The sequence below is a fragment of the Sparus aurata genome, chromosome 16, assembly GCF_900880675.1.
Source record: "Sparus aurata chromosome 16, fSpaAur1.1, whole genome shotgun sequence".
In the NCBI taxonomy this organism is placed as follows: Eukaryota; Metazoa; Chordata; class Actinopteri; order Spariformes; family Sparidae; genus Sparus; species Sparus aurata.
Window position 1 is genome coordinate 11,324,751 of NC_044202.1, and position 110,622 is coordinate 11,435,372.

Below are 110,622 nucleotides of genomic sequence, written 5' to 3' on the forward strand. Positions count from 1 at the left end.
ACGATAATTGTTAACGCAGACTGATTTCTAACACGGAGCAAAGTGCTTCCTGTCCCGCTACCACCTACCTACAGATGTGCAAGTTTTCTCGTTGGACATGCATGTGCAAAACTAACATGGTTGCTACTGCTCTGACCCTCCGGTGACCCTCCTTCATTGCAGGTCTGGCTGCTTCCCAGGCCCTGTGGTACTGTGTGTGTGAGGGAGAGCCGAGGGTCCCTGGCAGCAGCTCCACATAGTGGGGGATCTGATGAATGAGGGGGGAGATTAAAATGGTCAACCATGAGCTATGAGCTTTTCTGCGGAGCTTGTATTTCAGGGCTCTGTGCCCCTCTGTTTCCATGCACTTTTTTTTTCGAGCGTCGCGGGCCTTGTTTTCCCCCAGAGACGCGGTTATTATTATCGTGACCAAAGGAGATGTTTGATGTAACAACAGTAATTTGAGCTGGGGTTTTTGGACTGCGGCACCCGGGTATTTTCACCTTCCTGGTAAACCATAGAGCTCAGAGCAGTGTGTTCGTGTTGACTGGTGAGGTTATTTTTCATAATAGCCTCAAGCCCACATCAACTGATTACTTGATAGAGAGGCACAGAAAAGTCAAATAGCTGGCTATAAAAAAAAAATTCTTTGGATGAGGGACCACAGCACATGTCCCGGCACATCTCGTGTGATTCGTAGGTGTGGGGTGGAATGTACGCTTACTCAGGTACAAACACCTCCCACGTGCTGTTATGTGTTCTGAACATCGTCCGTAATGATCAAACCTGAGATGAATCCAGGAATTTACCAGTCACCAGAAATTCAGTCTGAGCCCTGAGATTACAAATTGATTTGAAAAAACATTTTTGTCTGACATGCGGTCAAGCCTGTGCACCCACTTCAGACAGGGTGCTTATAATGCGTGCTGTAGTGAAATTTCCAGCTTAAGTAGCTTCTTTTTAAAAATCAAGTTGGGATCAGGTGTCTTCCGAATACTCCGGTTACTCCAGACGAGCTATGTGGCGCCTTTTTTTTTTTTTTCAGTTGTTCATTTTTACTTTTACTGTTTTGTACTTTGATTATGGATGACTTCACCAAACTTATATTTTAACATAATTTCTGTCTTTTTTAAAAAATTTTTTTTAGCTTGAAACATCATTATGCCTACAACCTTATGGTTATTGGCAATGCTGTGGACTTTTCTCAATCATAAAACTCCCATAGAACATGTTTGCTACATATCAAGCCAGTATCACTCCTGAATTTGTTCAACGCATCCGGCTCGACCTCGGTGACTCTTTGTTCGTGTTCTCACAATCGATATCTCCCTTCAGCTTTAACACCTGTTGTAGGCAGCGAAGCCTCTTTCTCGCCTCCCACTCCTCCATCTTCCCACTCCTCCTACACCCCGCCTGGAGTGCGACTGAGTCATTCCCATGGTTGACTTCACAGCACTTATTCAGGTCAGGCACCAGCGCCGAGGCTCAGGAGTACCAGGGTCCAAACAAGCACCGCTGTGTTAGGGTGGCACCTCCCCGCATCTGAACTTAGGACAGATTACACCACACAGGGCAGGAGACAGCGTTAACCCCTGACTCTCAACCAGCTCGGGTCATGACATCCCCACATAGTGCTAAATGACGCTCTCTGACAAAGAGTGACAGCTTTTCCTTTTCACTGTGCTGCTTGACTTGACAAATCTGAAAGAAGACTCAAGAACACAAGCATTTAGATTCACGGTAGGCCTGTTTTTTTCCCAGCAAACATTTAGCTCATCACAGTTATCTCAGGATTCTGAAGCAGCGGACTGGAATTCAGTCTTGTTCTCTGGAGTGTGCATGAAACTGCCGTGGGTAGAAAATAACCTGGCAGATTAAGAGGTAGACAGAAAAAAAGTTTCACTAGAAAATCTCTCCTGAGAATCACTGATGGGTAGTTAAATCACTGAGGGATGCCAGGTTGGTTGTTTTCATCACGCAGGTTATCATTAAAACCTACAGTTGCAGGAACAGAAGTGCTGGCTTTCACAAACTGAGGCGTAGCTGTTTAAGAGAACGTCGTGTGTGCTGACTTTGCATTCCACAACAGCTTGTGGTTTTTTTCCTCCTCGTCGTACCTGACCAATTTGCCTCATTTGTCTGCCTGCTTATTTTGCATACCGTCAGCTACTGTACTCTCTGCTCTGCTCCAACCAGAGGCTCGGACGGACACACACACACACTAACACACACAATCCACATGTGCAGAGGGTGCACCGCTATGAAATCAAAACTTGCTGAGCTCGTTCAGCAAAGGGGCACTAAAAGAGATTAACATACGTGGTGGAGATTTTACACGCCATCAGCAGCACGCACACGCACACACACACATACTGACACGGGATCCAACATGGAGACGTGTTACAAACAGGTTGGTTTTTATTTTTATTGGAATACATATGGTTTGCTGTACAGTTGGCAGCTTCAAGAGACCTACATGCAGAGTGCGCCAGCCACAGTAAGGTTAAAACATGCACAATGTATTAAGTCTAAAACAAGGGGAAAAAAAAGAAAAAGAAACAGCCTCCCCACTCAGTCCACCTGGCACTGCTGACACACTGAGAAGCAGTAATAAATCATTAAAAAAACCCTTTTGATCACACATATCCAACTGTGTTTGACACCTCTGTCTGTCAGTCTCCTTCCTCTGCACACAAAATGAACTCAAACACTCGGTATTTAAAACAAAAAAAAAAGTTGATTGTACAGGCCTGAAATTCTTATCTGTGAGATGAAATCCAGCTATATGTCGATTCTTTAAAAAAGGATTCCTATTAGTTTATCTGTGTACGTATATATATATATATATATACACACACACATACATATATACACACACACACACACACGTTTCTGGGGCCTGCACGCTTCTTTCTTTGGCAGCACTTACAAACATACAGCACAGAAGATGCACAAACCCTGAATTTATGAGCGACGGAGAACAGAGCAGCTGAGAGGCTGGAGCACTGAGCGGGAGGACACATGGCAAACCGCTAGGCACCTCAGACCTGCTCAGTTCTGATTAAAAAAATACCTCAAACGCCCTCATTCTCCAACGACTGTGACAAAACCCCTTCTCTCTAAAAATGGTCTCGTTCTCTTGATCCATGGTGTGCCGCCACGTCTCCAGGTGGTGAGAAAAAAAATGTCTTGCATTGACACAACAAACAACAAAAATACAGGAAGAAGTACTCTCCAGGAGTGTAATAATAACAACGAGGAAGATACATTATCTTGCAAAAAAAAATATCATTCTTAAAATCAAGATGGACAAAATACTTAATATATTTCAATAATAAGGCCCACTTTACAAAATTACAAGATTTTCCTTAAATAAAATCTATCCGATATAGCTTCCAAAATAAGACATCTTTTGTTTAACAAAGAAATAAAAACATACATAAGCAGAAAACAAACCCCCCCCCCCAAAAAAAGAAAGAAAAAAACCCTCAAATTGATTATTTCCCCTTAATTTCAGTATTTTAGAGACAGGGTGTCCATCTAGAGGGGGAAACATTAGCACTGTCTCTGTCTGTAAACTGGAAATACTGTGGAATGATTTTGGCACAACGTTACAAGGCTGAGACGCAGGCGTAAACAGGGTGCCATGCCTCAAAACAATATGTTCAAACACGATTTCATCCACTGAGTGCACGCCAATTTCCTTTTCCTTTAACCGGTGAGGTGACTCTTAAATACTCTAATTTGGCTGGTGCAAAAAAACACATAACATTACAGACTACTGAAACGGAGTTTAAGTACAATTCTGGGACATAAAAGAGGAACCAGGGGGCATTAGTCGTTTGAGGTCTTAAAGTTAAGTGCTGGTTAAGTGCAGATTACAGCCTATGCCGCCCAGTGACACCATGACCCGGGCTTCACAATGGAGGCCTTTCAGGGCAAAGGCCCGCTCGCTGCCCAAGAGCCACCACTCCAATCTCCACTAAGTACATTCTAGTCTACTTTATAAAGAGGAAACAACAATGACTTGTAAATAATGGATGTTTATACATACACCAGCAGAGCCTAAGAGGATTTCTGTTAACTCTTTAGTTGGGATTTGAGCAGGAAGGCCTCTTTTCTCTTTTTATTTAAAGGGACAGTTCACCCCAAATTCAAAAATACTAGAGTCAATAGTGCTTATTATCCATCTAGATTATTTTGGTGCAAGTTGCAGAGTTTTCCAAACATCTGCCTTCAAATATAATGGAACTAGATGGCACTTGGCTTGTGGTGCTCCAAGCATAAAACAAACTATGTTTGCAAAGCTCAACAGCAACGTGCCTTTCCAGAAATCACGCCCCGGTTGCTCAAGATAATCTACGGACCTTTTTGTGAACAGTTTCATGTAGGAACAATTTACTTTCTCCCCATCATTGCCCAGAGCGAAATCCTGCATCTACCGGTGGACGACAGGTTCGTGTTCATGACTGCACAGGATGTAAACATCAACAGCATCTTAGTTAGCGAGTCTCTTTCCATGACTAGATGCATGTGTTCCCTCTGCGCTGTGATACAGAAAGAAAATTGTTCCCACATGAAACTGCTCACAACAAGGTCTGTGGATTATCTTCATTTACACGTTCATGACCTCTGGAAAAAGACATTTCTATAGAGATTTGCCAAATGTCCTTTTTGGGTGTTTTGAGCACCACAAGCCGAGCGCCTTCTCGTTCCATTATACTCAAGAGTAGGCAGACGTCTCTACGGCCGATGTCTCCAAAATTTGGCAACTCGCATCAAAACGATATAGATCTATTCTCTGAGAGGAACCGACAAAAACCATGAAACTGTTCCCTTACAGCGACACAAAAGCCATAGAAGTCTCGACACCTGTGGCGTCCCAGATGACCAGTCAGGACATTGCACCACGTCAACACCATACAGGCTTTCCACCACTGGAAGCATCAGTGAAGACCTACATGACATGTGAGTAGTCGGCATGTAGCCCAAAACACATACAGATAGAAGCGCTAACTGGTCTGTTTCAATGGACGGTGTGGACCTTACAGTGGGGTGTTAGTGTACTTTGGGGCCTTGTAAGGAAGGAAGACAGCATGCACAGCAGAGGAAGCAGTTTCAACTTTGCCCTCAGCCCCGCTTTCTTTGAAGCCGCTCTCCAGGAGGTCAACCCTCCAACGCATCATAAAACGCACAGTTTCCAACAGCTGGGCTCTTCCTGGGACCCCCCCCCCCCAACTCAAATTCTCTCCTCAGGGTGAGAGAAAGTGAAGGAGACGAGCGACAGAAGTTGAGGAGGGGTGAAACTTCGGGACTGTCTGCGTGGTTGACTAATTTTGTTGGGTGGAGGGAAACAGGTGACACATTCTCGGGGCGGTAAGGCAGGATAAAGGTTAAGGGGGGCCCTTGCATCATCAGTTGCTATAAACAGTTATTCTGACCCACAGTGATGTCATCCGCGAACTCTGACAAACACACGTGCGCGTTCGTCACTCTGCGCTTTTTTACTCGGGGACCTCTTACAGCGCACCAGAACACATGTCGAGCTTTACAACGAGAGCCCCCACTGACATATTAATAACAACACACACACACGTACACACTCCGAAGGACGACCACACCGCGTGTATCTCTGGCAGTGTGAGCGCAGCCAGAACTGGACATCCGATACCCGTTGTCTGTTTTAATTATCCCTAAAGTGGCCATCGCCGCCAAGCTGCCCGTCTTCCTCTCTCCTGTATTTAGAAGCCCTGAGTCAAGACAGGATTAGATGCAGCCCTGACCCTTGACCTTTCAGTTACCCAGGGAGCTGCTCATCACTGTTTGGTGACAGGCCTCTGGCCTTCGAAAAACAACTCTCTGAACCAACAACACATATCACCGCTGGTTAGCACTCGGCTTCCCTCTAGGAAATGAGAATCCAAGGAAGATGCAGAGAAAGCGAGAAAGAAGGAGGGAGAGGAAAGGGGGAGGGAGGGACTTTTGACTTCTGTGAAACACTCAAAGGAAAGTTGGAATCAGTTGAAAAGATGAGATCGAGGAAGAGATGGCAGCAGAGAAAGCACGGAAAGACTATATGATCATCAAGTCTTGGCGTGTGTGCTGAAAGCTCTAAACTGTTTGTCTGGTCTGTTTTTGCCCACTCACAAAGCCAGCAGCGGCCCAGAGGAGGCCACATGGCAATCCTTTTCTGAGGCTGCGCTGCACCCTGCGACTCTGACGGACAAATCCAAGGGACGTAGCTTTTTGGGCAGTGCGGTCTGTATTCTTAAAAGGGTGCTTTGAAGTCAGACTAGCTTTTTCTCAGGGAACCTTGTTTTGACATCCCTCAGGGAGGAGTTCCCCCGTAGAACCTCTTCTTACGCTCCGACTAAAAAAAAACTTTTACGACACAACAATCCTCCGAAACGTAAAAATACATGAAGTTAAAAAAAGAACCTCTCAATTAGCGTCGCATGTCACTCATCCGCACAGTCTGAAGTTGCTGGGACAATCTTACTCTTTTACTGCATGTCAAGGCACAGATGAGCCTACTGTGGATGTGTCCAACGGTGAAAGGGATGCTTACGAGCAAACGTGAAACGGTGAACAAACATTTGCGTTTGGACTCAACACCAGTCATCACCTCGGATCTGATCATATTTACAGGCATTGCATGGAGGAGGCGGGGCAGTTTATTGATTGCATATAATCTCCTGCTTGCATAAACAGTAAAGTGACAAAGCAGTGACACACGGGGCTCCAGCCTAACCTTTGCACATCAAAAGAAACCTGTACATACTTCATGGAGACTCATAAATATTACAGCTAGATGTCGGCTGGTAGAATGCAGGAGGACTGAGACATGTACATTCCCAGCAGGGTCTGACTCAACACAGCACTGAAATCCATAACAGCAGAAGAACCAAGATGGACACCGGGCTTCAACAGTTCTTCGACAGATCCCGCGTGTCCCAAGTTGTCACAGTTACGACAAAAGAATGCAGTCGTGTTGCAATCGAGCCGTCAAGCAGTTGGTCATTTTCGGCTGCATTCAGGAGCAACATTCAGAAGTTTTGCTGCGGGACTAAAGTTTACGTCGCCTGTCGAGCTGCGGTGAATCTTAAGCGTCAGATTTTACATCCAGCAGGAGCCTGATGAGCGACTCAAACGTTACAGAAAAAGGTCTGAGGTTTTTGTCATAGATATGCACCATTCACCTAAAGGAAAAAAAAAACTAAAAACACCTTATTGTATTACTGGCCACTACTGAGATCGGTTTCTATGGCACCCCCCATTGTCGCAGTGGCCACCGCCAATGAGAGATTGCTCCGACATACCAACCACAAATTGATATTTTTCAATGTAACAAAATAATACACCTCTATAGAAATAAGAAACAGAGATAAGCTGGGACGATTCGCACGGCGAACCCAGTCAAGCTGGACTGTCAGTTCCTTGTGGTGAGAAGTCTATGACTGGCTGGCATGTACACAGTATTTACAGCAGCACTGAAAATATGTCCGATTTGCTGGTAATCCAAAGTCCAATGTCCACGTTAAAACAGAAACTCCATTCCACTATGGCTCTCTCAAAATACATGAATGAGGACAATTGCAACAGCTGTAAAACAAAGCACCATGGAAATTGTAGCATGGTTTGAGGTTATAAACACTGCCCTCCACAACCCCCCCCCCCCTTAATTATTCTTTTTTTTTTTCCTCTACATGTGCATTGCATTTCATTGCGTGCAAACTACGATTTATTTTTCTCTGTCTTGATATGGTTGAGCAGAAAGGGAAAGGGTAATGCAGGAACAGGAAGCAAATTACAAAGAATCAAAATAAAGTGGTGAAAATGGCAAAAAAAAGAAGCATAAATACTATCCGGGTCTAGCAGAAGTAATGTGTGTGTGCACGTGTTCTCCTTAAATGCAGCAAACCAGCAATCCTTTATAAGCATGCTGAGTCACAATCGTTCAAGTGCTCTTCAGTTATTACTTAGAAACATGCAAGTGTTTGCTCGACATGGAATGGCCCAAATTATATCCAGTTTGAGGCCGCATGCCAGGAAAGTGGTGACACGGGTTGAAAATAAACCAAGGGTTTAAAATGAACATGTGTTTTATTGTTGTTTGTGCATGTTTGCATGGTTTTGCGTTCATATGTGTGAGGAAAATCAGAAATTAAAAGCTCATATGGCCGTCGAAGCAAAAACATGAGTGAATATCATGGTACGGGTCAGCAAAGATGGTAATTCGCTTCCTGTTTTTTGGTCACATTTAAGGTAAAGATCCTTTTAGTTTGTGAAGAATTCTGCATGACGATCCAGCCCTATGAGATGAAGACGCATCCTAAACATCGCACTGCTGTTGATTGAAGATTGAACAGGCATTGGAGAGCAACATATTCAGCTCCATTGAGGTCACTGTAATGGTCCTCTGAGAAAAAGGCAGTCTCAAACGGTTGAGTCTCTTTAAACCCTCTCTGACACGCAGGGAAATCTCCAGCCGTCCCCAGCATGCCAGCCTCTCCCTTGTCAAGTTTCGGGGATTACACTATAATACATCCAACACAAGAAGCGGAAGAGGATACACGGGCTGGTGAGGCGACCTCTGAACACGCTGTATAGGCACCGTCTTTTTCATTTATGCCTCTTTTGGGACAGAGAAAGTTCCGGATAGGAAGAGCCGTTCAGGTCTCAGCGTACACTCAGGGTCAGATCAGAGTAAGGATGTCTGCGGTTTGTTGTTCTATATGGCTGCGACGGCTATTTCTCTTTTCTTTGCTTGTAAAAGAAGCTGTAGATGTTGACTTTTGGAGATGGTGTAGCCACTAGTTGATGGGAGACTGATGTTTGGCCTTCCTCGTGCCATTGAGAGATTAATGGAGTGCTGTTAAAGAAAAATGGAGAGAAAGATCTTACTTAATCCTTCATACTTAAACACAACTATTTCTCTCTTTTAGAAACATGACCATGGTCCATCATTTCCTAATTATTTTCTAGACAGTCTGCCAGAAAGAACAAGGTAATTTGGTCCCAATTATGGGAAAAGTAGATGTCCAATTGATACACTTCCAATTAAAATTATTACCATGCATTTCAAGCAGAACTCGGTTTGTATACGAGTCAACAAGTATGTAGAATAAACATCAAGTATCTCCCTGAAAATAGGAAACTGCTGAAGAAGCAGCAGAAGTACACTGACTCGTGACAAGATTATACATTGTGTATCACATATCTTTAAGATCATATGTTTTATCAATGCTATTTTTTGTTTTATTTTGTCTCTTTACCCAGAATAATATATATTTTTTTGGCATATTCTTAATCCTCATGTTTTGTTTTAACTAGACATTATCATCTTGCCATTTGTAACACAGAGCGCTGTCATTGTAATGCATACATTACTGGCTCTAAAAAAAACCAAACGGAATACAAAAATAAGTAATGAGTATTTATTCAGGTTTAAATGGAGCCTCTCATTAAAGACATTTCCAATAATTAGTGCTGAATTGCACAGTCCTTTCCAGGATTACTGGTGGAAAATACTCAGAATGACAAAGGCCTTTTTCAGTAACAGTACAGTTCACCTGAACCTCTGACTTGCTCATAGACAACTCAGCAGGGTGAATGCAAATGGGTCATCCACTGTACTAAACCCTGCCCATGTACTGTTACATGTGCCACAGCAGCGAAGGGTCAGTTTAAAACTGCACATGTGGTTTGAAACCCTCCTAAGAGATGTGACATCATTGCATTAGGGTTAATTAACATCAGTTCCATTTAATTAATGAGCTTCAGGTGTCGCAGGAATAGAGAATACCCTGCCCTCTCCTACCTGTCCTTTTGCTGCTCAGACCCAGCCGGTCTAATGGTGTTCAGACTGACGGTTCCACAGTCTGCTCCCGGCTCCACTCCTCCCCTCGGCTCTGGACCCCGACCCTTGACCCCGACTGGACCACAGGTCCCCTCTGGAGGAGGAGGCCCCTGCCGTCTTGGACGCCCGCTCATAAACGCTCCCCAAGACGTTTGAGTCGCTGCTGGGTGGCTGCCGCCTCCAGGAGGCTGGGCTGTGGCTCGGGTTGAGAATGGGCTCTGCGCTATCAGCAGGCTGGAAGGTTCGAAAGTTAGATAAAGAAAGATTATTGTTCACGGTCTGATTTGGCATTGGCTTTGTTAGAAACACAAACATCACAATAGATGTTGGTTCATTCATTCCCATACTCTGTTGTATAGGAGCTCTGGGCACTTTGTTTGGACTTTATGTGGGCACTAAATACATGCTGTTTATGTTAACTGGTGTGTGACGAGGAAGTCTGCCATGTGGACTTCTGCCAGAGGAAAAATCCCCAACCAAAAACCCCAAACATACCCCAAGCTGAGAGATTTATAATTTGGTGGGCTGACTAGAAAACAAACCCCAAGTTACTAGTCTGTGGTGGCTACAACGGCACGTCCCCTCTCATAACCTCAGTAACCCTGCTTCAAGAAAGCGAGAGTTAGATGACGATGCAGTTCCTAAAGCACACAGAAACAGCACCCCGCTCCTGTAATTTCAGCTTTAAAAAAGCACCATAATTAGTGACATTTGGTGGGTTGGAGTTGGCTTCTGATGCAGTTTTAGAATGCATTCTCGCTAATTGGCTTTAATGGAGCCCTGCTGGACTGCCTTTTTCTCAGTCTCCTGGGGTAACAGACAGGAAATCAGTCACCAGAGAACACTGCCAAGTGGGCGTAACCAGTGTGGTCACTTCCTGCTCCCGTCACCGAGGGGAGGAAACGGCAGAGTGGCATATTCTCCTTCTATGGTAAGCCACTGCTGCAAGACCGGGGGCTTTCACAAGGTTTCCATGTATTGCACTCTCAGTGTTCCTCCCACACTCAACAGGAGGCTAGATTGTTCAGCACATTCATGACAACAAAGATTTGGCAGGTTTCAATTAAAAACCTAAAAGAGAAAAGCTTGAAAATGATGATGCCTGTAATGTTCTCCTGCTTCTTAAAAGATGTGTGGCTTCAGTCGAAGAAAAATTAGTAACTTCTATGATCGTGCCAACGGAGAGCTTTCTTCCCCCCCATGTGGCTGAAAGTTTTAAGGAAAATATTTGGGCAATAGGAACGTCAGCCTGTAATAAATGGCGTTAAGTAAGTTGATGTGCCGCAGCAGAGAAAAGAGATCTTCTGGGAACAGCAAGTGCTGCCGCCATCACAGACCTGCTCCTGCGGATCACATCAGAACGCCTTCAGCTTGGAAAACTCACTTTTATAGGCTGTCATAATCAGAAACGCTAAATCACGCCCGACAGCACAGCATGATGATTTGACATAAAAAGGGTGGGACAAAGAAAAGCAGTGCTGTTAGGTATATATCACGCACCAACTTTTATATGTGAAATGAGCTTGATAGCCATGTTTTGTGACATTTAAAGGAATGGTTTGACATTTTGCCAACAGAAATGAAAAAGGGTATCCATTTTTTACATTCATTCTGATACTTTTAGGTGTTTTAACATTTAAATGAGTCATGAGCCTGGTTAGGGTTGGCAATGACGACAATATGCTGCAACATTACCAACTACAATCCTTCATTTGGCTCATACTCTGGAGTTTTATGAGGAAAAAAAGGGGCTCTCTGTTTAAGAATTATCAATAAAGTTTCCAAGAGTTACTCTGAAAACCAAATAGACATTGTGGGAAGACTCCGCTCTCCAATACAGACTGAGGCCCAGCAGATTTAAGAAATAACACAAGTAGCGTGTCAGAGCTTCTGCAGAACAAATTATACCCCTGCTTTAAATCTGTCTGCCCTTGGTCTCTCGCCCAATTTTAAGGAACAGCGTTGTCTTGCCAATCCAAACTCTTAAATCACCTCTCAAGCAAGACAATACTCTTAACACTCCAGGTGAAATGTGCTTTTCACTTGCCCAGATGATGATCTGTTTATTGGTCATGATTTATAGAAGCCCATTTTTTTTTATTGCCTTTCACGGGTCAATCGTATCGTGACTGTTTTCTGATGTTCTACTACTGAAAACATCCCACAGACTGTTATTCCACAGGGCTTCTTCTCTACGGGTCACATCAGGCGAACACTGAATAGTACAGCGGCTCTGATCCCACACTTTACCTTGCTGCCGCTGGTTTTTGACTCAACAAAGGATGTTTTGGTATCTCGCTCATCGGCCATATCGGCTCTGCTGTCCTCAGCCAAACATAAGTTCACGGCTCATTCATGTACCGTCTGAGGTTTCCTACTGCTACAGCAGGGAGGGATTAATACAGAGCTGTTCTGTTCTGGGCTCTGAAGTGAGGAGTGAGTCCTACAGAAAGATAGCACTCCCCATTTTCACACTTACCTGATATAGTCGTATCAGAATTCAAGTGTGCTTGGATCTAGTCCTATATGCTCTTTATGTTCTGCTCAGTATTTCTATCAAAGTCTACAGCTATGAGGCTGCACTCAGGCAAAACAGAGCTTTGAGTTAAATGTCATCATATTAGCATGCTAATATTTACATGCTAATATTTACTTTAGCACTAACAACGGGTAGCTGAGGTTGATGGGATTATCATTAGTTAGTATTTGTGATCAACTTAAAATGTTGACCTCATAATATGGATATCATGAAACAACAAATTAAGGAAAAGGTAAGAGAAAACTCCAAGGCACTTGCTTATGAACAAATAAAATTCCCTTTATTGCCACGGCATGGTCATGTTAGACCTTAAAAAACAAACAAGCCTTCATCAGGGAGTCAAACAGATTTCAAGGAACAAAAGGCCCTTTTAAAGTGGAAATCCATCAAGGTGGACACCATATGTCATGCAATCCATCCAACAGTATAAATATGTTTCACTCAAAACCCTTAGAGAGGAAGCCAGGGGATCACTAAAGTCACTAGAACACATCGCTCTGCAACTGTGCCTGTCTGAAGAAAACTGTGCCAATCCACCTACTGGATGTTGAGATATATCATTAGGTATTATACTCTGAGCACCATGGATATGCATATCAAATTTAAAGGTAATCTTACCATTGTTTGTACAGACATTTGACTATAAATTAAAAAGCTGTCATGGTATTATAGGTAAATCAACAAAGTCAGTATGCTTAAACCTCAGGACACGATTCATGTCAGCACAAAATGTCATTGCAATCAGTCGGTGATCTGACAAACTACAGGCAACAGTCAAGGTTAAGCAGCATTTATATTATGGATTTGGACCATGACGATAATACGGCCATGACCTTTGAGTAGATGAAAAGATGTCATTCTCCGTCCCGTAGAGGTCTAAATAAATGACATCCAAATAATTTATACATGAGGTTTCAAAAGGAAAGCTAATCAATACGCTATCAGTTTGTCAGGGTCGCTGCAGGGTACTTAAAGGATCTGGGAGTGTTGTCTCCTCCTTAATGACTATATTGATCAATAGTGCTTTACTGGTGCTGCTGACTTTCAGTCTGCTCTACTCTCATTACTGGGTGGCCTTTGATGTCATTGGTCTTTGGCCAATTTCTAGCAAAAAAACATTCTAAGAGTCCGACTATTGACCGTCAGACTGCGACATTTAGGGATCAAGTTTTAGCCAAAGATAGAGGAGTACAGATACCAAGTTAAGACAGATCATTAATGACTAGCTGCATTCCTCTTTCATCAACTCATGTGCGTCCATCTACAAACGTGTAATAATACAATCCTCTTCTATCAACCTCTGACACTGCAATCACAAACTAATCCCAACCTCCTGCTGTCCTAACTGCAGCTGTATTTATCCAAACCTCTTGGGAACGGCTGTAGTCAGACCACTGAAATGTTCTGAAAATCCAAACCAAAGATGATCGGCTCCACTCCAAGACGTGCTTCAAAGCCCAATTATGAATTGAAGTATGTTGTTTTTGCACTGCAGCAATTTTTCCTTATAATTGCTATCCAAATGGAGTAACCAGTTCATGAATCAAATATCTGGATGAACAAGGCTTTTAACGTGGCTTTTAGAAGCCAACCTAGTGGGTTTGGGTACTTCCCATAAAGAAGAAGTGACAATAAGAGAGGCAGCTCGTCAGGTCACCACTGGTTTAACACATCACTGACTGGGCAGGGACTCATTTTGCTTATTTCCAGGGCTCTACAGTGACCATGCAGTCAAGATTGAGTGATGTGTGACGGGGTCAGAAAGAGGAGAGCAGCAGACACACAAACTGATAAGTGGTCGCTGTCCTGAAAATGAGGAGTTGGGGGTCAAGGCCATTTGGCAGAGTTGATGTGGGCAATGACCCTGACAGAGCTCCTTGAAGCCACTTTGTACATGTCAGGGCTTGGATGACAAATTATATAGAGGGATCGAAGTGAGAAAAAAGGGAGGGGAGGAGTCAGAGACATAACGTAGCTGGTGAGTGGCTCACCTCTAATGCTCTTTCTACAAGCCTATATCGGTGCTGAGTGGGGGCGTCAAGGGTCGAAGCTCACTTGGCCCATTGGGGCAAATGAGAAGGCAAGGCCCTGATGTCAATTACAGCTCTGAGGCCATGTTTGTTGATATGTTTTTATGCAATGGAACATTTGAGGGGGAAGCAGTGTGAAGACAATTTTGACCATGATCCCAACATACAGCTTCGTGGTATACCGTTTACACTGAACAAATCTCCCATCTTGAACTCACTAACATCTTACTTTTGTGTGAAATGTGAATGTAAATTATGGGGGTTTGCTTCCAGGTAAATTAACCCTGCAGTAGTCACAGGGAGTTATTGCTACAGCTCAGCTCGGCTGTGATGTGATGTGATGTGAAGTTAAAGGTACATAAAAAAGTAACCGTTGTTTGGACACTGTTGGTCATAATGTAATAAGACGTAACTAAATATATAACAAAGGTCTAGTTCTGTTTAGTCATTTTACTGCAGAATTTTTACATATAATACCTTTAATATGTTCTTCACCAATTTAGCATAAAATTGTGTAAAAAAAAGGGTACATTCTTCATCCAGTATGAGAACTTTGCATAAATTAAATAGCAGGAAAAACAGCACTGCACTACTCCACAGCAGAAAAACAACCCCGTTCCTTTAACCTCCTAAAGTCTCGGTCCTGACCTGGCCAAGGACCCCTCAATCCACTACTTCTCATTGAAGAACCATTAAATCTTCAGCACAACAGTTACAAAAACAACACTGTGGCACACCACAGGATCAACTGGTCAAACAAATATTGGAGAAATCTCTCTGGAACCACCTTCGACAGCAGATCTCTGTGTGCTGGAGACGGAAACAATTTAACTCAAGATAACTTGAACTTTTTGCCCTTGATCCCAAATGTGACCAAAAATGATGTACGAGACAGCAGACACTTTACGTGTGTGTGTCTGTCTCCTTGGCAACGTCCAGTTTATTTATAGGGGAAAACACAGATCTTACCCGAAGGCCTCTAGTCCAACCTAGTTTGTCAAAATGACAGACTGACATGTTATTGTAACCATGGAGCCCACTCTGTAAGCACTGCTACAGCCATTTGACAATATATTATATACCAATAGACAAGTATGTTAATACTGTAGCTCACTGGTAGTTTTCACCTCATTTTTCTGACTTGTTTAAACTTTCACACTCCATTAATAGAGCTAAAGATAATCACAATCAATCACAATCATAATCTTACGTGTCAATGCACGGGCACGTATAAATTAAAATCAGAGGGCTTAATCTGGCACTTTGTACAGAAACGTGTTGTTTATAAGCTCCAAGGTCTGAAGTGTTGAGGAAGTTATGTGTCAGGTTGTGCCAAAGTTTTGTCATCCTTCATGTGAAAAGAAAAACGTACCAGCAACAAAAACAAGACGCACATACAGTTCGTGCAAGAAGAATAATGTCTGTGCATCACAAACAACTTACGTGGAGGTGAGTATTTGAACAGTTATCTTCAGCCTGGCAGGGGCACAGACTGTAAATGTGGTGGCACATTTAAATACAAGAAAGCTATTTTCTTCTCCTTGAGGTTTCCTAACCTTCTTTTCCCCCTGTTGAGGTTTTTTCATTTCCATCCTCCCTCTCTCTCTCTTTTTTTTTTGTCCCACCCTTTTCTCTTTGTGCTTACTGGGGCAGCAGGAGTGGGGCCTACAGAATTGCTGTGCTAAGCTTGAAGTCGCAGAGCTTGGCGTCAGGGAAAAATACAAGCTGGGCTCTCATGCAAAGTGGACACACCAGGAGCTCAGCCCTGCGGTTGTGCTTTCTGGACTTTTATCTTCAAGACAAAACAATGTGCAGAGTGGTGCGATAATACCTTCACCTGTGTGGCAAGGCAGAGTCATTTAGAAGCCACAGTCTGCAGTGAAAGTTCAGGCTTTGTTTTTGCCAGAAAACTTTAAGAGATGTATGCTAAAAGCAGACACGAAGACCACTTTTCCAAGAAGCTGTAAGGAAATTAGTTTGAAGCTGTCTCCCATGACCCCCAGGTAATATATTTTAAATTTAATGTACACAAAACCCTACAAAAATACACTTCAACCTCAGCTCTAGGAGAAATTTGCCATATTAACAGAGACGAAAAGTGATAAACAAGAATGGAAGACAATCATTCCATTTAGTAAAAAAACGCTAAAAATACTCCAAGCATGTCAAATAACTTTATATTAACATTTTCTACATACCAACATCATTTAAAAAGAGCACATTTCATAAAAGACACATGTTGGATGTCCTACCTGTGGCGTGTATGATCGCCCCCAGGACTGAGAGGTAACAGGTGCATGTGGAACGATCCTTCCCACGCTTCCTCCCTCCGTCGTGGGAGACTGTGAGCGCTTTCCCCGGCGAAGCCCTGGTTCGTCGACTTCCCTGGTGTTGGGAACCGCGCTGTTGATCCTACGCATGTATACCTGAGACAGGAAGTAACACAAAGAGATAAAGATAACATCTATTGTTGTTCCCTCCTATCCTACCATCTATTATTCTTTCTCATACATTTATTCACTATCTCACCTCTGCAGGGGACGGCTTGGCTCCCTTCTGTGCCTCAGCATTTCCACTAGCTCCTACTCCCCTGTTTATCGACTCTTCTGTATCGAAGGTGGTTGCCCGGTAGGCCCTCCATGTTGTTGCAGCTTCTACTTCATCCTCTGACCCACCATCAGTCAGGGTCTTTGACCCCCTTCTTCCCTGGCCTGTCTCATCCACAGTTGCCGGATCCCGGTTCCTCCAGGTGCTCCTCACAGTCACATTCTTCATGTCTGGTAAACTGTCTTCTTGGGAGTACTGGCTTTGTCTTTGGCGTCTCCAGCTGGTGACCGTGGTGGTGCTACTGCTGCTGCTGCTTTCGAAGCCTGACTCAGTGTCATTAAAGTCTGCGGCGCTGGTGTCCGGGGACTGGAGGCTGAAGTTGCTGCGTTGGCAGCAGAGGTGGCTGGTGGTGGTTTCCACTCTGGAGGTGTTGTAGAGTTTGGACCTTGATGAGGAATCATTGTGGTCGTCCACCCCACAGTCCTGGTCCTGGCACGACCGCAACGTGATCTCACTCTTGGGAATGGAGATCTCATATGGGACGGAGATGCTGCCATGGTGTTCACTGCTGGGGCCTGGCAATAAGTAAAATCATATCACAAATTTTGTAACCATTTCATAGATATAGATTTAATCAAAATACAGAAGAGATATAGATTTATAGACAAGACTGAAAGGCAGTGTCCTTCATGCTATCAGAATGGCTGTATGGATGGCGGTGGCAGATTACGACCAAAAACCTGCAAACCTTCTAACATTTCCATCAGCCTGTACTGTACTTTGTGTGAAATGTTCCTTGAGTTAGCAGTTAAATGTTAGCATGAAAAAACTAGAAATTAAGATGGTGGACCAAGTAAACTTTGTACAGTAGCTGCTAAATTATGATTGAATTTTGAAAAACATCATCATCAACATCATTTGGCATAATCAAAGTCTCAGAACCCCTTAGAGCCCAAATGGATTTGAAAATATGTTAAGTCCATCCTTTTGTAAGGAGAAATCTCAGCTGATAAGCTTAAGGCATTAGCATGGACCCTGTCTGAAGTCACTGCTGATGTGCATGGAGGCGAGTATATATGACTGAATTCTAGCTTTTGTGTGAACTTATCCATTAGACACATGGCTTATCTTTTTTTTACTTTCTAAAAAACATGCTTTATTTACAATTAACAGAATGAGGAGTACAGCAAAAGGAGGTTGGCTTTGAAAATCTAATGCATTACACTTTCCGTTAACATGCAGTTTTACTGCTTAGTAAATATACAACTCCAGTTCTAACAAAAATGTACGAAAGTGTTGAACTATGGACTTGCACAATGACAAGACAGAGCTCCAGCTGGTTGCGTTTGATCATTCACATGGCATTACAATGATGTTAAGTTTTTGCTTGTGTGAATAATTTAATATTCATTTTTTTTTTTATTAAACATTTTAACATTAGCATTTTATTCAGTCTGTATAGAATGGCGGTGACAACTGGAGTTAAACTGGTTTGTGAATTGTGAAAACTCACCTATGAGGATGTTACTGGTGGAGGTGTGGCGTTCTTTGACCGGTAAGGGCTCGCTTGACACACTGCTGCTGCGACTGCTGGTTCTTGAGGAGTTTGGGTCGTTGGGGTAGATGGTTATACTACTGGTCATTTTACTAGTGCTGGTCACAATGGGTTTGGTTGAGATTTTGGGCTTGCCGTTTGTAGACAAAGGTTCAGAAATCATCATTTCCTTCCTGTCAATCTCGACTATCGCGGGCTTGATGACAGCTTTTGACCTCAGTGCCTCACGTGGGCTGCACACACGTTGGATCTCAATCCCTGATGCAGTGTGCGTTGGCCCCGGGTGAGCCCCCTCAGCAAATGGTGTTCTGCTGTGGAGCTCCTCATCGAACGAGCTCCGGGTAGAAGAACCCTCTGAATGGGAGTCATGCACATGGGAGTATCTAGGATATCTGGAGGATGCAGTCCTACTGCTTACGGTTGTAGTAGTCGTCTCAGTTACAGGCTCAGGTTCAGAGGGCCTTGAACCAGTAGATTCTGTTTCAGAGGCAGAAGAATGACCCTCTGATCCTTGGTCGTTGGGCAGTAGTGGAGTGACAAGGGATCTGTAGGCTGTGTAGGATCCATTGGCTTTGGACAGGGCGGAGGCGACAGATACAGGGGCAGCTTCCTGAACCTGCTCTGTTGATTCCTGATCTGAGGCAGACGCTGTGTCCTTCTCTAAAGCTGAGATACTGTTGATGTTACTGGAACTTTCAGGCACTACATCAGAGTTGTTTGATTCGCTATCACTCCCAACATACAATTTTGAGAACTTTTCTACTCTTTCTACTCTGCTCTTTTTAGTGTCCCCATCGGCCTGTTTGTGAGCCGTCCTCAGTGGTTTCTGGTCATTAGCTGCTGGAGGGTAGCGACTAAGAACAGATGCTTTTTTAACATCACTAGAAGGTGTCTTTGCAGAGCAGAAAGCGGCTCCCCTGGACTTTTCCTCAGTTCCTCGTCCTGTGTCTCTTACTCCATTATCAGATGGAATTGCAGTAGTTGGGGTTTTGGGTGTCCTTCTCTTGTGAGCAGGACTGAGGGCTCTCCTCACAGATTTTGGGGAGCTCTCCTCTGAGTGGCTCAGCTCTTTGCTCCTCAACTTGGTCTCTCTCCTATGCTGAGGAGAGAGATCCCTGTTCTTGTGTTTGGGGGAACTTGGTTCTGAGACAGTTGCTGCACTCCTATATTTGGGCTTCTCTTGTCTGAAACCCCCCTTCACAATAATCTCTTCATTGTCAGCTTTGCCATTCTCCAACACCTTAACGGAGCTGTTGGGGCAAACGTTAGTGCCCCCATTGCCATGTTTATCCAAATTACTGGTTCCATTTCTTCCAATTCCACCTTTTCCGCACAGCTGCGTCCTGAGCTGTTCCACCTGCTCACTAAGTTGGCGAGTCCTGTTTCGTTCCATCTGGAACTTCTCATGAAGTTCATCATTTTTGGACTCCGAGCTCTTTAGATCCTCCTCCACTATCTCCAGCTGTTTGAGGCGATTCTTCAGCCTCTCTACTTCCTGTGTCAGCTCCTTTACTTTGTTGTCCTCCTCCTGCGAGCCCTCCAGACCGCTGTTCTTCTCATTTTCAGATTTGTTCACAAGACCGATTTTGTCATCAGCCATCTTCAAGTAGTCAAGGCTCTTCTTGCGTCCCGCCAGTTTACTCGTGAGAAGCCCTGTGGATGAAAGCTCATCTTCAATTCGTGACCTAATTAAATCTGTACGACCGGGGTCTGCGGACATGCCGAGCCGGTTCTTCTGGAGCTCCAATTTTTCTGTCAGCTTCAGAATGATCTTCTCGTCCTCTCTCTGCTTTTCTAGTAGCCTCTTACGCTCACTCACAAAGGTCTGGGTGAATCCTTTGAGTTTCTCAAGCTCCATTGCCAAAGCTTGCTCTGCCCTTTCAAGCTTCGTCTCAGACCCTTCCACCTCCTTCAAACGAGCTTTGAGGGCCTCCAACTCTGACGAGAGCTTCTTTGTCAAGTTCTTCTCCTCATTGAGGTTGAGGCAGAGCTGGCTGCAGTCAGACTTGCTTTTCCCGAAAGCTTCTTCCAGTTTCTCCAGTTCGGCCATCCTCCGTTGTAAACGCTCAATCTCACTCTTTAGTTCCTTTGTAAGGCTTTCCTCCTCTTCCAGTTTCTCTCTGACTGTGCGGCAGAGGTCCTCAGCTTTGCGTACCTCCTCATCCTTTCCCTGGATCTTTAGGAGATTTTTTCTCAGGACCTCTATGTCACCAAGCAGAGATGAGTTGCTGCCTTCTGCCTGGATGATTTTGTCCTGTAGAGGAGAGAGAGTGTTCAATCAGTCTATACATCTATACATGCAGTAGATATCCTTTCCGCTTCTTTCCACTCATTTACCTCTGAAATACACACAAAAACACACAATCAGAAGTCAAGCAGTACTGACCTGCAGGTCCAGCAGCTCATCCTCAGCCTTCTGCAGCTTGGTCGTTGCCTCTTCCAGTTCTTCCAGTCTTCTGCTGAGACTCTGTAGTTTGTGCCGCAGGTGGCGATGTGTCATGTCTTTATGGTCAGACATGGCTTCAAATCCTTGTTTTTCTACCTGTTGTGTTTGTTTAGTTTTTCAGATTATTTGATGACTATATTTTGGGAGGTCCACATTTGTGTGGTAGTGATATTGAGTCCCCTCAGGCTCTAGGGGAAAATCTCTTCTCTCTCAACAGGCTGTCTTTGTGACCGTCACTTTAAGACTTTGAAGTTTCCTCACAGCAGTGTTTAGCAGACAAATCTGTCATCTGTAGGAGGGAGAGAGGAAATAACACTTAGTCATCCGTAATTTGCCAATGACAGTCATTTGCATTCTCAAAAGGTCCGTAAGTGAGGAGCAACACTGCACATTGAAGCACACAAGTATCATTTTACACTACCATCTAATTGCTGTGACCCAAACCATAGGACAGGACTAAATGAGGCCAAACACCAATCCATGTACAAATTTAACACACTTGCACATGCTCTGGGTGCATTTAAGGCATGGGGCAATATGAAAATTACATGTCACAATTATCCTAGCCAACATAATTGAGATACCAGATACTACAAATAGCTTTTCTAATGGAAACAATGAGTCAAAGAATCTTAAATAAGTAATCTTGAATCATAAGGTCTTTCTGCACCAAAAAAGGTCAAATAGATGTTGATACACTCATCTTCCTGTCATTTTTCTTTAGTTTGGAATCCATAGTATTTAACACAACTCTGATTTAACCAATTTTTGTAGGGGATACAATGTGAAAGTCATGGCTCCAGCCACGATGACAGACTTTGGAAATTCAAAATAAATCAAGAAATCAACATAAGACTGTACGTCAGTGTGCTAGACAGCTTATTCAAATGAATATTAATGAGTATCTCAATTCATGATTATCCCCAAAATCAGAAATCAGAAAGATAAACTGAGTGGTTTTTTAATATCGATCTGCAAATAAAATCTTCTATTGTCCCATGCCTAGTGCATTTTATAAGAACAACAAACATGACCCGGACTCTTGAATTCATGAAAATAAACATTTCTAAATCTGTGGCAAAGGAACCATTTATCATCATGACAAGCTGCACCTTCCTCTTTGCCATTGAACCACCATGTATTTCACCTTGCCTGTCCTTTAAAGGAGATGGGGGTGGCACTGCTCACATGTGTGCGGGAGCATGAGGGTTTGAACATGCCTACACACACGCGCGCACACACACGCGCGCACACACACACACACACACACACACACACACACACACACACACACACACACACACACACACACACACACACACACACACACACACACACACACACACACTTCTCCCTGCTGTTGTATCCAACATCGATTTGCTTGCCTGCCTGTTTCTGCTGACAGCAGCGTATCTCAATAACACCGGCCTCCTTCACATACCCCCATCTGCACACATACACAGCTGTCGCTATGGTAACCGCTACATCACCGGCCCGTCACAACACACTACACCATTCATGGTCACTAGGGAGGAATAAATTGGCTTTAATCAGACATTTAAGAAAACCAAAATCACAAAAATAGCGAAAGTGGAGCAGTGTGAGCCAGTACAGTTATGTCAGAGGTTGGATCATATAGCCATTACAATGTGCCAGAACCCACAAAACATGGTTCTGTGTGATGAGAGCAGAGATTAGTTGCACACTGATGTCAGCACGGCCTCAACAAATCGAACAGCTGTAGCTTCCGTCTCATGCATGATTCAGGTAGCGGTGGGTTTTCCCCGCTCTTCCTAAATCCTATTAATCCCCTTCCCCCCACCGACCGCGAGGGAAGTATCGACCTGAGGGTAGGACATAACATCTGCACACATCATCACTTATCGACCCCGAGACAACCCGCTCCATGCCTCGTCTCTCCCCTCGTCTATGGCACCATGTTCAAAAGTTGCTACAAACCACTACATATAAAGACTACTGTAGTGTTTCTTTACATTACAAAACTTACACAGCTGTAAAAACATCAACCAATGCAGTAAATTAGCTTAAGCTTTTTATCTACATGGCTATATGGTATACTACATGGTATAACTTGCCATTATGGTTAACTCCAGCACAGTTTCATATACTCTTTATCGTTTGATTTGGTGTAAAAAGCCCAAACCACTCTTCCCACAATTCATTAAATGTCTTGTTGAACATTAAACCATGGCAATACGCTTTCAAAGTCAATATGGCAACGATTACTTTATGTAAAAGTACAATGCGGACTCAAAGCTTCTAGCTGTAGCATTTTAATTATTCTTTACTTTGATGAGGTCTAGTGGTTTGGTAATCTTCTCATCACGGAGTACAAGACTTAAAGGAAACACTGCAGCGTACAGTGACTAAAGAGGGAGTAAGGATAAAGAGAAAATGTTGGAGGGAAAACTGCTAGCCTAGCTGTCCACTTGAATGCCAAAACACCTTTGTCAATAAAGTCATTTTGTGCTGCATTAGGTCTGCCCAGCTGTGGCTTGTTAAGTGAGCTTTAGACCAATTCTTTCTCTGTTGTCTTGAGGTGGTTGCAGTGATCCAAACTTGTCCCGACTGATCCTGTTCCAGGGGAGTAAAAATACTGAAACATTTTTTTACCACATATCTATTAAAAGCAGAGAGCGCTCACTGGCACAAAGCGTTTGAATACCTACAGTTCAACTCTTTATGACAGCTCTTCACGCCGCACTATGCAGCTCAGGAAATATGTAACCACTGAAAAAGACACCAAGACTAGATGATATGAGACATCCTATAAGTTCAGTCCGTCTATTTTGCTCTTCAACGTATATTTTGGATATCTTAGGGTTAGGTTAGGGGCCTCTACATGATCTCTGAAATCCAAAAACTCTGGTCAAGCCTCGTTCTGGTTAATAATGGTATTCCACTGGGTCTGGCTACTCCTGTCTTGGCAGGCTGCCTACCTCTCCTTTCATACTCCCTTTATTTCTTTGCCAGCTCTCTACCTCCCTCCCTCATCTCTCCCCACCATCTCTCTTAGACACGCACACCAGCGTGGCCAAGTGGGCGCTTTTAAGGGGCGGCGGTGCGTGCAAAGCGACTCTGGCAAGGGCCCGCCTCTGCCAAACCAATCAACATACCTGATTCACTTATCGCAGGGGCCGTTGGCCTCATTAGCTACATTCGGGACAAGACAGGAGGGAATTAGAAGGGTGGTGGCGGGGATGGAAATGTGGAGAGAAGAAAGGGTGGTAGAGGGAAAGGAGAAAGGCAGGAGATTAGAGGTGAAGAAATGATGGGGGAGTTAGTCTTAGACCATGAATTTCTTCCATCTAGGAGCATAACCCATATAGATAAGTGCTTACAAACGCAGATGGTTCCTGTATTCTTTTGATTTTCCACACCTGGATGCTAATGAATCAGGAGGATATTCAAAGTATATTGTTTGTCTTCAAGACAGTGGTAAAAAAAAACAAAAGATGTGGAGCTGTTTGGTCAAGAAAACAGAAAGGCAGAGGAATGGAAGATTTTCGTTCCCCTAATCTGTGCTTCGTTTGGCAATTATGGAAAACTGGAGGGGGGTAGGAGCTCGGGAAACTGACCCCTTTTACGCAGGCACATTCCTAATCATGGACTAACCAGGGCACTGCCAGTCCCTTGCTCTGCCTCGTCTGCTCTTAACCAGGCCACTGACAGGCTCTCCCCAGCCCATTCCTAACCAGGGCATTGTCTGAGTTTTATAGCCAGGGCCAAAGCAGGATAGAGAATGTTTCTGAGGGTTTTGCTTTAGTCTGCCTCAAACATCCACTGAATCAGGACAAATCAGAGTCCAGATTTGATTTCAGTCAAAGAAATTTCATTGATTGCCATGACTTACATCATCTGGACTGTGAGGCAAGCCTCTGCGAATATTCGGACAATCTGACAGCAGCGTATCACTTAAGCTCGATCTCTATCTGTACCAAAAACACACAACCCAATAAAAATCAAAGAGAACACAGAAAACAGCTTAAACAAAGCCCTGGCTGACTCCACCGTACGACTTCCACTTCCTCAAATCTGGAAAGGAAGTCCCCCACTTGACCTTTTTGCTAACCTCTGCACACCCACTGCCATTGTTACGGGAATCAGGGCATAGAGTATGTTGACCAGCAAAAGTGCGTGCTACCAGAGTGCACTTATCTTGAGATGACCTCTACATTAATAAGTCTATGAGGCTTTGCTGTAAGAGGGTTAAGATGGTGCAGGGTGGAGATAGACAGGTAGATCTACTAACCGAAAAAGATAGGGTCCTGAAGGCAATGTCTGCATTATAAACACTAATATCTGGTTTTAAGAGTTGTCAAAGTTGACCTTTGAATTTTGCATATAAAATGTCACAATATCACTCAAGTTGAAACTGGTTCTGCTATAACTTTCCACTGCTGTAGGTGGTGTGGCATAGGAAATGGGGAAATTTTGAAAAATCTAACCCACCTGCTAAAGGTGAATTTATGATTTTTTTTTTTCAACTTGTGACTTACATGTGTAAGTGTTTTATATCTTAAAAGAGAAAAACGAGGATTGATGCACATGAGATTCAGTGGGAGAGACAGACAGTGATGCATGCAAGAGGACGGGAAGGAGAAGGGAAACCAGAGGGGCGTCAGTTTAGCTAAGATCAGGACCACCAAACAGACTTGGAAGTAAAACTTTGTTGAAGAGGTCCGTCAGCTCTGCTTGCTCTCAAAACACACACACACACACACACACACACACACACACACACACACACACACACACACACACACACACACCAAGGTTACAATCATACACCATATCATTAGGGCTTTAGCCACTCTCTTCCTGCCTGCCTGTTGCCTTCAGTACATTCTGTTCCCTCCATGAAAGAGAGGAAAGGAAAGAAAAAGAAAAAAAAAATCCCCTCTCTATTGCACTTGACGTTAGGTTGGAACTTATGGGTTTGAAGCTCTTCTGCCTCATAAACGGTAGTTAATAAAGGGCCGGCGGCCAATCAAAATCCCCCGACCACATCTTCATGTAGGGAGTTATAGCCAGTTTGCGTGTGTGAATGTGTGACAAACAGTTTGTGTTTGTGTGTGTGTGTGTGTGTGTGTGTGTGTGTGTGTGTGTGTGTGTGTGTGTGTGTGTGTGTGTGTGTGTGTGTGTGTGTGTGTGGAGGGACGACGGCAGTGGATGGATGCTGGCGCAGCACTGGAAGCCACAAGATGGTGGAGACCTGATGCTTGGCCTGCATTTTTCCGTTTTTCCAAGAAAAAGAAAACCGGCATCCCATAATGTTCGGTTTGTCGTTTCCTGTGCTGTCATGTTACTTTTCTCCCCATTTTTTTCACCCTTTTAGCTTTGCGTCGCTCCTGGAAAAAACGGTAAAGAAATGAAAGGCAGCTTTGCATTTCAGCCAAAAAAAAATGGCAGAAGAACAAGCTGAAACGGGATGGGGATACCTCTTCTTGGATTTTTCCTTCAGATCCAGGGGGGAATGACCACTTGCAGTATTGGTAGTGAAGTTTGTTGACATATTGGCTAAAGCAAAATGTTGTCTCTGGTATAAAAGGTACATATGTTTATGGGAGAGGACATGCAAGTTAACCGCAGTACCACTGTAACGGCAAAGCAGATGCTATCTGCCTGTCAAAGCATCAATTACTCAACCTAAAGTTATTCTGTACTGACACTGTTTGTCTGTTTCTTTTTCTTTTCTTCTCTTACAACAGGAAATTCTCTCCTGACTGGAAGCAAAATAGAAGAATTGAGTTGTTACTCCATTACTCTTGGCTGCCAGTGACTGGAAATGCTCAGCATGGACACTACCATTCATGAGGTTTTATTTCCTGTCATTTGTTAACGGTTTAAACTAATTTTACAATTTAAGAGGAACAAGTTGCTATTTATGGTTCTGAGCACTCGCAGGGAGTCACAAAACCAAAATAAGAGGGCGGGAAGGAACAAAAGAGAAAAAAGAAGACGGCAGTGTAGGAACAAGTCAGTTGTTGGGCAAAAAAACAGCCGTCTGGCTTGGCAAAACATCAATATCAGTCAAGAATCAAGAGTGTGTGCAAATTACAATTTTTAGCATTAATTCAAAAGTCTTAACGAATTACCACAGGGGTTTACCCAATGACCACAACTCTGACAATAGCCTCATTTATGCCCACTTTATGTACAAAAACAGATCCTCAAATGATGAACCCGTAACTACACAAATAATTCCATGCATCCAATGTTACCAATGAGAGAAACTGACACATGACATTATTTTCAAACACTTTTGATTGTTCGCCATTCGTCGCGTCCTATGGTTGTCTCGGGTGAACTACTGGCTACTCCCCCCCCACCCCCCCCCCCCCCCCCCCCCCCCCCGGATTTCTGGTGGTAAGGCTCCGTGTGGTCTGCATTTGTAAGCAGTCAGGGAAAAAAACATCACATTAAAAACGGAGTATGGATGGAGAGATCCGTCCGCCAACCAGTGGGGTCTAGATACAAGGTAAAAAAAACTCTCAAAATGCTCTTCTGTAACCCCACAAAGTCAAGTGAGACAAAGTCAAACCTGATACACCTTTAAGCCAGTGAGGTCAAAGGGGAAGTTTAGAGTGAAGGTCATCCCCATGGCCAACATTTACAACATGGCTGGATTTAATATGAAAGCTTGGCTGGAAGGTAACAGTCCTCTCTCCGGTCTTATCCCAGTAACCCAGAGCCTTTTCTAGGTCTCTCCTCCCCCTCCCCTCCCCCTCCCCCTCTGTCTGTCCACATCAAGAGTCTTGTTGCTGGGGCTTGAAACCAGCACCCTTCTTAAACAAGGGGGCACGATAAGAAGATGAGAGAGAAGGAAATATGGGAAGTGTCAGGCAATGTCGGAAGACGGGGTAGGACAGTCATGGCAGAGGGCATACAGTGTCTGATCAGTATGACGGTTCTTCACATACAACTCATTTTGGCATCCCTGCTTATGACCTAATTGCAGATGTAACTTTAAAGAATCAAACTCAAAGCCCTCTGAGCTTTTTCCGGCTTTGCTTGGTGGCATAACAGTAAAGTAGAGCATGTTCTTGATCAGATATCAGCACTACACACAGGATTACATGCCACAGTCACGGTTGCAGGGGAAGGATATTAGGTGCTTTATTTAAAACAGCAGCACCCGAAAATACGACCAGTCAGTTGCTAGCTGGTCCTCAGGCAGATCTGCAGCCAAGCAGACCTAGATCAACTTCAGTGTAACCAGTTCTGAGAGAAACACAGAACATGACAGGGCAGGCAGTGAGGGATTCGGCGACGGGTGCTCACTAAAAGAGGTTGGAGGCTGCACTCAGTACATTTCAGTGCTACTCTGAGCATCCTCCCACTACCTCTCTAGTTGAATGTTCAGCCAAATTGCACAAAAAACAGTAATTTGTAATGTAAAGATCCCCGCATGACAGCTGAAGCTACAGATAAGGGATCCTAATGGGTTTCTATTGGTCCTGTTGAATTACTGTACAACTGTGTATTGTCTTAACTGATAAATTACATTAGGAAATACTGAAAGATGTCCTAAGTCCCTCAAAGTTGTGTACATTTTTTAAACATGATATTGAATATTGATATATCTTATGGTAATATATGTGTCAAAGTTAGAAATTCCAGTATTGTCCCAACCCTAATATGACTAATACACAAACGGATCCAACTGGTCCACTTACAGGAGTAAAAAATGCGTCTGCGGTCCAAACTTTTTGACCCTGAACGAGCTGTACTACAGATGTATGAGAGGTGTTGTCATTAAATCCTTCCTCCTACTTTCTTGAAACTAATCTACTGATCTCGAGAAGTGTTTCCACAGGATGCCATAATCAAGCAAACGGACAAAGAATTGCACAATGCGACATATTTTTAGTTTTTATTTTAATTTTTTACATTTTTCGTGAAGGTAAAGTTTCTGCAGGTAGTATTTCCAAAGAAGTAATCACTGCATCTATGACAACATTAACGACACGCTGTATTTTTCAAGGGAATGTAACACACTGCCTGTCCTATAACTTATACACTTTATTAAAACGACACATATTTAAATGCATGCAATGCTTTCTAAATATGTGCAGGGGACACTTGCATAAGTGCCTCAAACAAACACTAGTTTTGCTTTTCATTCATGCAAACACACAGAGTTACGTCCCGTGTGACCTGCCTTCGTGTTTCGATGAAATATTGCCCAATTCCTCTCCAGCATGTCCTCATCCTGCTGCCCCTCTGTGTTAGGGGTCAGAGGTCGCTGACACTGTAAGCATGCAAAACACTCCCTACACGACACAGGGGCAAACAGGAGCGAGGGCCTGATTAGGGGAGCAGATTGCGTTGTTTTGTGCAGCTGCTAAGCCAAACGGAACTGAGCTGAACTGCATCAGTGCGATGCAATGTGGGAATGAGAATGTCTTTGTTGCTAAATGTGTGTTTGTTGTACAGATAACAGAAAACACATGGACACTTCAAATATGGGAGAGACTGTAAAATGTTAATGATCAGCACGTAAAAAATTCTAACAAATTAGGTACTGAGAGACTGCATACACAGTGTGCGATAAGACCGGGTGAAATAAATGCAATGAATCTGTCACGCTTTCTGAGTTATGAACAAAAGTCATGTGTCCATAAAAGCCACGTGCAGGCATAAAATCTTGTTAAAGCAGCTGCAATGAAAATCAAATGTTCACATTTAGAATTAACACTTCTGTACACACACACACACACAACATAAATAAGGAATAAGTCAATAACGCCAGACTGTTAGAATTTCAGACTTTAAGGATCAGTAAACTTTATTGACATATGCACAGTTTATGTGTGAGAGTGATTTGTTATCTTGTGGACTGAAACCGCATAAACTCCCAGTTGTGGAGTGACAGACAGGAAGACTCCAGTAGGAGAAGTAACTGTACAACCACACTTTGACATTTATATGAGCTGTGATTAGATTAGATTGGATGATCACAGAGGAGCAAGAACTAGAAAGAAAAATAGATGGGCTCTTTATGACAAACTCATGGTCTACAACGGAGAAGAAAGTAACACAAATCCAGAATAGAAGCCAATTTAATGTAAATCAATCTTGTTTCCACCTTTTCAACAAATGTTGCAAGAGCCAAATTGCAAATAGTTTTAGACGTAGTTCAAATATGATCACCTATGTAAACATTAGAGGAAAGCAGGCTTGTATTTTGAGTCCATCAGTTCCAGAATATATGACTCAACAGCCCAAATCTTTACTAAAAAAAGCTACGTAGTGCACTTTTAAAAACACTGATTATTTGACTGATACAAGATATATAGTGTATAAAATAAGTCACAAAATAGTGAGAGAAGTAAAATGTTTTGTACACTAGATTTAGCTCCCAAAAATGACTTCTGACTGAAAAAGTCCACGGTTTGACTTGACCGGGGCAAAAAAATGCTACTTGGTTTGAACATACAGTAGGATGTATACAAAACTACATTTCTGCTTAATTACCTAACAAAAACACTGTCTGGATGGAAAATAAATCCAGTATACCAACACAGAGACCAATATCTGCTTTCTGTAGAAATATCTGTATCTCCATACGTTGGTGGGGAGTTAATAAAAAAAAAAAAAGAAACTCCACCTGCTGAGTTCAAAAGCATTTTGAAACATTTTAACTGAGGAGAAACTCTTTGACCTCCCATTAATGCAGTATTTTCTGCCAGGGCCAACACTAGCTACCTATTTAAAGCAAAGTTTAACAGCTGTTCCAGCGCTCTCAGGTGTCAGCAGACGTCAGCGAAAACTTTATACGACTGAATGAGTACGCGCGGATATTTGCAGTTGTGTGCAATGATGAACTGCCCGGGAAGGAATGTGTGCGTGTCACCATTTCACACTGATAAGAGAGAAAACATCACAACATGATGACACTTGTTCGAGTCAACACCGGGTATCTCACAGTCTGTGTGAATAAGTATAAGTCAGGCAGAACGAGGGCGAGGTAGACAGACAAAGGTTAAGAGACAATTTCAGATAAGGAGGGAAAATGGCAGATGGATTGCGTCATACTCATTTGTTCGTCTCTTTGACAGTAAGCAGGATACGGCAAAAACCTGAGAAAATTCAATCCAACTTACAAATTATGAGAATTGTGCAGCTTTGGCAAAGACACACCCTGAGTGCAGAACTTGAACCTGTAAAACCTGACTTTAGACTCACTCTGTTAAACAAACATTTATAAAAACGCAACACTTCATTTACAGTCGGAAGATAACAGAGCCGTGCGATGTGCCTGGAGAATATCACTGGCGGAGGGCTTCTGCAGAAAACGCTGAAAACGTGAGAAATGTATCTACGCACCAGGTGCCACAGAGCGCACAAATGCATTAACAGGGCTTATCAGATGAGTGAGGTGAGATTTATGGTTAAAATGCTACCGCACATCCGTTCCTCACTTACACATCCCAGATGGACTGGGTTAAAGAATGTAAAGGGCCAGAAACAAGCAGAAGTTTGTGTCAAAGCAGCACATAGAAATCATGTAGTAAACTCTATGAGGTCAATGCAGACCTCCAGAATAACTTCCTTCACCACCGCCTCGAGAAACAATTGAGTGCATCCTTTCAGTGTAATGGTGATGGTGTATTTGTTTTGGAGATAAAGACACTACTCAGGCATGAAATTGAACTGGAAGGTCAGAAATGTATTCTGTCGTTTTCTCTGATAACGGTCAAGAACTCTTCACTCTTTTCTTTCCTCACCTCCTCCATATTCTCCCCCATTTATCATCAGTCACTGTCATCCCTCTTTCATGTCACCTCTACCTTTAAATATCACCCCAACCCCCATTCCTGCTGCTACATCCCCCCCGTTTCCTTCCCTTGCCCTTCATCCCTCATTCCACTGCCTTCCTGCCTGCATTTGTGTGTCCTTCCCACTGTCCCTAAGAGAGGAAAAGACGACAGCAGATCATCAACCTCTCCAGTGATGATGATCCAGGCGATTTTAGCAGGCTCTACCCCCCCCCCCCCCGATAGCTGACGACAACATTCTACAAACACTGTGGATTCATAGACACATCAATAGCTCTTAACATACAGCCCTTCAAACTTCTGCCTGGCTGCTTGACATCCTGCCCATTCACCGATTTCCCATCCTAGCACAGAGCACGCACACACACGTCGCAACACACACACATGCACAGAGCTCGGTTGGCAGAGCTTGGCAGTGCTTCATCAGCCTGAGCCTTGGCATTAGCTGCCTGCTGCAGCTGAATGGAGACCTCAGTGGCTCTCTGATGAGGAAGGAACAGAACAGAGAGAGAGAGAGAGAGAGAGAGAGAGAGAGAGAGAGAGAGAGAGAGAGAGAGATGGGGGCAGCAGAAAATCTTGGATGGGGTAAATGTGCAGTGCAAAATACATGCAATAATGTGGGGTGAGCGAAGAAAGATAGAGAGAGACGAGGAGGAGAGGGAGAGACGAGGGAAGTGACTCCACAGAATGCAGAGCAGGTAGCTGCCAGAGTGGATTACTGCAGCAGGAATGCAGCACTGGCTACAGGACGGAGGGAGGGAAGAGAGCAGGAGACGTAGCGGGAGGCAAAGTGATGAGAGTGTACAGCAGAGGAGAGATAGAGATAGCTGCTAAATCACACAGCTAGTACAGATTGTCCTATTACTGTAAGTCAACAAAGAAGATGTCGAATTATGTAACGTCACGGACAAAACGACGGATATGGTGAGCTGCTTATCACCTTTCACAGTAATCATTAAAAGGTGCTTACGTGTACTTTAAGATGTGAAAACACACAACAGGGCATTTAGAATTTAAAATGCAGCATAGATTCTGGGATGAATGAATACCCCCCGAAATGACCTTGAGTGAGACATTATTTTCAGCACAAGTGGTTTCAACACAGCTGAACAGACAATGCCACCATCAAATGTCACCCATATTTTAAAAATAATACAGGCCCATGCACAGGTGCACTTTAAATGGAGAAGTGTGACATTTTGGTAAGTGTGCTTGTTTGAAAAAGACGATGCCACTCTCATGGGTGCATGCTAGATAGAGAGGCGATGCCACGGCCCTTCCGGTGGACCACCGTGAGATCTTATTTCAGACAGAATAGTCAGTCGCAGCTTGTCGTAAACCTGTTGAGGTATGAGACTGTGAAACTAGTTAGTAACACTGAAACCCACGACAGACATTTTGTATCTCTGCTGCAGCTGTCAATATGACCCGGCCTTGATTTGATTATAAAACCTTTCCGTGCCAACGTGACAGCCATGTTGATGACATATCTTGAGCTGCACACACAAAAAATGAAACTATACAAACTGTTCCTTTTGGCGGGCAGATGAGTCAGTGACATCCCTCTATACAAGAATCAAACTTCTGATTATGAGAAACCTACATATGAGTGAGACGTGAGACTTCAGTAGCAGGACGCTGACGAGAGAAGCTCCTTTTCCTGTTTTACGATAGCTTGTCATGGTCTCTGTGACTTCTGGACTATTTAGGATGAATTCAGCTCAAGCAGGATGTGAACCAGCATCCGCAATAATAAACGCATGTAAACGCAGCTCGGCGAAGACGCACAGAACACGCCTTGGCCACATATTGACCTCAAGCTGTTGTGTGAGCAGACATCAGCGTAGACATGGTGAGACGGTGACACATGTACTGTCTCTGCTGACTAACTTGGCCTGATAGCACCAACGCAGACACACAGCAGCTGCTTGTCCCGGCGTGCTACGTGAATGTTTACACGTACGAGCGCACCGACCCATATGTTACAGAATATATACAGTACAGTATATATGTATGTGTGCCACTCCTGTGTGACTACAGGCAACAGGGAAGGAAGTGTGGCGCCGGCATTTGTGCCCAACAGGAAACAGACTCACAAAGACCAGAGGAGGGGCGGAAGAGAGCGAAGAGATGGAGGAGGAGGAGGAGGAGGAGGAGGAGGAGGAGGAGGGAGAGAGGAAGGGAGGAAAAGGTGGGCAAAGAGGATGATGATGACGAGGAGGAGGAGAAGAAGAGATGGTGAAAACTATTTGAAATTCAGAACATTATCAATACTGTGAATCGATCTTGTCTGACTGGGCAACATGGTACAAGTGAGCACACAAATAGCTACACTAGGGTATCCTTTGGTTCAAGAAAGACAGTCTGAGATCTTTCAGGAATAGCTTCTTTTTTTCTTCTTCTTCTGCAAATTGGATCTTGAGCACAGAGGTGGATGGCAATTAGCTTAGCTTTGCATTATACTAAGTTGTTGTCCCGCTGCTGCTGTAAACATGTGAAAACAGTTTAGAGGAGCTTGTAAGTACATCTTTGGACTTTGCCAGGCTAACCATTCCCCTCTTTTTCCAGCCTCTATGCTAAGCTAGGCTAATCACCTCTTGCTTCACCTCCATACTTATGGTATCAGTTTTCTTTAATTCATCACTCTCAGAGGGCTCATTTTGTTTAACTATTCCTTTGAGAAACATAAAATACAAATGTCTTGAGTAAAGTAAATAAATTGCATAATGCATAAAAACAATATGAGGGTAATATGTAAACATTTTAAAAATGTCTTACTGCTGGATTCAAGGGTTAGGGAAACTTTAATTAAGTTTGGTCAACCACATATATGCGCAGTAACAGGAGAGAGCAGAAATAAATCAACATTATTCAAACTGCACAGAGGCACAACTTACATTTTAGATGCATCACTCTGTCTGTCTGTTGCACGTTAATCTCCTCTTCCCAAAGTCTCCATTCTGTGGTTGAAAAACACACAAGCAAGGCATGAGGTTAGTAAAAAAGCCTCAGTGGTCATCATAATATCAAGACACACACTAATGCCATCTTTCACCATTGTTATGCTTGGCAATTGGCAAGACCTCGAGCCTGCGGCCAGGCTGACAATGCCCTCACTGTGGGGGAGAACGTTCACAGTCAAGCTAACGGGCTAAGAATGAGCTAACTGCTCAGATATGAGATGCATTCGGAGGCATTGCAATAGACTCATGCATGAGCAGACAAGCAGCGCTTGGCCACGACAACAGAAGGCCCTATTCAGTTCTTCTGGGGAGGCAGTGGTACACACACACGCACCATTATCATAATCATCATCATCTTAGAAGCTCTCATCTGCTGCAAAACATGTGCGTGGTCACACACACACACACACACACACACACACACACACACACACACACACACACACACACACACACACACACACACACACACACACACACACACACACACACACACACACACACACAGAAAACAACCCAGACTTGAAGCATTCCACTACAGTAGCATTCCATATGTTTGGTTAAGCACAGAGAATCCAGATTTAAGACTGAAGTCTGGACTGAATTTAAAGGATGGGAGAGGGAAGTAGAGGGAGATAAATAGGGAGGAGGAGGGCGGGGGGCTGAAGGAGAAAGAGAACATTCCTGTGAACAGTAAGCAGCAACAGGACACCCTTGTACAGAGAGACATATATTAAAGAATGAACCACCAAGCTCATGTTTTAGGCCAAAAAGTCCAAGAGGAGCTCAGAATGAAAGACAGTTTTAATAATCTACAGTTTCCAGACCATGGAGGATGCTTAACAGAACAAGCAAGTATGTAGGCAGTTGAGGTTGAGTTGAAACCGTTTTGACACCTGTACATGAGGACTTACTGTACGGAGAAAGGCAGATTAAATGGGAAAAAATAGAGAAGAAAAACTGTCATACAGACATGCAGTGCTGCAACCAATGATTGATTATTCACTGATCATCGACTTAATTGCCTCGAAAAATGTCATTTAAAATCGAATCTCAATACCTGAGCCAATAAGCATGCATCCTGCAAGCTGTCAATACGTAACTATAGATGTCAGTATCATGTGTTTTCCTCCTCTTCAGCCTTGCATCTGTGTGATGTCTTCAAAGATCTTAAACTTGCCACCACAAAAGATCAAGATAACCTGCATATCCTCACATTTGAGGATGGAATCACTTGATTTGAGGCCTAAAAAATGTGTTAAAGATAAATAATCATCAAATCTGATTAATGACCAATTGTTTCAGCTTGAAATGAGCATGAACTAGTAAAGTGTACATTTCATAGTCACCTGTAACAGTTTAGGGAGACCGTTCTTTAATGCCTGCGAGAGAGTAAAGGCAGGTGAAGAGCTCAGACACTTTGATCATGTAAGTAGCAACTGATGGACAGAAAGAATCGGTCTTTCAGTTGCTCCTGCCACTCTCAGCTCCCGTCTGTCACACCTTCCTTTTAATCCTACACATCTTTTCTTTACAGGAAGCAGACATGCCCTGCTTCCCTGCTCTCGGTGCCGTCATGTTAAATTCACGAAGGCGGCGGCGTGACACCAGCACACGGATTTCTGCTGAATCATCTGATGTTCTCACGCTACGCGACAGCGCTCTGCACTGTACTAAACAAAATGTGCAATTCTGCCAGCTGTTTTTGGTGCGCTGTGTGATTGATAAACCCTCAAGTTTAATTAAAATATGCGACTTCATAAAATGAGATTTGACACATTCTTAGCGATCCAGAAGACGCCAATTACCCTGGTGACCAGAGACCACATGTTTGTCTGTGTTTGTATGTTTTTCTGTGTGTGTGTGTGTGTGTAGGGGGGCTATTCATTCAGACAGTTATCCAACCCGTAACTGAACAAAACAGAAAACAGCTGTCTCCTTCTCATCCCTCGCTCCCACTCACGCACACAGCATGTCAGGTCGGGGAGGATTCATTACGTTACTCAGCAGAATAAACTGGAAAAGTCTGAGGTGGCTCTTCCTTAAAAGGTTTTTATCTGTCTCTGAAAAGACAGTTGTCAGCTCCCTGATTTGTAAACAGATGCCTATAAGAAGCCATTATAGTTTAATCGTTTTGGATGGCAGATACAAATTTAAATCAGGTATCAGTGCATCCCTTAGCTCAAAGTATAACACATTTCTTTAAGGACTCTTCTAGTTTTAGTGTAATCTTTTGTCCGTTTCACCTAAAATATCCTTTGTGTCCTGTCCCTTATCACAACAAACACTTTAGTATGCTTTGCATTGCACAGAATGAGGAAGCCTGCTGTTCCTGTATAATCTGCGCTGATATGGAATGTGCTTATCTGTCAGAACAAGTCCGCACCGAGATGCGCGTCTGCATATTTATAGATTTGGAGTATTTGGCACTTCTTGTCCTTACCTGCAATGCAAGTCCAGCCAGCGTGCTCATATTACACAGCAACAAGATATTCCTTGCCCGAAACTACAAACTCTGATGTGTCAAACAGAACGGAAAGTCCCGTATCCATTTGTCATGCTACATAAGCATTTTATTGTGTAATATTTACCTTTGAGTATGTATCACACGCATCATGGAAGGCTGTTGATAAGTTATCAGGGTATGCTTTTAGGCTTACACTTTGCAAACACATAGAGCGCATGCAAGGCCACACATGAGTCCACTTTGGCAAAGATCAGCCTAACATTGATCTGACCGGTACCAACAAGCATGACAAAAATATTTCTAATTGCATGGGGAGGTAAAGATGCTGGTTTAAATTTCAAAGGACAGCTCAACCAAAAAATCTAAATTAGGTTAGAATCTAGTCATCCCCATGCTGATGCAGTCAGGTGAGGTTTTGTTGTCCACAAAACATTTACGAACCTTCATAGCAAAACAGTGTTGCAGCTTTTGCCACTACTGCAGTAGAACAACAGGAACAAAAATAAATCCCATATGGCTCCAGTCATCTCTTTCAGCATAATCCAAGTCTCCAGAAGCCAATCGCAAATTGATTTGAATAGATGTTATTTGCACCCTTTTCAAAGCCAAAATCTTCACTGTAGCTGCTGAGCAAAAAAGCATTAGAGTGCACACCATCTGGATTGGGGGCAAGAGCTCAACTGCTTGTCAAGTGTGTAAACAACATCTTATCAAATCAATTTGGGATGTCTGGGACTCTAAAGACTTGGATGATGTTTTTTCTGGTGTTTTTTTGGCGTTACTTCGATTGTTTCGGAGAATGCTGCAACACTGCTTTGCTGGGGAACTTGGTAAATAATGGCAGATATTTCCTTTTTGGGTTTACTGATCCTTCGATGATTTTAACATAGATTTTCAGATGTTTACCATACAAAGCAATACGGTAAACGTCTCCAAATATAGAATATCACATATAAATGGCACCGAAAATGTCATATTCATCAACGCTTTTAAGGAGAAACTCTATGTGTCTGAATGGCACATTCTGCATGTATTTAAATGCAGCGTGGAAAAGAGAGTGTCAAAAGAAAAAAGGGGCAGAGGAACCATGTCGGGTAAAACAAGAGAGGAAACGAGGGAGAATGAAAGAAGGGGGAAGAGAGAGATCATGTTCAATTTCCTCCACTGGAGAACATTTCAAGGCCCTGAAACTCCATCCTGGGCTCCACCGGCCAGGCGGGCCTCGTTTGCATGGGAGTCCATTTCCTGTGTGTGATTAGCAGAAGGGAGAGTGTGTGTGTGTGTGTGAGTGCGCGTGTGCATGCGTGCGTGTGTGTGTGTGTGTGTGTGTGCGTGCGCACTGGGGGTTGCAGTTCAGAGAGGTCTGGGGTTGTTTTGTCTGCTCGGGGAGGAAAGGAATGCCCAAATCAAACACAGTGAACAGGATGCCTAGAGAGAGAGAGGGAGAGAGAGAGCGAAAGAGAAGGACAGGGGAAAAAGAGGGGAGCAGATACACAGTGAGGAGAAAGATGGGGAGAGACAGGAAGCAGGGATCCAGACAGAGGGAGCTAACAAAAGCAAGGAGGAGGGAACACCAGAGAAGAATAGGGGAAGAGATCAATTTTTCACTCGCTGCCACCGAAGCCTAAGAGCAGCATTCCTCCTGCTGCTATTTGCATTCCAGCTTAGCATCAAGGTGGGGTAAGAATTTGTCTACAAGCTGATGAGCTGTCAGATGGAAAACCATCCACCCCTTTGACTTCACTGTGAACCTGCAGAACCTGTCTTAATATCTAATGACTTGAAGTGTTCAGCCCTCCCTGTTCCTTCAAACAACAGCTGAGGCATTCACACACACACACACACACACTTAGTGCTGACGGCACAGATTAGTGTCGACTATTTTTCATTCACACAACAACAGTAATATGACAACTTGCAATGTCATGGAGCACCTCTGTTGCCTAATCGCTCAAATATAAAAGGAACCTCCTGGGGTGTAAACTAGGCAAAATGTAAGGAGTCTTTCAAAGGTCAGATCCATTATTTTAATGAAACAAGACTCAGCCTGCCTGCGAAAAGGGAAATCTAACAAATGTGATTTCAAAGCATTTTACATTCTCATTCAACTAACAAGGAGTCTGCATTTTCAATTATGATGGTACGACTGAGTTGTAGACGTCATTTTATAGTCGTTATTGATTAATTTGACGAACCGCTTGCTCGGGAAAATGTCTAAAGGTGGTGAAAAGTGCTTCTCACAATTCTCTTAAGCCCAAGTTGGTGTCTTCAGATTGTTGTTTTGTCTAACAGACATCTGTTTCAAAAATCTGTTTCAGGTTTTAAAATAAAATTCTTACATACTGCACCTTTATTAAAGACGGGGTTACATTTTCTGTAACTTTGGGGGTTTTGTGGAGCTGGGACTGGAGGTCACATGTACAAAATAGATGCTGGATGGAATAAGAGAGAGCTGATTTAAGGTTGGATCATAATTTCTGGAAGATCAGAAGACCTGAGGACTTTATATCATGATTGAATTTGAAGGCGCCCACAATATACTTTTAGACAAAGGAGACTTCACCCTTTATGCCTACAAATAAAGAATGTAGGTTTTAAAACAGCATCTAGACCTCTACTATGAGAATAACATTAGGTTACCTGATCAACATTTTCTAAGGGGGGTAGATTTGTGTTAGGGGGAATCACACTCACAACCCCGGTATTTCTAAAATCCTGGTTACAGCCCTGTAAACACAGTACACACCTATTAAAATAACAAGAAACACATAACTTTCTTATTTCCCGGCCGTTTAAAAGTTCAGTTTTCAAATACTTCCTTGTGTTGTGTGTGCGAGCCGGACCCTGCCCATGCAGCAGCGAGCCATTCCTTGACTGGCAGAGCAGAATTGATAGGCTGCTATTGTTTCCTTTTAAGGTCAATTGTGTCTCAAACGCTTGGCATGGCTGGAAGTGCAGATGCAGCTGGCTGGCAGGAGAGATAAAGCACTAATTTAACCGCATTCTTTCTGTGCAGTCCACACCTAGAGAGAGAAAGCGGAAAGGGAGGCCGTAATAGAGATGGAATGAGAGAGAGAGAGGCTGAGAGCGTTTAAGACAACAGGAGGTTGAAAGTTTTTTTTTGAGGTTTAGACGGAGAGAGGGGGGAAAAATGTACGACTAGAGGGTGAAAACAAGGAGGTAAAAACTACAGCGAGTTTGTCCAAGTGGGTGGGCGGGAGTCAATCTTTACCGCGGGCATCAAGCTCTGCTGTACCCTTGTTTGCCCCGGCAGTCAAAACACATCACCGCATGTGGTGGGCCTGTTTGTCAAGGCCACAAGACAAGGGTTCACACATATACATGCATGTCTCCCCACATGTGTAACCTGTAGAAAACCGTGTCAATCATCACCCTCAAGTTCGTTCCTCAGCCAAATTGGCCTGAGCGGCATGCTGCACCGTGAATAAAGGCATCAGCTACATGTCTAAAATGTTTAAATGTTCTGCTGAGGGGGGAAGGAGGGGGCCCGGATGGCCAAGACTGGCTTAGTTTCACAAATAAACCCAGACGCTGGGAGAAAAAGAGGGAGCCGGCTGAAAGTTGGATCATAAAATATGCCTGGTATTCCACAATGTTCCACAGTGCACAAATGAGCCACTCAGGAGGGTTATGGGATTCCTGTGAGGCTCCTGTGTCCACATGCACGCACATATATGCCCACACAAACACACAACTCTACTGTGGGCGAGTTGGACGTTCGATGCTACAACACTTTAAAATGTGCCGTCCAGCGATGAGCGCACACTTGACCGACGAAGCAATCACAACACAAAAAGAAAGCGTCGGACGATAAGGTGAATGATGACATTTTGGTTAAATGGTGTCTTTGTTATCCAAATGTTAGTTGACTTTCAGTGACGCACAGAGAGAGGGGGAGAAAAGAAGTGCAGGGCAGATGAAGGGACCACCAGAGGGGAGCCGATGACTCGCTCAGAGTCTGAGTCGCTGTGTGTGTTTCTCTGCTTCAGCCTGGTACAGTATGCGGGTTATCACTGCAAGTGATCCAGTGTATTAAGGTCAACACAGAGATGTTCCAGTGACTCAGACTATTTCAAACTGAGCTTAAGTACAGAGACGATTAGTCAGTTAGTCAATAAATCGAGCAAAACAGGATCTAAATGTACTTTTCCTTGGTCTTGCATTGCAATAAACTGAATACTTCGGGGATTTGGATTGTTGGTGGGACAAAACAAGATGTTAAAACTTGTTGCCTGGGACTTTTGGAAACTGGGTCAAAGATTTTCAGTTTTTCATGGTTTATAAACCAAAATGATTAATTGATTGAGGAAAATAATTAGCAGATTAATGAAAAATTAGTTAGTTGCAGCCAAAATTTCAAGAAATCACCTTAGGTTTTGGGAAGCTGAGGCCATTTTTCAAGTCAGTTGACAAATTAATCAAGTAAAACAATCATTTGTGGGGTGTCCTTGTTGCCTTTGCTGCATGTCATATTCCCTTCTCTCTTTCCCCTTTTCCTGTATGTTTCTTTATTACAGTTCTATCACGATTGCAAAAAATCTCATACTTGAAAGGGTTTGTCTTTCGAGTACAAGCTGCACTTTTATGGCCTCGCCATGGCTCACATTGTGCTGCTTCACTTCCCCTGGTTGGGACAGCTAGCACGACAAGGAGCTCAAAAAGCAATGCTGGCATTTAGGGGAAAACCAGCCAACCCAGCCCTCAGCTGCCCTTTACAAAAGGCAGCAGTGTGGAGATCTCTTCCAAAATAAAACCAAAGCAGAAAAGAGGGGGCGAAAAAGGGTACAGAAGAGGGGAAGGAGAGGCTGAAAATAGCCTAGCAGTCGGGGTCTGCATGCATCAGCACCGCAATGATGAACGCTCCGAAAACCAGACACGCTAATACATGGATGGATGGGCTAACAGAGGGAAGGATGTATGTGGGGAAGAAGAAAAACATCTTACCATGAGGGTAGGTGAAAAACAAAAGACAAACAGAAAATGAGGCAGCTTAGGAAAGTCAGATAAAGTTCACAGACATGAAAAGTGTCTACAGTGTGAATAAGAACTGAAAAATGAAGTTAACATAGGCGCCAAAACAGGCGAGAATGAGAGGAAGAAAAGAGTGGGAAGTGAGCAATCTCCAGGCCGCCACAGCGTCTCGGCATTCCTCTCCCTGAGAACATGTATATTTTCTGATCACAAGAAAAATAATCTGCAGGAGGAATTTTATTTTGAGAGCCACCCTGTAGATCCAAGGATTAGAGCAGGTCAGACAGGAGTGTGTGAGAGTGTGTGGACGATGTGAGAGTGTGCATAGCCCTCGTACAGTCAAGGTGGAGGGACCAGAGCTTCATTACATGGCTCCCTTGCAAAGGAAGAGCATGTGAAGATGAAAACCCCCGGACTGTTCCAGTCACATATGATCATTGGCCAACAAACATCCACACCCACACAGCTTCACTGTACATCGGCAAAGTCCATTTAGGAACGCCACTTTTAAGGATGTTGACACAAGTATCACTAATCCAAAGTCCAACTTTCCTTTTCCTCAACGTCTCAGTCTGTTCACAAATTATTTTACTCAACTTCCTCCTGTTGAGGTGAATAAAAAAGAAAGGATATCATAAAACGTGTGAGTGAGAGTACAAATAGGTGACACATTAAAGAAAAAAACCAACATAAAGTGTCCAAGTACGTTGAACCACCTCAGGCAGCCACAACAGATTCGCTGCTTCAAGTCTATGCCACTCTAACTTGGCGGATTTGCCCTCATTTGGTGTTTTGACGGAGAATTCTGTTTAAAACATTGTTCCAAAGTCTCCCGTAGGTTTTCAACTGGGTTGTCACTATTTTCATCAAACCCTTCATTCTTTGAGCCTCTGCATTATTTGTTCTGAACTTACTTATTCTGGGTTTTTCCTTTCATTTGTCACACTCGAGGTGGTTCCCTAATCCCTAAATTTTTTTTTGCGAGATCAAAACATAGGAGACATCAGACGCATCAAAAGCACAAGAGAGACAGACAGCAGGAGCATTTGATGTCGTCTCTCCGGGCCTCACCCAGAAACAGAAGCACCAGAGTCGGGACCCACCAATGCATTTGATGTTTCTAATTGTTGGCTGTTTCATCAGTTTAGTGTCATTTGGATTTGAGACTCAATAAAAGCCAATAATGAATAATAAAACTATGATGAGTTAATGTTGTACACTATTTCTCCAACCGGGCCCTCAGTACAGGCTTGAGACCTCACGATGAACCCGAACTCTGCCGAGCACTGGACTGGTACCGCCACCATGAACTCCTGCCAACCGCTGTCACGTCAGTCAGTAGCCGTCCGACTGCAAATAACAGGCTAAGACATCATAAATTCTAGGGGGAAGAAGCAGTAACTATAATGCTACGGAAGAGAGGTTGAAAGAGACATATTACAGCTCTCAGCATATAAACACACATTACACTGTAACGATGCTACTCAAGACACACAAACCCTGCTGCTGGGTGAAGGACTTTGGTTCAACATTTAGCCTTTTAAGGATGTTATTATTGAGGTGGTATTTTTTTTATTTTTTTTTTAGCTTTTGCTCGGTATGTGTAGTCTGTGCCATCCTCCACCACCGGCATCACGAGACTGATAGGAAGTAGAGCATGATGTTCACCTTTCTTCTCCTCCCTTGATCGCTGTCCATCTGGCCGCTCGGCCAGATCTCCAGGAAGAAGAATGCATCTCGAACCAGACTGGAATGGCTCCTGAAATATGTCAAATATGCCCCTGAACCCCCCTCCTTTCCTGAAGACGTAGGTCTGCTCGCTACTAGCCCACCCTCCTTCCCTTCTGGTCCCCCAACCCACAGCATTCCAGCGCTGTACGCAGCCCCGAACGCACGCATACTTACAATCGCAGATGACCCACTCACACAGAAAAAAAGTTAAGGACATTAATAACACAAGTTTCCACCCAGCTGACCCAGACATGCCTTTTAAGGGTAAGCGGTTCGGATTTCTCTTTTCATTAACTTCCAAAAATACTCCTGGACCAGGCGGGACAAGGGGGAGTGACAGGAATAGGGGGTGAGGAAGGGGGGGGGGGTCGAAAAAGAGAGGGAGAGAGTGAGTGAGACAAGATAACAATCAGAAGGAGCGAGGGAAAATATCAGCCTGTTGAAGAGAACACCTAAAAAAATAAAAGTGTTGCTGAGGAATTTACAAGAAATGTCCTAACTTTAGTTCTCCTCTGTTAAAATGTCTCCGTCCCTTTCACCCCTCCCTCCCTCCCTCCCTCCCTCCACCTTGCTGTGCCTCCTACATGCTTTTGAACTCTGTTTCCTTTGCACTTCTTTCCCTTCTTTCCTTCCCAGATTGACGAGGTAGACATTTTTTTTGCGGGAGCCTGTACAGTGTAGGAACAAAACAGGCGCACAGGGAAGCTTCTGTAAAACAACTTATTGGAGGCTGAAAGGTCCAACAGAAACCTAAACCCCACGCAGGAACCAGTTGGAAAAAAAAATTAAAACCAAAAGAGGAAACTTGTGTTTCAGGTCAACCTGACAGCATGTAAAACACAAACACAGTAGCAGGGTGACCCGCATTATGAGTCAACGTGGTCCAAACTCCAGCCATGTGGGGCAGCGGGCCTGGGCAGGCCGATTAAACATTAGAGGACTTATCACCTGCAGCTATCGGGGTATATCCAACAGCCACTGATACATTGTTGGCAGGAGTGTTTTGCCAAATCAACTAGCCCTCAGCACGGAGAGCAGAGGGTTTGAGTGAAACAGACAACTTGACAGAAGGACAAGAAGTCAGTGTCAACTATGTTTACTCTGTGTTAAGCTGCAATTTGGTTGCACTGACGATAAATGAGGATTTTGTTTGCAACAGCAAGAAGAAAATATGAGACTTCGAAAGATGATGGGAAACCTTCAGACTAAAATGTGAAGTTTAAACCACCTGATTCAAAGTGTGCTTAAGATTTAGGGTCGTGACAAATGTCGATTAGTGGTTCTCAATGTCCAAAATGCCATCCTCCAATGTCTTCTTTTTTCCAACCCAAAGATACTTTACTTTATTCCTTTTTACATAGAGGATTAAATAAACCAGAAAATACTCAAATTTCAAAGCTAGAAACAGCAAATTTTTAGGTCTATTAAGTTTCAAGATCACCTTAGGAAGTGACAGCAGTGGCTAAGCTAGAAAAAAATAATAATAATACAATACATGCTATTACAGCATTTACATCAAACGCTAACTATGTCCGTCTCTGTTCCCATGTGATAAGGAAATGGTGGAGAGCTGGGGAGCCAAAATGAAGACCAGATGATGAGTTCCCCCCCCCCCCCCTTCAGTTACCAAATCTTAAGAACCATCACATGGTCAACAGCAGGGCAGCTGCCTGGTTCTGAGGGCTGCAGGGGAGCGACGTTCATAAATTCAAATTCCTAAAATATGGCACTAGCAACCTGTTTGGAAGTCTGGTACAAGTCTGCATTACAGCCGATAGATAACAGTGGTGTGGGAGCATTGAAGACATGTGTTTTGAGACGCAGTGTTCAGAATCTGAGCCGGTTTTATCATTTATCATCACTTCTAAGTTCTCTGCTCACATACTAGGGCTGGACAATATATCGGCATCATATCATTACTGTGATATGAGACTATAGCTCAGTTTAAGGATATTGTTACATTGTGATATGTCATTAGTGTTGTCTCCTCCTCATTTAAAAGCTGCATTATAGTAAACTTACCATACTTGCCATTGTGATCTGAGTCATTATATCCACATTATAGATGGCTCAAAGGTGAGGTAATGTGATGTTTGGTTTTGTCACCATGTCCTAGCATTGAGCTGCATTATGTGCTTTTGAGGAGATTTCAAGATATATTTACATATAAATATTGTGTATCGCAATATAGCCTACTAATACTGCACTGGTGTTGACATGATTGAGGAGTTAGGATTTGGTTATTGGTTATTGGCTTCCTTTGACTACTGAATTGCATTCTTGTTTGAAATGCCCATCAAATCAAATCAATTTGATTTATATAGTCCAAAATCACAATCAGATTGACTCAGTGGGCTTTACAATCTGTACAGTGAACCCTATGACATAGCATAATAAGATAAATTTAGCAACTGAAAGGTCATATATATGCTGTCATCTTATTCTCTTGACATAGTAGACCTCCGGCTACATGTATTTCAAAGGGATTTACTAACACAATTAGGAATGTACAATAATAGCTCCCCGCTGAGCTGTCAGGATTTCTCGATAATGACGAGGGGAAATGCAACATCCAGCTGCCAAACATGCTAAGCTGAATGGCTTGCCAGCTTGACACATATAAAAGAATATAAGGAAATGGAAATGTGTCATTCAGAGTACAGCGCGGTACAAAGGGAGCGGAGGTCAGAGTTAAGTTTCAGTAAATGTTTCACACGTTCTTCCTCAGACTTGATGATTCATTCGTATCAGTATCTAGGAGCCTCAGATTTTGGCTCCGACCAAACATTTGTGCCGAGTGCACAAAGTCGATCACTTAACAACAGCCTTGTTTGCCAAAAACATTCCAATTTCATAACCAGCTGCTCATGTAACAGACTTGATAACTACCCAGTGAGTCAATAAAATCTTTTTACAGGTCAGTGAATACCAGAGATGTCACTTTGGCGGACTGGTGAGCGAGGACTCACGGTGACAAAGCCTTGCAATGACGCTGAACACTGGACTGGAAAATAATTAATGAGCAAAGAATCATGACTTATGGTCATATTGAATTGTGCAATAATGCGATGAAACACCTTATTTGTCAGGCATCTGATTCACTGGCTTCACCCAAAACAAAATACCGCTGTCTGGTTATCTTCCACCTCTCAACAGCTTCTGAGCAGATTTTTAAGCAGAAGATGAATTAATCGATATGAAACGACATACATGCATTTTATCCAAATTGCCCAATCCTAATGCCACGTCATATTCTATGTTATGGCCTCTCCGAGCGACCACACCACCACACAGCACAGAAAGCCCACCAGAGCGGCTGATAATGAGGAGGCCGTTTGGCACGCTTTGGAGGACTAACGAGGGGGGATTCATTCACACTCGCACACACGCAGAAGAAGTTGCATGAACAGAATCCGTTCTTTCTTTCGCCGGAGAAATCTTGAAGAGTGAGCGCACATGTCTGTTGCTCGGTGTGTCGTGTACGTGTTAATGAGAGCCCCGAGCGAGGCGTGTGAACGCTTAGAGCTGGGATGTACTTCTCTCCACTACTCGCTGAGTGATTGACACCCTCAGTCTCTAGTATCCGATGACAGATCGACATGGCTGGGAACAGCATCGAGGAAAAGTGCTCTGGCACGCAGACACGCATGATCACACACACACGCGCACACACACACACACATACACACACACATACACACCGACCCCAAGAATACACACAAAGTTCAAGTAGTTTGAACTCCAGCTGAAATCACAGAGCCCTTCCCTGTCACTGGCCCTACACTGATAAAGAAAGCTGGCAGGGAATAGAGGAATGGGAAGAGAGGGAATAAGGGAAAATAAATGTGTGTTCAATAGACGAGAGAGACCAAATAGACCAATGAAGCATCTGGAAGGAGATGTTTAGAGGTTTTGCTTGAAAAATCTTAATTTTCTCTTGATTGTAATTGATTTTTCGACCAATCCTTTAAACTCTTCCCACCTTCAACAACCAGACCTTTCGGAAAACACACGCTGACTGTGGCATTAAGCCATCCTCCTGCAAGTCATCCCATATACAGACAGCAACTCCAGCTGGCCTGCGTACTGTCAACAGCAGCCTCTGTCCCGGATACCGAGCCCATTATTGCATTATCACAAAACACACACACGCAGACACACACTCACAAAAGGATATACACTCACAAGCTGTGTGTGTGGGCTTTAATACGAGCCTAGAAGAGACCATGATTCATCTGTACTATTTTAAAGAGGCCCGAGTCTGCCACTAATAATAACCAACACCAACACCATCCGGTCCAAAATTCTATCCAAGCTATCCATTACAGCTCATTACGATGTGCAGGTTACACTGCAGAGGACACACGCATGCCCATGTTGGCACTGACTGCTCCATTTATTAATTTATTGGGTGTTTCAGTCATATTTCAGGCAAAATGTCAAACATTTGCTGGTTGGCTTGACTGCTTACTTATCTTCAGCATCGAATTTCGCTGACCCGTCTTGTGAAGTTTGATAATAATGCTGCCTGATGACTGAAATAATACAGGACGATCAAGCTAAGCATCAACAATATCCTTCCTTTTTTGCAGCCACTTGCAGCACATGACGTCAGTGGCCGTGTAATTCCACACTGATGTGACGCTCCGACACTCACAGCGGGGGCTCTGTGCATAAACCTTGATGTGCCGAGTGGCAGTAATACTACCACCAACAGGCTGGGCTTGACATTCCCAGCGGTTTGATTCTCCCAGGCAGAAAACCTCAATATTTTAATTTAATCCCCAGAGCAGTCATTTAGCCACTCCGTAATCCCCAGGTCCAGTGCTTAGTCTGATAATTACCCTTATTGGACACCCATAATGATTAGTTTTTGGTTTCACCCAAAGCAGTGCAGGCAGTTTCATAGGGCGGTCGCGGGGTTCTGCGGAGTGGAAAACCAATCATGCGTGGTATAGCCCAGGTCGTAAAAGAGAAGGGAGAGGGGTATGATTATTACTTTGCATGGCAGGCGACAACTCCTGGACAGGACACGGTGCGAACTCTGTGCGACGTTCACTTTTAAAGATCACTAAACAAGTAAGTGATGGTGATGGCACTCCCACTCTGTCAACATTAACAACCATAACTGCACTGAGCAGTCGTGTTCACTTACTGGGATGAATGTCAAGAGGAGAGCATCCGTCCTCTGGGAACTCTCCCCCCTGAGAGCCAATCCAACCGAACCCAACTTGGAGCCCAGTTTCTCCAAGACTGTAAATGCATGGATCAAGAAGCCATGAGGGAAAATTTAGACATCTCACTCTTCACTTTGCTGCTACTCTCATTTAATTTTCCCTTTGCATTTCTCCCAACATTTCCAAACTGACAGCTCAAAGTGCAGACATTCCCTCCACATGCGGTGCGATAATCCCCCTCAAAATACCGTAGGAAAACCCTTTTCGCACGTCTACCACCATGACGAGCTGCTATTGCAAGTGTCCGTGCACGAATCCAAGAGGAAAGTGGCTTCCCAGCAGCACGAGCTGGTAGCTCAGCTGGTATAATCTACAGCTGGCTGGGAGGGCGAGCCTTACTGGAAAGTCATCAGTGATTTTTTTTTTTTGGTCTCCTTCATGTCTGAAACAGGTCAAGGCAGGTCCCCTCCATCTCCTTCCCTCCCTGTGCTGCTCTTTACGAGCCCCACCTGGCAGATCAGTATTCCACCACTACAACTACCTTTTCTTCTGTTGACACACACACACACACACACACACACACACACACACACTCCTCTATTACTGTTCGGGTGAGGCAGCACAGGGCACATACTGTTCACACTTTGGGTTTCATACATGCATGCGTTGCCAGCGCCGCACAACACATTCCACCTCATGTGAACGAAAACAAACACATACTCAGAACCAAACAAACATGTCTTGCCGCACCGTTCATTGATTTGACAAATCACCAAAGCAGGGCTGCAACTTCTGAATGTCTTAGTCATTGTTTGATTGATCATCAAGTTTGATTAATAAAGTCTAACATAACTGCTAGAAAGTTGTGAGGAATAGCCCTCACAGATTCCCAAAGCTGCAGATGATATCTTCGCATTGCGTGTTTTGTCTTAAACACCAAAGATATTTATATAAACAGACAAAAGCATCATATCGATTACCAACTTTCAGCATTTGAGGCTCCAGGGTGCGATTATTTGGTTGCACATGCACCCAAAAAATCAGCTCGCAATGGTGCGCCTGAAATTTAGCATTTATCTTTCACTAGGGATATGGTAATTTCTTTACCTTCCTTGACCTTTATTCCGGTTGACATTTATTTACATCATGTGTTAATAAATCTATGTTTTGGTATAGTGTTGGTGCACTTGAATGTAAAAGTTAGGCGCACATCAGGGCAACCACTATAAAAAGTTAGTCTGGAGCCCTGCCATTAGTTTTCAAACCAACATCCAGCACTTAGCTCTGAGGCGAACGCAGTTCTCTGTGTGGTTACACTGAGGTTGTCCACCGTCTCAAACTGACTCAAAAACACACAACATGTGCACTCAAACTCATTTATCATTACAGGTTCAGAAAATACAGGTGATCTTGACCATAATACCCTCTCACTGGTAGGTCTATGGCCTGCACTAGTCTATTTCTGGGTTCTGGTGACTTTTATGCCCAGTTGGGATTTCATAGTGCTCAAAGTGTGATTAAACTAACCCCAGCATTTATTTAAGCCAGATAATATAGAGTACTTCCTGTACTCACATGAACAGCATGCACTGGAGTCCGACCAATACTTGATTTTTGGGGCTGATGCCAATGCCGGTATTACATTAAGTAAAAGATTCTTAGAGATATATCTGCCGATATACACATATTTTTTTTACAGCGATCCCTCAAATGTGGTAATCAAACACTTGTGAAGATGATATTTAACGCAGGCGGGATATTTTACGGTTTAACAATCAACGACATTGTCCACAGAGACATTATTGCCCCTTCACGCGTAATTTAATGATTCCGGAAATACCCTAAGAATCTTGCTCTGCGCCATAATCTCTTGGAAAAACATATGAGTAATTGGCCGATACTGGCCGATAGTATGCGTCAGCCGATTGATCGATCGGGCTCTTGTACATCTAACATATCTGCATGCATCATAACTACCACATATCATACACAATGATGTGGAAAGTGGGAAATATGCAGTGTGCGTGGGTAAACACAGTGTTCCTGCTGAAGGAGGAGAGCTCATGAGGCTGATACCAGATGTCAACAAAAGAAAGTGAAACATGTTTGGATGTAAAAACACCCTTTTCCCCCATTCAGGGGAACCACAGCACAAGTTCATATTCCTCACCGGCTGCCATACAAACACTAGGCCTCATGGAGGGAAGGAGAACAAGTAAAGGACACTGACATTGTTTGAACGTGTTGGGTTTTTTTTTTTCCCTTTTCACCAAACCCCACAGTCTTGGGCTCAGCTGTAATTACAGCAGCAGCCTGGCGTTATAAAAGTGCGTACATACATGTGACCACTGAAACTAATTATTCAACCTGTACTACAGTCAGGGTTTGAATTCTCTCTGCGGCGCCACAGTGACAACCACCTGAGTTTTTTTTTTTCCGCCGCAGTCCTGGATGCTACATTTTGGCTACAAAACGAGCAGAGGAGGAGGAGGAGGAGGAGGCGAAGAACAAGGAGGAGGAGGAGGGTTGAAAAACTTGCCGCAGTTCAGACTTCTGCAGTCCCGACTCGCTGGGTCCAAACTCAGGAAGCCCCCGCTGTCTGAACCCCCCCCCCCCCCCCATGTTCCTAAAAACAAACACCCGAAAACATTAAAGACTCAAAGTTTACCTCGGCTGGTCCTCCGTCGGGTCGGGACTAAAAACGCCACGGTAAAATCCACAACTTCACAAGGTCTGAGCTCATGCGGACGGTGGGACTCTCTCCTGCTGCCGCTGCTGCTGCTGCCGACACGGCGAGGACAAGTTCATCCACATACTCTCAGATAACCACCGGGGAGCTGGAGGCGACAGCGAGGGGAAGATTTTCTTTTGGCTTTCCCCCCTAAACCACTTTCGTCGGTCCCCTCTCGGATATTCCCCTCCCTGGCTCGTACGGGATCAAACCATCACATTCCACCGCGTCCTTAACAATGAAAAAAGGTGGGTTTTCCTTCTCTGCTGCCGGAGGACCCACCCCTCGGGATGACTCTGCCCGGTCTGACCGCAAAGAGAACGCCCTTCCCGGCTGCGAGGTCCCGCCTCTCTCGCCCTCATAACATGCGCAGAGTCTGGCCGGTGGGGAGGAACCGGAGCCGAGCTGAGGTTCAGAGGATAGACTGAGCTAATGCGTCTCTCTCTCTGCACACACACACACACACACACATATAAATATATTTGAATTAAACAGCACAAGGTCAGGATATAGCCTCATGAGCCTCCACTGTAATAATATAATAATACCACTGGGGATATAAAGTACCATTAAGCTTTCCATTGTGTATCAAGTCTATGTTACAATATTTTAAAAAAAGTAGTTATACAGGATATATCACCAACAGAGTCATAAAGTTACGATTAACTCCACGAGTATCAACTGTAGCATTGTTACAGGAGTCTTAAAGTCAGCAAAATGGGTGAAAAGTACTGGTAGAAATAACTATAAAAGTATTTTTCCGGTAGCATGGGCATATTGTAACTCGCGTTTGTGTCATTGGAAGCCTTTTTTGTTTGTTTGCGCTCATAGCAATACTAATGAAACACCCAAGACCTGCAGAGTTATGGATTACTCTGGGGTATAAATCTGTAAACAGGACTTGTTGGTCGCCATCTCACAATATTCCCGATAACCGTGATGTCAACAAATGAAATATCGATATTGTGTTAATAACACACATATGATGTCATGTGAATACTCCGCCTTGTGCCTTTTCACTAGTGTGATTGTTCACTCTGTACATTTGGGCCGAGACACAAGTTCTGTGGAGATCTGGTCAGTAGTTTTTGTGTAATCCTGCTGACAAACCAAGCCACCAACCAACCAATATGTTTTTGTCTCTGTGTTTTCAAAGCAAAACTCTCAAGGTGCCAGTTTAGAATGACTAATCTATAAGCGATGTCTGACTAATTTTGTCCAAATGTTTTGATCGTTAGTGAAATGCAAGCTCTGTGTAGGAAACCACCAGTCACAATCATTCTTCAAACAAATCCGGGCCTACTGTGGTTGTTTGATAAAACTCACTCCCCTACAAAATCACCCGAATACCTCAGTCTAGTGATGTTCATTGCAGAAACAACAAAAAATTGCAATGTCAGTGTGTTCAAATATCGTGCAGCCTGATCCCGACCCCACTTCAGCAGCTATCTCTTAAGAAAACCATAAAATGATTGTGGCAAATACATTAGGCTAAATAATGGCATTACAGTCATTTCATCCGATCCTACATTTTCCTCTCGGTCTCTGGCTTGGTTATGATGGATAATGTTGGAGTTGCTGGGTTGTTCGGTAGCTTGAACCAGGCCGCTTCACATTGTCTTCCTCCCCTGAGTTCAAACCCGGTGCAGCTCAGACTGCCTGACCTTCAGGGCAGACACATGGATTGCTCTGTGCTGTCTCTCTGCAACCTCTCTGCTGTCACTGAACCTGGGTACCAAATACTCAAGTGCACGGCACTCACATGGCATAATAGCTGCAACAGAAGCGTATTGTTTACTCTGTATATTGCTGCATGATTATAGTGTGGCAGTAAATTCTCCAGCATAGGTTTTTATTATCTTTCAGTTATGCAGGATACCAGGAAATTATTTCAGAAGATAATAATGTACCTCACAACTGTTATTGTGATAGGCCGCCAACCAACCAGGTGAAGTCCCCCCCCCACACACACACACACACACAAACACACACACACTCTTTCATACACTGAAGTATTTGCTTTTCTATCTCTTGTCTTGAGCAGATAGGACCGACTCTTGCGAAATACACCTTTGTTCAGCAGCAGAGGAGGACATAAACATTGCCGTCGTGTTAGCACTCTGTTGTGTTATCATTAACAAAATCTATACTGCCTGATTGCCATTCAAAAGTATCATCAGTAGGACATTGTTACTTTCTGTAAAAGGGAGCGGCTCATAGTACAGTTATTGTGTATCAAAGGCGTCATCGGTGACCTTGACCGTGTCTTGTATCGTGTGATTAAAACAGTCTTTCGTGGACCGCTTTAATCATATCGTTTGACATAATGGGTTGGGTGAGACATAAATAAAGTCACGCCGTTGCTCTCTCCAGGTCGGGAAAATGCCAAATTTACCGACTGATCGAAGAAAGCTAAAGGCATAACCAGGGCAAGGCCAGACTCTTGAACGTCAGGCAGGAAAGCAGGGTGCAGGTGTATGAATAATCTGTGCATACATCTGTATAAACTATATGCTTGCCTGCTGTATATATTTCTCATGTTAATGTGTCTTAAAAGGTAAAGGCACAGCGTGAGAGAGAAAAATAGTTTTAGTAGCTGAAGACTATGAGCTTGTCCCTCAGTCTGCTCGAGACATTAAAACAACTCTCTCTCGATCTACGGAGACGCAAAGGACACACACACTCGCACACACTCGCACGCACGCACACACACGCACACGCACGCACACACACACACACACACACACACACACACACACACACACAAACCCATCAGGGCATTAGAAACAGTGAGATGACACATAAGTAAAGACAGGCATGGAAAATGCCTCTTTTTTATGAGGATGTGTAGCGGTCATGTTTCACCCGTCTTGAGAGGGGTTGGCTCGTGCACAGACAAGTTCCTGTCATTTTGGGAATCCGCCTTAATATATCAAATGATATGAACGCAAATGCATAACACAGACTGTAATCTAATGCATAAAGAAGGGGGTAGCAGGGGAAATGTAATCTCCGACAGTAAATGCCGTAGCACACGCAGGCAAGCTGATTCAGGAAGAGCCGTGTTCAAGCCGACATCCTTCCTAATCACAAACATCCTTCACCACCCAGCAACATTAACTTGTTTGTTCCAGTAAGAATTTGTTGATGAACAGCGCAAATCACAATCAAATGATGTCGCCGAATCACTTTATAAAGCCCCTGTGATTTTCGCTGGATGTATGTCACATTTTGGGTACTTTATCTTATCCAGAGCGAATTGTGGCGGCCGCAACGGCAGACTAATCTCTAATAATCCTGCGCAGATCACCAAAATTACAAGCAGTCAGCAGGACAGAGTGCAAAGACCAGGTCAATTGTCACCTGATGTGGTTCTTTGAATGACAAAATGAGCATGTAAGAAAATAAAATTAGACCAGAGAACGGGGATTTAATGCCACAATTTGGCTTATACTGCAGGTTTTCCTGCTTTGTGTCCTTTTCACAGCGGGGATAAGGATTAATGTGCTTAATTCGATGTCCTCTCAGAGTGGGTTATGGCCAGTATTTAAACGGATGTCACCCTGATGGATCAAAATGTGGGGCAGCTCGTCATGTAGGGAAACATGCACTTATCCGATGCCATCAAGCGCTGACACCATTGTGTAAACTATCAGTGCAGCGTGGCTTGCAGATGTTGCAATTGAAGGGACGTGTTTACAGCAAAAGCAGACTGGCTTGTACAACACTGTCATGTGAATCAAACTTATAGTATTTTTAAACTCAAATCACTAATGGGTGACTTCCAAATGCGCTTACTGAGTTTTGATCTTTGAGGTTTTATGTCTTGATTGGGAAAATACACTGACTGTCCCACGAGAGCTCCAAATCCTTTGATAGGAGTAAAAACATCTTGTCTTACTGTCAGGTCCTATATCATCTCGAGGTACAGATGCCTCAGCCTGTCTCGCTCACCCTCCCATGGCCCTCTCTTTCTCACTGCAGGGGGACATTCCTCAAACCTCAGCCTCTGGCAAGCAGTAAATCTGCCAAGGAGAGACCTACACTCTCATGTCTGCCAAGAACCCTTTGCCAGGGAGGGACGTGCAGCTAAACACTACCTATTTATCAGTTCTCAGCCTCATATTTTCTCTCTGCGGCCCGACCGTACGACCACGTCCTAACCGTCTGCTAAATATCCCGCAAGGGTGTTTTGCGTCTGCCAGAGGCAAAAAGTGCAATGGATCAAGGTGAGGTGAAGGAGCAACTGTAAAAAGGTGTTAATGGGACAAGAGGAGCTCCACACAGGCAGCTCCCGCCCTTCCTGTCTCCCTGAGGAATGCATGACTTTGCCTTCTCACTATATAGCTCTTCCAGGGTGATGGCTTGCTATCCCATTAAAAAAAAAAAAGTCCTGGCAGTGTTCCCTCTCTGTGTCTCAGCACACCTGGCCTGAAAGTACAACCACTTCTCGGGAGGAAGGGTTCCTTGGACCGACCTGTGCAGCAGTGCAGAACATCAGGGATCACCTGCATGCGTCTGTAACTGATTATCTTTTTTTTCTGAGCCCTTTAGAAGCCGTATATAGGAGTACATTTGAGAGAGAGAATCAAGTAGCATGCAGGCAGGTGTACAGACTGTGGAAGAATTTATGAAGTGTATCACTACTGCCTGTGCAACATGGGATGTCTATGTTTGAATCCAACTGTTATTTAACATTACACGGTAAGACATTGGGAGCTGGTTCAGCTTGAAAATGTGAGTTTCCCTTCAAATGTGGCCTTAAAAATTGGAGTAGGCTCATAAATTGTGAGACTGAAACTTCAGTCTTTAGTCTTTTGTATTTCAAGTTTGTGGTGTCTCAATTTAACTGAACTTGATTTCATTAAGTTTAGTGAACATTAGATACAAACAAGCTTTTTCCACTTTTTACCCAGAACTACAAGCACTCTGAGAGCCTTCTTATCCCAAGGGTAAGTAAGTGTTCACTCTGTCACCTGGCACATTCCAAATCAGGCTAACCCCGACCTATAGCTCCCTAGCCCTGCTCAGGAGCGTTAGGGTTATCCCTCTAAAAGTCAACCACTGTGAAATGGGGCTATGGCAAACAGAGCAGTCAGCCATCATTCAAGAATGTAAACGTGCCATTTAACCCAGGGCTAGTAGAAACTGCAGTGTGAATCCTATAGCCATAGGCTTAGGTTAACCCTGTGTTAACAATGTGTGTACAAAAAGGGGCTAAAATATCCTGGGTTAAACTAGTCCTAGCTCAGGGCTAAGGATAGCTCTGAGCTTTGGGTCGGTCTCAAAGCCAAGACAAGCTAAGCGAACAGGCTGCTGGCTTTGGCTCAGTGATTAGACTGGTGTTGATGTAGCCTACAGTCTAATTCTGCACAAGGACACATCAAGTTTCCATATAAGTTTTACTAAACCATAACAAAGAATGGTATCTGTGGAGTTAACACTCAAACAAAGCATGCTGGGACATATATGAACAGGCCACAGTAGTTGTGTATTGAACATTCAGCATTAGCAGTGGACTTGAATATTTGAGTACAAATAACTTGAATATAATCAAACGTATACACTGACATGAAGTCAGTGATAAGATGTCAGTTGTTCCAACTCAAAAACAATTACACATCCAGGCCTACGGTACTTCAACCAAACCACATCTCACATAAGCTGCCCTCCATTTCATGGCCGAGACAAATCTCACTCACTTGCTGTGGAATCTTTTGAATCCACATCCAAACCGCGAGCGACAAGATGTATCGTGAAAAGATTTTTCTTTTTATTCCCCTTTTACAGTGTGAGCCTGTATACCCAAGCAGTGGCACAGCACGTCTGGCAGGCATGCAGGGCACAACCACCAAAAAGCTCTGCTCTCTTGTTCCACCGCCAAGCCATAATAACAGCAATAAGGTTGGGGAGGCTCGTTAACCTTAATCTAGGAATTACACTGTGGCACCAGGGAGAGGAGGACGTGTTGTGTTGTGTGCTTGTACATAGGAGCTGGAATTAAACATTTACCACAGAGGGGGGCAGTGGTGGTGGTGGTAGTGGTGCTGCTGATGCTACTTTGAACAGCACAGAGTGTGAGAGTGGTGGTGCATGCAGTTCACAGAGTGAAGTCTGGAGCCTCACCTGGGCTAAAGTCACTCCAACACTGTGTACACTGTTTAAAGCAGGAGAATTTACTCTTGTATTAGCCTGTCCCTCCCCCTTGTGGTTAAAATGAATTACTGCACAGTTAAGCCTCAACTGCTGAGAATAAGAACCAGTTCAGCCTCAAGACTACATTTGAAAAAAGTAAGTAAGTATCAAGGATTACTTGATTACACTTTCAATAACGGCTGTATGAAATTGTACGTTTTTAATTATGAAACTCTTTTCTGGCCAGGGTTAAAGGTGACCTAACTAATGTTTGTTTTTTCTTTTTTAAATAATGAAAATTGAGTTTTTATGTTACTTTTTTGAATTTACATTGAAAACAGGTTAACTGTAAATGCGTACGAGTATCTGTAATCTGATAATTTGCTAGATTTTGATTGTGATCTGAAAGCCAAGGTCACGGTTTTCTAAATAAGTGGATGATGGAGGCGGAGTGGGACACAGCTGAGTGAGGCAGCTAAGAAAAACAATCCTCCTGAACTCCTTTGACAAATAATAATAATAATAACAATAATAATAATAAAAATAATGTATTATTAATAATAATAATAATAATAATACTTATTATTATTTATTATTATTGTTATTATTATTATTATTATTATTATTACTATTATGCACCTTTTGGAAGCTGGGGGCTGGTTCTCAAACGGTTGTGTATAACATTCAGCATTAGTTGATTTTTGCCTTAGCATTTTCAGAGACTGCTCCATGCGGATTTGAATAGAACACAGTAGCGACCACAGCTAACGCAAACTGAACAGCATCCAGCATGTTATGGGATACAGACAGCACACCTGTAGCTTGTGCCATCACTGTTTTTGTAAGGATTGTGTTTGTAAGCATATCTGTTAATGCGTATGAGTGTCTGGAATTTGATTGTTTGCTAGATTGTGATGTTGATCTAAAAGCAAAAGTGACGTTTTTTCTAAACAAGTGTCACATTCCGCCTCCGTCACGGAGGCGGAGTGTGACACAGCTGAGTGAGTCAGCCAAGAAAAACAATTCTCCTGAACTCCTCTGACCTGTTTTCCAGGCAGCCAGGAGATAAGATGAATCGTATTTTTTTGGTTCTTGTTAGGACTCGAGCAGCAGCGTTCTGTATCAGCCACAGCTGTCTGGTGGATTCATTCCTGTTAAGACACCGGGACGGTAGTCAGGTCTGCTGAGGATAAATGCTCAGAGAAGTTTTTCCTAAACCTGCCGAGACTTAAATCCTTTTATCCCTAATATATTCTTAAGATGATAGCAGGCTGACTCTGTAATTGTTTTAGTGTGGCTGCTGAAATTCAGGTCTGAGTCCATGATCACACCAAGCATTCTGTCTCGGTTTGTAGTTTTTTCAACATTACAGATTGAAGCTGAGCAGAAACTGTTAGTACAGTGTGTAAAGACAGAAGGAGGACGGGGACATAACTGTGACTGCCTGGGAGCCCCTTAAAATGACTGTGCATGTCAATATAAAGAACAATTAAGGCATACTAATGACTTTATATTTAACATCAAACAAATCTCTGTGTAGAAGAGGCAATTCATTTTAACCATTCAGGTTAAAAGCCCAAACATGACTCACTGAAGACACAGACACTTGTGTAATCAGGGGTCTGACTGTCTGTAGATGAATTAGAGCTGTTAATTAATTGTTTAATGTAGAAGTTAAAAAGAAAAGAAAAAAGTTTTGGTTCCAATTTAGGGAACATTAAAACTGCTGTTGTGATACTTCATTGTTTAATGTCATTAATGCCCACACATGTGTTGCATTTCCTTGAAACATTAAGCTGACTCGTTTTTCTCAAACTATAATCTCAAGGATAGTGAGAAACTGATTTTGCCTCAGGATGCTCTCAGAGAAGTCATGTCTTTAATCAACTACATCACATTTAATGGTTTTATCTCCACTTGCTCAGAGCAATTAAACCATTTTTCTCTGAGCAGGCTAACTGTAAAATTCCAAGATTGCTCCAACGTGGGTGTCTTGTTTGTTTAGTTTCTACAGACAGGGCACCCACAGGAAGAAGACATGGAGGTGGCTGTGTGCATTTTGGATCACTGGGATTTCCAAAGAAGACTGTAAGAAGTTCTTCCCTCATTTGTGATGATTTCTGAAGCACTCCCCCTGACACAGAAGCCCACCCCTTTCAGGGAACTTCATATTTATTGACAGTGACACATTCACACTGCTCACATCTTGAGACATATTAGAAGAGAAGAAGCAGTCTGGTAAGTTGACATTCTGTTATATTTGCTCTTTTTGTGCAACATGTCAAGGCTGGCAGATCAACCTATGCCCTGTTTTGAACTGTGAAGCTGATTTATGTGCTCAAACTTAAAATGTTAGGAAGGTTTTGATTAATTAGAAGGTTTAGAACGCAGAGAAAACGCTGCTGTCAATGACAACTGTTGTGGAATTTCAGCTCGCTTGACCATTCAGGAAACATGAAGAAAACTCAGGGACACCGATAGCTTAAGTTGGAGTATATCTAGTATATGTTAACCATGACCTGGAAGACTGAGAACCTTCATCAACATGTTGGAGTAATTTATACAGACTGGCAAAGAGGAGCAAAATAACAGCACATCTGTATACAAAGTGAGTTGTCAAGTTAATCCTCCAGAGTCTCAATGTTCAGATTATATCCTCAGCTCAGAAAGCATTCCTCCCATATATGGTTATTGATTTATCAACAAATTAGTTGGAAGACATTAAGAATGCTACCATATATGGTTTACACAAACAATCAGCCTTGGTTTGTTTGGGATATTTTTCTGTTGACGTAGCTACAGCAGCTTCAAACGGCTAAGTTTGCAAAGACCATGAGATATATAAACTCATAGATCAGATGTCACTATGCCCTCATCCATATCTTATAGGGCCTAATGTTTATACAGGGTACGTACGACATGTTGTCTTGTGAGGCCAGAGTTTTCTGGACCTCATATTTGTTTCCCACAACTACATTACACACTAAGGTTATAATGTTGCTGAAACATTAAAGAACAAAATGATTTTAGCAGGTGCACCTAATATATTGTCAACATAGAATATTCTTTCGACTCAACGTGCTTTCCAAGACATTTCCCTTATGCTGACGTGTTCTGTCTCCAACAGACGAAAATGGGCAATGGGCAAGTGAATGTGTCAGGCACCTCTAGTGACTCGACCTTCATGGATTCCGGATTTCGTTATGGCCTTTTTCCAGTTGCCTACAGTATCATATTTGTCCTCGGCCTCGTCGAGAACATCTACGTGCTGTATGTCCTGCGCTGCCTCCGTGAAACCAAGAATATGGGTGAAATCCGCATCTACATGACGAACTTGACCATCGCTGATCTTCTTTTTGTGCTTGCTCTTCCCTTGTGGATTGGCTATTACAGTCGCGGAGGTGACTGGATCTACACAGACTTCACTTGTAGGCTTACTGGTTCGTTGTTCTTCATCAACACCTACTGCTCCATCCTCTTCCTTGGAACCATAAGCGTCAACCGGTACTGGGCTGTCACCCAGCCTCTGGATGCTGTCTGTTCGGACCACAGACGTCGTGGGATCATCGTGTGCGTCATCATCTGGGTGTTGACCGTGTCAATGGCTGTTCCATTTCTGATATCTCCAGGGACCAACGTTGACGAGAAAAACTTCACTCGCTGTTTCGAAGGGTACCAGAATCAAACAGATTTCAAAAAGAAAAAATTGGCTGTCTCTCATTTTGCAATTATTGGATTGTTTTTTGTCGTCTTTTTCCTTGTCGTGGTTTGTAATTTCCTCATTGCTCGGGCCTTACTCACTCAAAGTCCCGCTCAGTCTACGATTACATCTAGAAGACCCAGAAGCTTGAAAAGGATGGCCCTGCAGATGTTGATAGCTGTGGTGGGGGTGTTTGTTCTGTGTTTCCTGCCCCACCATATCATTCAAGGCCCTTGGACACTGGCAGTGTTGCGGATCGAGGATGGCTGGGGCCACGTAGAGTGGAGCAAGGCGGCTCGTCAGGTGTTGAACGAAGCGCATCAGATCACTTTACTTCTCATGGGCCTCAATTGCATTTTGGATCCAGTAGTTTATTGTTTTGCCACAAGGAAGTTCAGAAGGTTCATCATGGGACACATTAAAAAGTTAGGGAAGGGAGAGGGCTTTTCGCAGACAGCCGACACACAGCTGTCCATGGACAGCAGTAATCAGAGCCTGAGACCCCAGAACGAGGACCAACAGCACGAAATGGACTGATTTAAACATGTACTAATTGTAACAAAAGGTAGATATGTTACTGTATGTGAAAGACACAAGAGCACATACTGCACAATGTTGCACCTATAGCTCGTTGTCTGTATGGTGTTGGTAGCTACACCCTCAGAATCACTTTTTAATGTGGCTTTTGCAGTTTTGCAAGCAGAAGTACATCAATGAACAGATCTGGCTGAGGAATCAACTGGCGAGGCAACAAACACATTGTTGAGATAATCCAACAGTGCTGTTCTCCTTTACGTACTGCACCAAAAAAAGACATACACATATTTACAGACTAGTCGTCTCTTTCTGGTTGTTTAGAAGTTGTCTTCTCTCTAGATTACAAACACACAGTCACACACACAATAAAATATATGTGCATACCGATGATTGTCTCCATCAGATACATGACAGGTTTGACTTTTTTATTGTGACATCCTGTAAAAATATCCCATGATTCACTGTGGCAACGAAAGCTAATGCTTATCATTATTCAGATTTCTGCTGTATTTACTATGAGCTTACCTGCTGTTTAAAAAAAAAAATGTTTTAATGGCACAGTTTTTGTGATATCGTGTTGTTCTTTGATCGAAAAGGCAGTGTTGCTGGTTTGACTCCATAAGTCTTGAAATAAAGTTTCATTTCTATATTCAATTTGCAATATCGTTTCTGACAAATCAACCCATCAACAGTGGATGTAGTTTGAGACACACCGAAAATTGTTGCACATTACAGATTTTAATAACATGTACTAACGGAGAGAGAAGTGTTTCTTCCAGTTTTGTGAATCTTATAAGCACAGACTTAGGTTAACCCTGTGTTAACAATGTGTGTACAAAAAGGAGCTAATTTATCCCGGGTTAAACTAGTCCTAGCTCAGGGCTAAGGACAGCTCTGAGCCTTGGGTCCGTCTTGAAGCTAAGACAAGCTAAGCTAACAGGCTGCTGGCTTTGGCTCAGTGATAAGATTGGTGTTAATGTACTTGTTTAATTCTGCACAAGGACACATCAAAGCTGCTGCTTTGGACAGCACAGAGTGTGGGAGTGGTAGTGCATGCAGTTCACAGAGTGAGGTCTGGAGCCTCACCTGGGCTAAAGTCACTCCAACACTGTGTACACTGTTTAACACAGGATAATTTACTCATTTTATTAGCCTGTCCCTCCCCCTTGTGGTTGAAATGAATTACTGCACAGTTAAGACTCAACTGCTGAGAATAAGAACCAGTTCAGTCTCAGAGTGGTTTATAAAATTTAAGGGGGCCCCAAAGGGAAATCATGAATTAAAGCTATCTAGATGTGTTAGATGTACCTTTTTGAAGCTGGGTTGTGAAGTAATGGATTACATGTGATTGGTATATCAGATTACAAAAAATGAGTGCAGAGTACAAACAGCCAGACTACATTTGAAAAAAGGATTCAAGGATCAAGGATTACTTGATTACACTTTCAATAACGTCTGTATTAAATTGTCACTTTTTAATTATGAAACTCTTTTCCGGCCAGTTCGCCAGTTTTGTTAACGATGACCTAACAAATGTTTGTTTTGTCTTTTAAAAAAATGAAAATGGAGTTTAATGTTACTTTTTTAAATTTACATTGAAAACGGATGTACGTTAATCTGATCATTTGCCAGATGTTGATGTTGATCTGAAAGCAAAAGTGACGTTTTTTCTAAACAAGTAGGTGACGGAGGCGGAGTGGGACACAGCTGAGTGAGGCAGCCAAGAAAAACAATCCTCCTGAACTCCTCTGACCTGTTTTCCAGGCAGCCAGGAGAGAAGATGAATCGTGACTGAATTATGGTAACGTCTATCCCTTAAAGTATGTTGATCGCCATATTGACTGAAATCTCTTAGTTGACAGACAGGGAGCCAGTGTAAACTGCTGAGAAGTGATGTGATCTACTTTTTTGGTTCTTGTTAGGACTCGAGCAGCAGTGTTCTGTATCAGCCGCAGCTGTCTGATGGATTAATTCCTGTAAAGACACCGGGACGGTAGTCAGGTCTGCTGAGGATAAATGCTCAGAGAAGTTTTTCCTAAACCTGCCGAGACTTAAATCCTTTTATCCCTAATATATTCTTAAGATGATAGCAGGCTGACTCTGTAATTGTTTTATTGTGGCTGCTGAAATTCAGGTCTGAGTCCATGATCACACCAAGCATTCTGTCTCGGTTTGTAGTTTTTTCAACATTACGGATTGAAGCTGAGCAGAAACTGTTAATACAGTGTGTAAAGACAGAAGGAGGCTGGGGACATAACTGTGGATGTCCGGGTCTGAATTAATTGTTTAATGTAGAAGTTAAAAAGAAAAGGAAAAGTTTTGGTTTCAATTTAAGGAATATTAAAGCTGCATTTGTGATAACTTCATTGTTTAATTTCATTAATGCCCACACGTGTGTTGCACCTCTTGAATAATTTCCTTGAAACATTGAGCCGACTTGTTTTTCTCAAACTATAATCTCAAGGATAGTGAGGAACTGATTTTGCCTCAAGATGCTCTCAGAGAAGTCATGCCTTTAATCAACTACATCACATTTAATGGTTTTATCTCCACTTGCTCAGAGCAATTAAACCATTTTTCTCTGAGCAGGCTAACTGTAAAATTGTAAGATTGCTCCAACGTGGGTGTCTCGTTTGTTTAGTTTCTACAGACAGGGCACCCACTGGAAGAAGACATGGAGGCGGCTGTGTGCATTTTGGATCACTGGGATTTCTAAAGAAGACTGTAAGAAGTTATTCCCTCATTTGTCATGATTTCTGAAGCACTCCCCCTGACACAGAAGCCCACCCCTTTCAGGGAACTGCATATTTATTGACAGTGACACATTCACACTGCTCACATCTTGAGACATATTAGAAGAGAAGAAGCAGTCTGGTAAGTTGACATTCTGTTATATTTGCTCTTTTTGTGCGACATGTCAAGGCTGGCAGATCAACCTATGCCCTGTTTTGAACTGTGAAGCTGATTTATGTGCTCAAACTTAAAATGTTAGGAAGGTTTTGATTAATTAGAAGGTTTAGAACGCAGATAAAACGCTTCTGTTAATGACAACTGTTGTGGAATTTCGGCTCGCTTGACCATTAGGGAAACATGAAGAAAACTCAGGGACACCGATAGCTTAAGTTGGAGTATATCTAGTATATGTTAACCATGACCTGGAAGACTGAGAACCTTCATTAACATGTTGGAGTAATTTATACAGACTGGCAAAGAGGAGCAAAATAACAGCACATCTGTATACAAAGTGAGTTGTCAAGTTAATCCTCCATAGTCTCAATGTTCAGATTATATCTTGAGCTCAGAAAGCATTCCTCCCATATATGGTTATTGATTTATCAACAAATTAGTTGGAAGACATTAAGGATGCTACCATATATGGTTTACACAAACAATCAGCCTTGGTTTGTTTGGGATATTTTTCTGTTGACGTATCTACAGCAGCTTTGAACTGCTCAGTTTGCAAAGACCATGAGATATATAAACTCATAGATCAGATGTCACTATGCCCTCATCCATATCTTATAGGGCCTAATGTTTATACAGGGTACGTACGACATGTTGTCTTGTGAGGCCAGAGTTTTCTGGACCTCATATTTGTTTCCCACAACTCCCTTACATGCTAAGGTTATAATGTTGCTGAAACATTAAAGAACAAAATGATTTTAGCAGGTGCACCTAATATATTGTCAACATAGAATATTCTTTCGACTCAACATGCTTTCCAAGACATTTCCCTTATGCTGACATGTTCTGTCTCCAACAGACGAAAATGGGCAATGGGCAAGTGAATGTGTCAGGCACCTCTAGTGACTCGACCTTCATGGATACCGGATTTCGTTATGGCCTTTTTCCAGTTGCCTACAGTATCATATTTGTCCTCGGCCTCGTCGAGAACATCTACGTGCTGTATGTCCTGCGCTGCCTCCGTGAAACCAAGAATATGGGTGAAATCCGCATCTACATGACGAACTTGACCATCGCTGATCTTCTTTTTGTGCTCGCTCTTCCCTTGTGGATTGGCTATTACAGTCGCGGAGGTGACTGGATCTACACAGACTTCACTTGTAGGCTTACTGGTTCGTTGTTCTTCATCAACACCTACTGCTCCGTCCTCTTCCTTGGAGCCATAAGCGTCAACCGGTACTGGGCTGTCACCCAGCCTCTGGATGCTGTCTGTTCGGACCACAGACGTCGTGGGATCATCGTGTGCGTCATCATCTGGGTGTTGACCGTGTCAATGGCTGTTCCATTTCTGATATCTCCAGGGACCAACGTTGACGAGAAAAACTTCACTCGCTGTTTCGAAGGGTACCAGAATCAAACAGATTTCGAAAAGAAAAAAGTGGCTGTCCCTCATTTTGCAATTATTGGATTGTTTTTTGTCGTCTTTTTCCTTGTCGTGGTTTGTAATTTCCTCATTGCTCGGGCCTTACTCACTCAAAGTCCCGCTCAGTCTACGATTACATCTAGAAGACCCAGAGGCTTGAAACGGAGGGCCCTGCAGATGTTGATAGCTGTGGTGGGGGTGTTTGTTCTGTGTTTCCTGCCCCACCATATCATTCAAGGCCCTTGGACACTGGCAGTGTTGCGGATCGAGGATGGCTGGGGCCACGTAGAGTGGAACGAGAAGGCTCGTCAGGTGTTGAACGAAGCGCATCAGATCACTTTACTTCTCATGGGCCTCAATTGCATTTTGGATCCAGTAGTTTATTGTTTCGCCACAAGGAAGTTCAGAAGGTTCATCATGGGACACATTAAAAAGTTAGGGAAGGGAGAGGACTTTTCGCAGACAGCCGACACACAGCTGTCCATGGACAGCAGTAATCAGAGCCTGAGACCCCAGAACGAGGACCAACAGCACGAAATGGACTGATTTAAACATGTACTATTTGTATTAAAAGGCAGATATGTTACTGTATGTGACAGACACAAGAGCACATACAGCATGATGTTGCACCTATAGCTTGTTGTCTGTGTGGTGTTGGTAGCTACACCCTCAGAATCACTTTTTAATCTGGGTATTGCAGTTTTGCAAGCAGAAGTACATCAATGAACAGATCTGGCTGAGAAATCAACTGGCGAGGCAACAAACACATTGTTTAGATAATCCAACAGGTGCTGTTCTGCTTAACGTATGACACTAAAAAAGATATACACATATTTACAGACTAGTCATCTCTTTTTGGTTGTTTAGAAGTTGTCTTCTCTTTAGATTATAAACACCCAATCACACACACAATAAAATATATGTGCATACCGATGATTGTCTCCATCAGATACGTGATAGGTCTACTTTTTGATTGTGAAATCCTGTAAAAATATCCCATGATTCACTGTGGCAAAGAAAGCTAATGCTTCTCATTATTCAGATTTCTACTGTATTTACTGTGAGCTTACCTGCTGTTTTTCAAAAAATATATTTTTAATGGCACAGTTTTTGTGATATTGTGTTGTTCTTTGATCGAAAAGGCAGTGTTGCTGGTTTGACTCCATAAGTCTTGAAATAAAGTTTAATTTCTGTGTTCAATTTGCAATATTGTTTCTGACAAAACAACCCATCAACAGTGGATGTAGTTTGAGACACACTGAAAATTGTTGCACATTACAGATTTTAACAACGTACTATCGGAGAGAGAAGTGTTTCTTCCAGTTTTCCTCTTGCAGTGTGAATCTTATAGGCACAGGCTTAGGTTAACCCTGTGTTAACAATGTGTGTACAAAAAGGGGCTAATTTATCCCGGATTAAACTAGTCCTAGCTCAGGGCTCAGGACAGCTCAGAGCCTTGGGTCCGTCTTGAAGCTAAGACAAGCTAAGCTAACAGGCTGCTGGCTTTGGCTCAGTGATAAGATTGGTGTTAATGTACTTGTTTAATTCTGCACAAGGACACATCAAAGCTGCTGCTCTGAACAGCACAGAGTGTGAGAGTGGTGGTGCATGCAGTTCAGAGTGAGGTCTGGAGCCTCACCAGGGCTAAAGTCACTCCAACACTGTGTACACTGTTTAACAGGAGAATTTACTCTTTTTATTAGCCTGTCCCTCCCCCTTGTGGTTGAAATGAATTACTGCACAGTTAAGACTCAACTGCTGAGAATAAGAACCAGTTCAGTCTCAGAGTGGTTTGTAAAAGCTAAGGGGACCCCACAGGAAATAATGAATAAAAGCTATCTAGATGTGTTAGATGTACCTTTTTGAAGCTGGGTTGTGTAGTAATGGATTACATGTGATTGGTATATCAGATTACAAAAAATGAGTGCAGAGTACAAACAGCCAGACTGCATTTGAAAAAAGGATTCAAGGATCAAGGATTACTTGATTACACTTTCAATAGCGTATTCATGAAATTGTCACTTTTTAATTATGAAACGCTTTTCCGGCCAGTTCGCCAGTTTTGTTAACGATGACCTAACAAATGTTTGTTTTGTCTTTTTAAAAAATGAAAATTGAGTTTTTATGTTACTTTTTTAAATTTACATTGAAAACGGATGTACTGTTAATCTGATCATTTGCCAGATTTTGATGTTGATCTGAAAGCAAAAGTGACGGTTTTTCTAAACAAGTAGGTGACGGAGGCGGAGTGGGACACAGCTGAGTGAGGCAGCCAAGAAAAACAATCCTCCTGAACTCCTCTGACCTGTTTTCCAGGCAGCCAGGAGATAAGATGAATCGTGACTGAATTATGGTAACGTCTATCCCTTAAAGTATGTTGATCGCCATATTGACTGAAATCTCTTAGTTGACAGACAGGAAGCCAGTGTAAACTGCTGAGAAGTGATGTGATCTACTTTTTTGGTTCTTGTTAGGACTCGAGCAGCAGCGTTCTGTATCAGCCGCAGCTGTCTGTTGGATTAATTAATGTAAAGACACTGGGACGGTAGTCAGGTCTGCTGAGGATAAAGTTTTTCCTAAACCTGCTGAGACTTAAATCCTTTTATCCCTAATATATTCTTAAGATGATAGCAGGCTGACTCTGTAATTGTTTTAGTGTGGCTGCTGAAATTCAGGTCTGAGTCCATGATCACACCAAGCATTCTGTCTCGGTTTGTAGTTTTTTCAACATTACGGATTGAAGCTGAGCAGAAACTGCTAATACAGTGTGTAAAGACAGAAGGAGGCTGGGGACATAACTGTGGATGTCCGGGTCTGAATTAATTGTCTAATGTAGAAGTTAAAAAGAAAAGGAAAAGTTTTGGTTTCAATTTAAGGAATATTAAAGCTGCATTTGTGATAACTTCATTGTTTAATTTCATTAATGCCCACACGTGTGTTGCACCTCTTGAATAATTTCCTTGAAACATTGAGCCGACTTGTTTTTCTCAAACTATAATCTCAAGGATAGTGAGGAACTGATTTTGCCTCAAGATGCTCTCAGAGAAGTCATGCCTTTAATCAACTACATCACATTTAATGGTTTTATCTCCTTTTGCTCAGAGCAATTAAACCATTTTTCTGTGAGCAGGCTAACTGTAAAATTGTAAGATTGCTCCAACGTGGGTGTCTCGTTTGTTTAGTTTCTACAGACAGGGCACCCACTGGAAGAAGACATGGAGGCGGCTGTAAGAAGACTGTAGACTGTAAGAAGTTCTTCCCTCATTTGTCATGATCTCTGAAGCACTCCCCCTGACACAGAAGCCCACCCCTTTCAGGGAACTGCATATTTATTGACACTGACACATTCACACTGCTCACATCTTGAGACATATTATAAGAGAAGAAGCAGTCTGGTAAGTTGACATTCTGTTATATTTGCTCTTTTTGTGCGACATGTCAAGGCTGGCAGATCAAACTATGCCCTGTTTTGAACTGTGAAGCTGATTTATGCGCTCAAACTTAAAATGTTAGGAAGGTTTTGATTAATTAGAAGGTTTAGAACGCAGGTAAAATGCTGCTGTCAATGACAACTGTTGTGGAATTTCGGCTCGCTTGACCATTCAGGAAACATGAAGAAAACTCAGGGACACCGATAGCTTAAGCTGGAGTATATCTAGTATATGTTAACCATGACCTGGATGACTGAGAACCTTCATCAACATGTTGGAGTAATTTATACAGACTTGCAAGGAGGAGCAAAATAACAGCACATCTGTATACAAAGTGCATTGTCAAGTTAATCCAAGATTCTCATCAATGTTCAGATTACATCTTGAGCTCAGAAAGCATTCCTCCCATATATGGTTATCGATTTATCAACAAATTAGTTGGAAGACACTAAGGATGCTACCATATATGGTTTACACAAACAATCAGCCTTGGTTTGTTTGGGATATTTTTCTGTTGACGTAGCTACAGCAGCTTCAAACGGCTACGTTTGCAAAGACCATGAGATATATAAACTCATAGATCAGATGTCACTATGCCCTCATCCATATCTTATAGGGCCTAATGTTTATACAGGGTACGTACGACATCTTGTCTTGTGAGGCCAGAGTTTTCTGGACCTTAGATTTTTCTCCCACAACTACCTTACATGCTAAGGTTATAATGTTCCTGAAACATTAAAGGGCGAAATGATTTTAGCATGTGCACCTAATATATTGTCAACAGAGAATATTCTTTCGACTCAACATGCTTTTGAAGACATTTCCCTGATGCTGATGTGTTCTGTCTCCGACAGAAAAAAATGGGCAATGGGCAAGTCAATGTGTCAGGCACCTCTAGTGACTCAACCTTCATGGATTCCGGATTTCGTTATGGCCTCTTTCCAGTTGCCTACAGTATCATCTTCGTCCTCGGCCTCGTCGAGAACATCTATGTGCTGTATGTCCTGCGCTGCCTCCATGGAACAAAGAATATGGGCGAAATCCGCATCTACATGACAAATTTGACCATCGCTGATCTTCTTTTTGTGCTCGCTCTTCCCTTGTGGATTGACTATTACAGTCGCGGAGGTGACTGGATCTACTCAGACTTCAGTTGTAGGCTTAGTGGTTCATTGTTCTTCATCAACACCTACTGCTCAATCCTCTTCCTCGGAGCTATCAGCGTCAACCGGTACTGGGCTGTCACCCAGCCTCTGGATGCTGCCTCTTCGGACCACAGACGTCGTGGGATCATCATGTGCGTCATCATCTGGTTGTTGACCGTGTCAATGGCTGTTCCATTTCTGATATCTCCAGGGACTAACGTTGACGAGAAAAACTTCACTCGCTGTTTCGAAGGGTACCAGAATCAAACAGATTTCGAAAAGAAAAAATTGGCTGTCTTTCATTTTGCAATTATTGGATTGTTTTTTGTCGTCTTTTTCCTTGTCGTGGTTTGTAATTTACTCATTGCTCGGGCCTTACTCACTCAAAGTCCCGCTCAGTCTACGATTACATCTAGAAGACCCAGAGGCTTGAAAAGGAGGGCCCTGCAGATGTTGATAGCTGTGGTGGGGGTGTTTGTTCTGTGTTTCCTGCCCCACCATATCATTCAAGGCCCTTGGACACTGGCAGTGTTGCGGATCGAGGATGGCTTGGGCCACGTAGAGTGGAGCAAGGCGGCTCGTCAGGTGTTGAACGAAGCGCATCAGATCACTTTACTTCTCATGGGCCTCAATTGCATTTTGGATCCAGTAGTTTATTGTTTTGCCACAAGGAAGTTCAGAAGGTTCATCATGGGACACATTAAAAAGTTAGGGAAAGGAGAGGGCTTTTCACAGAGGGCCAACACACAGCTGTCCATGTACAGCAGGAATCAGAGCCTGAGGACTCCAGAACAAGGACCAACAGCATGAAATAGACTGATTTAAACATGTACTATTTGGATTAAAAGGTAGATATGTTACTGTATGTGAAAGACACAAGAGCACATACAGCATGATGTTGCACCTATAGCTCGTTGTCTGTGTGGTGTTGGTAGCTAAACCCTCAGAATCACTTTTTAATCTGGGTTTTGCAGTTTTGCAAGCAGAAGTACATCAATGAACAGATCTGGCTAAGAAATCAACTGGCGAGGCAACAAACACATCTCTCTATAAAAGCAAGAAATCTCTGTCTGTCTGTGTGTGTGTGTGTGTGTGTGTGTGTGTTCCTCAAATATCTCTGCGTATCAGGATCACACTGACCTGAGACTTTCAACATGGCTGCTGCGTGGTTCAGTGGTGTGCAACTAAGCATTTGCTTGGACTGCAATGATACCATAAATAAATTATTTCATAAATGCTTTACAAATTCTGCAAGCATTGTCCACCGGAGCCACCACAGTCACGTGCGCACCAGAGCCAATCACTGCACACCGTGGCCACGTGTGCACCAGAGCCAATCACTGCAGAGCTCAAGCCCATGACATATCTTAAGAAACAAGCGGATTTATACCTGCAGCGGCGGTTTGGTCCCGTTCTGTGCATCTAAACTGACTGTTGTGGATTGTAATGAGATTAAACAAGTCCAGACCGAGTCTGTTCGGGTCTGAGGAGATCCGGAGATGCGCGGTCAACAAAGTGGGATCGGAATCTGTGGATGTTCGTGTGTAGCTAGCTGCCAGCCGCTAACCGACCCACACGGCCCACCTCCCGGGTTGACGGAGCGGACGCACTGGCACGTCCAAAACTGGATTTAGGGTAAATAATGTCCAACACGCTTTTTCGCGAACATTGCTGTTACGTTTGCTTTATGTCTGGTGCAGGAAGAAACAGTAAAAATGTGCTTTTGTCACAAGCGGATTTATACCTGCAGCGGCGCGAGCTGGACCGGGATTTTGCCGGCGGTTCGGTCCCATTCTGTTCTGTTCTGTTCATCTAAACTGACTGTTGTGGATTGTAGTGAGATTAAACAAGTCCAGACCAAGTCTGTTCGGGTCTGAGGAGATCCGGAGACGCGCGGTCAACAAAGTGGGATCGGAATCTATGGATGTTCGTGTGTAGCTAGCTGCTAGCCGCTAACCAACCCACACGGCCCACCTCCTGAGTTGACGGAGCGGATGCACTGGCACGTCCAAAACTGGATTTAGGGTAAATAATGTCCAACACGCTTTTTCGCGAACATTGCCGTTACGTTTGCTTTATGTCTGGTGCAAGAAGAAACAGTAAAAATGTGCTTTTGTCACGAAAGTGTCCAAGCAGCAAGTTTGGTTGTTGAGGAACAGGAAGATGTGGGAGGGACATCGGCGGATGATTGACAGCAGCAGTGATGTGTTGGAGACAGCGACAGAGATAGCGAGTTTTGAGAGTTGAGAGATTTGTGACATATAGCGTGTTTGGAGTGTATAGTTAGTGTGTTATGTAGTGTTTGGTGTGGTGTGTTTAGTGAGTAGTGGAGTCGTGTTGTGAGGCAAACCAAGGAGGAGACGGCTGAATGTGGAACAGGCAGGAATGAGCTGAGCCCTGAGCCTGAGGCATTGCCTGCATTTAAATGTAAATAGTTACACATAGCTTTGTAAATTTCAAAAACTTATGCACCAATTAAGCAAACAACAATTTATATTTGCATTATAAGTAATGCAATTGGTTCATAAAACATATTTGTAGTTTTCACAGTAAAAAAACTAACTTTTTCTACTCTGATTTTATGTTATTTTGTGATTTTAGGTCCATAGTGTTAATATAGTACCTTAAAATGAAAAAATAACTGTACAGTCACACATGTGAGGTTGTGCTCAAAATAATTACACCAAGTAAGGTAAGGTAAATAGTGTTTAAGGTGAAATATAATGGTATAATCAAAAGTAGATAAAAAACAGCCAATTAAACCCCTGACGTCCGACCTTCAAACACAGCCTCCATGCTTCCTACGGGCAATGCACTAGTTGTTTAGATAATCCAACAGTTGCTGTTCTGCTCTACGTACTGCACTAAAAAAAGATATACACATATTTACTGACTAGTCGTCTCTTTTTGGTTGTTTAGAAGTTGTCTTCTCTCTAGATTACAAACACACAATCACACACACAATAAAATATATGTGCATACCAATGATTGTCTCCATCAGATACGTGACAGTTCTGACTTTTTTATTGTGACATCCTGTAAAAATATCCCATGATTCACTGTGGCAAAGAAAGCTAATGCTTATCATTATTCAGATTTCTGCTGTATTTACTATGAGCTTACCTGCTGTTTAAAAAAAAAAAAAAATTTTAATGGCACAGTTTTTGTGATATCATGTTGTTCTTTGATCGAAAAGGTAGTCTTGCTGGTTTGACTCCATAAGTCTTGAAATAAAGTTTAATTTCTATGTTCAATTTGCAATATCATTTCTGACAAATCAACCCATCAACAGTGGATGTAGTTTGAGACACACTGAAAATTGTTGCACGTTACAGATTTTAATAACATGTACTAACGGAGAGAGAAGTGTTCCTTCCAGTTTTCCTCTTGCAGTGTGAATCTTATAGGCACAGGCTTAGGTTAACCCTGTGTTAACAATGTGTGTACAAAAAGGGGCTAATTTATCCCGGATTAAACTAGTCCTAGCTCAGGGCTAAGGACAGCTCTGAGCCTTGGGTCCGTCTTGTAGCTAAGACAAGCTAAGCTAATAGGCTGCTCGCTTTGGCTCAGTGATAAGATTGGTGTCAATGTACTTGTTTAATTCTGCACAAGGACACATCAGAGCTGTTGCTCTGAACAGCACAGAGTGTGAGTGTGGTGGTGCATGCAGTTCAGAGTGAGGTCTGGAGCCTCACCTGGGCTTAAGTCACACCAACACTGTGTACACTGTTTAACGCAGGAGAATTTACTCTTTTTATTAGCCTGTCCCTCCCCCTTGTGGTTAAAATGAATTACTGCACAGTTAACCCTCTATGGTACCGTGTTGCCCTCAGGCAACAAACCCATTTTTGGCCTGTCACATCTCCACAATACATCCCTTTGCATAGTGCAATAATTTAAAAGAGCCGGAAGATCATAAGGAACCAATAACAATGCTTTAAGTTGTCACATGACCTTCAGGAAGCCATCGAGAAACCCCTTTTCCCAGACTTTTTCAAAGAAAACAGCTTTGCCATTTTGCTCCTAAAAAGTGGCTGAAAACATAATTTCCTGGCCCTTTTCCATCCTAAAAAAATATATATGCACACTCATAGGTGAGTAAACTTTAACTTTTTATAGTTTAATGCAATTTAATTGCTCATTAAATAGTGGAAACTTGTTAAAATGCAACTGTTGCCTTGAGGAAACAACGTACTATAATGGAAAATTGCATATGTTGCCTTGAGGCAACAGTGTACCATTATGGAATCAACATGGCAGCATGACATGTTGGTAGAGTGTGTTTAGGTACACTATATTGCCAAAAGTATTCACTCACCCATCCAAATAATTGAAATCAGGTGTATAAAAACAAGCACCTTGGCATGCAGACCGTTTCTACAAACATTTGTGAAAGAATGGGTCCCTCTCTGGAGCTCAGTGAATTCCAGCGTGGTACTGTGATAGGATGCCAACTGTGCAACAAGTCCAGTCGTGAAATTTCCTCGCTCCTAAATATTCCACAGTCAACTGTCAGTGGTATTATAACAAAGTGGAAGCGATTGGGACGACAGCAACTCAGCCACGAAGTGGTAGGCCACGTAAAATGACGGAGCGAGGTCAGTGGATGCTGAGGCGCATAGTGAGCAGAGGTCGAGAACTTTCTGCAGAGTCAATCTACAGACCTCCAAACTTCATGTGGCCTTCAGATTAGCTCAATAACAGTGTGTAGAGAGCTTCATGGAATGGGTTTCCATGGCAAACCTTTGGGTTTCCAAAGGTGTTGCATAGAAAGCTGCATAGAACACCTCTGGGATGAATTAGAGCGGAGACTGAGAGCCAGGCCTTCCCGTCCAACATCAGTGTGTGACCTCACAAATGCACTTCTGGAAGAATGGTCAAAAATTCCCATAAACACTCCTAAACCTTGTGGAAAGCCTTCCCAGAAGAGTTGAAGCTGTTATAGCTGCAAAGGGTGGACCGACATCATATTAAAGACCGTGTAAAGCAGCAAAAAAAATGTGTTATGAGTTTGTCACACCATAGAAACATGTATCATTGACCACTGAGCCAAATTTTAAAGATTTAAAGATTAAGTACATAAAATTAGGTCTCAAAATCATGGAAAAACAAGCACTTCTGTCTGCTGTGAAATGCTGGGGGCGTGTCCGTTAGAGGCGCTGGAACCACGCCCATGCAGGGGGGGGGATTCACACAGAAAGCTGGCGCTGCAGCTCCTAAAGAGGTGACGGTACACGTCATGTTAATGACGTCGGTGTTTCCCCAGGTGTTCCCCTTGTCTATCTAAACCAGTTTATAATCATATAGATGCTGTTATAATGTGTAGTGATTGAGATCCTGACCCACCAAACATCCTGGAAAGTGACGGAGTGAAGTTTTTCTCGCTAAATTACATAATTATACATAATCACCATCAGTAAACAGGACGCTGTCTGACCCTCGCAGGGACGGAGGCTGTTTTCTGGGGGAAAGCTCCCTGAAGTCTCGGTCAGGTAGGCTGACGGTCGCAGTGATTTATTTTTGTCACAATCACTCGGTGAGTTAAAGTCTTTGCCGGTGACAGACGCTGTTTTCTGAACAGAAATGTTAGGAAGAGGCGGGAGGACAGGCGGAGGACGGACAGGAGGACGGACGCTGATCTCCACGTACAAAGTTGCCAAAGACAGTTACAGTTACTACGTTACTTTTGTTCGGTCCTGTAACGTTGCTTTGTGGGACATTTCTCTGTATTTAGTTGAGTGAAGGACCTGTGTAGTTATCAGACTGTCAGACCGACACGCCCCCGCTCCGCGCCTCCGGATTATCCGTTCACACCGGGACGGCTCACCAATAATGCGGCCCTGATACTACCGCCACATACCGCCGGTGGGACCCGCCGTCAGCGGGACGGAGAGGGTCGGCTGCGGCCACATTATGCTGGTGGCACTTGCTGTCGGCGGGAGGAGAGGATTCAAGCCGGAGAGGGTCGGTTCAGTGACCAGCGTCAACAGACTCTGCAGAAATCTAGACATTACCAGTTGCTGAAACTATCAGGGGTAAAGTGGACACTGCAGAGACGGGTGTTGGTGGTGATGTTTAACCCCCCACAGTAAAGTTAGCTCCTCTTGACAAAATCGATCCACCATTTCCTTATGTTATCATCCGATGGAAACTTAAATTAGCTAACAGCGCCGTCACCCTGCACACTGTGGCAAACATGAAAGATGCATGAGCAGCATGGAGCTGCAAACTATCATATGCAATGCTATCCAAGACTCTCGAGAGCGAGCGGGAAAACCTCGGGAAAAGATGATGCGCCGAAGTATTTATACCACTTCCGCAGCAGGGCGGGGTTTATTGCATAAATCATGACCCGCTCATTAAATCCTGAACACAGAAATGTTGAAAAACAGTTGATGAGCCTAGCTCCAAAATTAAATTCTAAATGGTCGAATGGCTTTTACATGTTTTAAGTAAACACATTTATGACCTGTTTAATGTGTTTAGAAGAAAATGGCTGATTTTGCTTTGCATGGACTTTAAACCCTATGGATTAACACTTGTTCGTGTTCATATGCGAGTCAAGGCAGGTGAGCGAATACTTTTGGCAATATAGTGTATATATATTATTCAAAAGCATACCATTCATCATAATCTTTATCATTTATTATCTATTATTATAATTATTTGTTATATTTTCCTCAATTTACATAATAAACTCAGCGTCATTCTATACCATTATGGTACAATGTTGCCTACAGGCAACGAACCCCAAAAACTTCCCCAAAAAATTATAAAATTCTTTAGATTATGTTTATTTAGTCTATTTCAAGACATAAAAACACTCCAAACATTTTTTTCCTAACTTGCATCATAATGCGTACCATAGAGGGTTAAGACTCAACTGCTGAGAATAAGAACCAGTTCAGTCTCAGAGTAGTTTATAAAATTTAAGGGGGCCCCACAGGAAATCATGAATTAAAGCTATCTAGATGTGTTAGATGTACCTTTTTGAAGCTGGGTTGTGAAGTAATGGATTACATGTGATTGGTATATCAGATTACAAAAAATGAGTGCAGAGTACAAACAGCCAGACTACATTTGAAAAAAAGATTCAAGGATCAAGGATTACTTGATTACACTTTCAATAACGTCTGTATGAAATTGTCACTTTTCAATTATGAAACTCTTTTCCGGCCAGTTTGCCAGTTTTGTTAACGGTGACCTAACTAATGTTTGTTTTTTCTTTTTTAAATAATAAAAATTGAGTTTTTATGTCACTTTTTAAATTAACATTGGAAACAGATGTACTGGAGATGCATATGAGTATCTGTAATCTGATAATTTGCTAGATTTTGATGTTGATCTGAAAGCAAAAGCGACGGTTTTTCTAAACAAGTAGGTGACGGAGGTGGAGTGGGACACAGCTGAGCGAGGCAGCCAAAATGAACAATCCTCCTGAACTCCTCTGACCTGTTTTCCAGGCAGCCAGGAGATAAGATGAATCGTGACTGAATTATGGTAACGTCTATCCCTTAAAGTATGTATTGACTGAAATCTCTTCGTTGACAGACAGGAAGCCAGTGTAAACTGCTGAGAAGTGATGTGATCTACTTTTTTGGTTCTTGTTAGGACTCGAGCAGCAGCGTTCTGTATCAGCCACAGCCGTCTGGTGGATTTCTACCTGTCAAGACACCGTAACGGTAGTCGGGTCTGCTGCAGATAAATACACAGACAAGTTTTTCCAAATACTGCAGAGACATAAATCCTTTTATCCTGGATATATTCTTAAGATGATAGCAGGCCAACTCTGTAATTGTTTTAGTGTCAATGCTGAAATTCAGGTCTGAGTCCATGATCACACCAAGATTTCTGTCTCGGTTTGTAGTTTTTTCAACATTACGGATTGAAGCTGAGCAGAAACTTCTAGCACAGTGTGTAAAGACAGAAGGAGGACGGAGACATAACTATGACTGACCGGGAGCCCCTCAAAATGCCTGTGCATGTCAATATAAAGAACAATTAAGGCACACTAATCACAATACATGTAACATCAAACAAATCTCTATGTAGAAGAGGCAATTCATTTTTATTCCAAGATTGCTCCAATGTGGGTGTCTCGTTTGTTTAGTTTCTACAGACAAGACCCCAAGGGAAGAAGACACGGAGGCGGCTGTATGCATTTTGGATCATTGGGATTTCCAAAGTAGACTGTAAGAAGTTCTTCCCTCTTTTGTCATGACCTCTGATGCACTCCCACTGACACAGAAACCCGCCCCTTTCAGGAAACTTCACGTTATTGAAACGGACACATTCACACTGCTCACATCTTGAGACATATTAGAAGAGAAGAAGCAGTCTGGTAAGTTGACATCCTGTTTTATTTGCTCTTTTTGTGCGACATGTCAAGGCAGGCAGATCAAACCATGTCCTGTTTTGAACTGTGAAGCTGATTTATGCGCTCAAACTTGAAATGTTAGGGAGGTTTTGGTTATATGAGGTTTAGAACGCAGGTAAAATGCTGCTGTCAATAACAATGATTCAGGAGAGATGAAGAAAACTCAGGGACACCGATGACTTAAATTGGAGTATATCTAGTATATATTAACCATGACCTGGATGACTGAGAACCTTCATCAACACGTTGGAGTAGTTTGTACAAACTTACAAGGAGGAGCAAAACAACAGCACATCTACATACAAAGTGAGTATTCAAGTTAATCCTCCAGAGTCTCATCAATGTTCAGATGAAGTCTTCAGCTCAGAAAACATTCCTCCCATATATGGTTATCGATTTACCCACAAATTAGTTGGAAATTACTGCAGACCAAGTGAGGAATAGAAAAAAAATGCGTAGAAGACATTACATCTGCTACCATAGATGGTTTACACAAACAATTAACTTTGGTTTGTTTGGGATATTGTTCTGTTGACATAGCTACAGCAGCTTCAAACTGCTAAGTTTGCAAAGACCATGAGATATAAAAAACTCATAGATCAGATGTCACTATGCCCTCATCCATATCTTATAGGGCCTAACGTTTATACAGGGTACGTACGACATGTTGTCTTGTGAGGCCAGAGTTTTCTGGACCTTAGATTTTTCTCCCACAACTAACTAAGGTTATAATGTTCCTGAAACATTAAAGAACAAAATCATTTTAGCAGGTGCACCTAATATATTGTCAACAGAGAATATTCTTTCAACTCAACATGCTTTCCAAGACATTTCCCTGATGCTGATGTGTTCTGTCTCCAACAGACAAAAATGGGCAATGGGAAAGTCAATGTGTCAGGCACCTCTGGTGTGGACCCTGGAAGTAACTCGACCTTCCTGGATTCCGAATTTCGTTATGTCCTCTTTCCAGTTGCCTACAGTATCATCTTTGTCCTCGGCCTTGTAGAGAACATCTACGTGCTGTATGTCCTGCGCTGCCTCCATGGAACAAAGAATATGGGCGAAATCCGCATCTACATGACGAACTTGACCATCGCTGATCTTCTTTTTGTGCTCGCTCTTCCCTTGTGGATTGACTATTACAGTCGCGGAGGTGACTGGATCTACTCAGACTTCAGTTGTAGGCTTACTGGTTCATTGTTCTTCATCAACACCTACTGCTCCATCCTCTTCCTCGGAGCCATAAGCGTCAACCGGTACTGGGCTGTCACCCAGCCTCTGGATGCTGTCTCTTCGGACCACAGACGTCGTGGGATCATCGTGTGCGTCATCATCTGGGTGTTGACCGTGTCAATGGCTGTTCCATCTCTGAAATCTCCAGGGACCAACCCTGACAAGAACTTCACTCGCTGTTTTGAAGGGTACCAGAATCAAACATATTTCGAAAAGAAAAAAGTGGCTGCTCCTCATTTTGCAATAATTGGATTGTTTTTTGTCGTCTTTTTTCTTGTCGTGGTGTGTAATTTCCTCATTGCTCAGGCGTTACTTTCGCAAAGTCCCACTCAGTCTATGATTATATCTAAAAAGTCCACCAGGACCATGTCTTCGACATCTAGTAGACCCAGAGGCTTGAAACGGAGGGCCCTGCAGATGTTGATAGCTGTGGTGGGGGTGTTCATTCTGTGTTTCCTGCCCCACCATATCATTCAAGGCCCCTGGACACTGGCAGTGTTGCGGATCGAGGATGGCTGGGGCCACGTAAAGTGGAGCGAGGAGGCTCGTCAGGTGTTGAGTGACGCGCATCAGATCACTTTACTTCTCATGGGCCTCAATTGCATTTTGGATCCAGTAGTTTATTGTTTTGCTACAAGGAAGTTCAGAAGCTTCATCATGGGACACATTAAAAAGTTAGGAAAGGGAGAGGGCTTTTCCCAGACGGCCAACAAACAGCTGTTCATGGACAGCAGGAATCAGAGCCTGAGGCCCCAGAACGAGGACCAACAGCATGAAATCGACTGATATAAACATGTACTATTTGTATTAAAAGGTAGATTATGTTACGGTATGTGAAATACACAAGAGAACATACAGAATGATGTTGCACCTATAGCTCGTTGTCTATGTGGTGTTGGTAGCTGTCCTCCCCAATTTTTTCAGTCACCAGCCGCCACTGGCACCCACTAACACATATGCCGTAAGGCTTCAACTTGTCGTACCCGTCCACATACCAAACATAATTTGGACCACGGCTGACATAAATGCGCCGTCGCAAACGGTTGTGCGCATGGAGATCGACCCCATTTCTGTCCAGTAGTCTCATTAATTGGCGCACAGTTTCCCTGTCTGTGATGAGTCCGGCCATCCAACATTTCTGGTGCATCCATCGGTATCCGTGCTGTTGGCCAGATGTTTGCAGCTGTTGGGATATGAAGGAGGCCACCTCTGCTTTATCTGTTTTATTGCGTCTCCGCCAAAGCTGGTTCCTCTGCAGCTTTCTCTCCAACGTCCGAAGGCTTAACTTATTGTCATGTACTTCTTCCAATAAGGTTAAAATCTCACGATTTGTAAACCCACGTCTGAAGTAGTCTTCAATGATGAGATCCATTTGCGTTTTAGACTAGACTTACCCCCAGTTTCCACTGGATACATCTCCGCCACGCCAGCGGAGCAAATACGCTTCACTTAAGTCAATGTGTTAATCCCAACCAGGTCCGCTGCGCTGCGTATCCGCTCCGTCCCAGCTCCGGCAGTCCGGAGCCCTCCGGCACAGATACGCAGGACTTCTATATCTGGCGGATGCCGGAGCACGGTGCAGCAATTCAGCTGAATTTAGCACAGAGTAGACAGGAAGTCAAGCGCCAAAATAACAAACAGCATCTGTTTACCTTTCAAAATAAAACACTCTGTGTTGACACCAGCACATGAATCTCACAAAAGAGACAAACACAAGCTCTTCTGCTGATCCTTCGGTCGGGAACACTTCGTGTTGTTGTTTTTAATAACACAGACCAATAACTGCGGTCGTGAGTGATTATGTGATTATCGCGGGAACTCCTCTGCCTCGTGACCCAGCTGTCTACCGTACTGCGCTGTGGCGGACTCAATCCGCAACCGGTGGGGATAGGTGGACGGCGGACGGCGGAGCAAAACCGGATCGGAGCTGCAACGCAGCGAACACGTATCCAGTGGAAATTGGGGGTAAGCCTACGCTTACGGTTTCGTTTCCTGATTAGTAGGCTATCTCCTAATTTTGACTTAGTATCTCATAATTTTGATTTAGCTATCTCATAATTTCGATTTAGTATCTCATAATAATGACTTAGCTATCTCATAATAATGACTTAACTATCTCATGATTTTGACTTAGTATCTCATAATAATGACTTAGCTATCTCATAATTATGATTTAGTATCTCATAATTATGACTTAGCTATCTCATAATTTTGACTTAGTATCTCATAATAATGACTTAGCTATCTCATAATTATGACTTAGTATCTCATAATTATGACTTAGTATCTCATAATTATGACTTAGCTATCTCATAATTATGACTTAGCTATCTCATAATTTCGACTTAGTATCTCATAATTTCGACTTAGTATCTCATAATTTTGACTTAGTATCTCATAATTATGACTTAGTATCTCATAATTTTGACTTAGTATCTCATAATAATGACTTAGCTATCTCATAATTATGACTTAGTATCTCATAATTATGACTTAGTATCTCATAATTTCTTTTCACCAGGAGAGAGAGGACGAAGGCAGCAATTCCTAAATTCTCACCAACCATTAAAAGTCGGGGGAAACAACACAGAGTTGCAGAGGAAAGGCTTTAACTGATAAACAGTTAAGAAGACAAATATGATATGCTACCTGTGTGCATGACAGAAACTACAGACTACATTAGCATACTAAAGATTCATCATAATATGTCTTATCTGATAAGTAACAAAAAATCAGTGTAGGTGTGAATAATAGCATCGTAAACATGTTTATAATTGGATTATATGACATTTATAAGAACTTAACAGGTAATAGATGCCAAAGAGCATTAATAAAAGCCTTATGAGTTTCCTATATTCATTTATAATAGCATTACAAACACATTTATTGAGTTTAAACTCAATAAAATCAACTAGTCCTAGCTCCGGGCTAAGGATAGCACTGAGCTTTGGGACCATCTCGAAGCTAAGACAAGCTAAGCTAACAGGCTGCTGGTTTTGGCTCAGTAATAAGATTGGTGTCGATGTACTTATCTAATTCTGCCCAAGGACACATCAATATTTCATCAGACGTACACACTTACATGAAGTCAATGATAAGATGTCAGTCAACCAAGCCACATCTCACATAAGCTGTCCTCCATTTCATGACCGAGACAATTCTCACCACTTACTGTGGAATCTTTTGAATCCACACCCAAACCGCGAGCGACAACATGTATCGTGAAAAGATTTTCCTTTTTTTTTCCTTTTATGGTGTGAGCCTGTATACCCAAGCAGTGGCACAGCACGTCTGGCAGGCATGCAGGGCGCAACCACCAAAAGCTCTGCTCTCTTGTTCCACCGCCAAGCCATAATAACAGCAATAAACTTGGGGAGGCTTAATCTTAAAAAAGAGATTGATCTTAATCTAGGAATTACACTGTGGCACCAGCGAGAGGAGGACGTGTTGTTTGCTTATACATAGGAGCTGGAATTAAACATTTACCACAGAGGGGCGCGGTGGTGGTGGTGCATGCAGTTCACAGTTTGACACAGGAGCATTTACTGTTTTTTATTAGCCTGTCCCTCCCCCTTGTGGTTAAAATGAATTACTGCACAGTTAAGACTCAACTGCTGAGAATAAGAACAAGTTCAGTCTCAGAGTGGTTTGTACAACAGGAAATCATGAATTAAAGCCATCTAGATGTGTTAGATGTACCTTTTTGAAGCTGGGGGCTGGGTTGTGTAGTGATGGATTTCATGTGATTGGAATATCAGATTACAAAATTACAGGTGTGCTGTCTGTATCATGTTACGGGAAACAGACAGCACACCTGCAGCTTGCGCCAGTATTGTTTTTGTAAGTGATATCTGTAAATGCGTATGAGTATCTGTAATTTGATCATTTGCTAGATTTTGATGTTGATCTGAAAGCCAAGGTGACGGTTTTTCTAAACAAGAGGGTGATGGAGGCGGAGTGTGACACAGCTGAATGAGGCTGCCAAGAAAAACAATCCTCCTGAACTCCTCTGACCTGTTTTTTTTTATCGCCATATTGACTGATTGGAAGTAGTAGCGCTTTTATTGACTGAGGTGCATTTTTAACTCAACGGTTAAACACATACTTTGTGTATGTGTGTGTATATGGTTTTATAGGCAAGGCAAGTTTATTTGTAAAGCACAATTCAGACACAAGGCAACTCAAAGTGATTTACAGGGGCATAAAATGACATGAAAGGATATTAAAAATTGCATTTAAAATACATTCAAAACAAGTAGGAAGACATCAAGGAACAAAACATCAAAACAAGTTGAAAAATACGTTAAAAAGGGTTTAAAAGAGACAAGACTAAAGAATAAAGGTCACAGTGCAGTTCAAAGCCTGAAAATCGCTTCAGTGAAAGGCTGCGGTGAACGGAAAGGTCCTCAGCCTTGATGTAAAAGAGGTGAGTTGTAGCAGACCAGCATTTTCTGGGGGCTTGTTCCAGATATGTGGGGCATAATAACTGAACGCTGCTCCCCCATGATTAGTTTTGACTCTAGGGACTGAAAGAGGACCTGTACCTGACGACCTCAGAGGTCTGGATGGTTCATGACGTTGCAGCAGATCAGAAATGTATTTTGGCCCTAAACCATTCAGTGCCTTATAAAGTCTGCTGAAGATAAATGCACGGTCAAGTTTCTCCAAATCCTGCAGAGACATAACTTCTTTTATCCTTAATATATTCTTAAGATGATAGCAGGCTGACTCTGTAATTGTTTTAGTGTGGCTGCTGAAATTTTCTGAAATTTTTTGAAGATTTCTATCTCGGTGAATAGTTTTCAACATTACAGATTGAAGCTGAGCAGAAAATGTTAGTGCAGTGTGTAAAGACAGAAGGAGGACGGGGACATAACTGACTGCCTGGGATCCCCTCAAAATGCCCGTGCATGTCAATATAAAGAACAATTAAGGCACATTAATGACATTACATTTAACATTAAAACAAATCTCTGTGTAGAAGAGGCAATTAATTTTAACGATTCAGGCTAAAAGCCCAAACATGACTCACTGAAGACACAGACACTTGTTTAATCAGGGGTCTGACTGTCTGTAGATTAATAAGAGCTGTTAATTTAATTTAATGTAGAATCTAAAAAGAAAAGGAAAAAAGTTTTGGTTCCAATTTAGGGAACATTAAAACTGCTGTTGTGATAACTTCATTGTTTAATGACAATAATTCCCACGTGTTTGTTGCACTTCTTGAATAATTTCCTTGAAACACTGAAACGGAGAGCAGAGCAGCATGCTGGAGAACATTCAGTAGTTGTAAGAAACGGAGGTGGCTCTATGCATTGCATCACTGGGATTTCCAAAGTAGACTGTAAGAAGTTCTTGCCTCCTTTGTCATGACCTCTGAAGCACTCCTCCTGACACAGACACCCGCCCCTTTCAGGGAACTTCACTTTACTCACACTGACACATTCACACTGCTCACATCTTGAGACATATTAGAAGAGAAGAAGCACTCTGGTAAGTTGACATTCTGTTATATTTGCTCTTTTTGTGCAACATGTCAAGGCTGGCAGATCAAACTATGCCCTGTTTTGAACTGTGAAGCTGATTTATGTGCTCAAACTTGAAATTTTAGGAAGGTTTTGATTAATTAGAAGGTTTAGAACGCAGATAAAACGCTGCTGTCAATGACAACTGTTGTGGAATTTCAGCTTGCTTGACCATTCAGGAAACATGAAGAAAACTCAGGGACACCGATAGCTTAAGTTGGAGTATATCTAGTATATGTTAACCATGACCTGGATGACTGAGAACCTTACAGCAGCTTCAAACTGCTAAGTTTGCAAAGACCATGAGATATAAAAAACTCATAGATCAGATGTCACTATGCCCTCATCTATATCTTATCGGTTTAACGTTTATACGACATGTTGTCTTGTGAGGCCAGAGTTTTCTGGACCTTGGATTTTTCTCCCACAACTACCTTACATGCTAAGGTTATAATGTTCCTGAAACATTAAAGAACAAAATCATTTTAGCAGGTGCACCTGATATATTGTCAACAGAGAATATTCTTTCAACTCAACATGCTTTCCGAGACATTTCCCTGATGCTGATGTGTTCTGTCTCCAACAGACAAAAATGGACGTGTCAGGCACCTCTCGTTATGTCCTCTTTCCAGTTGCCTACAGTATCATATTTGTCCTCGGCCTCGTCGAGAACATCTACGTGCTGTATGTCCTGCACTGCCTCCGTGGAACAAAGAATATGGGCGAAATCCGCATCTACATGACGAACTTGACCATCGCTGATCTTCTTTTTGTGCTCGCTCTTCCCTTGTGGATTGACTATTACAGTCGCGGAGGTGACTGGATCTACACAGACTTCACTTGTAGGCTTACTGGTTCATTGTTCTTCATCAACACCTACTGCTCCATCCTCCTCCTTGGAGCCATAAGCTTCAACCGGTACTGGGCTGTCACCCAGCCTCTGGATGCTGCCTCTTCGGACCACAGACGTCGTGGGATCATCATGTGCGTCATCATCTGGTTGTTGACCGTGTCAATGGCTGTTCCATCTCTGATATCTCCAGGGACCAACCCTGACAAGAACTTCACTCGCTGTTTTGAAGGGTACCAGAATCAAACAGATTTCGAAAAGAAAAAAGTGGCTACCCCTCATTTTGCAATTATTGTATTGTTTTTTGTCGTCTTTTTCCTTGTCGTGGTGTGCAATTTACTCACTGCTCGAGCCTTACTCACTCAAAGTCCCGCTCAGTCTACGATTATGTCTGGAAAGTCAACCAGTACCATGTCTTCAACATCTAAAAGACCCAGAGGCCTGAAACGGAGGGCCCTGCAGATGTTGATAGCTGTGGTGGGGGTGTTTGTTCTGTGTTTCCTGCCCCACCATATTATTCAAGGCCCTTGGACACTGGCAGTGTTGCGGATTGAGAATGGCTGGGGCCACGTAGAGTGGAACGAGGCGGCTCGTCAGGTGTTGAATGAAGCGCATCAGATCACTTTACTTCTCATGGGCCTCAATTGCATTTTGGATCCAGTAGTTTATTGTTTCGCCACAAGTAAGTTCAGAAGGTTCGTCATGACCCACATTAAAAAGTTAGGAAAGGGAGAGGGCTGTTCACAGACGGCCGACACACAGCTGTCCATGGACAGCAGGAATCAGAGCCTGAGACCCCAGAACGAGGACCAACAGCATGAAATGGACTGATTTAAACATGTACTATTTGTATTTAATGGTAGACATGTTACTGTATGTGAAAGACACAAGAGCACATACTGCATGATGTTGCACCCATAGCTCGTTGTCTGTGTGGTGTTGGTAGCTACACCCTCAGAATCACTTTTTAATCTGGGTTTTGCAGTTTTGCAAGCAGAATTACATCAACGAACAGATCTGGCTGAGAAATCAGCTGGCGATGCAACATACACATTGTTTAGATAATCCAACAGGTGCTGTTCTGCTTTACGTACTGCACCAAAAAAAGATATACACATATTTACAGACTAGTTGTCTCTTTTTGGTTGTTTAGCGGTTGTCTTCTCTCTAGATTACAAACACACAATCACACACACAATAAAATATATGTGCATACCAATGATTGTCTCCATCAGATATGTGACAGTTTTGACTTTTTTATTGTGACATCCTGTAAAAATATACCATGATTCACTGTGGCAAAGAAAGCTAATGCTTCTCATTATTCAGATTTCTGCTGTATTTACTATGAGCTTACCTGCTGTTTTAAAAAAAAATCATTTTTAATGGCACAGTTTTTGTGTTATCTTGTTGTTCTTTGATCGAAAAGGCAGTGTTGCTGGTTTGACTCCATAAGTCTTGAAATAAAGTTTAATTTCTATGTTCAATTTGCAATATCATTTCTGACAAATCAACCCATCAACAGTGGATGTAGTTTGAGACACACTGAAAATTGCTGCACATTACAGATTTTAACAATGTACTAACGGAGAGAGAAGTGTTTCTTCCAGTTTTTTTCTTGCAGTGTGAATCTTATAGGCACAGGCTTAGGTTAACCCTGTGTTAACAATGTATGTACAAAAAGGGGCTAATTTATCCCGGGTTAAACTAGTCCTAGCTCAGGGCTAAGGACAGCTCTGAGCCTTGGGTCCGTCTTGAAGCTAAGACAAGCTAAGCTAACAGGCTGCTGGCTTTGGCCCAGTGATAAGATTGGTGTCAATGTACTTGTTTAATTCTGCACAAGGACACATCAAAGCTGCTGCTCTGAACAGCACAAAGTGTGAGAGTGGTGGTGCATGCAGTTCAGAGTGAGGTCTGGATCCTCACCTGGGCTAAAGTCACTCCAACACTGTCTACACTGTTTAACACAGGAGAACTTACTCTTTTTATTAGCCTGTCCCTCCCCCTTGTGGTTAAAATAAATTACTGCACAGTTAAGACTCAACTGCTGAGAATAAGAACCAGTTCAGTCTCAGAGTGGTTTGTAAAAGCTAAGAGTGCCCCACAGGAAATCATGAATAAAAGCTATCTAGATGTGTTAGATGTACCTTTTTGAAGCTGGGTTGTGTAGTAATGGATTACATGTGATTGGTATATCAGATTACAAAAAATGAGTGCAGAGTACAAACAGCCCAGACTACATTTGAAAAAAGGATTCAAGAATCAAGGATTACTTGATTACACTTTCAATAACATCTGTATTAAATTGTCAGTTTTTATGAAACTCTTTTCCGGCCAGGTTTAAAGGTGACCTAAATAATGTTTGTTTTTTCTTTTCTAAATAACTAGTGCATTGCCCGTAGGAAGCATGTATTTCTATAGAAAAGTGGGAGGTTAAGTAGCTTTATCATGGATGACCAAATGAGGCTGTTTTTGAAGGTGGGACGTCAGGGATATAATTGGCTGTTTTTGATTATACCATTATATGTCACCTTAAAAACTATTTACCTTGCCTTACTTGGTGTAAGTATTTTTAGCACAACCTCACATGTGTGACTGACTGTACAGTTATTTTTTCATTTTAAGGTACTATATTAACACTATGGACCTAAAATCACAAAATAACATAAAATCAGAGTAGAAAAAGTTAGTTTTTTTACTGTGAAAACCACAAATATGTTTAATGGACCAATTGCATTAGTTATAATGCACATATAAATTGTTGTTTGCTTAATTGGTGCATAAGTTTTTGAAATTTACAAAGCTATGTGTAACTATTTACATTTAAATGCAGGCAATGCCTCAGGCTCAGGGCTCAGCTCATTCCTGCCTGTTCCACATTCAGCCGTCTCCTCCTTGGTTTGCCTCACAACACGACTCCACTACTCACTAAACACACCACACCAAACACTACATAACACACTGACTATACACTCCAAACACGCTATATGCCACAAATCTCTCAACTCTCAAAACTCGCTATCTCTGTCGCTGTCTCCAACACATCACTGCTGCTGTCAATCATCCGCCGATGTCCCTCCCACATCTTCCTGTTCCTCAACAACCAAACTTGCTGCTTGGACACTTTCGTGACAAAAGCACATTTTTACTGTTTCTTCCTGCACCAGACATAAAGCAAACGTAACGGCAATGTTCGCGAAAAAGCGTGTTGGACATTATTTACCCTAAATCCGTTTTTGGACGTGCCAGTGCGCCCGCTCCGTCAACTCGGTAGGTAACGTTAGGCCGTGTGGGTCGGCTAGCGGCTAGCAGCTAGCTACACACAAACATCCACAGATTCCGATCCCACTTTGTTGACCGCGCGTCTCCGGATCTCCTCAGGCCCGAACAGACTCAGTCTGGACTTATTTAATCTCATTATAATCCACAACAGTCAGTTTAGATGAACAGAACAGAACAGAATGGGACCGAACCGCCGGCAAAATCCCGGTCCAGCTCGCGCCGCTGCAGGTATAAACCCGCTTGTGACAAAAGCACATTTTTACTGTTTCTTCCTGCACCAGACACAAAGCAAACTAATGGCAATGTTCGCGAAAAGGCGTGTTGGACATAATTTACCCTAAATCCGGTTTTGGACGTGCCAGTGCGTCCGCTGCATCGACTCGCGCCGCTGCAGGTATAAATCTGCTTGTTTTTTTAAGGTATGTCGTGGGCTTGAGCTCTGCAGTAATTGGCTCTGGTGCGCACGTGGCCACGGTGTGCAGTGGTTGGTTCTGGTGCCCACATGACTGTGGTGGCTCCGGTGGACAATGCTTGCAGAATTTGTAAAGCATTTATGAAATAATTTATTCACGCTATCATTGCAGTCCAAGCAAATGCTTACTGCACACCACTGAACCACGCAGCAGCCATGTTGAAAGTCTCAGGTCAGTCTGATCCTGATCCGCAGAGATATTTGAGGAACACACACACACACAGACAGACAGACAGAGATTCCTTGTATTATAGATAGATGAAAATCGAGTTTTTATGTTTTTTTGAATTTACATTGAAAACAGATTAACTTTTAATGCGTACGAGTATCTGTAATCTGATCATTTGCTAGATTTTGATTGTGATCTGAAAGCCAAGGTGACGGTTTTTCTAAATAAGCGGATGTTGGAGGCGGAGTGGGACACAACTGAGTGAGGCAGCCAAGAAAAACAATTCTCCTGAACTCCTTTGACAAATAATAACAATAATGAACAGCATCCAGCATGTTGTGGGATACAGACAGCAAACCTGTAGCTTGCGCCATCACTGTTTTTGTAAGGATTGTGTTTGTAAGCATAACTGTTAATGTGTATGAGTGTCTGGAATTTGATCATTTGCCAGATTTTGATTGTGATCTGAAAGCCAAGGTAACGTTTTTTCTAAATAAGCGGATGTCGGAGGCGGAGTGTGACACAGCTGAGTGAGGCAGCCAAGAAAAACAATCCTCCTGAACTCCTCTGAATTATGATGACGTCTATCCCTCAAAGTATGTTGATCGCCATATTGATTGAAATCTCTTCGTTGACAGACATGAAGCTAGTGTAAACTGCTGAGAAGTGGAGTGATGTGATCTACTTTTTTGGTTCTTGTTAGGACTCGAGCAGCAGTGTTCTGTATCAGCCGCAGCTTATCCCTAATATATTCTTAAGATGTGGCAGGCTGACTCTCTAATTGTTTTACTGTGGCTGCTGAAATTCAGGTCTGAGTCCATGATCACACCAAGTGTTCTGTCTCGGTTTGTAGTTTTTTCAACATTACAGATTTAAGCTGAGCAGAAACTGTTAGTACAGTGTGTAAAGACAGAAGGAGGACAGGGACAATACTGTGACTGCCTGGGAGCCCCTTAAAATGACTGTGCATGTCAATGTAAAGAACAATTAAGGCATACTAATGACATAACATTTAACATCAAACAAATCTCTATGTAGAAGAGGAAATTCATTTTAACCATTCGGTCTAAAAGCCCAAACATGACTCACTGAAGACACAGACACTTGTTTAATCAGGGGTTTGACTGTCTGTATATTAATTCGAGCTGTTAATTAATTGTTTAATGTAGAAGCTAAAAAGAAAAGAAAAAAGTTTTGGTTCCAATTTAGGGAACATTAAAACGGCTGTTGTGATAACTTCATTGTTTAATTTAATTAATGCCCACACGTGTGTTGCACCTCTTGAATCATTTCCTTGAAACATTGAGCCGACTCATTTTTCTCAAACTATAAACTCAAGGATAGTGAGAAACTGATTTTGCCTCAAGATGTTCTCAGAGAAGTCATGTCTTTAATCAACTACATCACATTTAATGGTTTTATCTCCACTTGCTCAGAGCAATTAAACCATTTTTCTTTGAGCAGGCTAACTGTAAAATTCCAAGATTGCTCCAACGTGGGTGTCTCTTTTGTTTAGTTTCTACAGACAGGACGCCACAGGAAAAAGACATGGAGGCGACTGTATGCATTTTGGATCACTGGGATTTCCAAAGAAGACTGTAAGAAGTTCTTCCCTCATTTGTCATGATCTCTGAAGCACTCCCCCTGACACAGAAGCCCACCCCTTTCAGGGAACTTCATATTTATTGACAGTGACACATTCACACTGCTCACATCTTGAGACATATTAGAAGAGAAGAAGCAGTCTGGTAAGTTGACATCCTGTTATATTTGCTCTTTTTGTGCGACATGTCAAGGCTGGCAGATCAAACCATGCCCAGTTTTGAAATGTGAAGCTGATTTATGTGCTCAAACTTGAAGTGTTAGGGAGGTTTTGATTAATTAGAAGGTTTAGAATGCAGGTAAAACGCTGCTGTCAATGACAACGATTCAGGAGAGATGAAGAAAACTCAGGGACACAGATAGCTTAAGTTGGAGTATATCTAGTACCAGAGACGTTCTACTATTGCTAGTACATATTAACCAAGACCTGGAAGACTGAAACCCTTCATCAACACGTTGGAGTAGTTTGTACAGACTTGCAAGGAGGAGCAAAAAAACAGCACATCTACATACAAAGTGAGTGTTCAAGTTAATCCTCCAGAGTCTCATCAATGTTCAGATGAAGTCTTCAGATCAGAAAACATTCCTCCCATATATGGTTGTTATCTATTTATCCACAAATTAGTTGGAAATTACTGCAGACCAAGTGAGGAATAGAAAGAAAATGCGTAGAAGACGTTACATCTGCTACCATAGATGGTTTACACAAACAATCAGCCTTGGTTTGTTTGGGATATTGTTCTGTAGATGTATCTACAACAGCATCAAACTTCTAAGTTTGAAAAGACCATGAGATATATAAACTCATAAATCAGATGTCACTATGCCCTCATCTATATCTAATAGAGCCTAACGTTTATACAGGGTACGTACGACATCTTGTCTTGTGAGGCCAGAGTTTTCTGGATCTTGGATTTTTCTCCCACAACTACCTTACATGCTAAGGTTATAATGTTCCTGAAACATTAAAGGATGAAATGATTTTGGCAGGTGCACTTAATATATTGTCAACAGAGAATATTCTTTTGCCTCAACATGCTTTCCAAGACATTTCCCTGATGCTGACATGTTCTGTCTCCAACAGACAAAAATGTCAGGCACCCCTGGTGAGGACCCTGGAAGTAACTCGACCTTCCTGGATTCAGAATTTCGTTATGTCCTCTTTCCAGTTGCCTACAGTATCATCTTTGTCCTCGGCCTCGTCGAGAACATCTACGTGCTGTATGTCCTGCGCTGCCTCCGTGGAACAAAGAATATGGGTGAAATCCGCATCTACATGACAAACTTGACGATCGCCGATCTTCTTTTTGTGCTCGCTCTACCCTTGTGGATTGACTATTACAACCGTGAAGGTGACTGGATCTACACAGACTACCCTTGTAGGCTTACTGGTTCGTTGTTCTTCATCAACACCTACTGCTCCATCCTCTTCCTCGGAGCCATAAGCGTCAACCGGTACTGGGCTGTCACCCAGCCTCTGGATGCTGCCTCTTCGGACCACAGACGTCGTGGGATCATCGTGTGCGTCATCATCTGGGTGGTGACCGTGTCAATGGCTGTTCCATATGTGATTCTTCCAGGAACCAACCCTGACAAAAACTTAACTCGCTGTTTTGAGGGGTTCCAGAATCAAACAGATTTCAAAAAGATAATAGTGGCTGCCCCTCATTTTGCTATAATTGGATTGTTTTTTGTCGTCTTTTTTCTTGTCGTGGTGTGTAATTTCCTCATTGCTCAGGCGTTACTTTCTCAAAGTCCCACTCAGTCTACGATTATATCTAGAACGTCCACCAGTACCATGTCTTCAACATCTAGAAGACCCAGAGGCTTGAAACGGAGGGCCCTGCAGATGTTGATAGCTGTGGTGGGGGTGTTTGTTCTGTGTTTTCTGCCCCACCATATCATTCAAGGCCCTTGGACACTGGCAGTGTTGCGGATCAAGAATGGCTGGGGCCACGTAAAGTGGAGCGAGGAGGCTTGTCAGGCGTTGAGCGATGCGCATCAGATCACTTTACTTCTCATGGGCCTCAATTGCATTTTGGATCCAGTAGTTTATTGTTTTGCCACAAGGAAGTTCAGAAGGTTCATCATGACACACATTAAAAAGTTAGGAAAGGGAGAAGGCTTTTCACAGACAGCCAACACACAGCTGTCCATGAACAGCAGGAATCAGAGCCTGAGGACTCCATAACAAGGACCAACAGCACGAAATGGACTGATTTAAACATGTACTATTTGGATTAAAAGGTAGATTATGTTACTGTATGCGAAATACACAAGAGCACATACAGAATGATGTTGCACCTATAGCTCGTTGTCTGTGTGGTGTTGGTAGCTAAACCCTCAGAATCACTTTTTAATCTGGGTTTTGCAGTTTTGTAAGCAGAAGCACATTACTGAAGCACATCTGACTGAGAAATCAACTGGCGAGACAACGAACACATTGTTTAGATAATCCAGGTGCTGTTCTGCCTTATGTATGGCACTAAAAACAGATATACACATATTTACAGACCAGTTGTCTCTTTTTGGCTCAATCGGATATGTGACAGGTTTGGCTTTGCCTAGGCACGTTTAATATGGTTTTATAAGAGTTTTTATTTTCCCTCTGGCATTCGATATTGTGACATACTGTAAAAATATCCCATGATTCACTGTGACAAAGAAAGCTAATTTTACCATCATTCAGATTCATTCTGCTGTGTTTACTGTGAGCTTACCTGCTGTTGCATTATTTTTTTTTATTTTTTCTTAATGGCACAGTGGCTTTTGTGATCTTGTGTTGTTCTTTGATCCAAAAGGCAGTGTTGCTGGTTTGACTCCATAAATCTTGAAATAACAGTTTTATTTGCATTCAATTTGCAATATCATTTCTGACAAATCAACCCATCAACAGTTGATGTAGTTTGAGACACACTGTCAGGTTCTCGGGAAACAGGGGATACTCAGGAGGAAGGGGTTAGACCCAAACGCAGTAAAACAGGGGACAAGAGGCAGGATCAGGGATGAACAAAAGGCGCGCTTTATTTTAAAGCTGAATGTAAAAACCCAAAACAGACAAAACAGGGACGAAAGAACAAAGTAGCAACTGAACAGTGAAACAACAAAGTGCAAAGGAAAAAGGCAAAGTACAAACCAAAACCAAAGTTCAAATCAAAATGCGAAATGCAAAACTCAAAATCCAAAAACACATACCAGAAGGAATGGGGAGCCGACGGGAACAGAGACAGGAGCAGGCATGAGCAGGGGCAGGGGCAGACGAACGAAACGGAAGACATACAATGACCGGACAGGGAGTGAAGGGAAACACACAGACTAAGTACACCAGCAATGATTACCAAACGAGGAACAGGTGAGGAGAGAGAGGAGGGAGGAAGCCAGGTGGGTTAACGAAGGGGAGGAGCACAGAGGAGCAGACCAGGAGGGAACAAGGCAGACAGACAGAGGGAGACAGAGGGCAGACCACAGGAAAAACTTAAAGGGACAAGGCATGAAAAATCCAAACACAAAAAACACAAGGCAAAATCTGGAATCATGACACACACTGAAAGTTGTTGCACATTACAGACTTTGTTGACATGTACAAACAGAGAGAGAAGTGTTTCCTCCTGTTAAGTGGGAACAGTTTCACACGAGTACTACAGATCTGTGGGTTTTAACACATTCAGATATTTTGCATAATTAGATGAAATCAAGCAGCTTTTGAGGTAATCCACACATCGACAAACTGTGAACCCAAAAGATCAGCTATCAGGTTAAAGGCACTGTTGAGCTCTATATGCAGATATAACTACCGTCTCTTCTTCCTCTTGTTATCGCACATCTCCACCCTCCCTCCCTCCCTCCCCCTGTTCATGGCAGACTTGAGTACACATTGTCCGTAGTCATGTTGGTGATGTCCAGATCAGTGTAGGCTTGGTTGGTGCTTGTGTAATTCATGTACACATCTCCGTCACCGTCAGCTGGTGGAACAACTCCCCTGGTGAGCAGAAAAATGTGACCAAACTGTTAATGTACACATCCTTTGGATTCACATCATCATAAATCTAATTTATTTTCTGTAGAGATATTTACTTTGGTGACTTTTCAGGTCCAGGCAAACCTATATATAAATAAAAAACAAGTAATTAAAATTACTCTCAGATCATTTACTTAAAATCGAAACCGCAAATGCATTGTGTTTTTCACCTTTCGCCACAGTGGTGGATGTAGGCTGTGGGTCAGCAAGTCTTTTCCAGCCCAGCCAAAAAAGAATTAGAAAGTTGATGATCAAAGCCAGGAGAGAGAGGACGAAGGCAGCAATTCCTAAATTCTCACCAACCATTAAAAGTCGGGGGAAACAACACAGAGTTGCAGAGGAAAGGCTTTAACTGATAAACAGTTAAGAAGACAAATATGATATTCTAACTGTGTGCATGACAGAAACTACAGACTACATTAGCATACTAAAGATTCATCATAATATGTCTTATCTGATAAGTAACAAAAAATCAGTGTAGGTGTGAATAATAGCATCGTAAACATGTTTATAATTGGATTATATGACATTTATAAGAACTTAATAGGTAATAGATGCCAAAGAGCATTAATAAAAGCCTTATGAGTTTCCTATATTCATTTATAATAGCATTACAAACACATTTATTAAGTTTAAACTCGATAAAATCAACTAGTCCTAGCTCCGGGCTAAGGATAGCACTGAGCTTTGGGACCATCTCGAAGCTAAGACAAGCTAAGCTAACAGGCTGCTGGTTTTGGCTCAGTAATAAGATTGGTGTCGATGTACTTATCTAATTCTGCCCAAGGACACATCAATATTTCATCAGACATACACACTTACATGAAGTCAATGATAAGATGTCAGTCAACCAAACCACATCTCACATAAGCTGCCCTCCATTTCATGACCGAGACAAATCTCACCACTTACTGTGGAATCTTTTGAATCCACACCCAAACCGCTAGCGACAACATCGTGAAAAGATTTTCTTTTTTTTTCCTTTTATGGTGTGAGCCTGTATACCCAAGCAGTGGCACCGCACGTCTGGCAGGCATGCAGGGCACAACCACCAAAAAGCTCTGCTGTCTTATTCCACCGCCAAGCCATAATAACAGCAATAAACTTGGGGAGGCTTAATCTTAAAAAAGAGATTGATCTTAATCTAGGAATTACACTGTGGCACCAGGGAGAGGAGGACGTGTTGTGTGCTTATACATAGGAGCTGGAATTAAACATTTACCACAGAGGGGCGCGGTGGTGGTGGTGCATGCAGTTCACAGAGTGGGGTCTGGAGCCTCACCTGGGCTAAGTCACTCCAACACTGTGTACACTGTTTGACACAGGAGCATTTACTGTTTTTTATTAGCCTGTCCCTCCCCCTTGTGGTTAAAATGAATTACTGCACAGTTAAGACTCAACTGCTGAGAATAAGAACCACTTCAGTCTCAGAGTGGTTTGTCCAACAGGAAATCATGAATTAAAGCCATCTAGATGTGTTAGATGTACCTTTTTGAAGCTGGGGGCTGGGTTGTGTAGTGATGGATTTCATGTGATTGGAATATCAGATTACAAAATTACAGGTGTGCTGTCTGTATCATGTTACGGGAAACAGACAGCACACCTGCAGCTTGCGCCAGTATTGTTTTTGTAAGTGATATCTGTAAATGCGTATGAGAATCTGTAATTTGATCATTTGCTAGATTTTGATGTTGATCTGAAAGCCAAGGTGAGGGTTTTTCTAAACAAGAGGGTGATGGAGGCGGAGTGGGACACAGCTGAGTGAGGCCGCCAAGAAAAACAATCCGCCTCAACTCCTCTGACCTGTTTTTTTTTATCGCCATATTGACTGATTGGAAGTAGTAGCGCTTTTATTGACTGAGGTGCATTTTTAACTCAACGGTTAAACACATCCTTTGTGTATGTGTGTGTATACGGTTTTATAGGCAAGGCAAGTTTATTTGTAAAGCACAATTCAGACACAAGGCAACTCAAAGTGATTTACAGGGGCATAAAATGACATGAAAGGACATTAAAAATTGCATTTAAAATACATTCAAAACAAGTAGGAAGACATCAAGGAACAAAACATCAAAACAAGTTAAAAAATACGTTAAAAAATGTTTAAAAGAGACAAGACTAAAGAATAAAGGTCACAGTGCAGTTCAAAGCCTGAAAATCGCTTCAGTGAAAGGCTGCGGTGAACGGAAAGGTCCTCAGCCTTGATGTAAAAGGGGTGAGTTGTAGCAGACCAGCATTTTCTGGGAGCTTGTTCCAGATATGTGGGGTGTAATAACTGAACGCTGCTCCTCCATGATTAGTCTTGACTCTGGGGACTGAAAAAGGACCTGTACCTGACGACCTCAGAGGTCTGGATGGTTCATGACGTTGCAGCAGATCAGAAATGTATTTTGGCCCTAAACCATTCAGTGCCTTATAAAGTCTGCTGAAGATAAATGCACTGACAAGTGTTTCCAAATCCTGCAGAGACATAACTCCTTTTATCCTTAATATATACTTAAGATGATGGCAGGCTGACTCTGTAATTGTTTTAGTGTGGCTGCTGAAATTCAGGTCTGAGTCCATGATCACACCAAGATTTCTGTCTCGGTGAATAGTTTTCAACATTACAGATTGAAGCTGAGCAGAAACTGTTAGTGCAGTGTGTAAAGACAGAAGGAGGACGGGGACATAACTGTGACTGTCTGGGAGCCCCTCAAAATGCCTGTGCATGTCAATATAAAGAACAATTAAGGCACACTAATGACATTACATTTAACATCAAACAAATCTCTGTGTAGTAGAGGCAATTAATTTTAACGATTCAGGCTAAAAGACCCAATCATGACTCACTGAAGACACAGACACTTGTTTAATCAGGGGTCTGACTGTCTGTAGATTAATTAGAGCTGTTAATTAATTGTTTAATATTAAAACTGCTGTTGTGATAACTTCATTGTTTAATGACATTAATGCCCACGCGTTTGTTGCACTTCTTGAATAATTTCCTTGAAACATTGAAACGGAGGGCGGAGCAGCATGCTAGAGAACATTCAGTAGTTGTGCATTTTACCAAACATAATGCTTATTTTCGTTGTGTAGTGCTGCATGGAGTTGATGGCCTGTCGCCACATAATGTGCACCTGAATTAGCACAGAGATAAAGTGTAGTAAGTATATTGATGTACTGTATAATTTAATTTCATATTGGTGTACCAATGTATTATATTCTGTTGTAATAACTGTATGTGGATTATTATTATTTTTTTAAATTCTGTTTAGCAGCAGAGCTACCGCTACAGTTGTTCATGTATTGTCATTAATGCACTTTCAGTCAAGTCATTTGGGTTCATGTATTCTTTATTCAGATGTATTCTCATTAATGCACTAAGCTGAATTTCTGCATTAGATACAGCTTCAGTCAGCTGATGATTTTGGTCACATTATGTAAAAGGTTAATGTATTTCAGCGAGGGATATTATTAACCAAAATAGGTGGAATTCTTTGGGTCTTGAAGAACAAGGTATTAATTGATATGAGACTCCTGTTTTGTTTGTGTAGAAAAATCTTTGCTAAATGTAAACCTAAACCTAACACTCTAAGATCATTTAATACGACTCTCCCTTTTGAAGAGTATTCAGAGAAATAAAAATCCCATAAAATAGTTTGTGTCCTGTGTTATTCTAATTTCACCAGGCTACATCAAGGATAGGGAGAAACTGATTGTGCCTCAAGATGTTCTCTGAGACGTCGTGCCTTTGATTAACTACCTCAGGAAGAAGAAACGGAGGTGGCTCTATGCATTGCATCATTGGGATTTCCAAAGTAGACTGTAAGAAGTTCTTGCCTCCTTTGTCATGACCTCTGAAGCACTCCCACTGACACAGAAACCCGCCCCTTTAAGGGAACTTCACTTTACTGACACTGACACATTCATCTTGAGACATATAAGAAGAGAAGAAGCAGTCTGGTAAGTTGACATCCTGTTATATTTGCTCTTTTTGTGCGACATGTCAAGGCGGGCAGATCAAACTATGCCCTGTTTTGAACTGTGAAGCTGATTCACGCCCTCAAACTTGAAATGTTAGGAAGGTTTTGATTAATTAGAAGGTTCAGAACACAGGTAAAATGTTGCTGTCAATGACAACTGTTGTGGAATTTCGGCTCGCTTGACCATTCAGGAGAGATGAAGAAAACTCAGGGACACCGATAGCTTAAGTTGGAGTATATCTAGTATTTGTTAACCATGACCTGGAAGACTGAGAACCTTCATCAACATGTTGAAGTAATTCATACAAACTTACAAGGAGGAGCAAAATAACAGCACATATGTATACAAAATGAGTATTCAAGTTAATCCTCCAGAGTCTCATCAATGTTCAGATGATATCTTTAGCTCAGAAAACATCCCTCCCATATATGGTTATCTATTTATCCACAAATTGGTTGGAAATTACTGCAGACTGCAGAAGTGAGGAATAGAAAGAAAATGCGTAGAAGACATTACATCTGCTACCATATATGGTTTACACAAACAATCAGCTTTAATTTGTTTGGGATATTGTTCTGTTGACGTATCTACAGCAGCTTCAAACTGCTAAGTTTGCAAAAACCATGAGATATAAAAAACTCATAGATCACATGTCACCATGCCCTCATCCATATCTTATCGGTTTAACGTTCATACAGGGTACGTACGACATGTTGTCTTGTGAGGCCAGAGTTTTCTGGACCTTGGATTTTTCTCCCACAACTATCTCACATGCTAAGGTTATAATGTTCCTGAAACATTAAAGAACAATCATTTTAGCAGGTGCACCTAATATATTGTCAACAGAGAATATTCTTTCGACTCAACATGCTTTCCAAGACATTTCTCTGATGCTGATGTGTTCTGTCTCCAACAGACAAAAATGGGCTTGACCACAGAACAAGTCAACAACTCGACCTTCCTGGATTCCGAATTTCGTTATGTCCTCTTTCCAGTTGCCTACAGTATCATCTTTGTCCTCGGCCTCGTCGAGAACATCTACATGCTGTATGTCCTGCGCTGCCTCCGCGAAACCAAGAATATGGGTGAAATCCGCATCTACATGAAAAACTTGACGATCGCTGATCTTCTTTTTGTGCTCGCTCTTCCCTTGTGGATTGGCTATTACAGTCGCCGAGGTGACTGGATCTACACAGACTTCACTTGCCGACTTACTGGTTCATTGTTCTTCATCAACACCTACTGCTCCATCCTCTTCCTCGGAGCCATCAGCGTCAACCGGTACTGGGCTGTCACCCAGCCTCTGGATGCTGCCTCTTCGGACCACAGACGTCGTGGGATCATCGTGTGCGTCATCATCTGGGTGTTGACCGTGTCAATGGCTGTTCCATCTCTGATATCTCCAGGGACCAACCCTGACAAGAACTTCACTCGCTGTTTTGAGGGGTTCCAGAATCAAACAGATTTTGAAAAGAAAAAAGTGGCTGCCCCTCATTTTGCAATAATTGGATTGTTTTTTGTCGTCTTTTTTCTTGTTGTGGTGTGTAATTTCCTCATTGCTCGGGCGTTACTTTCTCAAAGTCCCACTCAGGCTACGGTTATATCTAAAAAGTCCACCAGGACCATGTCTTCAACATCTAGAAGGCCCAGAGGCGTGAAACGGAGGGCCCTGCAGATGTTGATAGCTGTGGTGGGGGTGTTTGTTCTGTGTTTCCTGCCCCACCATATCATTCAAGGCCCTTGGACACTGGCAGTGTTGCGGATCGAGGATGGCTGGGGCCACGTAAAGTGGAGCGAGGATGCTCGTCAGGTGTTGAGTGACGCGCATCAGATCACTTTACTTCTCATGGGCCTCAATTGCATTTTGGATCCAGTAGTTTATTGTTTCGCCACAAGGAAGTTCAGAAGGTTCATCACGGCCCACATTAAAAAGTTAGGAAAGGGAGAGGGATGTTCGCAGACGGCCAACACACAGCTGTCCATGGACAGCAGGAATCAGAGCCTGAGGCCCCAGAACGAGGACCAACAGCACGAAATAGACTGATTTAAACATGTACTATTTGTATTTAATGGTAGACATGTTATTGTATGTGAAAGACACAAGAGCACATACTGCATGATGTTGCACCTATAGCTCGTTGTCTGTGTGGTGTTGGTAGCTACACCCTCAGAATCACTTTTTAATGTGGGCTTACACAAATATCTTGATATATCTATCTTGTGGTCTGAACCGCACCAGTCCTATTGCTCTTCCTGTGTGAGCTTGAGCTGAAAGGAGAAGTTTTGCAAGCAGAAGCACATTAACGAAACGTATCTTGCTGAGAAATCAACTGGCAAGACAACAAACTCATTGTTTAGATTGTCCAACAGGTGCTGTTTTGCCCTATGTACGGCACAAAAAACTGAAAATTCATATTTACAGACAAGTCATCTCTTTTCGGTTGTTTAGAAGTTGTCCTCTCCCTAGATTACAAACACACGATCACACACACACACACACACACACACACACACACAAAATAAAACGTGTGCATACCGATGAGTGTCTCCATAAGACAGATGACAGGTTTGGCTTTGCCTAGGCACGTTTTGTCTGGTTTTGTAAGACCAGGGAATAAATATAAGAAAGCTTGAGCTACATTTCCCCTCTGGCATCCAATATTGTGACATACTGTAAAATTATCCCATGATTCACTGTGACAAAGAAAGCTAATGCTTATTATAATTCAGATTTCTGCCGTATTTATTGTGAGCTTCCCTGCTGTTGCTGCATGTTTTATTTTTAATGACACAGTTTTTGTGACCTTGTGTTGTTCTTTGATCCAAAAGGCGGTGTTGCTGGTTTGACTCCATACGTCTTGAAATAAAAGTTTTATTTCTCTGTTCAATTCGCAATATTGTTTCTGACAAATCAACCCATCAACAGTGGATGTAGTTTGAGACACACTGAAAATTGTAGCACATTACAGATTTTGTTAACATGTACAAACAAGGAGAGAGAAGCGTTTCCTCCTGTTCAGTGGGAACAGTTTCACACGAGTAAAGATCTGTGGGTTTTACCACAATCAGATATTTTGCGAAATTAGATGAAATCAAGCAGCTTTGAGGTAATCCACACATCGACAAACTGCGAGCGCAAAAGATCAGCTATCAGGTTAAAGGCACTGTTGAGCTCTATACGCAGATATAACTACCGTCGCTTCTTCCTCTTGTTATTGCACATCTTCACCCTCCCTCCCTCCCTCCCCCTGTTCATGACAGACTTGAGTACACATTGTCCGTAGTCATGTTGGTGATGTCCAGATCAGTGTAGGCTTGGTTGGTGCTTGTGTAATTCATGTACACATCTCCGTCAGCGTCAGCCGGTGGAACAACTCCCCTGGTGAGCAGAAAAAGGTGACCAAACTGTTAATGTACGCGGCCTTTGGATTCACATCATCATAAATCTAATTTATTTTCTGTAGAGATATTTACTTTGGTGACTTTTCAGATCCAGGCAAACCTATAAAAAAAAAATCAAAAACAAGTAATTAAAATCACTCTCAGAACATTTGCTATAAAAACAGGAAATGCATTGTGTTTTTCACCTTTCGCCACAGTGGTGGATGTAGGCTGTGGGTCAGCAAGTCTTTTCCAGCCCAGCCAAAAAAGAATTAGAAAGTCGATGATCAAGGCCAGGAGAGAGAGGACGAAGGCGGCGATTCCTAAATTCTCACCGACTATTATAAGTTGGGGGAAACAACACAGAGTTGCAGGAGAAAGGCTTTAACCAATAAACAGTTAGGAGGACAAATATGATATTCTATCTGTGTGCATGACAAACAGAAACAGCAGACAACATTAGCATACTAAAGATTAATCAAAATATGTGCTTATGTTCACTAATAAGTGACAAAAAATCAGCGTAGGTGTGAATAATAGCACCATAAACATGTTTCATCTTGTTTAACTTCTACCAAACTTTACCATGGCTTTATTATGAGTTATACATACTCTATTATGCATTTATCAGCAGCTAACTATGCCCCTTTTAACAATTAACTTATTATTATTATTGATTTTCTTAAGCAGTGTATAAATTGTCAGAAAGTTTCCTAAAAGTGCTTATAAATGTGTATAATCTTATAATAAGCATGTTGATGATGCCATTATTAACACAGCATAATGTTAATAAGCACCTCATTATATATATATATATTATTAGGCCTTTTTACCCTTAAACCAACGCTAATTACAAAACCTTAAAGCAAAACTCTCGACAAAATGCAACCCAGGCTTTTTTGTGTGAATGTAACTGATTCAAACCTTCATGTAAAAGCATAATTAAGAGGCACTTGTAAGATTTATCGTATTCTCGTTTACGGGTCAAGCTCATTTTCAATGGGAGTGCTACGGGCTATCTTTAAAATACTAAGAAGGTGTGACACACAACATGAAACTTTGCTCGTAGTATCAGCAGGGTCTCTACACATGAGAACATTGAGAACATTGTTTGTGTACACGGCGTTTGCTAAAAAGAAAGTTTTTGAACAACTAACGTTAGCAGTAGCTTGCTCCGCTAGCCGCCGTCCTGCCAGTGGAGAAGTGTTGATTTCCGAATGCGACGTAACTTTGAGGAGAGTTAAGGTGGACTGCTACTGTCTTCCGGCAACAACGCAATGCGACATTTCACGTGACTTCTCTGGCTTTTTATTTCAGTATTGTCTCTTGTATGAGGCTCCTTTTTCAACTTCAAGGTCAATATTGTTTTTTGCAGACAGCAAAACAACGAATCATCCGTGCATTTATATGGATTTAAGCTTTTGGAGTGGTCCACCTTAACTCTTGTCCAAGTTAAGTCGCATTCGGAGAATGATACTTCTGGCTGGCAGGATGGCGGCTCTCGGAACAAGCATCTGCAAACTTGAGTTGTTCAAAGACTTTCTTTTTAGTAAACTCTGTGTACACAAACAATGTTCTCAATGCTTGTGTTCATGTCTAGAGACCCTGGTGATACTACGAGCAAAGTTTCATGTTGTGTCGAGCCGTCTTAGTGTTTTAAAAATAGCGATTTTGCTGCTATCATAGTAGTGCCCGTAGCACTCCCATTGAAAATGAGTTTGACCCGAAAAAACGAAAATACGGTAAATCTTAAAAGTGCCTCTTTTGTCGTAATTATGCTTTTACACGAAGGTTTGACTCGGGTACATTCACAAAAAAAGCCTAGGTTGCATTTTGGCAAGAGTTTTGCTTTAAAGGGGCTCTGTGCTGGTTAGTGGACTCCATTTTTAAACTAATGGTAGCCACTGTTGCTTTCTGTCAGCGGAGCAGTGTGACGAGGTGCTTGAGAAAGTGCAGATAATGAAGTAGCATTCTTTGGACTGTCATGGAAAATCCTTCCTTAATAAAAATCTACCGCAGGTTTGTACAGACAACCGAGAAAGACGGGAAAGGTCTCATTTTTCAATCACGTTAAAATCTGCTCACATACGGCCCAATAAAAGTCGCTTTTATAATAGATTGTTAGTTAAATTTGCAAATGATGTGTTTAGATGATTTAAAAAACAACGAGGGGGGCACTGACAAGTAAAATTTTTAACTGTTAGATTCTCCAATCAGTATTTGAGTTGGTTCCTACCAAATTAAGAGCAACAATATGCATCTTTCTGTAAAAAACCCTGAGGTTGTTAATTCCTAAGACTCTGAGTTTGGCAATTGACCCAAACCATCAATCCAAAGCATCCTAGGAATGAATATCAATCAAAAATCAAGACTGTAAGACTCTCACTCTCACTGTACAGACCTGCTTAGATTTCATTCTGTTTCCATTCAAATGTGCAACAGTTTAAAACAGACCACCAACCTGTTGCATGCATGGAGACGATGTAGACTGCGTGGTCTCGGCTCTGGCTAGTCTGAGATAACGGGCTCTCGGCGTGGCATTGGTATAACCCACTCTGCTGTGGCTCGGTGAGGGTCAGTTCACTACTGCTACCCTTTTGTACTTCAGTCCAATTCAGATTTCCCAGGCGTACCCAGGTCCAAACAACATTGTCTGGCATGGTGAGCGCACTGCAGGAAAGGATGACTTTTTGACCTTCTGCAACCGGGTAGTCTGGTGTGGCTGTCAGCTGCAGATGAGATAGTGGTACTGGGAACAAATGGAGGATGGAGATGGTAGAGGAGAAGAGATAGTAGATATGAAACAGTTACAGAAGGAAGATATTGCTATCGCACTTCAGCCATGCTAGCGGTGAGCTTCAAGGGATGTTTGTGGGTTAGCCCGCCACCACATTGGTCAGGACTGAAATATCTCAGCAGCGGTCAGATAGATAGCCATGATATCAAGCGCAGACATTCATGGTGCCAAGAGAATGGATCTCAAAGACTTTTCAAAGGCTAACCTGCAACATTTCATTAAAATGTTCACTCTCCAGTGCATTATCAATATCGTTTAAATGGAGAGGCGAACAGTTTTGACAGATGTTCATAGTCAACAGCATTTGAAGCTCACTGCTACTGTAGCATTTGGACTGGACTGGTTTAGAATCGTGCCACAATTAAAGCATGATTTCCTACAAAAATAATGTTGAGATTATTAAAAACTGGTGGCCATTTTGTAAACATATATAGTGTTCCTGCTAACATATAAACTCAAAAGATTGCGCTGCAGGTTGCAGTGTACATCTTTACAGAGTCACCAGCGTCTGTATCTTTTAGTTTCATTTGATTGCTGATCACATTCTGTATTACCTTCTGTAGCTGGAGCGGCAGTAGTTGCCCTGGTAGTAGTAGTGTAGGTTACAGGCCACGTTGTCCAAGGTTGTGTTGTTTGGCCAGCTAGAAGAAGAAAGGAAATGTATCTGAAAGCTATACTCTGTTATCACATTCACTAAATAAAAAGATCCTTACCTGTGCCCTTGCACAAAAAGAGCAGGACATAAAAGCCAGCGAGCAGCATGTTGTTTTCTTTAGATGAACAAAAAAGAAATCGCCACTCTCACTCCAGGCAAACAGGCGCAACTATGAATCGTGGGCTATAACAACAAGCACAGGTGAGAATGGAGGAACTGAGAGGAAGGGAAGTTTTGAGTTCCTTTTTCGAAATCACCAACAAAAAACACTATCCAGCAGTAATTAATTAAATTCCCCATTTTTTTTTTTTTTATCCAAGGCAAACGGCAGAATGCCATGTGTCCGTATATTTGAAATCTTGGTTTTTGTCGACATAGAAAAAAAGGAAAAACTATCAGTACATGAAAGCGGAGAGCCCTAGCTAACCAAAGGATAATTAATGACAGTAATAGAAAAACACATTAGCACAGAGAGATTCGTAATTAAACCTAATCTCACCCATGAAAGCCTTCAGTTTGCAACATTTAAAATCCGTCAATCAATTTAAGACCTGCGGGGGGGAAAACAGTTAACCAGACTCCACAGAACTTTTAATGGTTTTTCAAATTTCAGAGCTGGCGGGCGAGTCTATCAGACTCTCAGCACACTTGGTTTGGAACATTTCATATCTCAGTCAGTGGTCACCTTCAGGCTCAGGCTGTGATGACAGCTAAGATTGTCGCTGTTGGACAGTTTGACACCAGACCTCTCACCTGAGGCAAACACTCACCGGCAGCCAGAGCAGGTCAGGAAGAAGCATGTGGGTTTTATACAGGCCTGCAAAAAAAGCACCAGATATCAAAAGCCGACAAAGCAGCGTGTTTTAAGTCCTTGGTTGAATACATTCAACATACATTATTTTGTTCAGCGCTCTTGTGACATCTGCACCTTTACATTCTTTATCGTTAGCAGTCTCTCTCAAGATTACTTTTTTTGGTTTTCTACTCAAGAAAACCAACAAAAGACAGCCAGTCAGATGGCATAATTTGCTGTAGATCTGGACTCCGCGACACTACCTCATGCTCAGAGTGTGTGACTACATGCGTATATTACAGTACACATTGCTTCTGCAACTCAAGTTCCTGAAATGTAGGCAGAAGTTTCTCTTGCTTCATAAAACTGTTGTACAAACAAAGCTGCACTAAGGAAGCAGAGAGAAGCTTCCTGACATGAAGAACTGAAAGTACCGTATCTGTAGCAATATCTCCATGTCGGTTTCGAGTTAAAAAGACATGCGTTCGGCTTCTTAAGTTTTCTCAGAAAAAAAGGTTAAGTGTAAGATAGAAAGACTTGAGTGAACTTTCTATAAATTTAAACTCAGCACAGTACTTTTCCACAGAGATGTCTCCTCGTGTCAGGAGTTGCCTCACAGCCTCCTTATAGTTTAACCATCTATATTATGTTTTACAGAAATCCGCATCCACTCCGTACGTTCATGAGTCACGCATTTGTTATGCAAGTGTTTTGTGCATCACTGCCCAAAAGAAGGAGTCCCCTTTTTTTTTCTTTGGGGTTTATATTTTGAGTTTGCATCAATTCAGCTCAGCTTTAGTACATACAGCCCAATATTGTTCTTATTATTGTTATTGTACAGTTTTCTACAGTGTTGTTAAAAGTACCCGAAAGATATCCTTGACGATAAACTGAAGTAAAGAATAAAAGTAAGGATGTCCTGGTAAAATATTATTTACACTCAAGTGACAGGCACACTTACCTATAGGACTTGAGTTAAAACCTTAAAGTATCTGACATGAAATGTACTTAAGTTTAAAAAGCATGAACATGCATGTGTAAACCGTGTACTTGACGTTGGCATTATCTGCGTTGATGTTATCAACCTAGCCAGTTCTCAAGTCTCAAGTTTTTCTCTGATTATCAGATCAGTCGGATGTTTTTTTTAAGAAAATCTGATTGTGGAAATAAATGAATCTGCTGCTTTGGCTCTCATGTAGCTTACAATCTGCACGGTAATTATGAACGGCACTTAAAGTACACGTACCTCAAAGTTGTACTGAAATGCGTCACTTGAGTAAATGTACCCACATCACAGGTTTAAGACCATGGCCATTCTCTGTTCCGCCCCTACTTAAAAGGCACAAATCATGAGTAATGTCTTTAGTTCCCATGCAGAGAATAAAAAATGAGAAGAAAAGACAGACAGATGAGCAACTTGGTTTCATTTCCACACACTCATTATGAAACTTTGATGTTGTTGGTTGTTCTGGGTGACATGTTTACCACCTACGTTATAACCCTAACCCACCCTACTTCCTGGAAGTGTTTTTCTTCGAGGCTACAAGAGAGACAGTGTTAGTGATTTTCCACACACAATGGGCCCAGTGACTCTTCTTCATTTTGCTCCTAATGATGCTAGCGTAATAAATATTTGAAAAAAAACAAAGATTTCATCTTCATTTTTCTGTGTTTTCTTTGAGATCTGTGTCAATTCAGCTTTATTTAGTACATACGTGCCATTATTGGCAGTTTTAAACAATGATTCTTTATTTTTTGCCTCTGTCTGGACATCAAAATTCTGAATTTGCATTGTAATCACGCCTTTGGTTAACACATGAAATTAAAAAAGCAAAAATGTCCACAACATGGTTTCATTTCCACATGGTCACTGTGAAACTTTCAAAAAGACACGATGAAGAAATGACGGAAGATTTGACAACACTTCTCTGCTAAATGTCACATGAAACACACACTGTAGCTAAACGGCTAAAGACTGAATGCTTTACAGTGGCGCTAACTGTGGATACCGATTTTGCTGAGCAAGTGCGATTTCTCACGGTGAGTATATTGGAAACCGCACTTGCTGATATTATCTGCAAACCTACTTCCTCCGATGTGTTTGTCTTCTACAGTAGAACGGAGATAATGTTAGATAGTGTGTCTCCACATGCCCTGCACCCGTTGGTGACTTCCTCTTAATGAAGTTGTGTACACCAGGGGGGACAGAGGAACCATCCTCTCCCCGAGAGAGGAAGATAGATGGTGATACTGCATAATTATCTATGTCGGTGCTCGTGTGTGTACGCACGTGTGTGTGCGTGTGTGTGTGTGTCTTTTCCCCAAGTCATTATTCTTCATTATTCTTCTATTATTCATTACTCATTCATTACTCCGCCTGTGCCACTGGCTACAGTCAAGCCT

General features: G+C 42.5%; 9 protein-coding genes across 14 annotated transcripts; 7 read left to right on the forward strand and 2 right to left on the reverse strand.

Annotated features, from left to right (window-relative positions):
• Window positions 1-2,373: 2,373 nt before the first annotated feature.
• Window positions 2,374-52,229, reverse strand: luzp1 (leucine zipper protein 1). Its single transcript, XM_030443906.1, has 8 exons — window positions 51,759-52,229; window positions 34,658-34,720; window positions 20,896-21,244; window positions 18,468-20,763; window positions 16,937-17,529; window positions 16,660-16,833; window positions 9,800-10,072; window positions 2,374-8,851 (listed from the first exon to the last, which is right to left on the reverse strand). Exons 3-7 carry the CDS (start codon window positions 21,025-21,027, stop codon window positions 9,830-9,832), a joined length of 3,438 nt encoding a protein of 1,145 aa, XP_030299766.1. The 5' UTR covers window positions 21,028-21,244; window positions 34,658-34,720; window positions 51,759-52,229; the 3' UTR covers window positions 2,374-8,851; window positions 9,800-9,829.
• Window positions 52,230-60,131: 7,902 nt separating this feature from the next.
• LOC115565974 (platelet-activating factor receptor-like) lies at window positions 60,132-62,847 on the forward strand. 2 transcript variants are annotated; one of them, XM_030391690.1, is made up of 2 exons: window positions 60,132-60,194; window positions 61,084-62,847. In XM_030391690.1, the coding sequence occupies exon 2, from the start codon at window positions 61,090-61,092 to the stop codon at window positions 62,191-62,193; it is 1,104 nt and encodes a 367-aa protein (XP_030247550.1). In that variant the 5' UTR covers window positions 60,132-60,194; window positions 61,084-61,089; the 3' UTR covers window positions 62,194-62,847. The 2 variants fall into 2 exon arrangements, with proteins under 2 accessions (XP_030247550.1, XP_030247551.1); XM_030391691.1 differs by lacking the exon at window positions 60,132-60,194 and adding an exon at window positions 60,406-60,564.
• Window positions 62,848-64,854: 2,007 nt separating this feature from the next.
• On the forward strand, window positions 64,855-67,720 carry LOC115565977 (platelet-activating factor receptor-like). 2 transcript variants are annotated; one of them, XM_030391694.1, is made up of 2 exons: window positions 64,855-65,437; window positions 65,957-67,720. In XM_030391694.1, the coding sequence occupies exon 2, from the start codon at window positions 65,963-65,965 to the stop codon at window positions 67,064-67,066; it is 1,104 nt and encodes a 367-aa protein (XP_030247554.1). In that variant the 5' UTR covers window positions 64,855-65,437; window positions 65,957-65,962; the 3' UTR covers window positions 67,067-67,720. The 2 variants fall into 2 exon arrangements, with proteins under 2 accessions (XP_030247554.1, XP_030247555.1); XM_030391695.1 differs by having other exon boundaries at window positions 64,856-65,067.
• A 2,182-nt stretch (window positions 67,721-69,902) lies between these two features.
• Window positions 69,903-72,148, forward strand: LOC115597344 (platelet-activating factor receptor-like). The gene is made up of 2 exons (XM_030443177.1): window positions 69,903-69,915; window positions 70,806-72,148. The coding sequence occupies exon 2, from the start codon at window positions 70,812-70,814 to the stop codon at window positions 71,904-71,906; it is 1,095 nt and encodes a 364-aa protein (XP_030299037.1). The 5' UTR covers window positions 69,903-69,915; window positions 70,806-70,811; the 3' UTR covers window positions 71,907-72,148.
• A 7,184-nt stretch (window positions 72,149-79,332) lies between these two features.
• On the forward strand, window positions 79,333-81,528 carry LOC115597343 (platelet-activating factor receptor-like). Of its 2 annotated transcripts, none has more exons than XM_030443175.1 (2): window positions 79,333-79,437; window positions 80,338-81,528. In XM_030443175.1, the coding sequence occupies exon 2, from the start codon at window positions 80,344-80,346 to the stop codon at window positions 81,490-81,492; it is 1,149 nt and encodes a 382-aa protein (XP_030299035.1). In that variant the 5' UTR covers window positions 79,333-79,437; window positions 80,338-80,343; the 3' UTR covers window positions 81,493-81,528. The 2 variants fall into 2 exon arrangements, with proteins under 2 accessions (XP_030299035.1, XP_030299036.1); XM_030443176.1 differs by lacking the exon at window positions 79,333-79,437 and adding an exon at window positions 79,646-79,779.
• Window positions 80,856-88,568, forward strand: LOC115597345 (platelet-activating factor receptor-like). 3 transcript variants are annotated; one of them, XM_030443179.1, is made up of 2 exons: window positions 80,856-80,894; window positions 86,818-88,568. In XM_030443179.1, exon 2 carries the CDS (start codon window positions 86,824-86,826, stop codon window positions 87,910-87,912), a length of 1,089 nt encoding a protein of 362 aa, XP_030299039.1. In that variant the 5' UTR covers window positions 80,856-80,894; window positions 86,818-86,823; the 3' UTR covers window positions 87,913-88,568. The 3 variants fall into 3 exon arrangements, with proteins under 3 accessions (XP_030299039.1, XP_030299041.1, XP_030299040.1); XM_030443181.1 differs by lacking the exon at window positions 80,856-80,894 and adding an exon at window positions 81,523-81,535; XM_030443180.1 differs by lacking the exon at window positions 80,856-80,894 and adding an exon at window positions 85,831-86,199.
• A 5,128-nt stretch (window positions 88,569-93,696) lies between these two features.
• LOC115566079 (platelet-activating factor receptor-like) lies at window positions 93,697-95,290 on the forward strand. The gene has a single exon (XM_030391817.1). It carries the CDS (start codon window positions 93,697-93,699, stop codon window positions 94,795-94,797), a length of 1,101 nt encoding a protein of 366 aa, XP_030247677.1. The 3' UTR covers window positions 94,798-95,290.
• A 5,213-nt stretch (window positions 95,291-100,503) lies between these two features.
• Window positions 100,504-103,481, forward strand: LOC115597321 (platelet-activating factor receptor-like). Its single transcript, XM_030443150.1, has 2 exons — window positions 100,504-100,572; window positions 101,510-103,481. The coding sequence occupies exon 2, from the start codon at window positions 101,516-101,518 to the stop codon at window positions 102,635-102,637; it is 1,122 nt and encodes a 373-aa protein (XP_030299010.1). The 5' UTR covers window positions 100,504-100,572; window positions 101,510-101,515; the 3' UTR covers window positions 102,638-103,481.
• A 332-nt stretch (window positions 103,482-103,813) lies between these two features.
• On the reverse strand, window positions 103,814-108,156 carry LOC115597322 (uncharacterized). The gene is made up of 6 exons (XM_030443152.1): window positions 107,485-108,156; window positions 107,326-107,412; window positions 106,436-106,723; window positions 104,181-104,312; window positions 104,068-104,095; window positions 103,814-103,972 (listed from the first exon to the last, which is right to left on the reverse strand). Exons 1-6 carry the CDS (start codon window positions 107,531-107,533, stop codon window positions 103,846-103,848), a joined length of 711 nt encoding a protein of 236 aa, XP_030299012.1. The 5' UTR covers window positions 107,534-108,156; the 3' UTR covers window positions 103,814-103,845.
• Between the last annotated feature and the right edge of the window lie 2,466 nt (window positions 108,157-110,622).

Coding starts and splice junctions, on each gene's coding strand:
- luzp1 (XM_030443906.1), bottom strand. CDS start 21,027: ATGTCTGACCATAAAGACATGACACATCGCCACCTGCGGCACAAACTA. Junction 17,530..18,467: donor CACCAGTAACATCCTCATAG/GTGAGTTTTCAC, acceptor ACTTATTGCCAG/GCCCCAGCAGTGAACACCAT. Junction 10,073..16,659: donor GGCGATCATACACGCCACAG/GTAGGACATCCA, acceptor CGAACCTTCCAG/CCTGCTGATAGCGCAGAGCC.
- LOC115565974 (XM_030391690.1), top strand. CDS start 61,090: ATGGGCAATGGGCAAGTGAATGTGTCAGGCACCTCTAGTGACTCGACC.
- LOC115565977 (XM_030391694.1), top strand. CDS start 65,963: ATGGGCAATGGGCAAGTGAATGTGTCAGGCACCTCTAGTGACTCGACC.
- LOC115597344 (XM_030443177.1), top strand. CDS start 70,812: ATGGGCAATGGGCAAGTCAATGTGTCAGGCACCTCTAGTGACTCAACC.
- LOC115597343 (XM_030443175.1), top strand. CDS start 80,344: ATGGGCAATGGGAAAGTCAATGTGTCAGGCACCTCTGGTGTGGACCCT.
- LOC115597345 (XM_030443179.1), top strand. CDS start 86,824: ATGGACGTGTCAGGCACCTCTCGTTATGTCCTCTTTCCAGTTGCCTAC.
- LOC115566079 (XM_030391817.1), top strand. CDS start 93,697: ATGTCAGGCACCCCTGGTGAGGACCCTGGAAGTAACTCGACCTTCCTG.
- LOC115597321 (XM_030443150.1), top strand. CDS start 101,516: ATGGGCTTGACCACAGAACAAGTCAACAACTCGACCTTCCTGGATTCC.
- LOC115597322 (XM_030443152.1), bottom strand. CDS start 107,533: ATGCTGCTCGCTGGCTTTTATGTCCTGCTCTTTTTGTGCAAGGGCACA. Junction 107,413..107,484: donor CTTTTTGTGCAAGGGCACAG/GTAAGGATCTTT, acceptor TTCTTCTTCTAG/CTGGCCAAACAACACAACCT. Junction 104,313..106,435: donor CGTCTCCATGCATGCAACAG/GTTGGTGGTCTG, acceptor AACTTATAATAG/TCGGTGAGAATTTAGGAATC.